General features: G+C 35.9%; 2 protein-coding genes across 3 annotated transcripts; both read left to right on the plus strand.

Annotated features, from left to right (window-relative positions):
- The first annotated feature begins 6,708 nt into the window (after positions 1–6,708).
- ahnak (AHNAK nucleoprotein) lies at positions 6,709–42,774 on the plus strand. Its single transcript, XM_060886044.1, is given in 9 exon segments — positions 6,709–6,920; positions 13,216–13,269; positions 16,510–16,577; positions 18,644–18,800; positions 18,910–19,115; positions 19,836–24,732; positions 24,735–31,760; positions 32,234–32,371; positions 32,374–42,774. Coding segments are annotated over 6 exon segments (21,918 nt in total). The 5' UTR covers positions 6,709–6,920; positions 13,216–13,269; positions 16,510–16,577; the 3' UTR covers positions 41,868–42,774.
- A 111-nt stretch (positions 42,775–42,885) lies between these two features.
- klhl4 (kelch-like family member 4) lies at positions 42,886–68,944 on the plus strand. Of its 2 annotated transcripts, none has more exons than XM_060886046.1 (11): positions 42,886–43,108; positions 57,069–57,236; positions 57,550–57,686; positions 57,979–58,175; positions 59,628–59,840; positions 61,005–61,191; positions 61,656–61,880; positions 63,601–63,763; positions 65,827–66,039; positions 67,093–67,264; positions 67,753–68,944. In XM_060886046.1, the coding sequence occupies exons 2-11, from the start codon at positions 57,094–57,096 to the stop codon at positions 67,810–67,812; spliced, it is 1,710 nt and encodes a 569-aa protein (XP_060742029.1). In that variant the 5' UTR covers positions 42,886–43,108; positions 57,069–57,093; the 3' UTR covers positions 67,813–68,944. The 2 variants fall into 2 exon arrangements, with proteins under 2 accessions (XP_060742029.1, XP_060742028.1); XM_060886045.1 differs by lacking the exon at positions 42,886–43,108 and adding an exon at positions 44,957–45,839.
- Positions 68,945–144,179: the final 75,235 nt, after the last annotated feature.

A 144,179-nucleotide genomic window follows, 5' to 3' on the forward strand; every position in this document is an offset into this window, starting at 1 on the left:
GTATAAATATTGTAGCTTAAGTCCTACCATTTCCATTAAAAGACAACAAAATTGTCTTTGTTAGGAAAAGTACCTATATGTTAAAGGAAAACAAAAAGAATCCTTCCCCCTTTTGTGAACATTTTTGTGAAAGTGTGTGGTGCAATTCAAACCTACTATGATATAGTTTCAGCTAATGTAGGTCCTACATTATTGGTTGATATTAAACAATGTTTGATATTAAACAATGATGTATTAAACAATGGTTTAATACTGAGGAATGGAAATATACGATTTAGGTTATTTCTGTTTCTCTTTTAGAGAAGCATTGATTATTAGATCATTGTTTTCACCACAAACACGCAACCAGCACAACATAAGATCTACTTAGGGTGGAAGTGTGGTGGGACACTTAATGTTAAATGGGCCTGTGGGGTACCACGGATGGGGAAAAAAAAGCCCTAAAGAAGTCCTTTATGCTTGGTGGAATTTATAGATCTATACCAATAGAGAAAGAGTCAATCAAGGATTTTTTTTTGGTTTGTCCCTCTGGAGGGATCCTTAATATTTCTGTGAACCCGCAGCATCTTTTAGAAAAAGATTCTTCAAAATACAAAAACGTTAGGTGTTTACAGTATTAATGTTTTTCTTTTTATTCTAATGAATGTAAGTTGCTATGAAATGGGATTGCTTTTAATTCCCTACAGGGTCCTTAAGACTTTTCCACAGTATCTTATTTATTTGTGGCTTAAACTATACTTGCTACTGTATTTTCATGGCTTTCAGAGCAAATATTAAAATGGAAATCTGTCAGAATCTGTAGAAAATTAAGGTGGAACCTTAATAAATGAAAGCTGTGAAGCAATGATCTGATATAAATTGTTTATGTTAAGGAGAAGTGCTGCATTGTTCTGTGCTAGTCAGGCAAAATTAGAGATGTGAAAGTTCTTAGTTGAGTGAGATAAATGACGTATCAGATCAAATGGAGGTTTGTAACTGTAGTAGTTATCAACAGTGAAGCTAGTATTACACACTGAAGTGGCTTTTTTAAAAGTTATAAGAAATGCTTTAATATGAAAATACACTCTTACATTGCTAAAATCATCCCATAAGCATCAATGTACATTTGGCTGCACAAAATCCAAATTTTACTACTTTTTAACTAGTGTTTTGACATCCCACATTTACACACACACACACACACACACACACACACACACACACACACACACACACACACACACACGGACCATTGCTATGGAAACATGAGTCAAAAAAAACGGCCCCTTTGCTTATTATGTTGCCATAGCTGCCATCCCAGAATAGTCCTTTTTTGGCCCGGCCCTCCCTCGTGTTGGTGAGTCATAATCTGCAGGGGAAACCACAATTCAATCCATCTGACATTCTACACTCTTCTCTCTTTCCTCTTTTCTTAGTGGACGTTTGGAAAAGGTACACCAAATCACAAGATCTTGATCAGAGGAACCCTGGGGTAATAAACTTGTGAAACACTGTGGTCATAGCAACGACCAAGGTTAATAAGCGCTTCTGTTAGGGGCAGCATTTCCAGCGGTTTTGCATCTCACTTCGATTTAAATTGGAACTTAGATAAAGTTTACAGTGTGTGTTGAAGGGCGTAACAGAAGGATAGTTGCTCTTTTTCACAAAAGGTATGTGGTAAAGGAAAAACCATATACTTATATATACATTCTTCTACTCCGCCTATATATGTAAGTGAATAGAAAGATACATACCAGTGGTATAGTAAGCATTCTTCTCTGAAGCAGTAAAAATGTGCTTTCCTCAGTTGACTTGAGTATTACAAAAGGTGCTAAACTCAGTTCTCAGTTACAGTACGTTTTTGCTAAGTGCTCTTCTTAAAACAGACATTTGATGTTCTGGATCCTTTGTCCAATTCAAAAGGCATGTGATGGCCTGATTCCACAGTTCTCTTGTTGTTCTCATGAAAAACAACCAGCTAATGAACTTCACGTGTCCATGTTTATAGGCTACAATATGGCCTAAAAACTATTACAAGAAAATATCTTTGAAAATAAACTTAATTGTCAAATGGCAAGAAATAGTTCAAGCTTTATTTGGCTACTCAAGTTGGAGAAGATCATCAATCAATCAGAAAAATGTCAAAACGCATATCTCTACTTCGTGAAAACTGCACAAATTATGCCTCTCGTGATGTTAGGGCAGACGGTATCCCATGATATATCAAATGATATGAAACAGCAGCACATGCTCCTCCTGTACAAATACAGTGCTTGCTTTGTTGCCGTGGACAGGATTTTGTTTTGCACTGTTTTTATGTATTGTTATGCCTAGTACTGCTGTTTCAACTTACAAAACAGGATTTGAGTATAAACTTACTACACTTATGCTTTTTATTCTCTATTGTTTATCTTACTCTATGAAAAAACTTTAAAAGTTGTTCCTCTTATCCTGTGAAGTTAATCCTATGACACACCCTAAAAATTCAGCCTTCTCTGCCCCTCCTTTTTCTTTTCCTTTACTTTGCTCTCTGCACAAGTGGCACAGCATGTATTGTAGTCATACAGGATGACTCATCCTGACACACCAACATTTTGCTGTAGTGCACACAAGCAGACACACCTATGCTCTGCTCACCAGGAAACACACCCTTTCCCACATATAAGTATTAAAATACTTGAGATATTTAGCTTTAACTACTGAGCTTTATGTACATTAGGTCATTTATAAATCTTTTTGAATTGCCATTAACCCAGAGTGCTCATTTTTCAATCTGCAATAGCCCAAATGAATCTATTCGACCCCATGCTTTAAAAAAACCAAAAACGTTTGTTTGGTTCTTTGGCATTTTTTCCACATTTTGTAATCACATGATAGTATTCTCAAGAGACAAAAGTTTCAAGCATGAAAAAAGAAACTAACAAAGAAATATTCATACAGTGCCAACTGTTGCTGCCTTAAATGCAGGATAAACCCTTTCCCCTGATCTTTGAAAGCAATACTTTTCAAGGTTTATTGTATGATAAAAAATCTGCCAGAAGCATTTCTCCATTTTGTTTTTCTTCACCTATAGTGGCCTGCCACACCCTGCTCTGCAAGAACAGGCTGTATAATAACTCCTGTTTACTAAATTCATCTGCTGTTTGCTACTTCTCTTGTGCCGAATATGGGTGTGGCATGGGTTTGTTGAAGGAGTGCCTTTATTCCCCCTTCTCTTTTCATCTGTCTCTCTCTCACTCACTCACTCACTCACTCACTCACACACACACACACACACACACACACACACAGACAAAAAACAAAAATAGACGTAACCAAGGAAATTACTGCATGTCTAAATGTGTATATGTCCTGTAACATGTCAGTATCTGGCCAGTTAATGACTAGTTTGAAGTTTCTTCTCTGCTGTGCAAGTACTACAGCATGAGGCAGCAAAATGTTACGCAACACCATTAAAATGATTTGTCTTCATTCTTACAAGAGGGCATGCTAAAGAAACGAATATACCGAATAAGTATATGCTTTTGGTTTAAATGCTCATTGTAGCATTTGAGTTAGTCTTTGGAACATTTTTGCATTGATTTTGTAACAATTTATCTGCACATTCATTGCATTAATTCATTGAGCTGGATAGAAAGCCATAATGTTTTTTTTAAAGAAAGGTTGAAACAATGGAACAATCTGTTAAGGGTTTTGAGAAAGCAGCAATAAGGCCTTGGCGAGAGACTATTTCGATTAGTGAAAACAGAAAGCACAATGTAGAGGCAGCTGTTGACTAACTTTACATAACTTTACATTATGTATTTTCTAGGTATTTACACCTGATACAATGCTTTGTACATAAACCTACTAATGTATGCTGTGTTGGACTGCTTGAATCTTTTTAGTTTCGCTTTGAGTGCAAGAGTTTTCAGTATATTTCTGTCAGTATATTTCTGTTGGGGCATCAGTAAAAAAAAAAAAAAAATCACAACAGCTTCAAGAACTGTTCATAAACCTTTAGGCCTTTGCATTTATGTTCCATTCCAGATAAAACACTTCTGGTGATGCTTATATTCACATATTCCCTATTTTGCATATATTAAATTAGTGTGCTAAAAGTTATATATGTTAAAAAACATTTTATGTAGCTGCTGGTTATGTTGCAAATTAATATCTGATGGCAATCGTGAGAAGAAAAGAATACTAGTAACAAAAAAAAAAAAAAATAACAATGTAATTTGAATTCTTTCTCTAACAGGTAATATGAGTTGACACTTATGCTTAGGGAAAGTTATCTCCAGGCAGGGGAATACATAGATCATTAAAAGGACCTGGCAGAGAGGGGGTTTCTGTATTACAGTATTCCTCTTCAAACGAGTATAAGTGAGTATTTTGTCGGTTTTATTGGAAAGTTAGTTTTGTATGAAAAGATCAAACTACCATTTAACCCACTCATTTTCACTAGTTTGCAAAAAAGAGGATGCTGATAATGCCCCTCTATTTTCATTGTATTCCTATGCAATTTCAAGCTATTTTTTAAATACACAATGACATTAAAATGATTAGGAATAAGAACATTTCTTGAGCTTTGTTATTCTTGTTGTTACTTAAGACAAAACAACTGTACATGATCTCTGTGCTATAAATGCAACTTAAACTAAGTCATGTTTAACATAATGTAATGGGTAATTTGTAATGTAATCCAGCTGTTACATGTTATTTCACAAACTGTAGTAACATTACGAAAAAAGAATATGCAAATTACATTTAATACAAACTGCCTCTTCAGCATCACTTATTTGTCTCTGATTCCATATGCTCATATATTTCCTTCTTAAACTGTAAGTTAGGTTCTTGTGAGGGGTTTACGTATTTCAACTGATAACAGCAGCACATCCAATAACTAAGTAATATAATAAATTGACATTGCATTACTTGTGGAGTCAATGGGAAGTATACTGTTACATACACAAACAAGTAGCTAATTTGGTGGTAAAAATGTATATTCTTTTGTTTTACCAGTAGAATTATTGTTTATAATTGTAATTCTTCAACTAGTAATCATTCTTTGTCATTTCTCAATGAAATGGCAGTAGAAAAAAAAGGCTGTCATACGTACTGTATTTTACGATTGTATTTTACACTTGTCTTAAATTATGATTGTTATACAGCTGAGGAAGCAAATTGTTAGCTAGGTACAAACTTGGAACATCTTTATAGAATTAATTTAAATGTTAATATCCAAGTCTACTATTCTGATATAGATCACAGCTACTAAAACTATTACATTGTTTTTGTACTGGCCCAGTAGTACCAACCCCTAGATACTCCAAACCAAATCAAAAACAACGTCATAGTTTTAGTTTGCACCTAGCTATCAATTTTCTGCCTCAGCTGTATAACAATCGTAATTCAGTTTATCGGGGAGAATGGTAAGCAATCACTATAAAGAACATTTATAAATGCAATTGTGTTAAGATATAATTTCTTTTTTGAAAGTGATGTAAATAACTTACAGTATACTCTGTAGAATGATTTGTAGGTTCTGCTCAGTAACTTCACCACAGAGCCACTTACCAATGAACAAATTAAATTGTATTGGTTTGATGGTTTTGCGCTCAGGATACATACACAAGATTATTACACAACATTAAATAGCTCCATATACATTTTTCATAAACTGAAAAAATATGACTAAGTATTAAATATTAAACATTGATCAGTGGTGAGCATTCCAAGTGATGATACACCATCTTCTATTGAAATAAATGGAATACAATAAATGGTATGGAAAAACAAGGCTGGGCTTATTTCTTTCTAATATAGTTATAGTTATGCCTGGTATTTCACATCACAACATGCCCCTAGACTTGATTTCCATTTGGACTGATTTATTAGGGGAGAAACTAAAAGTAGAAGAACTAAGCACACATTATCCAGATTATAAATTAAACCAAATGAAAGATCTGTACTTTAAGTGTTTAAGTGTACTTTATTTGATTCGAATGAAAGGGTTACATTTGTTTGCTTGGTATTTGGAGGACAAGCAACAGGAACCAAGTATGACAATACAGACGGGGGGGGGGGTTAGATACATAAGTCATAAATGCAGCTGACTGTCTTTGCCTCATCATGCTAGAGACCTCATGATATAATGTATTGCTAAACCTTAAAAGTTTTACTGTTGACCTATGAATAAATTTTAGCCTACCATGGTGGTAACATGAACAGCAGTCACTGTCGTCTAGTATCCAAAAGCGAGTTTTGTTTACACCCTGACAAGAAGCAAAAACAATGATATAACCAACTTAGTAACTATGACAGTTGGCTGTATAGGCCATTGATTGTTCAGGCTTCTGTACCATCTTAAGGCGGTACAAAGGAATAAATGCTTGTGGTGTAGGTGAAGTGTTTTATTAAGCTTTCTAGCTGCACTACCAGCACAGTGCATCTTACCCTATTATTTTCTCGACATTATTTAGATATGCATTAACCCATTGTGTTTAACTACATTCTGTCAACGTTTAGGCCCTAAACTACGCTTAGTTATTTAGAGTATTATTACAATAGTGAATGCGTGGCGACTACACCGGTGTGAGAGGAGCAGTGGGTGGGCTGAAGCCAACCACTCCCTGCTCCAGTTCCCTCCCTCCACTCATCCCTCCCTCCACTCATCCCTCCCTTCTTCCCTCCTTCCTAGTGAAGATCTTTGCCTTGCCCTATACTCAGCCATTCTCCACAGCCCGAAGTTACGACTACATAGCAAAGAGAGAGAAAAAAGTGTTGGGGAGAGAGAGAGAGGGAGGGATAGAAAGAAAAAAGAAAGTTATCCAAAAACTCTGAGCGCATCGGACAGTTGGAACAGAAGGCGTTTTGCGGCTGTGGCAGAAAGGCGTGCGCAACAGAGGATGCTCATGCCAAGGTGTTAAACCTTTTTGGAAGCAGTGAACTGCTCCCAGGTAGGAAAAAAATCTTGTTTAAGTTTCTCTAAAATGATTTCTACTTTTCATACAAACCATTGCAGTATGGAATTCAGTTTGCACATTCAATATGTATAATGTAACGCATTAAAGTGTTACATTACGTTAAGGACTTAAAGTGTAGTGCGCCGTGAATAGAGAATGCTATTCATAAGCGCTCATATAGGTAGAGCTCAGGAGGTGCAGATGTGGACACGAGGGACAGTGGGTGTGTGTGTTTTCACAATTGACATGTTTGTTACGCACCTTTTTCCGCAAACTGTGAGATTGAATTATGCATTTGCTTCTGAAAACAGTTTAACTTGTAAAAATGAATAGTGATAAAATCCTATTGCAGAAGAAGAACCTTAAAGTTTCTAATGGATGACAAAAATGTTTTAAGGTGGCAACCCCTAGCCAAACGTGTGCTTGGCGTACTAATTGTTAGGAAAATTTTTTTAATACTTTGCATGACATGTAAATATTGTCCCCACACCACTGAAGGTGAAAAAATACGTGCAGCAGTTTTGTTGCGCGTGGCGGTGCAACGTGGATGAAGTCGGTGTGGCTCGCGCGAGTGAACTGCGCACGCACTTAACAGTGGAGACAGAAAACTCCTGATATAGTGTAACATTGGTTCACAGTCTTTCTTAAACATGAGCGTTGTATTTATTTCTGTTCTATGTAATAGTCTGTTCACTCGAACAGTTTACCAAATGTGGCTACAGACCCCCCTCCCTGGCATTTTTTTTTATGTTCGGCTAATGTGAGGAAAATACCCGTTGTTTATAAGCGGTGTTGGTCATAGTATAGTACACGTGGAGAGGTTTTTATAAAACCAGATTTTTGACGTGAAGTTTAACTTTACCAAAATTGGGTGGAGTTTTGAGCTTTTTCCTCTTTTATTCTATGGTTCTTTTTCCCCCAAAGTTTGTGTCCAGGGTGTGGGGAGTGAGTGAGAGAGAGAGAGAGAGAGAGGAGGAGGGGCGGCTGGAAGAGGGCGGGTGGGTGATGGAATGTAGTGGTTTGGAAAGACTTACTAATTGAAACCAGGTCTGAAGCACATAGGAGAAAAAAAACAGCTTACTATAAGAAATAAAAATTACACATTTTATTCAGTTTGCTCTTATATTGCTTGAAGTTTTCTTTTTTTTAAAGTAAGAAATGTTAGTCAGCAAGCATAAGCAATGGTTTTTTTTAAACTTAGGTTTTCCTCTTTATATATACGCTTAGTTATTTCGATTATTATTACAATAGTGAATGCGTGGCGACTACACAGGTGTGAGACTACACGGGTGCTTACTTGTGTGTGTATATATATATAAGTAAAACCTTAGATCAGTTGGAGACTAAGTTCCAACCCCCTTCACTGCCACACCCTTGTTCTCTTTAGCAGTCAAAACTAGCCCTACATTACAACGCCTGCTGACCTGTTAATATTCTGTGCACGATAAATAAATAATTTCTATTTTAAAGGGTGCTTTTGCAAGATTTTGTATCTTTGTATGGGGTCATATGACATGTAGGGATCTGTCAGTTGTCTGATATTATTCTGACATTATTAGGATGTTGACTGTTTGTGTCTTAGTACTACAAGATCATCAGATTGTATTTCTTAATGATTTTTACTAGGCCAAAATGCTGCAGTCTTATTTCTGAGTTGTGGTTGGAACATCTTTGCACAATGGAACTGCTCTCAGATAGAATAACCACATTCTCCTGTTGATATTGTAGAAAAGGATGGGTGCTTTTGAAGAGTTTGCTGTACCACTCTGAAACGGAAAGAGTTTGGACTTGTGCACACTTCCTCTGACATTTCCTTACAGGCTAGTCCAGGTTTGCTGTCTTCACCATTTGGTGAAAAGTAGATGTGGTTTAACCCGCTGAACAATTGAGTAGTCTTATTGCTCTTTGCCTGTTTTTAAAGGATCAGATGTTTCATGATTAATGGGCGCATTCAGACAAGCAGCCATCTAGAAACTTGTCTTTATTTTGAATATCCATCTAAGTTGGCATGTATAAATAGATGATCAGCCGTAATTTTGATGCCTCCGAGCATTTAAGACTTCTGCCTTTGTTGCGTTTTTTCACTCTTTTTGCATGTCCAGACTAAGCCTTGCTTGAGAAATACTGACTCTGAATGTTAGAAACAGGTGAACAAAGAGCAAGCCCATGGCACCATCTTAGTGACTCAGAATCACACAATTTTCCATGTTGTCTTAAATACGATGGAATACAATATTTGCATCAGTTTTAATTACATTTACTGTTTTTTTAATCATTAACCTTTTGGTAATCAAAATTATGAGCTAATTGTGGATTGCTAACCTAAGTGTAATACTCATTGCGCAGGAAAAGAAAATAAGGTTTAATAAAAAAATATAAAATTATTAAAATAGGCTGCTTATTCATTACTGTAGACCTTACAGAATAGAAAATGATAGCTAGATACAACACATTGCATTTAGATGTTTGGTATTAATGGGTGTGGTAGCATTTATGAGCATTATAGAATTGTGGGCCTAATCCAAGTAAGAATTACCCTGAACACAAGATTAGAATACCATTTAGCCCTTCTAGGTTAGCCAACATATGGATGTTGTAAATGATCCACATTATCTATTTCACAACTTGCATCATCATGTCTGCTTGATTTATTGACAGAATTGTTGCAACAAGATGAACATTGTATAATGTGTTCATTGTCGATGGATTCCAGTGGCAGCATGTTCAACACCTTCTCCTTGCAAATCATTTTAGTGCTCACACTTAATCCAGTCTTGAATACTGGATTAAAAGAATTGTCATAAAGAATTTGAAACAGTGAATACAATTGGTTAAGCCAGAATCAGCAGACTTGTTTTGCAGGTCTATGGTGTATTTGCTGTAGGTTATCAAAGCTATGGAAGTTTTTATTAATGAGGTGAATGACAGGGACATGTTAACTGTATTTCATGGGTGGTTATCTTTAGGATTTATGAACATTCCATTCAGAACAGCATGTACAAAATTACGTTGTCTCTAATAGCATCTTACATGACTGTAGGCATGTTAGAACAAGTATTTCCTTCTTCTCTGCTTTTCACATCCAATGTAACTGAACAAAATGGTGCTAAAATACCTTGCTGTATATCAGGTCTGGTGTAGTTCTTAGAGAAATGTAGTTCTAGACAAATTCTATGTGTATGGCTAATAACATAGACTTATCAGCAGTACACTTATCAGTGCAGTTTGTAGTCAGTATTTGAAATATTTGCATATTCTTATTTGATTTTGGTATGATGCATTTCACCATGGTTTTAAATTCTATTTTCTCATTATAATTTAATTACATAAATACATATATGCAGTATACTGAAATTTATGTAAACACTAATTTTAATATATTGTGCTGTTGTACAGGATCAGTCTTTAGGTAATTAGTGTTTGACACTACTTAGTTAATACAAATGAACACTAGGCCAGTCTTCTGCTCTACCTTTCAAAAACATCCATCTGGTGGGTGTTACACTTTCAGTTCTTTAGCATGGTACACATTGTTCTTTTTTAGTCTGTATGTTTCTGCCTCAGTAAAATGTTACCTTATGGCTTTCTGTTTCCTCTGAACTATTTTTATTAGCTTGTGCGTGTGCTCATTTTTTTCTATTCCGTGTCTACAGAGGCTCTTTGCAGAGGATGTTGTTGATGTGGGTTTTCAGTTAGTTGTTCTGGCAGAGCAGCTGAACTAGTAATTATTCTTAATTTTCCATAAGTGACTAAGTATGTTATATGGAATATGTCACTGAGTTACAGATGCTTTGTCATAGCATAACATCATAGACCCAGTCTATTAACTTGAGGATGCATGTCTTTTATGGCCAGGTTCATGCCAAGTCAACTACTAACTACCAACATAATAAGAATATTCAATTTTGATGATAGATTTTCACTGTGTGTACAGAGGTATCAGGCAGAGTGTAGCACGTTGCTTTGGATTTAGTCACTGTAGGAGAGGCTGGGCTCTATTCCAGCTGGCCTGACTGGTACATTGAGGAATGTGTGGGACTGGAGGCCTGGGTGGGGCCCTCAACTCTCTTTGCAGTGAACACTGAATAGATGGCATGCTCATGGCTGTGCTTTTTTATTATTTATGTATTTATTTATGTATTTATGTATTTATTTATTTATTTATTCATTTATTTTTTAAATATTGTGTACGTTATACACTTTAGATGCAGGAGGTGATGTGTTAGACCAACTGTAGATTGCTTACATGCCGCAAGGCCTTTTACCTTTTTATACTACATGTTTATTTGATCTTATATTCCCCCATATATTTTTATGTAAGCTTTTGCAGGCCATTGTTGTAATTTTGTTTGCTTCTGCTTCAGCACAGTAGCAGCAGAATTATTATAAATAAGTAGAAGTCTCTTGTATGTCAGTCTTTTGAGTGTACACAGCTGCTCTGCCTCATGTTGTTCTATGCAAACACAATGACAAGTTCATCCAGCCTGGCCTTTATAACCAAACATCAATGTCTATTTCAGTCGCGGCTCTGGGATAACTAGCATTATAATGAAACAGCAGTATAGTGAGAGGTCCTGACTGTGGTTTCATAATCATAGATGATATTGAAGTTTGCACAGTTGAGACATGAGCAGCAGGGACATTCTTTCAGTTGCTGTCGATGAACAATTGTTGATAGTGCCATCATTGCGACAGCCACCCATTCCATTCGCTGAAAAGTTGTAAAACCTGATATAACTAATGAAATAGTTTTAGTATTTTTCCCCAAATGTTTAAAAAAATGTTGAACATTTCTGTTTTTTTTTTTTTTACAAATTTGCTTAAGATTATTGGGTTAATATTTATTAGCATAATTATTTAGCTTATTACAATAGTAATAAGTGATGCAATTAAAAAATTTTTTTTTAAATTATTGAAAACTAAACCAGTTTTTCTGTTGATTGTATGTTAAAATTCTAGCATAAGCCTTTACGACATAGAGTATGTATTTACAGTCATCCAGCCTGCTATTTTCCTTGCATTTGGAATGGTCATTAGGAGGTAAATTGAAACCATGGTCGAGAGACTTAATCACAGTTGTTCTGCAATACAGTCATGGGCAGGTCTCCACTGGCTAATACATGCCTATGCTGACAACAGCATTTGTTTTAATTGTCACTGTGTGTTGTGTTGATCTATTGCCACAACTTGTAGATATAACTATCATAATTTACATTTTCCACATTACATTACTTTTATCATTGTTTTCTATAGAACATAAGGAACCAACATCTATATATTTTTTCTGATATGAACTAGTGACAGTAAGATAAGTAAGATTCCTTTGTTGTTAGTCATCATATAATCATGTGAGAGATCTTGATCATATTCTATATCCGGCTTATATCTTGATGTGTCAAGTTGTAATAACTAACAACTTGTAAAAAAAAGTGTCACAAATCACATTAAAACGGACATCTATATGTTTTTTATTACTTTTTAATTACATTGCCATTTATTGTCACTTATTATTTTTTTTACTTCATCAACTGCTTATGATGTGAAATAATGTCTGTGAATCTTAACTGATAGTCTTCGGTTTACTAGATGCTGAAGTTATTATAGTATTTTTGATAGTTATATGGAGTTATCTGTTATACTAACTTGAATATAATGTATCTTGTCTTTATTTTGTAACTTGAATATACATCTAAGGATTTTAAGATGCTCTATTCTTGATCTATATTTTTTTAATGGGCCTGGCAAAACAGCTAGATCTGCTACAATACAGTTTGGAATATATTTTTAGGACATATTTTAATCGATCTCATCATTCAAATGTGTGGGTTAGCTTGCTTAGTAATTAACTAATAAGTTATGTGGGAATTTGATTACTGAAAAAGTGCAACAGTTATTTCATAAAACTTTGAAATGGGATGTTTGGGTGTGGGTATCAGAGATAAAGGCTCAGGGTTGTGTAAAGGAATGCTGTCTGTATTATGTTTGTGCAGTATCTGTCTCAGTCACTATCGCCCTCTGAGGGCAAACCAGAGAAAGTGGAGCGCAAAGGGTGGGGCCCTGTTTTGAAGGAAAAGAAAAAAAGTTTGTTTCAATAGCCTAAAGCACTATAGTATTTCCAGATTTTCATGTGCATTATTAATATGAAAAGTAATGACCCCAATTGATTATATTGATACCACTTTTTCAACACTGGATAACAACTTTACTTACCTTTTTTTAATTCATGCATAATCTTTGTATTCTGAGATACCTGTAGTAATATGCACATTTTTCTTTTACCTTTTTTCAGAAAACAGAACAGAAGTGTGGCAGAAGACATTGCCTAATATTGCTTGAGCTCCTGGTACGTTTTTTATTTAATGTTCAAAAAAATTCAGATTTTGGTTAAACGCATTTTAACGGAGGAGTGCCTAACAGACATTTTGTACTATTTATTATTCTATTTATTGTCCCAGAGTGGTTGCGATCATTTGATTTTTTTATTATTTTATTCTTTTTTTGTTATATTCTTATGAATATTATATAATATATAACTTATGTAACGTTAACAATTTTCATTTGTTATTAGGACACCATTCTATCTTCATTATTATCTTAAAAATGTAGTTCTGCATTTAATATAAACTGTAAGAAGCAACACATGCCACTAAAGCATTTTAAATGTCAAAGTAAATCAGGTAAATTATTAAACCAAAACTTGGAATGTTGTGTATGAACACCATGCTTTACTGCAGAACATGGCTTGCACTTGGAAATATGACACTTCTTACCCACTCTGCTCCCCACTTACTATGACTTGACCACCTGTTCTAAACGCTTCCCCATGTGAAACTGTTTGCTTGAACTTAGCTTAAAAGCCCAACACTCACAGTACATACATCTTCTGAACATTTTGACCTATTCTCTGTGACAGAGTACCATAATTATTCAAACTTGTATTTCTTGTACATTCTTGTATTTCAAATTTTTTTTCTGGCAGTTATTCTTCATGCTCTATCAGATGATAGATAACAAAAGATAAACATGTACTTATTTCGTCCTCCCAGTTGTAGTCCTTGAACTTATTGCCAGGAATTTGTCAAAGCTATGAAAATGTTAGTTAAAAGGGAATTAACGAGACATTCTGCCAGTCTGACAAAACATGCTTGAGACAGGAGAAGAATAATAAGCTACCCCTATTTGATGGGAGTTGAATTGCTTGGTTTTGTCTCCTTTTCCTTTTGTAAATACCCATGTTAGACATTAGTGAGCCTTGCTTTAGCTGTTGAATACACATTCTTCCGTTTGGTCCGTTTTAGTTGAGAGACTCTAAAGGCATTACAGTTTATTAAATGTTTAATAGAATAGAGATATGGAAAAATATTTTTATCCTCTCTGTAGACTGCAGCTAATTTGCACAAATTTCACACTGGCATCTAGCATTTGTTACAAAATGTCATATGTTTATTGTAGCAGTATTTGATGGCAGACATCACTATATTGTGTCTGCAGTGCAAACCTGCTAACGCCAAACATTTTACATAGGAGCCACATGTTATGATTAGTATATTATGTTATATGTTACCACTTATAGTATGCAAGTGAACAGTCTCCAAGTAAAAACAGCAAAAGAGCCACTCGACATATCAATCTAACAATTATATAGTTAACATCAGGTAGTTCTTTTTCTTGGGTATGGCATTGAAAATACTCAAAAATAACATTTTTGGCAAAAAAGGGAGTCTATAAGTCTCTAAAGAGTCTATAACGTTTATAAATAAATTGATTGAAAGCAACAATTGTAAATCACTTTCTAATTATTAGTAACACTAAAATGTTTTGTAGTGTTACTAATAATTAGAAAGTGATTTACAATTGTTGCTTTCAATCAGCAAAGTGAGGTCTGTTGAGGTAGCAATGGCGTGTGTCTCTGAACAGGGATTTTATGGTAACCACCAGGCCAGGTGTTTGTGCTTGGTAGCTCTGAGTTTTGCATTTCTGAGTATTGCACTCCTCCTGCCTTGCAGCAGTTTTCCTAGCATAGGTTCTGAATTCACCATGACCCAGGCCAGAATAAGTGGTTATTGTACGATGCATGTTTCTTAACTGAAAGTTTTGTCATCCTGAGTTTCAATGCTTAAACACTTAAGCATCAAAAATACCTCAACTTAAGATTAATGTGTCTGCTACATATCACCATTTATTAACATAATGGTGTAATGCTGGTTTATTAACCTGTAGGTCACAGCCCTCCTGTGGGGTGTGGTGGTACTGCATATGCTCTATCTCCCTCTCTCTCTTTCTTTCTCTCATATATATATATATATATATATATATATATATATATATATATATATATATATATATATATATATATATATATAAATATCTTTGCTAATGTGTTTTTAGGTCAATTTTATAAGATTGCCACTGTAAGATTACAAATGTTTTCATGAAGATTACAATCTTTGAGGCTCAACTTATAAAAGTTTGGGTTTGGGAACCTTTGTATTAAAAACAAAATATAGAAAACACATCAATTTAGAAATTAAAGAGTGGTGGCTCTCAGGTGTGGTATCAATATATCAAACATATATATTATATTTGTATTAATTATTGATATAAACATAGACCAGTGACTAAAATCCTACTGTCTTAGATTTTGGGCCACCATGAGATTCAAGAAGAGCTTCAGTGTGCAGTTTTGATGAATGTGGGTGTCATAACTAAGAAAGAGCTCATGAACATGAGGAAAGAAATGATGAAACAATGGAATGCTAGACCATAGAATGAAGGTGAATAGTCATTCTATTGATGTCTATTGATTTGGTAACAAGCAGCTCATAACCATCCCATAAAATGCTTTCCACAGCATAAAGGAGCCTCAGGTGTTTTCCTTAAATTTGTTGAGTGTAAGCATGAGAAAAAAGGAAGGGCTTAAATCTCAGAGCATTGGAACTATTTACAGTTCAAAAATGATTTAAAATCTGTTTTAATAACTTTAAAGATAAGTTAGTAAATTATTGTTCTGACTTAACATGGTCTGTGTATTGGTCTGACTGTTCAGGTTATAAATGTGGATGAACCGCTGGAAAACATTTCAAATTGTAAACAATATGCATGTAGGTGTATTCATAGTCAAAAGGTCTCACGTAGCTAACAGCTGAGTGGATGGTGGAGGGGGTGGTACTAATGAAACAGTGAAATGTTTGTGTTTGAAGCTGGAATGACAGGCCCACATGATTACTGGGCAGTCCTACAGAAATACTCATTACACATTGGATGCCTAGTAATACAATTGTTTTTTTATTTTGTATGAATATTTGAAGGATTACATGCCGAAACATACTGAACTGAAGTGACCTCATATGGTTGAAAACTAGTTTATTGAGGTTGAAACTTTAAAATGGATATTTTTAATTTTACTCAGATTTTTAGAAAATTAACATTTTTTTTAATGTTGAAATCTTTATATATTTAATATTTGTGTAAAATTCCATTTAAAATGAAATTTTAACCTCAAATTCTGAGGTGTATTTTCTCTTGGAGCTATGTTATGTACCCAAGTAGAGAAGTAATGACTCTTTGTTTTATATAATTTCAGGGAGAGATACTTGGGCTGAGCCCATCCTAGAGGATAACTCAAGGGGAAAAGGAGATCAAGGATTAGAAGTAAGCATGTTTTTTGTATTTCAAATGTTTAATCACAGGAAGAAAAACATTAATATGTGTGTTTTAACTATTCTATTAAATTCAGAAGTATATTCTAAATAATCATAAAAGTTATTCCATGATCATAAAACATGGATGGATTTAACAATAAAACAAGATTTTCCCACATTCTGTTGTTTGATGTGAACATTGTCAAGCTCTTGACCATGTATCCACATGATTGTATGCGTTGTGCTACTGCCATATAAATGGCTGCTAAGATAACTGCATACATGAACAGGTGTACAGATGCATACACAAAGATACATACACATAAATAGTACATGCCTATTATGGATCCATTTGTTATTATTCATTACATATTTTTGTCATTTATTGTTAAAACACACAATAGATATTGATTGCCATGAATGAATATATACATGGATATATATAATTTTCTTATGAAAAAAAGTGTTTTAGAAGTATATTACATATTAAACATACTTGTACATACAAGTTTTTTAAATAGGATTTGGAATGCCTTTCCCAAAATTTCTGATTAAAAAACTGATTCAAATTGGAAATGAGAACATGGGGTATGTCCTAATTTCATATTTATATTCATATATGTATATGTTGCACCAATACTGTAGAGAAACTTCAATTCACTACATTGTATGCAAAGTCTGTGGAAGGATTTAAAAAAAAAATGAGAAGGATTTGATATTCAATTGATTATATTAGATATATATTATATCTTTTATACAGTCCCCTCTGAAAGTATTAGAACAGCAAGGCCAATTGTTTGTTTTTTCCTATACACAGAATACCTTAAATTTGGAGATCAATTTAGATGAACTAGAAATCAGAAATTCAGCTTTAATTAACAGATATTTAAATCGATTTTAGACCACAGTCACATTGTGCTCTCTTTGCTGCATGTTGAAGATACTCCAGAAAACATTGGATGCATTTCTTATTGCCAGAAGGTTTCTGTAGTTTTCTGATTATTAATAAATGTGAGGCCATTCCAGAAGCAACAATGCATGCCTAATGCCCTTTCCATCACTTTGGAAGCAGTTCATCTTTATTTCTTTTGGCCTTCTGATTATTATTGCTGACCACAAAAGGGTTTGCATTGGTTTAAATGGCGTGTATTTTGTGCTTTGACCTCTGAATTAGTGTTCGCAAAGTCGTCTTCAAATGCTGGCTTATGATATTTTCACCCCTGCCCTGTGAGGTTTTGTGATATTACTGACTTTTGTGAACGGGTTGTTCTTCACAAGTCCCATGTTGTTTCTGTCATCAACTACAGTTTTCCTTGGCTGACTGGTTCATTGTCTGTTTGTTAGTAAATCATGGGTACACCTGGACATTGGTGAGCAGAAAAGCATGTACAAAACATGGAATCTTGATGTGATCTAGAACTGCAGAATACAATATTGGTTTCCCCTCCTGTCAAACAAGTACAGGAATCTGATGTTACCATGGGCACAGGCTCACAGAAGCTGGACAATTCAATATTAAAAAGAAAAGGAGTTTAACTGTCTAGCCTTTGCTTATGATATTCTTATGTTTTGTCATGGAATAAAAGGTATGGAACCTCATGTTGTCTTCAGGACTTATTGCCCCTACACCTCCAAGTTTTGAAGTGTCGTTCATCCCAAGATGCTTTTCTGAATGTAGTTTTATAAGCTTCTATTTGAGTTGATCAAACCAGTCTTGTTATTCTCCTCTGATCTCTCTTGTCAACAGAGATCCTACACACAAGATTTATATATATATATATATGTGTGTGTATATATATATATATATATATATATATATATGTGTGTGTATATATATATATATATATATATATATATATATATATACTGTGTGTGTGTATATGTATATATATATATATATATATACTGTGTGTGTGTATATATATATATATATATATATATATATATATATATATATATATATATATATATATATATATATATATATATATTTATTGGGTGAACTCTAAAGACTGAATGTGCAGGGGTGTAAAGATTTTCCTAATGAAGAATTAAATAATTAAATATGTTTTAAAGATGGCTGACGAAGAGGACACAAGAGAAGTGCTCTTCCCTCAGTGGATGGGCCCTGATAAGCACGGGCTTACAATAGAGCAAAAGGCTCATGGAGAAATTTTTGTGACAGAAGTGAAAGAAGAATCCCCTGCTGCTCATACTGGGAGAGTATTTGAAGGTAGATGATTGCATGTAATTTATTACAATGTTGCTTATTCATAACACACATTGTTTCCAAATAGAATATGCATCTGATGTTATGTAATTATTGTACTATAATGTCACAGGTGATCAAATTGTTGGTGCCACAATCTACTTTGAGAATATGAGCTCAGAAGAAACAGCAGAGTTATTGAAGACGCTTAACAGACACAAAGTTGGACTAAAACTACAGCACAAGACGGGAGACAAATCACCTTGTCGCTCTCCCATGGGCACATTGTCATGGGAAGCACAAACTGGATTTGGAGGTTCTAGTCCTGATATAGTCCTGGTATACTTGCATTTTGTTACTTTTGATTTTCCATAAAGCCATACTGCATTAAATGGTAGGTTAAAGGTAATAGCTTCTTATAGTTGAGATTCTTTAATCTCAGAAATGGCAGATGTCTGATACTCCTATTTAAATCAGTGGCACAAAAACAAAACATTTAGATCAATCAGCCTCCTTATTGACAATTGATTAATTTTTTAACAGACTATATAGCTGTCATATTACACTGTAATTATAATTGGATTTACCTGCTTATTGTTAATTGAATTACATCGTTCATGATTCTGGCTCTTGTTATAACTGACTCTCTTAAACAGTAATTACAATTTTGGAAAATGTGTGTGTTCATAAAAGCAGACAATTGTAATTTTCCAAATAAAGTCAAAATTGGATTTTACGTCTTTATTTGTTTAAAATGAACACTCATTCCTCTCTCTCTAAAGTTATTACATAATTCGAAATTATTAAAGATTAATAAAGATGAAAGGGAGAAAATAAAGCTAATAAGGTTTAATGGGTAATTGTTCATTAAAAACAAGGCTAACAAGTTGACTTGACCAAACTCAATATTTGGTTATCTATTAAGTAAAATCTTTGATTTCATAGTTTACAGATTAGTTAACAAAGAAAATAGAAATGTATGATAAAATGAGTAAATAGTTATTTTGCTTTCATTTGATAAAATAGGAATGAAACTATCATTAATTTGTGTCTCTGCAGAGTGGGGATGACGAGGAATACAGGAGAATCTACACTAAGAAAATTAAGCCCAGACTGAAGTCTGAGGACCTTGCAGAGGGAGTTGATGTACGTACAGAACGTCATAGCAGCACGAGCAGTGATGGCAGCACCATTACAACCATTACACGACGTATCACTACATACACTGTGGACATACCAGGGGGATCTGGCCAGCAACAGATTGATATTTCAAGTCCAGAATTCAAACTTAATGTTTCAGAGGGGAGCTCTGCTCAAATTAAAATGCCTCATGGAAGCATAATAAGCAGGGTCAGTGGGCAAGAGGCATTAGATCTTGGTGAAGGTAGAGTAAAAGATCCAAAAGGCTCCTCTGAAAAGCACTGGAGTACAGCACATGTCAAAACATCATTTACAACAGAGGGAAGTGGGAAGGATTTTAAATTAAATAGATATGACACTGGACTGACAACAGCAAAAGCACTTGGAGGAGAAGGGTCTTCAGAATTGATTCAGTATGATTATAGTGTAAGGGGACAAGGCTCACTTACACCAGACACACAAACAGGTTATACCGATCTCTCAGTTAAACCTGGCATAGGGACAGATAAGTATCTGGTAAGCAATAGTGAACAATTGTTGAAAATGAAACGTGAGGTTACTATTTCAGGTAAAGAAGCTGAAAAGAATATTGAATCACCCAAAGTGAACATTACAGGTGCAGAGGAATCAGAAGGAGGAATGAAGATGTCAAAAATAAGTGTGTCATCAATTGAAATTAAAAGTCCAAAGGCTAAGAGTGATGCAGACAAAGTTTTACAGAGTGAAATAAAAGCAGCAAAAATGGATATCAAGGCTCCTGGCATTGTAGACCCTAAGCTAAAATTGACATCCATTTCAGGTTCAGAAATTAATATTAAGAGTCTTAAGGCAAAAGGAGAAGTTGATGTTTCAGTACCAAATGTTGACGGGGCCATAAAAGCACCAGAAGTGGACATTAGACATCCAGTGGTTGGTATAGAGGGCTCTGATGGAGGAATAACAATGCCAGAAATAATAATGCCTTCAATTCAACTTCAAGGGCCGAAGGTTGAAGGTCCTAATGTAGATGCAAGTCTTCACAAAGGTGAAGTTGACATAAAAGGACTCAATATAGACATGTCAACAAATGTTGACATTGAGGGACAAAAGGGAAAAGTGAAGGGTCCAAAAGTGAAGATGCCATCCATTTCTGGTCCAAAGATCTCCAAGAGTGATCAACTCAAGAGTGATGTAGATGTGAATAAAGACTCTAATATTAAATCAGATGTTGACATTTCACTTGCAAAAGTTGAAGGGGACATTAAGGCACCAAAAGTAGATGTTAAAGTTCCACAAATTGATACCGAAGGCCCTGAAGGAGGATTCAAAATGCCAAAAATGAAAATGCCATCATTTAGTGTTAAAGGTCTAAAGGGTGAAGGGCCTGATGTAAATCTTCCAGAGGGTGAAGTAGACATTAAAGGACCATCCATAGATGTCAAGACACCAGAAGTTGATATTGAGGGACCGGAGGGAAAATTGAAGGGTCCAAAGATCTCAATGCCAGATGTGGATTTCAACCTCAAGGGCCCTAAGGTAAAAGGAGAAGTCGATGCTTCTTTTCCAAAACTTGAAGGGGAAATAAAAACTCAAAAAGTGGTCATCAGAAGTCCAGATGTTGACATTGAAGGACCAGAAGGGAAAATCAAAGGTCCCAAATTGAAAATGCCATCCATATCTGGCCCAAAGATCTCAATGCCTGATGTGGACTTGAATCTTAAAGGCCCTAAATTAAAAGGTGATGTGGATGTCTCAGTTCCCAAGATTGAGGGTGACATTAAAGCACCGAAAGTTGACTTTGAAGGTCCAGATATGAATGTTGAGGGATCAGGAGGCTTCAAGATGCCTAAAATCAAGATGCCAACGTTTGACACCAAAGTTCCAAAAGTTGAGGGCCCTGATATTGACATAAATCTACCAAAAGCAGATATTGATGTCAGAGACCCTAAGATTGATCTGAAATGCCCAGATGTTGACATTGAAGGACCAGAAGGAAAAATTAAGGGTCCCAAATTGAAAATGCCAACCATATCTGGCCCAAAGATCTCCATGCCTGATGTGGACTTGAATCTTAAAGGACCTAAATTAAAAGGGGATGTGGATGTCTCAGTTCCCAAGATTGAGGGTGACATTAAAGCACCGAAAGTTGATATAGAAGGTCCAGATGTGAATGTTGAGGGATCAGGAGGCTTCAAGGTGCCTAAAATCAAGATGCCAACATTTAACATCAAAAGTCCAAAAGTTGAGGGCCCTGATATTGACGTAAATCTACCAAAGGCAGATATTGATGTCAAAGGCCCTAAGATTGATGTGAAATGCCCAGATGTTGACATTGAAGGACCAGAAGGGAAAATCAAAGGTCCCAAATTCAAAATGCCAACCATATCCGGTCCAAAGATCTCAATGCCTGATGTGGACTTGAATCTAAAAGGCCCTAAATTAAAAGGGGATGTGGATGTCTCAGTTCCCAAAATTGAGGGAGACATTAAAGCACCGAAAGTTGACATTCAAGGACCAGATGTAGATATTGAGGGATCAGGAGGCTTCAAGATGCCTAAAATCAAGATGCCAACATTTGGCGGCAAAGTTCAAAAAGTTGAGGGCCCTGATATTGACTTAAATCTACCAAAGGCAGATATTGATGTCAAAGGCCCTAAGATTGATCTGAAATGCCCAGATGTTGACATTGAAGGACCAGAAGGAAAAATCAAAGGTCCCAAATTCAAAATGCCAACCATATCCGGTCCAAAGATCTCAATGCCTGATGTGGACTTGAATCTAAAAGGCCCTAAATTAAAAGGGGATGTGGATGTCTCAGTTCCCAAGATTGAGGGAGACATTAAAGCACCGAAAGTTGACATTGAAGGTCCAGATGTTGATATTGAGGGATCAGGAGGCTTCAAGATGCCTAAAATCAAAATGCCAACGTTTGGCATCAAAGGTCCAAAAGTTGAGGGCCCTGATACTGATTTCCATCTACCAAAGGCAGATCTTGATGTCAAAGGCCCTAAGATTGATCTGAAAAGCCCAGATATTGACATTGAAGGACCAGAAGGGAATATCAAAGGTCCCAAATTCAAAATGCCAACCATATCCGGTCCAAAGATCTCAATGCCTGATGTGGACTTTAATCTTAAAGGACCTAAATTGAAAGGGGATGTGGATGTCTCAGTTCCCAAAATTGAGGGGGACATTAAAGCACCAAAAGTTGACATTGAAGGTCCAGATGTGGATATTGAGGGATCAGGAGGCTTCAAGATGCCTAAAATCAAGATGCCAACATTTGGTGCCAAAGTTCAAAAAGTTGAGGGCCCTGATATTGACATAAATCTACCAAAAGCAGATATTGATGTCAGAGACCCTAAGATTGATCTGAAATGCCCAGATGTTGATATTGAAGGACCAGAAGGAAAAATCAAAGGTCCCAAATTCAAAATGCCAACCATATCCGGTCCAAAGATCTCAATGCCTGATGTGGACTTGAATCTAAAAGGCCCTAAATTGAAAGGGGATGTGGATGTCTCCGTTCCCAAAATTGAGGGAGAAATTAAAGCACCGAAAGTTGAAATTGAAGGTCCAGATGTGGATATTGAGGGATCAGGAGGCTTCAAGATGCCTAAGATCAAGATGCCAACATTTGGCGGCAAAGGTCAAAAAGTTGAGGGCCCTGATATTGATGTAAATCTACCAAAGGCAGATATTGATGTCAAAGGCCCTAAGATTGATCTGAAATGCCCAGATGTTGACATTGAAGGACCAGAAGGAAAAATCAAAGGTCCCAAATTCAAAATGCCAACCATATCCGGTCCAAAGATCTCAATGCCTGATGTGGACTTGAATCTAAAAGGCCCTAAATTAAAAGGGGATGTGGATGTCTCAGTTCTCAAGATTGAGGGAGACATTAAAGCACCGAAAGTTGACATTGAAGGTCCAGATGTTGATATTGAGGGATCAGGAGGCTTCAAGATGCCTAAAATCAAAATGCCAACGTTTGGCATCAAAGGTCCAAAAGTTGAGGGCCCTGATACTGATTTCAATCTACCAAAGGCAGATCTTGATGTCAAAGGCCCTAAGATTGATCTGAAAAGCCCAGATATTGACATTGAAGGACCAGAAGGGAATATCAAAGGTCCCAAATTCAAAATGCCAACCATATCCGGTCCAAAGATCTCAATGCCTGATGTGGACTTTAATCTTAAAGGACCTAAATTGAAAGGGGATGTGGATGTCTCAGTTCCCAAAATTGAGGGGGACATTAAAGCACCAAAAGTTGACATTGAAGGTCCAGATGTGGATATTGAGGGATCAGGAGGCTTCAAGATGCCTAAAATCAAGATGCCAACATTTGGTGCCAAAGTTCAAAAAGTTGAGGGCCCTGATATTGGCTTAAATCTACCAAAGGCAGATATTGATGTCAAAGGCCCTAAAATTGATCTGAAATGCCCAGATGTTGATATTGAAGGACCAGAAGGAAAAATCAAAGGTCCCAAATTCAAAATGCCAACCATATCCGGTCCAAAGATCTCAATGCCTGATGTGGACTTGAATCTAAAAGGCCCTAAATTGAAAGGGGATGTGGATGTCTCCGTTCCCAAAATTGAGGGAGAAATTAAAGCACCGAAAGTTGAAATTGAAGGTCCAGATGTGGATATTGAGGGATCAGGAGGCTTCAAGATGCCTAAGATCAAGATGCCAACATTTGGCGGCAAAGGTCAAAAAGTTGAGGGCCCTGATATTGACTTAAATCTACCAAAGGCAGATATTGATGTCAAAGGCCCTAAGATTGATCTGAAATGCCCAGATGTTGACATTGAAGGACCAGAAGGAAAAATCAAATCACAACCATATCCGGTCCAAAGATCTCAATGCCTGATGTGGACTTTAATCTTAAAGGACCTAAATTGAAAGAGGATGTGGATGTCTCAGTTCCCAAAATTGAAGGTGACATTAAAGCACCGAAAGTTGACATTGAAGGTCCAGATGTGGATGTTGAGGGATCAGGAGGCTTCAAAATGCCTAAAATCAAAATGCCAACATTTGGCATCAAAGGTCCAAAAGTTGAGGGCCCTGATATTGATGTCAAACTACCAAAGGCAGATATTGATGTCAAAGGCCCTAAGATTGATCTGAAAAGCCCAGATATTGACATTGAAGGACCAGAAGGGAAAATCAAAGGTCCCAAATTCAAAATGCCAACCATATCCGGTCCAAAGATCTCAATGCCTGATGTGGACTTGAATATTAAAGGACCTAAATTGAAAGGGGATGTGGATGTCTCAGTTCCCAAAATTGAGGGAGACATTAAAGCACCGAAAGTTGACATTGAAGGTCCAGATGTGGATATTGAGGGATCAGGAGGCTTCAAGATGCCTAAAATCAAGATGCCAACATTTGGTGCCAAAGTTTCAAAAGTTGAGGGCCCTGATATTGACTTAAATCTACCAAAGGCTGATATTGATGTCAAAGGCCCGAAGATTGATCTGAAATGCCCAGATGTTGACATTGAAGGACCTGAAGGAAAAATCAAAGGTCCCAAATTCAAAATGCCAACCATATCCGGTCCAAAGATCTCAATGCCTGATGTGGACTTTAATCTTAAAGGACCTAAATTGAAAGGGGATGTGGATGTCTCAGTTCCCAAAATTGAGGGGGACATTAAAGCACCGAAAGTTGACATTGAAGGTCCAGATGTGGATATTGAGGGATCAGGAGGCTTCAAGATGCCTAAGATCAAGATGCCAACATTTGGCGGCAAAGTTCAAAAAGTTGAGGGCCCTGATATTGACTTAAATCTACAAAAGGCAGATATTGATGTCAAAGGCCCTAAGATTGATCTGAAATGCCCAGATGTTGACATTGAAGGACCAGAAGGAAAAATCAAAGGTCCCAAATTCAAAATGCCAACCATATCCGGTCCAAAGATCTCAATGCCTGACATGGACTTTAATCTTAAAGGACCTAAATTGAAAGGGGATGTGGATGTCTCAGTTCCCAAAATTGAGGGGGACATTAAAGCACCGAAAGTTGACATTAAAGGTCCAGATGTGGATATTGAGGGATCAGGAGGCTTCAAGATGCCTAAAATCAAGATGCCAACATTTGGCGGCAAAGTTCCAAAAGTTGAGGGCCCTGATATTGATGTAAATCTACCAAAGGCAGATATTGATGTCAAAGGCCCTAAGATTGATCTGAAATGCCCAGATGTTGACATTGATGGACCTGAAGGAAAAATCAAAGGTCCCAAATTCAAAATGCCAACCATATCCGGTCCAAAGATCTCAATGCCTGACATGGACTTTAATCTTAAAGGACCTAAATTGAAAGGGGATGTGGATGTCTCAGTTCCCAAAGTTGAGGGGGACATTAAAGCACCGAAAGTTGACATTGAAGGTCCAGATGTGGATATTGAGGGATCAGGAGGCTTCAAGATGCCTAAAATCAACATGCCAACATTTGGCGGCAAAGTTCCAAAAGTTGAGGGCCCTGATATTGATGTAAATCTACCAAAGGCAGATATTGATGTCAAAGGCCCTAAGATTGATCTGAAATGCCCAGATGTTGACATTGAAGGACCTGAAGGAAAAATCAAAGGTCCCAAATTCAAAATGCCAACCATATCCGGTCCAAAGATCTCAATGCCTGATGTGGACTTTAATCTTAAAGGACCTAAATTGAAAGGGGATGTGGATGTCTCAGTTCCCAAGATTGAGGGTGACATTAAAGCACCGAAAGTTGACATTGAAGGTCCAGATGTGGATATTGAGGGATCAGGAGGCTTCAAGATGCCTAAAATCAAGATGCCAACGTTTGGTGCCAAAGTTCCAAAAGTTGAGGGCCCTGATATTGATGTAAATCTACCAAAGGCAGATCTTGATGTCAAAGGCCCTAAGATTGATCTGAAAAGCCCAGATATTGACATTGAAGGACCAGAAGGGAAAATCAAAGGTCCAAAATTCAAAATGCCATCCATATCCGGTCCAAAGATCTCAATGCCTGATGTGGACTTCAATCTTAAAGGACCTAAATTGAAAGGGGATGTGGATGTCTCAGTTCCCAAGATTGAGGGTGACGTTAAAGCACCGAAAGTTGAAATTGAAGGTCCAGATGTGGATATTGAGGGATCAGGAGGCTTCAAGATGCCTAAAATCAAGATGCCAACGTTTGGTGCCAAAGTTCCAAAAGTTCAGGCCCCTGATATTGATGTAAATCTACCAAAGGCAGATCTTGATGTCAAAGGCCCCAAGATTGATCTGAAAAGCCCAGATATTGACATTGAAGGACCAGAAGGGAAAATCAAGGGTCCCAAATTCAAAATGCCAACCATATCCGGTCCAAAGATCTCAATGCCTGACGTGGACTTTAATCTTAAAGGACCTAAATTGAAAGGGGATGTGGATGTCTCAGTTCCCAAGATTGAGGGTGACATTAAAGCACCGAAAGTTAACATTGAAGGTCCAGATGTGGATATTGAGGGATCAGGAGGCCTCAAGATGCCTAAAATCAAGATGCCAACGTTGGGTGGGAAACTTCCAAAAGTTGAGGGCCCTGATATTGACGTAAATCTACCAAAGGCAGATATTGATGTCAAAGGCCCTAAAATTGATCTGAAAAGCCCAGATATTGATATTGAAGGACCAGAAGGGAAAATCAAAGGTCCCAAATTCAAAATGCCAACCATATCCGGTCCAAAGATCTCAATGCCTGATGTGGACTTTAATCTTAAAGGACCTAAATTGAAAGGGGATGTGGATGTCTCAGTTCCCAAGATTGAGGGTGACATTAAAGCACCAAAGGTTGACATTGAAGGTCCAGATGTGGATATTGAGGGATCAGGAGGCTTCAAGATGCCTAAAATCAAGATGCCAACATTTGGTGCCAAAGTTCCAAAAGTTGAGGGCCCTGATATTGATGTAAATCTACCAAAGGCAGATCTTGATGTCAAAGGCCCTAAGATTGATCTGAAAAGCCCAGATATTGACATTGAAGGACCAGAAGGGAAAATCAAAGGTCCTAAATTCAAAATGCCAACCATATCCGGTCCAAAGATCTCAATGCCTGATGTGGACTTTAATCTTAAAGGACCTAAATTGAAAGGGGATGTGGATGTCTCAGTTCCCAAGATTGAGGGTGACATTAAAGCACCGAAAGTTGACATTGAAGGTCCAGATGTGGATATTGAGGGATCAGGAGGCTTCAAGATGCCTAAAATCAAGATGCCAACGTTTGGTGCCAAAGTTCCAAAAGTTGAGGGCCCTGATATTGATGTAAATCTACCAAAGGCAGATCTTGATGTCAAAGGCCCTAAGATTGATCTGAAAAGCCCAGATATTGACATTGAAGGTCCAGAAGGGAAAATCAAAGGTCCAAAATTCAAAATGCCATCCATATCCGGTCCAAAGATCTCAATGCCTGATGTGGACTTCAATCTTAAAGGACCTAAATTGAAAGGTGATGTGGATGTCTCAGTTCCCAAGATTGAGGGTGACGTTAAAGCACCGAAAGTTGAAATTGAAGGTCCAGATGTGGATATTGAGGGATCAGGAGGCTTCAAGATGCCTAAAATCAAGATGCCAACGTTTGGTGCCAAAGTTCCAAAAGTTGAGGCCCCTGATATTGATGTAAATCTACCAAAGGCAGATCTTGATGTCAAAGGCCCCAAGATTGATCTGAAAAGCCCAGATATTGACATTGAAGGACCAGAAGGGAAAATCAAGGGTCCCAAATTCAAAATGCCAACGATATCCGGTCCAAAGATCTCAATGCCTGACATGGACTTTAATCTTAAAGGACCTAAATTGAAAGGGGATGTGGATGTCTCAGTTCCCAAGATTGAGGGTGACATTAAAGCACCAAAAGTTAACATTGAAGGTCCAGATGTGGATATTGAGGGATCAGGAGGCCTCAAGATGCCTAAAATCAAGATGCCAACGTTTGGTGGCAAACTTCCAAAAGTTGAGGGCCCTGATATTGACGTAAATCTACCAAAGGCAGATATTGATGTCAGTGCTCCTAAGATTGATATTAAAAGCCCAGATATTGACATTGAAGGACCAGAAGGGAAAATCAAAGGTCCCAAATTCAAAATGCCAACCATATCCGGTCCAAAGATCTCAATGCCTGATGTGGACTTCAATCTTAAAGGACCTAAATTGAAAGGGGATGTGGATGTCTCAGTTCCCAAGATTGAGGGTGAAATTAAAGCACCGAAAGTTGACATCGAAGGTCCAGATGTGGATATTGAGGGATCAGGAGGCTTTAAGATGCCTAAAATCAAGATGCCAACGGTTGTTGGCAAAGTTCCAAAAGTTGAGGGCCCTGATATTGATGTTAATCTACCAAAGGCAAATATTGATGTCAAAGGGCCTAAGATTGATCTGAAAAGCCCAGATATTGACATTGAAGGACCAGAAGGGAAAATCAAAGGTCCCAAATTTAAAATGCCAACCATATCCGGTCCAAAGATCTCAATGCCTGATGTGGACTTTAATCTTAAAGGCCCTAAATTAAAAGGGGATGTGGATGTCTCAGTACCCAAGATTGAGGGAGACATTAAAGCACCGAAAGTTGACATTGAAGGTCCAGATGTTGATATTGAGGGATCAGGAGGCTTCAAGATGCCTAAAATCAAGATGCCAACATTTGGTATTAAAGGTCTAAATGTTGAGAGCCCTGACATTGATCTGCCCAAAGCTGATGTTGATATAAAAGGCCCAAGCATAGATATCAAAGCCCCAGATGTTGATATTGAGGGGCCTGTAGGTAAAGTGAAGGGGCCTAAATTTGAAATTGAACAGGCCAAAATTGACCTTGATGTTCCAGGAGCTTCAGTCAAGAAGTCTAAATTCAAAATGCCAAAATTTGGTTCGAAAGCACCCAAAATTGAAGGAGCAGATGTTGATGTTAAAGTACCAAAAGGTGATGTCACTGTAGAAGCCAAAAGTCCAGAGGGTGGTTTTAAGTTGCCAAAATTCAAGATGCCAAAATTTGGTTTCAAACATTCTAAAGCGGACATCCCAAGTGTTGACGAATCAGACATAAATGTAAACATCAGAAGTCCATCTGTTGATATTGAAGCTCCAGAGGGAAAAGTCAAAAGCCCTAAAATTAAGATGCCAACTCTCTCAGGGCCAAGTATTGCGTTACCTGATGTGGACCTGAATCTTAAAGGCCCTAAATTAAAAGGGGATGTGGATGTCTCAGTTCCCAAGATTGAGGGTGACATTAAAGCACCGAAAGTTGACATAGAAGGTCCAGATGTGGATGTTGATGGATCAGGAGGCTTCAAGATGCCTAAAATCAAGATGCCAACGTTTGGCACCAAACTTCCAAATGTTGAGGGCCCTGATATTGATGTAAATCTGCCAAAGGCAGAGATTGATGTTAAAGGTCCTAAGATTGCTGTCCAAAGCCCAGATATTGACGTCGAAGGACCAGAAGGGAAAATCAAAGGTCCCAAATTCAAAATGCCAACTATATCCGGTCCAAAGCTCTCAATGCCTGATGTGGACTTCAATCTTAAAGGACCTAAATTGAAAGGGGATGTGGATGTGTCAGTTCCCAAGATTGAGGGTGACATTAAAGCCCCAAAAGTTGACATCGAAGGTCCAGATGTGGATATTGAGGGATCAGGAGGCTTCAAGATGCCTAAAATCAAAATGCCAACATTTGGCGGCAAAGTTCCAAAAGTTGAAGGCCCTGATATTGATGTAAATCTACCAAAGGCAGATATTGATGTCAAAGGGCCTAAGATTGATGTGAAATGCCCAGATATTGACATTGAAGGACCAGAAGGGAAAATCAAAGGTCCCAAGTTTAAAATGCCAACCATATCCGGTCCAAAGATCTCAATGCCTGATATGGACTTTAATCTTAAAGGCCCTAAATTAAAAGGGGATATGGATGTCTCAGTTCCCAAGATTGAGGGTGATATCAAAGCACCGAAAGTTGACATCGAAGGTCCAGATGTGGATATTGAGGGATCAGGAGGCTTCAAGATGCCTAAAATCAAAATGCCTACATTTGGCGGCAAAGTTCCAAAAGTTGAGGGCCCTGATATTGACTTAAATCTACCAAAGGCAGATATTGATGTCAAAGGCCCTAAGATTGATCTGAAAAGCCCAGATATTGACATTGAAGGACCAGAAGGGAAAATCAAAGGTCCCAAATTCAAAATGCCAACCATATCCGGTCCACATATCTCAATGCCTGATGTGGACTTTAATCTTAAAGGACCTAAATTGAAAGGGGATGTGGATGTCTCAGTTCCCAAGCTTGAGGGTGACATTAAAGCACCGAAAGTTGAAATTGAAGGTCCAGATGTGGATATTGAGGGATCAGGAGGCTTCAAGATGCCTAAAATCAAGATGCCAACATTTGGCGGCAAAGTTCCAAAAGTTGAGGGCCCTGATATTGACTTAAATTTACCAAAGGCAGATCTTGATGTCAAAGGCCCTAAGATTGATCTGAAAAGCCCAGATATTGACATTGAAGGACCAGAAGGGAAAATCAAAGGTCCCAAATTCAAAATGCCAACCATATCCGGTCCACATATCTCAATGCCTGATGTAGACTTTAATCTTAAAGGACCTAAATTGAAAGGGGATGTGGATGTCTCAGTTCCCAAGATTGAGGGTGACATTAAAGCACCGAAAGTTGACATTGAAGGTCCAGATGTGGATATTGAGGGATCAGGAGGTTTCAAGATGCCTAAATTCAAAATGCCAACATTTGGCGGCAAAGGTCCAAAAGTTGAGGGCCCTGATATTGATGTAAATCTTCCAAGAACAGATATTGATGTCAAAGGTCCTAAGATTGATCTGAAAAGCCCAGATATTGACATTGAAGGACCAGAAGGGAAAATCAAAGGTCCCAAATTCAAAATGCCAACCATATCCGGTCCAAAGATCTCAATGCCTGATGTGGACTTCAATCTTAAAGGACCTAAATTGAAAGGGGATGTGGATGTCTCAGTTCCCAAGATTGAGGGTGATATTAAAGCACCGAAAGTTGACATCGAAGGTCCAGATGTGGATATTGAGGGATCAGGAGGCTTCAAGATGCCTAAAATCAAAATGCCAACATTTGGCGGCAAAGTTCCAAAAGTTGAGGGCCCTGATATTGACTTAAATTTACCAAAGGCAGATCTTGATGTCAAAGGCCCTAAGATTGATCTGAAAAGCCCAGATATTGACATTGAAGGACCAGAAGGGAAAATCAAAGGTCCCAAATTCAAAATGCCAACCATATCCGGTCCACATATCTCAATGCCTGATGTAGACTTTAATCTTAAAGGACCTAAACCAGTATTGACATTGAAGGACCAGAAGGGAAAATCAAAGGTCCCAAATTCAAAATGCCAACCATATCCGGTCCACATATCTCAATGCCTGATGTAGACTTTAATCTTAAAGGACCTAAATTGAAAGGGGATGTGGATGTCTCAGTTCCCAAGATTGAGGGTGAAATTAAAGCACCGAAGTTGACATTGAAGGTCCAGCTGTGGATATTGAGGGATCAGGAGGTTTCAAGATGCCTAAATTCAAAATGCCAACATTTGGCGGCAAAGTTCCAAAAGTTGAGGGCCCTGATATTGATGTAAATCTTCCAAGAACAGATATTGATGTCAAAGGTCCTAAGATTGATCTGAAAAGCCCAGATATTGACATTGAAGGACCAGAAGGGAAAATCAAAGGTCCCAAATTCAAAATGCCAACCATATCCGGTCCAAAGATCTCAATGCCTGATGTGGACTTCAATCTTAAAGGACCTAAATTGAAAGGGGATGTGGATGTCTCAGTTCCCAAGATTGAGGGTGATATTAAAGCACCGAAAGTTGACATCGAAGGTCCAGATGTGGATATTGAGGGATCAGGAGGCTTCAAGATGCCTAAAATCAAAATGCCAACATTTGGCGGCAAAGTTCCAAAAGTTGAGGGCCCTGATATTGACTTAAATTTACCAAAGGCAGATCTTGATGTCAAAGGCCCTAAGATTGATCTGAAAAGCCCAGATATTGACATTGAAGGACCAGAAGGGAAAATCAAAGGTCCCAAATTCAAAATGCCAACCATATCCGGTCCACATATCTCAATGCCTGATGTAGACTTTAATCTTAAAGGACCTAAATTGAAAGGGGATGTGGATGTCTCAGTTCCCAAGATTGAGGGTGACATTAAAGCACCGAAAGTTGACATTGAAGGTCCAGATGTGGATATTGAGGGATCAGGAGGTTTCAAGATGCCTAAATTCAAAATGCCAACATTTGGCGGCAAAGTTCCAAAAGTTGAGGGCCCTGATATTGATGTAAATCTTCCAAGAACAGATATTGATGTCAAAGGTCCTAAGATGGATCTGAAAAGCCCAAATATTGACATTGAAGGACCAGAAGGGAAAATCAAAGGTCCCAAATTCAAAATGCCAACCATATCCGGTCCAAAGATCTCAATGCCTGATGTGGACTTCAATCTTAAAGGACCTAAATTGAAAGGGGATGTGGATGTCTCAGTTCCCAAGATTGAGGGTGATATTAAAGCACCGAAAGTTGACATCGAAGGTCCAGATGTGGATATTGAGGGATCAGGAGGCTTAAAGATGCCTAAAATCAAAATGCCAACATTTGGCGGCAAAGTTCCAAAAGTTGAGGGCCCTGATATTGACTTAAATCTACCAAAGGCAGATATTGATGTCAAAGGCCCTAAGATTGATCTGAAAAGCCCAGATATTGACATTGAAGGACCAGAAGGGAAAATCAAAGGTCCCAAATTCAAAATGCCAACCATATCCGGTCCAAACATCTCAATGCCTGATGTAGACTTTAATCTTAAAGGCCCTAAATTAAAAGGAGATATGGGTGTCTCAGTTCCCAAGATTGAGGGTGACATTAAAGCACCCAAAGTTGACATCGAAGGTCCAGATGTGGATATTGAGGGATCAGGAGGTTTCAAGATGCCTAAATTCAAAATGCCAACTTTTGGCGGCAAAGTTCCAAAAGTTGAGGGCCCTGATATTGACGTAAATCTCCCAAGAACAGATATTGATGTCAAAGGTCCTAAGATGGATCTGAAAAGCCCAGATATTGACATTGAAGGACCAGAAGGGAAAATCAAAGGTCCCAAATTCAAAATGCCAACCATATCTGGTCCAAAGATCTCAATGCCTGATGTGGACTTCAATCTTAAAGGACCTAAATTGAAAGGGGATGTGGATGTCTCAGTTCCCAAGATTGAGGGTGACATTAAAGCACCGAAAGTTGAAATTGAAGGTCCAGATGTGGATATTGAGGGATCAGGAGGCTTCAAGATGCCTAAAATCAAAATGCCAACGTTTGGCATCAAAGGTCCAAAAGTTGAGGGCCCTGATATTGACTTAAATCTACCAAAGGCAGATCTTGATGTTAAAGGCCCCAAGATTGATCTGAAATGCCCAGATGTTGACATTGAAGGACCAGAAGGGAAAATCAAAGGTCCCAAGTTTAAAATGCCAAATATATCTGGTCCAAAGATCTCAATGCCTGATATGGACTTTAATCTTAAAGGCCCTAAATTAAAAGGTGATATGGATGTCTCAGTTCCCAAGATTGAGGGTGATATTAAAGCACCGAAAGTTGACATCGAAGGTCCAGATGTGGATATTGAGGGATCAGGAGGCTTCAAGATGCCTAAAATCAAAATGCCTACATTTGGCGGCAAAGTTCCAAAAGTTGAGGGCCCTGATATTGACGTAAATCTACCAAAGGCAGATATTGATGTCAAAGGCCCTAAGATTGATCTGAAAAGCCCAGATATTGACATTGAAGGACCAGAAGGGAAAATTAAAGGTCCCAAATTCAAAATGCCGAACATATCCGGTCCAAACATCTCAATGCCTGATGTAGACTTTAATCTTAAAGGCCCTAAATTAAAAGGAGATATGGGTGTCTCAGTTCCCAAGATTGAGGGTGACATGAAAGCACCGAAAGTTGACATCGAAGGTCCAGATGTGGATATTGAGGGATCAGGAGGTTTCAAGATGCCTAAATTCAAAATGCCAACTTTTGGCGGCAAAGTTCCAAAAGTTGAGGGCCCTGATATTGACGTAAATCTCCCAAGAACAGATATTGATGTCAAAGGTCCTAAGGTGGATCTGAAAAGCCCAGATATTGACATTGAAGGACCAGAAGGGAAAATCAAAGGTCCCAAATTCAAAATGCCAACCATATCTGGTCCAAAGATCTCAATGCCTGATGTGGACTTCAATCTTAAAGGACCTAAATTGAAAGGGGATGTGGATGTCTCAGTTCCCAAGATTGAGGGTGACATTAAAGCACCGAAAGTTGAAATTGAAGGTCCAGATGTGGATATTGAGGGATCAGGAGGCTTCAAGATGCCTAAAATCAAAATGCCAACGTTTGGCATCAAAGGTCCAAAAGTTGAGGGCCCTGATATTGATGTAAATCTGCCAAAGGCAGATCTTGATGTTAAAGGCCCCAAGATTGATCTGAAATGCACAGATGTTGACATTGAAGGACCAGAAGGGAAAATCAAAGGTCCCAAGTTTAAAATGCCAAATATATCTGGTCCAAAGATCTCAATGCCTGATATGGACTTTAATCTTAAAGGCCCTAAATTAAAAGGGGATATGGATGTCTCAGTTCCCAAGATTGAGGGTGATATTAAAGCACCGAAAGTTGACATCGAAGGTCCAGATGTGGAGATTGAGGGATCAGGAGGCTTCAAGATGCCTAAAATCAAAATGCCTACATTTGGCGGCAAAGTTCCAAAAGTTGAGGGGCCTGATATTGACTTAAATCTACCAAAGGCAGATATTGATGTCAAAGGCCCTAAGATTGATCTGAAAAGCACAGATATTGACATTGAAGGACCAGAAGGGAAAATCAAAGGTCCCAAATTCAAAATGCCAACCATATCCGGTCCACATATCTCAATGCCTGATGTAGACTTTAATCTTAAAGGCCCTAAATTAAAAGGGGATATGGGTGTCTCAGTTCCCAAGATTGAGGGTGACATGAAAGCACCGAAAGTTGACATCGAAGGTCCAGATGTGGATATTGAGGGATCAGGAGGTTTCAAGATGCCTAAATTCAAAATGCCAACTTTTGGCGGCAAAGTTCCAAAAGTTGAGGGCCCTGATATTGACTTAAATCTCCCAAGAACAGATATTGATGTCAAAGGTCCTAAGATGGATCTGAAAAGCCCAGATATTGACATTGAAGGACCAGAAGGGAAAATCAAAGGTCCCAAATTCAAAATGCCAACCATATCCGGTCCAAAGATCTCAATGCCTGATGTGGACTTCAATCTTAAAGGACCTAAATTGAAAGGGGATGTGGATGTCTCAGTTCCCAAGATTGAGGGTGACATTAAAGCACCAAAAGTTGAAATTGAAGGTCCAGATGTGGATATTGAGGGATCAGGAGGTTTCAAGATGCCTAAAATAAAGATGCCAACATTTGGCGGCAAAGTTCCAAAAGTTGAGGGCCCTGATATTGACTTAAATCTACCAAAGGCAGATATTGATGTCAAAGGCCCTAAGATTGATCTGAAAAGCCCAGATATTGACATTGAAGGACCAGAAGGGAAAATCAAAGGTCCCAAATTCAAAATGCCAACGATATCCGGTCCACATATCTCAATGCCTGATGTAGACTTTAATCTTAAAGGCCCTAAATTAAAAGGGGATATGGGTGTCTCAGTTCCCAAGATTGAGGGTGACATTAAAGCACCGAAAATTGACATCGAAGGTCCAGATGTGGATATTGAGGGATCAGGAGGTTTCAAGATGCCTAAATTCAAAATGCCAACTTTTGGCGGCAAAGTTCCAAAAGTTGAGGGCCCTGATATTGACGTAAATCTTCCAAGAACAGATATTGATGTCAAAGGTCCTAAGATGGATCTGAAAAGCCCAGATATTGACATTGAAGGACCAGAAGGGAAAATCAAAGGTCCCAAATTCAAAATGCCAACCATATCCGGTCCAAAGATCTCAATGCCTGATGTGGACTTCAATCTTAAAGGACCTAAATTGAAAGGGGATGTGGATGTCTCAGTTCCCAAGATTGAGGGTGACATTAAAGCACCAAAAGTTGAAATTGAAGGTCCAGATGTGGATATTGAGGGATCAGGAGGTTTCAAGATGCCTAAAATAAAGATGCCAACATTTGGCGGCAAAGTTCCAAAAGTTGAGGGCCCTGATATTGACTTAAATCTACCAAAGGCAGATATTGATGTCAAAGGCCCTAAGATTGATCTGAAAAGCCCAGATATTGACATTGAAGGACCAGAAGGGAAAATCAAAGGTCCCAAATTCAAAATGCCAACGATATCCGGTCCACATATCTCAATGCCTGATGTAGACTTTAATCTTAAAGGCCCTAAATTAAAAGGGGATATGGGTGTCTCAGTTCCCAAGATTGAGGGTGACATTAAAGCACCGAAAATTGACATCGAAGGTCCAGATGTGGATATTGAGGGATCAGGAGGTTTCAAGATGCCTAAATTCAAAATGCCAACTTTTGGTGGCAAAGTTCCAAAAGTTGAGGGCCCTGATATTGACGTAAATCTTCCAAGAACAGATATTGATGTCAAAGGTCCTAAGATGGATCTGAAAAGCCCAGATATTGACATTGAAGGACCAGAAGGGAAAATCAAAGGTCCCAAATTCAAAATGCCAACCATATCCGGTCCAAAGATCTCAATGCCTGATGTGGACTTCAATCTTAAAGGACCTAAATTGAAAGGGGATGTGGATGTCTCAGTTCCCAAGATTGAGGGTGACATTAAAGCACCGAAAGTTGAAATTGAAGGTCCAGATGTGGATATTGAGGGATCAGGAGGCTTCAAGATGCCTAAAATCAAAATGCCAACGTTTGGCATCAAAGGTCCAAAAGTTGAGGGCCCTGATATTGATGTAAATCTGCCAAAGGCAGATCTTGATGTTAAAGGCCCCAAGATTGATCTGAAATGCCCAAATGTTGACATTGAAGGACCAGAAGGGAAAATCAAAGGTCCCAAGTTTAAAATGCCAAATATATCCGGTCCACATATCTCAATGCCTGATGTAGACTTTAATCTTAAAGGCCCTAAACTAAAAGGGGATATGGGTGTCTCAGTTCCCAAGATTGAGGGTGACATTAAAGCACCGAAAGTTGACATCGAAGGTCCAGATGTGGATATTGAGGGATCAGGAGGTTTCAAGATGCCTAAATTCAAAATGCCAACTTTTGGCGGCAAAGTTCCAAAAGTTGAGGGCCCTGATATTGACGTAAATCTTCCAAGAACAGATATTGATGTCAAAGGTCCTAAGATGGATATGAAAAGCCCAGATATTGACATTGAAGGACCAGAAGGGAAAATCAAAGGTCCCAAATTCAAAATGCCAACCATATCCGGTCCAAAGATCTCAATGCCTGATATGGACTTCAATCTTAAAGGACCTAAATTGAAAGGGGATGTGGATGTGTCAGTACCCATGATTGAGGGTGACATTAGAGCACCGAAAGTTGACATCGAAGGTCCAGATGTGGATATTGAGGGATCAGGAGGCTTCAAGATGCCTAAATTCAAAATGCCAACTTTTGGTGGCAAAGTTCCAAAAGTTGAGGGCCCTGATATTGACTTAAATCTACCAAAGACAGATATTGATGTCAAAGGTCCTAAGATTGATCTGAAAAGCCCAGATATTGACATTGAAGGACCCGAAGGGAAAATCAAAGGTCCCAAATTCAAAATGCCAACCATGTCCGGTCCAAAGATCTCAATGCCTGATGTGGACTTAAATCTTAAAGGCCCTAAATTCAAAGGGGATGTGGATGTCTCAATACCCAAGATTGAGGGTGACATTAAAGCACCAAAAGTTGCCTTAGAAGGTCCAGATGTGGATGTTCATGGATCAGGAGGCTTCAAGATGCCTAAGTTCAAGATGCCAACTTTTGGCAGCAAAGTTCCAAAAATTGAGGGCCCTGATATTGATGTAAATCTACCAAAGACAGATATTGATGTCAAAGGTCCTAAGATTGATCTGAAAGGCCCAGATATTGACATTGAAGGACCAGAAGGGAAAATCAAAGGTCCCAAATTCAAAATGCCAACCATGTCCGGTCCAAAGATCTCAATGCCTGATATGGACTTTAATCTTAAAGGCCCTAAATTCAAAGGGGGTGTGGATGTCTCAGTTCCCAAGATTGAGGGTGATATTAAAGCACCGAAAGTTGACATTGAAGGTCCAGATGTGGATATTGAGGGATCAGGAGGCTTCAAGATGCCTAAAATCAAGATGCCAACGTTTGGTGGCAAAGTTCCAAAAGTTGAGGGCCCTGATATTGACTTAAATCTACCAGAGGCAGATATTGATGTCAGTGCTCCTAAGATTGATCTTAAAAGCCCAGATATTGACATTGAAGGACCAGAAGGGAAAATCAAAGGTCCAAAATTCAAAATGCCATCCATATCCGGTCCAAAGATCTCAATGCCTGATGTGGACTTTAACCTTAAAGGACCTAAATTGAAAGGGGATGTGGATGTCTCAGTACGCAATATTGAGGGTGACATTAATGCACCGAAAGTTGACATTGAAGGTCCAGATGTGGATATTGAGGGATCAGGAGGCTTTAAAATGCCTAAAATCAAGATGCCAACGTTTGGTGCCAAAGTTCCAAAAGTTGAGGGCCCTGATATTGACGTAAATCTACCTAAGGCAAATCTTGATTTCAAAGGCCCTAAGTTTGATCTCCAAAGTCCAGATATTGACTTTGAAGGACCAGAAGGCAACATCAAAGGTCCCAAATTTAAAATGCCAAACATATCCGGTCCAAAGATCTCAATGCCCGAAATGGACTTTAATCTTAAAGGCCCTAAATTAAAAGGAGATGTGGATGTCTCAGTTCCCAAGATTGAGGGTGACCTTAAAGCACCAAAAGTTAAGATTGAAGGTCCAGATGTAGATGTTGAAGGATCAGGAGCCTTCAAGATGCCTAAAATTAAAATGCCAACCATTTCTGGTCCACATATCTCAATGCCTGATATGGACTTTAATCTTAAAGGCCCTAAATTAAAAGGGGATGTGGATGTCTCAGTTCCCAAGATTGAGGGTGACATTACAGCACCAAAAATTGACTTTGAAGGTCCAGATGTGGATATTGAGGGTTCAGGAGGCTTTAAGATGCCTAAAATCAAGATGCCAACGTTTGGTGCCAAGGTTTCAAATGTTGAGGCCCCTGATATTGACTTAAATCCACCAAAGGCAGATATTGATGTCAAAGGACCTAAGATTAATCTGAAAAGCCCAAAAGTTGACATTGAAGGTCCAGATGTGGATGTTGATGGTTCAGGTGGCGTCAAGATTCCTAAAATCAAAATGCCACACTTTGGGATTAAGGGGCCCATAGTGGAGGGTGGTAATGCTGAAATAAATGTTCCCAAATTTAAAGCTGACATTAAAGGTCCTGCTATGGATATCAAACACCCTGAGATTGGCAAGGGTCACATTACTGATAGCAGTCTTGAAGGCCCTGATGCGGATATCAGTTTCAAGGGAAAGAAGGGTAAATTGAAAATGCCCAAGGTGAAAGGAAAGATGAAAACTGATATTACTGTCGATTCTAAATCTGGCAACGTTGAGCTAGCTGCAGACTCACCTGACTTGCATCTCAAAGGACCTAAGGTTAAGAAACCTTTGTTTGGAAAATTACATTTTCCTGATGTGGAATTTGACATAAAATCCCCAAAGCCAAAAGGTGGTAATTCAGTTTCTGGAAATTCAAAATCAGTTGAAATTGATTCATCACCTGGAAGTCTTAAAGCAGATATACCGGGTGTTGATATTCAGACACCACATGTTAGTTTGGAGGGTGTAGACATCAAAGCTAAAAAATCCAAAATCAAAATGCCAAAGTTAATCTCAGGATCCAAGGTCAAATCTGCTGATGTTGACGTCAATGTTCCAAAGCTTCGTTCACCTGAAATGAGCATGAATCTGGGTGCACCTGATGTTAGCTTAGAAGGGCATGGCATAAAAGTTGAGGCCCCTGAGATAAAAGGGACCTTTGAAGGTAGAGTGAAGGGGTGCACAGAGGCAGAAGGCTTTAAAGCAGAAGGACTTCAGGGGATAGATCTGAATATGCCATCTGCAAAGTTTCAAGTACCCCATGTAGGTTCTTCAGATGTGAAAACAGGAGAAATAGGCATGCATACAGATTTTGCAGTATCAAGTGCAACTGAGTATCCCGAGGGTAATGTAACCTTTCCTAAGATTAAAGTGTCAAAATTTGGTATAGCCTTGCCTCAGGTAGAAGGAAGGGAGATGGGTGTAGATGTAGGGTCAGGAGAATTAAGTGCTAGTGGTAATGCTAGTTCAAGTCTGGAGACACCATGCCCAGATTTAAAAAGCAGTGGTGTCAAAGTCAAAGTCAAAAAGCCACGATTCTTTGGCAAATCTAAACCTAAGGGTGGAAGTGCAGCTGATCTTACTTTTCAGGGACCAGAAGTTGAAGCTAAGGGGGGTGCCAAAGTGTCTAAAGGATTAAGTGCAAGTTCTGGGGAGCTTATAGGTGGAAAGACCTTAGAGGGGAGTTCTGGTTTAAAAATTTCACCTAAGAGTAAATCTGCTTCACTTGATCTTTACAAGAAATCGAGGCATCGTTCTTCATCACTCAGTGATGAAGGAGAACTTGCTTCCCCTACTTCTGTTGAAGGGCATTTACAGGCAGAAGGTGGTGACATTTCAATGGATGTTGGAGGCGCTAAAGTGAAAGGCAAAAAAGGAGGTCTGAAGTTTGGTACATTTGGTGGGTTTAGTTCAAAGTCCAAGGGTTTGTATGAAGTGACACTTGGTGAGGATAGTGAAGCAAAGATTGAAGGTGCTGGAGTTGTTTCCCCTTCAAAGAGGTCTAGAGTGTCATCAACATCTAGCAGTGATAGTGTTTCAAAGGGTGGTTTTCGCTTCCCAAAAGTTGAAATTGCTGTTTCACCAAAGAAATAATATGCTTTGATATGATTAAAAGGCACTCGTTTTGCCTTTTTATATACTATGCGTTCACATACAGTCTAATGCTTTATAGTAGACAGCTACTTTATAAGCCTCATCTAACTACAGTGCACTGTCATAAATATAGACATTTTGTCCAGATTCCTTTTGCCATTCCAAATAATAGTTCATTCATTTTGCTGGGGTACATATCATGCCTTATAACTGTAAATAAGAGAACTCTGTATTGTAATTTTCATTATCATTTGTAAATAGTAAAAAAAATTGACTACCATCACATTTTCTATCCACTGCCACAGCAATATTGAAATGGCATATTTGCATGTGGTTTTAACACTTTTTGTGATATGATAATTATATTTTTGTATTTGTTAATCTTTAGGGGAATTGGTTTAGCAAGCATCTGTCAAATATGTATTAACAGGTTTTATGTGCCTTTCATATACAGTTTTATTCAAAACAAACAAACCCAGAACATTTAATATAATTAAGATTTTATAATTTTGAAATTAAGTCTGTATAATACTAAAAAGTGATTTTTTTTTTAAAAAGTGACTGTTCATTCAAATGACATTTTATATTATAGATCTGTAAAAATGTAAATAAACTGATGATACACTTTGATATGGGAATTATCCTTTTAGTACCAAATAAACAATAAGCCAAATAATTATGCAAACATGTTACAGAAATTATATTTGATGAGATCTTGAACTTGCACAGTAAACCAATAACTGTTTATCAGACATTACTATTCTAATGAACATTTTGAGATTGCTATTGTCTCCTCCCCTCCCCAACACTTTAATTTTACCAAATGAATTGCTGTGCTTGAATTATTATTTTATTTTTATTTCCTGTCATCTGCAAAACCAAATAAAGTGTTCAGTTATCATGTGTACATTTATTGAATTTATACAAAAACATGAGTTTGAAGAACAAATTATAAATCAGAACTGATCTTAAAACCAACCAACATCCTAGCTTGAAAAGTTATGTAAGCAAAGGAAATAGGAAATGATGCTAGATTTCCTGATTGCTTTGAATCGACCAATGAGACCAATGTGGAGGAAAGAACACACTTTCCATAGGGAGGGAAAGGCTTTATAGTCTGTTACTGCAGAGGCATAGAAAGAAAAGAAAAGTTTATTTTATTTAGAAAGACACATTGCAGTACTATTAACAAAAAAGTACAGGCAGCTAATTTAGATATATTTTCTTGTTCCCTTTGGAAGGTAAGAAATCTTTCCTTGTTATTTGCGTCAAACTGTGTAATAAGTATGACACCACATTCTGATTGTTACATGTTACTGGATGAAACTTAAGCAATTTATATTTTTATGATTTAGTTATTTGTTCTAATTACTGGCAATGTACAATAATGTGAAAAAATATATTAAAAGAATGTAACAAGCAATTAGTTTGATCTAAAAGAAAAACAAAAAAAAATGTAAGATCAAGGACCTGGTTTAAAATGTATTCTGGAAGAAAATATCAATTATCCTGACTAATAGTGTACTTCCAATAGTAACCGAGCAATTCTTTGTCTGATGTAAATTCAGTACTCTTTGCTATATTTATAAATAATTGAATATTTATACATTTGAAATATTTACATTGTACTTATTATAACTATACATATATATATATATATAGAGTCTCTAGATGGTTGCGGTCCAGTATTTATTTTCATTGGTATATCAAATTATGTTGCATTTAATTGCTTTTTTCTTTCACTGCACCTTCGGACATACTTTGCATCAGAGATTGAACTCTCAGGAATAGCATTGTTTTTATTCTAGTTAAGGATAGTAAGACATACTTGAAGGCAGCTTAAATTAAGTGTGACATTGCTATGAGGAAAGAAGTCCTTAAATATGTTGAGGACTACAATGCTATGATATCTTCCAAAACATTTATGTTCCACTGGGTTTGTTATTGCAATAACATGCTAGCTACTATAAAGTACTAGCATTCCCTATGGTAACATGTTAGCTATGTCCACAACAATTAAATAACAAGTGAATAGCAAGCACAATACAATGTGGGGGAAAATAGTGTTTAGAATTTAAATATAGAATAAATACAAAAATAAGTAAAAAAAATATATAAATATTGAAATTGAAAAGGTTATAATAACCTGATGCATATATGCTCACTCTTTAATTATGGGCATGGCTGTGTTTGGAATGAACAAATCATGAATTCAGTTTAATGTTTAAAAATAATTATCATAAAGTTGTCATCACTGAAGTTATTGTTATCCCCAAATAAAGATCTTCTACTTCTGTAGGATCTACATAATCATTACTGTCACATAATTGGCTGATAAGATAACTGTATGAATGTACAGGTTTTCCTATTAAAGTGGACAGATCATGTATATCTCTGATCTTACTTGTAGCAAACACAATATCATAGCAAGAATAGATTATTCACTATGAGCCAAGCCTGCTAAAAAGGAAACTGCTCTCATATTTTTAGACTTTGCAACAAACGGTTCAACATAAGGTACACCACATACAGTATACTGTATGAATCACTGTCTGTACCAGTGGTATATGTTTGTATATCTTGTATGTATACTGTATGCTTGTATATATAGTGTACATGTCTTTATTATTATTTTTTACATAACAGGCTGCATGTACTGTAATAAACAATATCTCCTTTGAAAAAGAATATAGAATAGGGATTGTAAAAGTAGTGTGACTATAACTTTAAGCTAGACAATTAAAATAGTAATCACCTGCAAATATTTGTATTTTTGAATTATTGAATCTTTGTATTAGCAATAGAACACAAAATATATACTGCTTTGCTCCAGAATTTACTGTATCTTATTTACTAGCTCAGTGAGGATGCATGCGGTTTGAGGTTCACAGTACGATTATATATTTTTTTCTGGATGGTTTCTTGCAATGAGAGATTGTCCCATGGAACCTCATAAGATGAAAAGACTGTATTTGATGTGTGTGAGAGTGAGTGAGTGAGTAAGTGAGTGAGTGAGAGAGTGTGTGTGAAGGGGGGTGTACGTGTGCATGTGTGCGAGCATAAAATAGACCTGCAGAGTGCAAGCTAGAGGAAAAGTGGATCTTGCTTGAGGAGGATAACAGTGCTGCTGCCTATGCTTTCCGGCTACAGTACATAATTTATTTCACTAGGATCTGACCTCTGTTCTGTCATTTTGGTTTAGCATCATTAGCTCTTGGAAACTGGGCTGGGCTTTAGGAAGTACTTCTTATTTTGGTTTATTTCCTCTGTCTGTTCATGGGTGTATGCAGAAAGACACTGGGCAGCAGAGGAGAGGGAAAGAAGGCGATAGACAGAGTCTATCATGCATGTGCTATAACTGAACAGCGGGAGCAGCAGACAGAGTTGGAAGGGGGGGTTTCAGACAAAAGCTGCAGACTCTGTTCGCTCACCGACAACAACGAGCGCCAAAAGACAAAAGAAGAAGGAGAATCTACTGAATGTAAGACTCTGGCTCTTTATTGTCAGGATTCCATGAGCCACTGGCACCACATTAAGGGCATATAGGATGTCTGTGTCAGGGAAGAAGGAGTTTGATGTAAAACAGATCCTTAGACTTCGCTGGCGCTGGTTTGGTCATTCCTCTCAGACATCAGCAGGAAATGGGGGGTACATTCAGCAAGAGGGATTCGAGCATGGGGGAACACCAATCCAGAGCCGGCTAAAGAGTCATTCTCGGGATAGAGGAGGACTTCGTAAGAGCAACAGCCCGGTGCACAGCATTCTCTCTCCTACCTCTGCCCCAACACCTGTATATGTCAGGACGGGCAGTCAATCATGGCACCAGCAGAACATCATCCAGCACCTCCAGGCTAGCGAGGAGTCTCCAAAAAATGGTTGTCTCTCTAGTGCTGGTAAAGAGAATGGCAAAATCAACCAGGAGAATTTGAAGAGCAACCCACAGGAGCGACCTGAGGAGGAAGCCGCTGACAGGTAAAACAACCTGAACAAAATAAATCTGAGAAGAAATAGAAACTAAGACCTGTGAAGATATGCCTACAGCTACAGTAACTAGAAACACAGAGGAACCGCTGTTACACATGGAGATACTTTCTTTTGTATTTATTGCATATTGTAATGAATTAATCAGCTAGTATTGTTGAATGGCAGAGCTTATGTTCTGGCAGTGGGTGGATTTACAGTAAGCTGTACAGAGTGTCAAGCATGAATGGTTTAAATTAAATAAATGAAATGTAAAGGCTAACATATTTAACCACAACTTCAGTAAAACTGATTATACCAGTCACGCGAACTCAATAACGGCAGGGTTTGTTTTACTGTCATTTGTTGTGTTTACTACTTGGCATTGCAAATATGCTGGCTCCTCAGAGGTAATCATTTTCCAATTGACTCTAACATGCAGCTGCCACCACTGTTCACCCAGGGATAGTTCATTCACATTGCACATGGGGTGTAGAAACATAGCTCTTTGAAATATCTGAAGATAAATTATTCATTAGGCTGACATCTTGCTGGCAACAGCTGAAGCAATCCATGCTTGTGCTTTTATCACACATATAGCATGTACTGTAAGTTACAGCAGTATATGCAATTAATTTTGCCATTTTGTAATATATCTTTAATTTTTTATTTCAGTGCATACAAATGCATTCCTGCTCAGAGTTTTAAATACTGCAGCAATAACGCAACTGCAGTAGCGAGCACAGGACTTTAAATGAAGTAAGGAAAAAACTATGAATTAGCTGTAGAAGACAGTGGAGTTTCAGTGGAGTTCAGGTGTAATAAATTAAAAAGTAATACATTTGTTGAATAGAAAAACTGAAATTAATTTATACATGCCTTGTATACATTGGCATCAAGAACAAATGGCTTTTTATTTATCTTTTTACATCTAGCCGAGTGTAGTATGGCAGGATTCAAATCCATTTTCATATAGAGGTGTTGTCACCTGCTATATAAGGGGATGTTACTGGAGTCATGCCAATAAATATAGAGTATGTATAAATGTATGTTACAAATGCAAGCATATCATGCTTGACTTGGTACATCATTACAAACAAAAGCAGGGTTGTCATGCCTGTTTTAGCTGTTTAAATATAACTGTTATTTGGGCTGTAGTTTATCTACTTCATTCAGATATATTCTTTGTAGCTTCTTTTCGCAATATCTATTAGTTGTTAAATAATATGCATATTATAATATAAACATCCATAATACTATAGCATTGATTTTGATAATCAATTTAACAAGAGATTATCTGCATCAATGTGCAGGCTGAAGCTTTTTTTTGTGTGTAACCAAACTCTTATTGATGATCATCAATAAGTTGTCCCTAAGAATTTCTTTCATTACTAGGGGGATGTGGTAGCCTAGTGGTTATGGTGTGGATTACCAATCAGAAGGTTGTGAGTTCAGATCTCAGGTCCACCAAGCTGCCACTCCACCCCTGAGCAAGGCCCTTAACCCTCAATTGCTCAGTTGTATAAAAAATCGCTAAATATCTAAGTTGCTCTCGATAAAGTCATCTGCTTAATAGTGTATATGTATGTCACTAAAGCTTAACATTTTTTACTTTCTCTTAATAGGCAAGAGATAATTTCAATTACAGTGAGTAAATATGAGAAATGACTGAAAAAAATATTGAATGAGACACTCATTTTTAGATTCATGTGCAAGAAATAGTCTAAGCAACTACTATGGCCTGACCCTTTAAAAGCACATGGCAATTACTACATTGGCCTGAAAGCCTACATAGTGTTAATGGCCTTGACAGTTGATTGATATTGCTTGTAAGCCTCACCACAGGAAATGCCATTACAAAGAGTGAGCCTTTGGCATTACTTTTCACACTTAAGGATGTGAAAATCTCGTTAACTGTAAGATTATTTTTAATATTGTTCTGTAAATTATATGAGTACTGAATATACATTTACAAAACACAACATTATATTCAGTATTAATTTCAATATTAAATTGAAGTAGTAAATAAAGAGATACATTTTCTTGTAGGCACAAAGTGATCACAGTGAGGCCACAAAGACAGTTTAACATGTTTCCAGAATACATAGATAGATCTGCACCTGAGTGTATGATTTATGTATGACCATCAGGTCCTGCTCAGGCTGAAAATATCAAGCTAGTGAGTGTGCTGAAGTAAGCAAGCTGCAAAATACACTTTATTATTCTCTCATGCCATTAGTTACTCAGATGTGAAAGCTAATTTTAAAGGTGGCTTAAGTGCGCTGATAAATAAATCTTTGCACTGGCAGTAAGTAAGGCTGCCATTCAAGTCTACGTGAAAGTAAATCTTGACAGAGAGACAGTTTCATTGTATTGGGTTCCTTGCTTTGGGTTTGTTCTACTGTCAATTATGCATTTAGAGAACACTGAGAATTTGATTTTATCATTTAAATTTGGTGAATAAGATTAATGAGAAATTATTTTTTTTTGTGATGAAAAAGTCTGCATTAAAGAACTGGCAATTTATAATAAATGCTTAGGGCTAAGATTAGAATGTTTCTGTTGATCTTCTATAATAATTCTGGTAGGGTTGCGACCTGATCCTCATGAATTTTTCAAAATGAGCTCCCCACACAGATGGAGACAGAGGGAAAAGGGTAAATGCACAGTATGCTAATACAACAGCAGCAAGAGGGTATATCTCCTCTGTAGCTGATATTAAGAGGTTTATGGGATGCACAATAATCTTTTCGTTATCCTGAATGACTCTTTTCTGTATAAACAGTTCAAAGATTTCAGGATGGTAGTTGAAGATGAATCTTTAAAAATAAATATTTTATCCTTGCTTAGAAGATATGGTCTCAAAAAATTCACTCTATTTTGCTTTGCCAGCCGGGTTCTCATTTCTGATCATAAACTGGCGATGCATAATTTGACATAATTCAGCATAGTAGTCTTGGTAGGAGACTTGATACATTTTCGTTTCAAGCCATGCTAATGAGAGTCTCTCTCTCTCTCTCTCTCTCTCTCTCTCTCTCTTAAAATGGCTGGACCTTCTAAAAGCAGGGCAGGGCAGGAAAGAGATAAACTGAGGATTGTTTTCCAGCTGTGTCATATCCTGTTTGTTGTTGGAGTCTCACAGGAAAAGAACAAAAGCATCTGTCATGTGACAAGCCATACTGTACATCTTTGTGGGATCTTCTCTGTGGTTTCATCCTTTGCCTTGTATCACATTATGCATATGTATAGCGCTTCCTATCGTGGTGCTGTTTAGGTGTTAATAGTGAAAAGTATTAATACAGTGATTCTAATGTCTGACACAGTTACCCCTTTATTTATTTTTTCACATAATCTGACATCTTGACACAACCACATGAGAACAATAAGATTTACTCCAGTAGGATATACATTCTAGCTCACAAAGACATATCGGTTTCCTAATCAAATCTGTGAAGTTTTGCTTGTTATCCCAATGTCCATATGAGTTGCTTCTGGGATGATTAGTTTCCTTCCACTTTCCCAGGATACCTGAATGTATTTATTTTTGTGTAGTGCTAAAATATATATTTTTCAGATTCTGATTTTAACTAGAAATGGGCATGGTCTATAGAAGTAATTTTTCATTAACAAATTATACCAACCTGTGATGGGTTGGCACTCCGTCCAGGGTGTATCCTGCCTTGATGCCCGATGACGCCTGAGATAGGCACAAGCTCCCCGTGACCCGAGGTAGTTCGGATAAGCGGTAGAAAATGAATGAATGAATGAATTATACCAACAAATATCAATTTATTGAATATTCAGAACATCTCCTTAGACAGATATCTCTTGGAACTTTCTGAAAATCTTTCTATTTTTTGTATAACAATGTCTTTTCTAATTCAAGACACTGTTATGTAGGCTACACTTGATAAAACACACCTAAAATATTTTTTCAGTTTATTTTTGTTATTGGGCTGTTACATTTGGGAGAGATCAGTAATGTTTACTGGGATGCATGTACAGTGTTGTTACAGTCATAACAGGATGGATTTTTAAGCTGAATTTCCTTATAATATCTGTATGAATTTCTGAGCTCAATTTCTGTTAATAATCACTAATCTGTATTACAGTAAGGTGAGTGGCATTATATTCAGTTATATCCTCTACTAAACTGCCCTTAGTCCTGAGTACGAGGAATTTTACCCTTTAATAAGGGAAAAGTAGTAAAGGTTTGAGTCAGCAGGTGTTACTTTGAATGATACCTCAATTCCCTCTCAAAAAACATGACGCTATCTTGGTCATGGAGGAGCAGTAAGTCATGTGTGTTCTCTGAGCTTCATCTCAAGTACAGATTCATCATATATCCATAAGGTGTTGACACCTTCAATGTCACTGACCAGGTTTAATGAAGTAAAATATATTAGAGGTGTACAGCGTTTTTGGAGTATGATGCCTCTGTAGCAAGTGCAATAATAGCACTAATAGTGATTAAAATTATTCTGTACTGCATAATAACTATTCTGTCATGGAACAACCTATTAAGAAAACCAAAGCGAGTTATACCTGAGCAAGGGCTTTAACCTGGCTTGATTTACCTGTTGTTGTGACAAGCAACTGTGATATATCAATTTGCCTACAAATACAAACAAATGCCCTCTAAGCTGGGCATTTATTTTATAGAAAGTCTGAGATAAAAGAACAACTTATTATGGTTTTCAGCCTATGCATTTTGGTTCTGTGGGTTATTATGAATAATGACAATGTAAGATTTGACTGCAATGAAAAGTAAGGAGTAATAAAAAAAAAAGGGCCATGAAGCATAAAAAGCAAGGGGATGAAGAAATATGTTGTGGATAAAAGTGTTGTGTTCTTTTCATGGTAAGTCAGTGGAGCTGGGCTAAAGTGTGTCATTGTCATTGGTGTGACATGGTAATTGTTGTATATAAGGCTTATCTACAGTATACTGTACTGTATATGCCTGTGTTTTCAGATTATATTACAAACTATGGACACTATATCATTCAGCTCATTAACATATGTGTAAATTAGACTCTATGAACGGCACTTAATAGGTAATAGGTATTTTTATTTAAATTCAATTTTCTGATTTTTCACATGAATGTAGCTATTTACTATACTGTAGTATACATTGTTGTCATAGTTTTCATAAGAATACCTATAATGTTCCATGTGCAGGATATCTAAAAAACGCATACAGTGAGTACATTTTTACATACACTTTTTAACATAAAATCTTTATTATGCTGTTGCAGTAAACCCTTGTCTCCTGCAATGCAGCTGCTACACAAATTATTGATGCGTCAGGACTTCTCGTCATTTGAATTTAATAAGCTAATCCCAAGCAATAAATTCTGCTGCAGTCATGACTCAATATTAAATCAAATTAGAAATTTTTCCACACATCCATTAGCCTCAACCTAATTGGGAGCCACCCATAATAGGCAGCTGCGGAGATTGCAATATTAGAAAGACATAACACGGACATGTATTAGACACCTGATTTCATTTTGGTTTAGAGAATATATGAGAACATTAGAAGTTTAATTTGATTATATATTGGCAATCTGTTATGACCACTAGAATATTTTTTTCTAATTTGTACATAATCAGCAGTCACAGCAGTTACATAGACATGTACTTTATCAAAAATAAACAAACAATTAAACAAGTAATAATGAAATGAAATATATGTAAAGCATAACAGCTTTATAGGTTTTCAGCTGAAAGCAGCAGTGAAACTGTGTTAGTGACAGGCAAGACTCAGATGAAGGATACCTTGAAAAATCCTTTTATCTTTTTGCCCATCTGGCATGGGGTCCTTCCTGAGGTTGGTTTTAAAATGCGCACTCTGCAGTGCAGATGTATTCCATTCAACACCAATAGAATCTTTTCTTCCTTCTCATTTTTTGTACAAATCAGTTATATCCATAGTCTTTTTGATTATTTTACCTAATTTGAATGAAACAATGACATTTTATTAACATTGTTATAACCTCCTGAGACCTGTATGCTACTGTTGTGTACATAACAATTTCTACTGACTGTTTCTCTTAATTCATAGCTGATAACTATAAATTTAGTCAGTGTTTTCAAGGAAGCAGTTTGGCAAAAGAATTATACCTAACAGTCCTCACATAAGGTTGGTACAATAAATGTATATAGACAATGAAGTGTGACAAAATGTTATGTCCTTATATGAGGACATTCGGGTCTCAAGAGGTTAAAGCAGATTTTTTTACATTTTCAATAATGAATTGTCAGTAAAGAATTGTGTTACTTATGGCATTTTCTTTCTCAACTTGCATTCTTCAGACATATTTGTCTAGTTATCAGTTCTGCACCTGCAAATGCTAGTCACAGGATGGTGGAACTGGGGTACACATTTTAGATAAGTCGCATAAAAAAAAAACAACAAACATTTACAAAAACAGCAGCTTTAGTACACTGATATACCACCCTCAGTGTAATCTCAAAGTCTTTAGATTCTTTATATGCATGTAAGAACAGACAGCAAAAGAGCATAAAACAGCTTTATTGAATAAAACCAGCAGATCTTTACAATCCTGTTACCAAATAATTTATACAAGCCCTATTTTCCAAGAGATAAATTTGAGTGAAAATATAACTGCAGTTGCAATAATCAAATTTAAAACAAAAATACTTTCGAACCATTATTCATCCAAGGCAGAATTTATGGTTTTATGAATTTTGATTAATGTCCAAAAATAAAATTGATAAAATAGCTACGATGTATAAGACAATAAGTTGCTTTATTACTAAAACATAGAGACGATTTCAACAACAAATCCACATTTTTTCGGGTAATCCCACTAAACCAACTAATCAAAGCAAAACAAACAAAGACTCTGGGGTGTATTGATATGTATCTGAAAATCTAGTATTTCTGAGAAGCTCCCCTGAAATGAACATTTATATCAGCATTCAATTCACTTTCATCAAACAAGATGAAATCTTTATCCAGCCTATACTTCAGTTCAGTCAATACTGACAGACAAAAAAAATGATAAATGCCTACAAGCAACATAGAGCTTTCATTGAATGTGCTTGAATAGAATTATCTTTACAGCACACTATATGACCGGAATAAAAATAACTCTTTGAGCATAAACACAGATTCCGGAAAAAGAGAAATTGATCCCTTCTGTACACAACACCTCTGGATTTAAAGCATAGAAGGACAATGATCAAGAGGAATATGTACCCAGGCAGTCTGAGTGATAAAGACTTTCTGTAACACATTGCCGTGAGGTGCTGCCGTCAGATATAATCCTCTTATAAAGCTTTGTAGCCTGTGTTCATCATCTTCCAGGTTCTGTGTTTTTACTTTTTCGTTTTTTGGAACTCTGTCTTTCAGGCAGACAAGATAGTTTACTGAGTTTTACTCTATTCATAACCTAATCATGCACCTTTTCTGCTTCATTTATCTGTTTATGTTATTAAGAAGTGATAACAAAATTAACAAAACCTGTATGTATCTTTAAAAGCAGGGCATGCTTAAAAACATGAGCTAGAAACATATTTCGTGATATCATGAAGAAATAAATCAGAATGTGGCTGTATGCAGTAAATAGTTGAAACATTTCTGTAGATTCAAACAAATCTATGCTTAAAGCAGAAGACTAATATATAATTTAATACAAAGAATGTTTAAGGCTTGAGTTTGAGCAAGGTTAGAAATCTTGCTTTATCCTAAGTAGAAAATAAAATTAAAGCCAACCACATTGCTTTTAATTATTCCGATTTAAACTTGTGTACATTATTTAAACAAATTCAAAAATAGTGTGTCACAGTATATCATAGCGTGCCTTTACTACACCAATGAATAAAATTCTGTGTCTTTTCTCTACACTAAATTTATACCAGTGTGCCTTTTCCACACTAAATTAATGCAAGTGTTCTTTATATAAATGATTGCCATAGTGTGTGACTTTTCTGCTCTACTGTACATTACCAATATAGTGTAAATCCTTTGCTCTACATTAATAACACAGTTTACCTTTTCTGCTCTATATTAATAACATAACGTGAGTTTTCTGTTCTACATTAATACTATAGTGAAATTTTCTGCTCTCCTCTACAAGCATAACAGGCCTAAATTTGCATACTACTGTAGTTTCTCCAATTATGCTGTGTGTTACCAAAAATGCAGCTGACCATACAACAATGGGGCAGTAACATTTTATGTTGTATGTTGAAAAGTCACACTAGAGAACAAATGTGTTATGAGTCTAATATTACCTGTAAAATAAAGTAATTATGTAATATTTGCTTGCTAGTGCTTGCTAGTTTTATTAAAAAATATCACTGTGCCTTGAGTAATTGCCTGGATAAATCTCATTGTGTAGCATTCATTAGGATATGGGGATAAACTGAGCTACATCATTAATTTTCAAATTAAACCAGTCTGTCTATCAATTTCTTTGTTTTGTCTAGAACGTTTAAATTTTGCAAATTATTTTGTTAAGTATAAAGTTTTATACCTATCTTTTACCAGAACTTATAAAAGACAAAAAAGTAATATTTAAGCCAAATTAATATTCTAGACATTCATACATGTCTCATATTCTTTGATAAATTAGCCAAGAATTTTTGAGAGAAATTTTGTTTTCTAACACTTTTATCCAAATTGGGTGCATTTTTCACTGTAATGGTATGCATTGTCCTTCATAAAGTAAAGCCAAGGAAGAACATAAATGTTTCCTGCAAATTTATGGCCTCTGAGAGAGTAATACAAAAGCAATTGTGTTCCCAGATAGTGGGAGACATAAAAAAGTCCTTTGTGTGTTCCTTGAAGCTGGCAATAAAAAAATGCATGTTTACAACCACCACCTTATACCACCTTATTTTTTATTCATCAAACACAGCTTTATGCCAGGGAACAGATAGCAGTAGGACAATAAATTATCCATATATATAAATTAACAAGAAATAACTTAGTTAAGTACATGTTAAGTTATTTCATGAACAAGATGTTTCAGCATTGGGGGGATCTTTAAAAAAACTGATGTTACTCAGCTATTTGTGATATTAAATACAACATATTATGATGCATTTTATCTGACATGTAATTGTACTGTAAACCTCCAAATGCCCTCTGTATAAGCAGCAAACATTAGCATTAAAATATTAATGACTTGGGGACCCTGGACGTGTAGTAAACCATGTATGCAAATCATGTACAAGGTCTCAATTGAACAGAGTAGCAAAAACTATACTCACTCTAAGCAGTTCTATGTTCCTTTGCACCTAAGAAAATGTTATACAGTAGGTTACCTTTGATCAAGGTGAAAGAGAATTTCTCACGTTGAAATAATTAAATGTTTAGGCAAGCAGATAGGTTTTTACAGTAGTTTTTATCGGACTTTGTTCATCTATTTTATCTGGGTACGATCCTTCCACCTTGTCTTTTTGTCCACAGAGATGTGATATGTGATATGCATGATGATCACTTTGATGCACTAAAACAGCAGTTACATCCTTTTTGCCATAAGGAGACAGATCACAGGGAATAATTAATTCTAGCTAAAAATATAGAGGGTGTGAACTCTGTAATCAAGCTAATTTGAGCTGCAGTGTGCTTGAGGTAGAAAAAAAAAGATGAATTATAATGGCAGTACATGTGTGCCCTTTAAGTCTAGGACACTGCTTGAAGTACCAACTCTCTAGTTAGAGTCATAGTTCATAAGGTCATTGATTCCACAAAACAGCCTTCAGTGAGATTTACTATGTAATTACATCTTTAGTACCACAGTTTAATAGAGAGGCCATGTTCTTATGTTTTACTGAGATGGTTCGTATTTCTTTTTGTATAATATAGCTGTATACTGTTGATAACAGTACCACACAGGATATGAATTACTTAACCCTGATAATAGGGATTAGATTCTATATAACATATTTAATAATATACTGTTTGGTCAGTGAAACAAATCAATAATCATGTCATCCAAGACTTTCTCTTTGAAATGAATTTTAAAATCCAAAGGTCATTTAAGTAAGGAATTTACATGATATACCATGCAATCAACAACTGGGTGAGGTGTTGATGTAATGTTGTGGAATGACCACAAGATGCATTTTTCCTGTTAATTAATTTATAGCACATTGAAACAGTCATTCTCTTACCATCCTCATTTGACTCTATACTGAATTAAATAAGACAAAAAATCGACTTATGACAGAGACACTACAGAGCCCTCTGTTTGTTTTATAATCAAAATTCTCACTGAAAGCTTATCAATAATTGCACATATTTTATCCATTTATGTGAAACATCTGCATTATAAGTCACTGTTTAAATAGTTACTATATAAAGAATAATATAATACAACAAGCTTGCTGTATATTAGCATATAAATATATTATATAAGCATAATATCTTATATAAGTACAGTAATTAAGCATATTATCCTTGCAGTCTGCACTACTATGAGCTGTGATGTTATAGAAAATTAATCATCACCTTCTAACAAATCGACCATTCAAGAGCTCTGCGTTAAAAATACATTGACTATACTTTCTATTGGCAACAGGATTTTAGAAAGAAGGACATACTTTGGACTAGTTTAATGTCAGTGATGGATTTTCTCCATGAAGGGCACCAAAATAACAGTTTAGGATTGTTTGCCACGGTTTTGAAGGATTACTGAGATGCTCCACAGTAGCATGTAATCTACCAGTCTGCAGGGAGAGTAGCTCAGAATTAACATGATCACAGTGCTGGGAAGAAGCCAGATGCCATGCTGAGCCCATGTCTATCCACAAGAAGAACTTTTTTTAATGTTAAGCTGCCCCCTTGGTATATTATGCTTCTCAATCCACTTATTTACAGAGTTCAGCTCTAATGGATTTAATTTAAAAGTGTGAAAGACAAGTGTGAAGGAAAGAGATATGCACTATTATGCATTTCTAATTGGGATGTGCTGAGGAAAAATATTATTGCATTTACCTGCTTCTAAATGCATCACACTACATAAATAGCACTCTTTCATCTAGGTCTGTAATAAGAAATCCCCTGATAGATATATTAATGTTGCATATATATATATATATATATATATATATATATATATATATATATATATATATATATATATATATATATATATATAGGCATATAATGTAGCAAAGCTAAATTACTAGATCCACTGTGTGTACCCTTACCCCTTTATCCTTTATGGGCTTCAATTGAACCTCTGATCTTCTGGTTCCCCACAGGTTGACTTTGAGTAGTTACCCTAAGATGAGCACTAACTGCTCAGATGAGTTTTTCCAGGCCACGAACCATGCAGAACAGACCTTCCGGAAGATGGAAACTTACCTGCAGCACAAGCAGCTGTGTGATGTGCTTTTAATAGCTGGTGATCATAAGATCCCTGCACATAGGTAAATATTTTCCCAGTCAAATCTATACTCCAATACTTGTGACTGAAAGAGACCTGTAAAAGAGATACAGTCTTGAATGTTATAGGATATAGACATATTACCTGAACATATTTTTTTTTGGTAAATGTTAAGGCCAATAGACTTTAATTCATATAACATGTTTTCATCTCATCAGCTTTATGAGACTATACATACATTTCAACAAAATTATGGGAAAATCTTTTAGTATAATTTTCTGACACAGTAAATATCACTTTGATTAAGTTAACCCTTGGTGTTAATAATTAGTTTTGTATTATTTTTTTAATTACAGGCTTGTTTTAAGTGCGGTTTCAGATTACTTTGCTGCCATGTTCACCAACAATGTACGGGAGGCAAAACAGGATGAAATCAAAATGGAAGGTGTTGATCCAGAAGCACTGAGATCATTAGTTCATTTTGCATACACTGGTTAGTATCTAGTTTAATACATATGTAGGTGTATATATTGTAAGCCATTCTAATATCATTTAATATAAATGATTATATAAAATAACACTTATGGATGCAAACAGCTTGTTGTTGTGTGGTTTCTGGCTCTATCAAGTTTTAAACCTAACAATTGGGTTCAACTTCATTTCTTACCTTGTGAAAGCATTCTCTCTGACAGTTAAAGCTACTAGCATTACGTGAGTCAACAAAAATCCTCTTAAGTTGCAAGGAGTTCTGAGATTTATTTCTTCTACTATTTTCTAATTTATAGGTGTACTTGAGTTAAAGGAAGAGACAATTGAGAGCCTTTTAGCTGCAGCATGTCTTCTACAGCTCTCACAAGTTATTGAGGTCTGCTGCAACTTTCTAATGAAACAACTTCACCCGTCTAACTGCCTGGGGATCCGCTCATTTGCTGATGCTCAAGGATGCATGGATCTGCTGAATGTGGCACACAACTACACCATGGTAGGATTATGTTTGGAATGTACATATCTTTTTAAAATAAAAAAAGTGAAATGTCAGAATTTTGTTGTTCTATTTAACAATTTCACTTGTAACACTTTCCATTCTAGGTAACTTGTGCATAAACTATCATTATTTTCCATTATTTATTTTTCAACTAAGGTGCCTTAGTATGTATATACAGGCCTCCTGATGTTTTTCAAATGTAGCACAAGCTACTTTGTGAAATGCCAGCCATTGCCCAAAAAACCCAACACATTTAGTATTCTCTGAGGCTTCAGGACCCACCACACACATTTGTCAGATGACATGCCACTGCCCAAGTGCGGAAACAACTAAGGAGGATGACTGTTATCTCCTGAAAGACATCTGCACAGGCTGTTTACACAGTCCTTCCCAGACCAGTGACATTAATCTAATCAGAGAGCACAAGCAGGGAAACTTCCTTTACAATCACTTCCCTAATGGACAGGGGGTGAACAGGTCTTCCTGCTTCACCATCCTTTGTGTTCAGATTAAAAAAGTTTTATTTTGATAATCTTGTTTTTGTCAATTTCCTGTGCAATCCTGACATCCTGTTTCTTTGTATAACACTGTCAGTCTGTCGGTAACCTAAGCACTAAGCTACTCTGTGTCTCAAGTGAGAGCTGTCTTTGGTATATAGCTGTATTACACCAGGCAGAATTTCCTAATAGTATAATTGTAGTTATTCAACACTTAATTCTCAGTAATTACACAATAATATGTATTAAAATGAACAGAACAATAATAAGCCTGGAAATAAGAGGTTTACCTATCTTCCCACCATGTGTAAACAGTTTTTGCTCCATTTTAATCTGTTTTAACTCTTAAACAGTATTAATACTTTCAACTGTCTGTAATTTTTATGTCTTTTTAATGAACGCACCAACAGAAGAACTAATGATAGAAGATGGACTAAAATCCATACTAAAGTACGGCTAAAAAATCAATGCATGCATGCATCTAATTTCCATTAGCTAAGCTCTAAAAGCCAATGGACACATTTTTATGTGCTATTGAATTTCAAAGATCAAACCAATTGTGCATTACATATTCAAATAAAAATATCATAACAGATTTATAAGGCATTCTTTGGAGTTCCTTATGGATTACCTTATATGTCTTTTTTGGGTTTAATATAACATTATAGAACACTTTTAAAGAACAAACTTTGCAATAATGAGGCAAAGCATTAAACATCAGGCCATTAGAACAGACTGGGAGGAGGTCCTTTCAAATTATGCATTAGAATAACATTAGGGCTTCCACATTATAAAGTAGAACAATATGAATTTAAATTAGCTCAAGAATAAATAATGACTTGGTGAGGTTCAGTGCAATATACAGTAATACTTACAAGGCATTTTCTTTTCAGCTGAACAGTACTGCTATGCTGCACTGAACGTTTCTAATTAGACCACATTAATTTTTCAGGAACACTTTTTGGAAGTCATTCAGAACCAGGAGTTTCTCTTACTTCCTACAACGGAAATAGTCAAGCTACTGTCCAGCGATGACATAAATGTTCCAGATGAAGAGACCATTTTCCAGGCACTGATGATGTGGGTGCGCAATGATGTGCAGCATCGGCAACAAGATCTAGGATTGTTACTTGCCTACATACGCCTACCCCTTCTGCCGCCTCAGGTTTGCTTATGACACACCATCAGGCTCTGATCTGTAGAGCAGCTCTTGATTTAATGCAATCGCTTAGTGCAGAGAAAAAGAAATATTTTTTTGGATCATTTTTATTCAGAATGACTAAGTGCTTTAAATGTTACAAAATCACTTACTGGGATTTGTTTGACAGTCATAACTAAAATAAATGTGCTAAAATGGATAAAAAGACATCAAATAAAGTTTTATTTTTGGCATGCATAACACATTATTAACTGTTATCATATACCTTAGGGTCATTTTGGCTTATTTTGTGACACAATCAATGGTCACAAGAAGAGAAAACAAAATGTTATGAAGAAGTAAGGCCGGGGATGATTTATTTCTAGCCAAGACTGTAGGACTATGCAGCCTATCAGCGATAGTCATGTCAGGTGATTACACAGAGTGAAAACATCCCCAAGATTTGATCTCAATTTGGATATTATCCACTACACTTTATTTAACATAAACATAAATCATCATCAGCATATGTGAGAAGGTGCATGTGAAATACAGATGCAATGAGTTGATTTGATTTGAACTCACAACCTTCGATCTGTAGTCCAACATATTAACCACTGAGCTTACACATCCTATATGTGTTTTTTTAACATCCCATCCCTACTTTGCTCTTATAATGATCTCTTTGGGGAGGCATTCCACTAGATTTTGGAGCATGGCTGTGGGGATTTGCTTATTCAGCAAAAAAATTGTGGAGGCCACTGGAGTTTTTCCATTCCAACCTTGGCAAACCATGGACCTTGCTTTGTGCTCAAGGTCAATGTAATGCTGGAACATATTTGGACTAGATCTCTTACCACATATTGTACAACTAAAGTACAAAGAACCCAAAAGGACACTAAAGTGTTTTAGTATGAATTAATATGAAGTATGAAGGGTTATGACTTCTTGTTAAAAAATGTTGTTGTGTAAAAATGTAGAAATCATAAATGAAGTAAAATCATTCCTACTGTGTCATTTATCAGACCTTGTGATATAACTGAAGAACTATTGATAGATATTAGATTTTAGTCATTCCATTTTAAATTACAGGCAGCCATCACTGTATCTGGAAAATATAATAGAAATAAAAAAATGTTAAAGGCCTATATAACCATATTGTTTGAACGTTGAGAGATTTGTGTGTTGTAGCTTCTTGCTGACTTGGAAAACAATAAGATGTTTTCTGAAGATCTGGAATGTCAGAAGCTACTGATGGAAGCCATGAAGTACCATTTGTTGCCAGAGCGTCGGCCAATGCTACAAAGTCCAAGAACCAAACCACGCAAGTCCACCGTGGGGGCTCTCTATGCAGTAGGAGGCATGGATGCTTCAAAAGGTGAACAATTATTTTTTCTATTCTGAGTTGTTGTTCATACAGTAATGTACTATTTAACACCACACAACACATATTTTCAAACTGCCATTTAAAATGGATTAATATTAATAAATGAATTTCTGCATCTGAAGGACTAAAAAGATTGTAACCAACATAGTTCAAGTGAAAAACAAAATCATTAATCAATTATTAACATTGATATATTAATCCTGTTAATGTCCCATTACATTTTTACATTAATTTTTATGATTTTTTACAATTCTAAAGCAGCCTTACTGTAGAACCTGATTTATATGTTTTTCTATAAAGCTTTTAGGCCACTTTACCTGCTGCCAATGAAAAAAAAAAACACTTGGACTTAAACACTTGGTCCTGAATATTTGAAAGTCAGATAAAAATATAATTATTAATTATTTTTAAGTTCATTAATTTGCAAGCAATTAACTAAGAAACTGTACTTTCAGGTTCCACAACAATAGAGAAGTATGATCTTCGCACTAATACATGGATCCAGGTTGGCATAATGAATGGCCGGAGGCTTCAGTTTGGTGTAGCAGTCATCGATAATAAGCTCTATGTGGTAGGGGGAAGGGATGGCCTCAAGACATCCAATATGGTGGAGTGCTATGATCCCCTCACTAAAGTGTGGTCCACTATGCCTCCTATGTCAACCCACAGACATGGGCTAGGTACATACTTTACCTCTTTCATAAATTTTTTCTGCCTATTATATAATACTTTCATGCATATTTTAATACCAGTTGTGCAATGGGAAATGGATTTGCTGTACTCTTTAAAAACATCCAGTTATAAAGCTTGTATAACATTTATGAGGGCAGACAACATAGTGGTTTCTTTGTTATTATCCATGAAAATGTTTGACAGCCTGGTAGATCCTTTCATATTCTGACATTTTCTATTCTACTACTATGACATGGTTTGAAAGTAACCAAAATAAAAACATTTCAGTGTCATGTTGGTAAAATAAATGTGTTTTTTCAAATATAGATGTCCAAGTATATGGTGAACAAATGCAATTTGGGTTAAAGCCTGATTTTTCATTCGCGTTTCATAAGTGTTTTTCTGAATTTTTACTAAAATTAACATTCTATGAAATATAACTGCCCATGATAAACATAAAACATTGTTAATGAACAGAGAAATATCCCCAAAAGGTATGAAATCCTGAAAAGAACGGGTTTGTTATTTTAAGTCTCTCGCTGCTGTGAGATGAATCAGAATTACAATGAAACCACTGGCATGCTTTCTGACTTTGTTGAAACTAGAATGGGTCATGACTTGCAGAGCTTAGCAGTTGTGTCCCAGCTTAGGTGGGGCTAATTTCAGGACCAGAATATTGTAGAATTAAGAGAAACCAAAAATTAAGATTTCAGCATCCAGTAAATGGCACTCCGGCAAAGTTTAATGTATATTTAATATAGTATGATTGTTATAGTCCTAGAAAGAAATTTTAGTGCTATAAACACTGCACACAAATAAAAATAAATAACATTTTAAAGAATTTTTTTTGTAAAATATGTAAATCATTCAATAAGTAAATAAATCGATATTAATATGTAAATAATTTATACAACTCTATTAATATTTACAAAGTAACTAACAAAATAACATGGATGTGGCAGTGGATCAATAGACTGACTGATTCTTAAAACTAAACAAGCTAACTTGTGCAGAATAAACAACTGAATAGAGGAGATGCAACCTTTTTAAGAGACCACATCTGTTTCCTTAATGGCACTAGGAGCAAATTGGACAGGATTAAGACAACTCCATTAGCTTGGCTGTGTACATAAATCTGGTGACTGTACAATCCACTACCAGTACACACTAATACTCTTGTAAGCAAATCAAATAAGAGGCCACATCTAAAGTACCTGACACAAATCATCTGATGCCAACACAGAGAATAGCTGACAAGAAAATCTTCATCAACTACATGGCAGGCAATTTTGTAAGAAAATTGACTGCAGTGTTCTTCAGTGGAATTTACAGCACCTTCATAAAATGAGGTCTCCACTACAGTGCAGTGTTTGAGCCAAATCAAAATTGGGTTCAAAGGACAGTTTATATGTCGAGAGCCAAAAAGCAACAGCCAGAGATTTATTACAGAAGCATCAGGGACCTTTCTGCAGCAGAGGCGGCAAGTATGAATACTTAATGGTTGCTCCTCAGGGCCAGCCAATCGGCAATCTATTCAGCTCCTCGTGCTTCGTTTAAGAGAGGACCTTTTGATTTTCATCTTAATTAATGCAATGGCAGTCTCATTTAAATTTTGCCATTTTTGTAGCTCAGCTTATAATAAATGGAATGTGCCAAAAGATAATATTAAGGAGATACATACCATTACTGAGAAAAAACACACATACATTCTTTCTTTCATTTGAAAAGGGATTGCAGTCTTGGAAGGGCCTATGTATGCAGTGGGAGGGCATGATGGATGGAGCTATTTGAACACAGTGGAGAGGTGGGACCCCCAGGCAAGACAGTGGAATTATGTGGCCAGTATGTCCACTCCTCGCAGCACAGTGGGAGTCACTGCTCTCAATGGAAAGTAAGCGATTTTGTCTCTACCTTTCTTTTACAGATCCAAAATCACTTTTGCTAGTATTTCTTGTACAGATTTGAGATTTGTTGACTGGAAGAAAATATGAATGTAAAATACATGAAAATGTCATGTAATTAAATGCACTTTTATTCATTCATTCATTCATTCATCTTCTACCGCTTATCCGAACTACCTCGGGTCACGGGGAGCCTGTGAATATCTCAGGCGTCATCGGGCATCAAGGCAGGACACACCCTGGACAGAGTGCCAACCCATCGCAGGGCACACACACACACCCATTCACTCACGCAATCACACACTAGGGACAATCCTCCAGAGATGCCAATCAACCTACCATGCATGTTTTTGGACCGGGGGAGGAAACCGGAGCACCCGGAGGAAACCCCCGAGGCACGGGGAGAACATGCAAACTCCACACACACAAGGTGGAAGCGGGAATCGAACCCCGACCCTGGAGGTGTGAGGTGAACGTGCTAACCACTAAGCCACCATGCCCCCCCAAATGCACTTTTATGTTATAGTAAATTATTAGAAATAAAAGAAGATTTTTAATACAGAGCATTACTTAATTTATTAGTGCCATTTGGACCCTCAAATATATTATAGCTACCATAACCAATATCCAATACTGAGGTCAGACTGATATTTCTTCTTGATCCATGCATCTCAAAGATAACACTGACTGACAAACCCTAGGGCATTTTTGAATTCAGAGAAAAACACAACCTTGAAACTTCCCTTCGAGGCTTGTGTGATTCATTGTGTGCCCTTTCCAATACTGAATTGTTAAAAACAGGATATATGACGCAGTTGTTATAAAATGCCTTTACCACATGTTGCAGGATGATTGACAACTCATAACTGTCTGTAGTTTGTGAATGTGTGTGTGAATGTGTGCATAGTCAAAAAGGGATAGGCTCCACGTTCCCAGTGAGCCTGTTTAGGATTAATGCTACAGAAAATGGATTGATGGATAAATATAATTTACATAATCCACCACATTTGCTATATTTATTTATCTATCTATCCCAGATTTATTTAGACCCATACGCAACTTAAATAAAGAATCCACTTACCATTAGTGGAGTTCTGTTGTTTTCACATATACTTTTCATTTGCAATTTGTATTTGCTCACTTCTGACCCATATTTCACACAATGCTTATTGTAATTTCATTATAGATTCCATGTTAAATACTGTGCAGGTACTTAGTTACCGCCTGTCAAACATTAAATCATGATTTATTTATTTATTTTATTTTATTTTATTTATTTACTTGGTAAATGAAACACATTTATACCATGTGTACCTCCAGGAAAGAATTCAATAAGGACTAAGGTCAATGCAAACCATCTATTATAGTCAGCAGTATAGTTCACTCACATAATCCACATAGTCTTGGCCTAAGTTTAAGCTTCTAAATAAATAATCTACCCTAAAATAAAGATTATAGCGAACTGTTTGTGATGTGTTTAGATATTTTGGTACTAATTTGGTAAAGGGTGCATTTGGTTAAGGGTTTGAACAGAAATGATTGTCTAAGAGAGCTTAATCCGATAGTCCACTTAGACTAACGGACTAAAGCTCTGCTGCATCACTCTCTTTATGTGGCATTGAAGCAGCAGCTAATTAATACTAATGTCAGCATGTAGCTAAATGACATTGTGGTTAATGTATGGCATTAACCAGAGAAAACAGATGAATATGTCTGTGAAAGAGGCTTAAACTAAAAGTCAAGGAATGATCACATGTTAATTAAGACAATCAGAGTGAAGTATTGCCAGATCTCTGTTTATTTTCTGCAGTTTCATATATTTAGTTCATTTTAAACGTCACAGTGTTTTCATATAAACTGTAAACTTAATCCTCCCAGCTTTTTAGGTGTGGCAATAAAGGCATGTGGTTGTCAATTGTGACAGCCACCTTTAAGTCCGGCCAGACTATACTGTCTAATGTGTGCTTATTCATGAAGAATATTAATATGCCGTTTGACGGCTTAGCCATTGTAACGATTATGTATATATCACATCTGTACTCTATTGTTTCAGACTGTTTGCTGTAGGTGGACGTGACGGAAGCTCGTGCCTGCGCTCCATGGAATGTTTTGATCCCCACACCAACAAATGGAGCATGTGCGCACCAATGGCGAAGCGGAGAGGAGGAGTGGGCGTGGCCACCAACAACGGCTTTCTGTACGCTATCGGCGGCCATGACGCCCCAGCTTCAAACCACTGTTCTCGCCTCTCTGACTGCGTGGAGAGGTTAGACGTAGCAGCAAAACATCCTTTTCCACACAAACAGCTTTTAAAATGAACAGCTTTTAAAATATTTAAGGCTCAGTTACCGGAAGGGGTAAAATTCCTGAAAGGATTCTTGTCTGCCCAGGCAGGCGCGCATTTCCTTTTGGAAAAAAAAAAAAGAAAATAAACCGCAGTTACCTTACCGCTATGGAATGTGAGGCATAAACTGACTCCGTTCTCCCCCTGCTGGTCATACAGATGAACTGCACGCGTTAAGTTAGGGTTAGGTTTAGGTGCAGGTATAGAATTAATTGGCAGCTTTAATATATATTTAATATATATTTAATTTAATATATATTAATAAAAGATAATAAAAATTCTTACTAAATAAAATTCATAAAAAAAATCTAATAAAAATGACAAATGACTTTTAATTTAGTTCATAGAAATTCTTACTGCTAACTGTCAATTGATTGTTTTAGCTTTTGTGAGTCTGGGGTGTGTTCGTACTCGTGTGTTGTGTGGATTGTGCTTCTCAGGGAAGGACAGATAAACATTTTCTCTGAATCAAAATAAAAGTATTTAGTCCGTGTGTGTGTTTGTGTGTGTGTGTGTGTGTGTGTGTGTTTGTATGTGTGTGAGAGAGGGAGAGAGAGCAAGAACATATTGGTCATTTTATAGACCATTTTTACTTAAAATGAAAATAAAATAATAAAAAAACATTTAAAATTCCATTATTATTATTATTAATTCTCTGATCATTACTAGACTAGATTAAAAGAATAAATATTCATTATATAATACTTGTATTCATAGGTATTAACTACTAACAAACATAAGTCAATGATAATTCAATTATAACAAATGTAGACTTTAATAAATATCTATTGATCCATAATGACTAATTAATAATAGTGTCTTATTTAATAATCCGATGTAATCTTGAAGAACTAGATAAGTTACTAGATGAGTACGAACATTTTGATGGTGATTTTAATATTGTTGATTATCTCAAAGTCATGCAGATATAAATCTGTGAGCAAGGAATAAAATCTTTCTGTACTATGCTGGCAGGTATGACCAAAAAACCGACACATGGACCGTAGTGTCGTCCCTCAGTGTTCCACGTGATGCAGTGGGAGTGTGTTTGCTTGGTGACAAGCTGTATGCAGTGGGTGGTTATGATGGCCAGTCCTATCTAAACAGCGTAGAGTCCTATGATGCACAGAATAATGAGTGGACTGAGGTAATTTTGAACAGTGCTACATTATGCATTCTTTTGCATTTGTCACATTACTTAACATTTGACCTTGTTTTATTTATTTTTTGAGGATTGTTGATTTCACACCTTATTTTTTAAACAAAGCCTATTTAATACAGTATAAGGTTGTTTGTACTTGAACACCTCTAAAAAGTAAAATGTGAATGTTTTTGGAGTAGACAGATGCTCAACAGGCAATGAGAGGAAGCAAAAGGCTTTCCTTCTATTGAGCACTTTTTCCATCGTGTCACAATAGCAGTGAACATGCTCTGACTTAACCCTTCAGACATTCACATGGCATGTGTTAACCTCTCATTCACCGACTGAGCATGAGTTATGCCATACCACATAGACACATGATCTGTATAAGAAAGACCTGCAGTATAAAGGGATAATGTGGGTGGAAGGGTGCATTTAATAGGGTCACACTTGTGGATATTGGCCATTAACCTCTGTCCCTTTTGCTGTTCTAGGAGGTGCCGCTGAACATTGGCAGAGCTGGAGCCTGTGTAGTGGTGGTGAAATTGCCTTGAACATTCAGGCCATGCTCTTACAGGAGACACACCAGCAGTGGAAAACAGACTTTGGAAGTCAACTGGAATTTATTTTATTTTAGTGTTCGTTCCTGTTTTTCTTGGATGACAATAATGTGAAGGGGCTCCTTGTTGAGTATTGCCTAATAGCTGAGTATTGCAATAGTACACACTGAAAATAAATGTGAATGTATCAAATCTCTGCATATAACACTTTACACTTTCAGAAATTACAATTCTTTCTTTTCGTTCTTTTTTTTAACATAGATATATAAATATATAAACCAGTCAATTAACAAAAGAGTGGTTTACCGGATTTGTTTTCACGTATACATTTTGTGTCTTTATGTATTAATAACTTTCAGCAACCCAAAGTAAAACAAAACAGGATAAACCGCAGATGACTTTATTTAATTTTTGTGTTTTAAGAAGAATTTAATATTTTTGATTCTGACAATTCATTTAAAAACACTGTGAATACGTCTAGTTGTGAGCTTGCATCCAGTTGTGAGTTATTACGTTCAAAAAAGTTTTGGCGATCATTCACACACAAATGTTATACACTTTTTATGTAAGCTTAGACATAGCATGAAACTACTCAACAGACATTTTTTAAGAAGCTTTTAATGAAGTAGCTGCAAAACACCAAAGTATCATGTGATAGTAGTCATGACTTTTAATGTTTACAAAATAGTGAATAAACAAATATATCATATTGATATTTCACATGAATGTATAGTTTTTGTAAGTCATGTATATATTTCCTGAATCAGTGTTATAAATGTATTTTTTGATCATCTTTTTTTCTGGCATGCTGCTTGGGTATATTTGAATGCCACACTGTAATGCTTTCGTATGTTATGAAATCCATTTCCAGAGGTCAACATTAATTGTGTTTGGATTTAGGCAGCGTTTATATGTTGTGACCTCTTTCCATTGCCATGTAGGTGAATATTTCACGAGTGAAACTGACTAAATTTTTAAATTAAAGCATATCCATAAAAAATCTTTGTACTTAGTGATTTGCTATTTGTAACAATCAAGATTTACAGATACATGTATTTTACTTTACATGTATTTTCATCATTTTATATAGCATGTAAACATTAATAAACTCTTTTCTCCCTCTTTATCTACTTTGCTTCCTCTCAGATTATTTCAGTGACCTTTTGTGCATCCTCACTAAACACATTTCTCACATACCACATCAGATTGTTATTTAACTATAAGTCCATTGCTCCTCAAAGTGGGATCTGTCAATCATTTTTTGATGGTCTGTGATTTAAATTTTTTATATTTTAAGTTATTATAGTTACTGTTGAGGTCCTATAGTTATTCATTTATTTGACTGGACTCTGGAATTGGTTTCATCTAAACTTTATTAAATAATAAAAAAGCAACAACATTAACTATAATGACAATTTCAATCAAATATAGCTAAAACAATATTCTTAATGTCACCTTTTAGCAGTGATCTTTGAATCAGAAAATTCTGATTTGTGTATCTGAATAGTCTACAATTCTGCCATTGAGTGGATACATAATGTAAAAACATGTTGAGACTTCTAGAAGAATAAAAAACCTAATCTATCTATCTATCGTTACAGCAGTTATGATGATGTAACAAAGTGCTTAATTGATCTAATGTTATACTATTTACCATGTGCACAAATGCCATTGGGTTGTAATTAAGACTAAATCTATTTTCGACTACAGTATTTTGGAGCAGTTATGGTTCATTTGGCTCACTTATACACAGAGACCACATCGCATATGTGTATAATGGCTGGTGCAATGCAGGACTATTAACGATGCATTCAAGTTATTGGCCATTTGTGGTACTTTCTAATACCCTTAATGGAGCTCTCTTAGGCTTTAATGCAAACGTTTTATTGGCCTTCAGTGAAACTTGTGGAACAAAACAAAGCACAAAAAGCTATTGCACTTTAACCTTTAAAAAATTAATGATTTATTTGTTGATATTTTCAAATGTCAGCAGATAAAACTGATGTGACTGACCTGCTGAAGGAGCCGGTGAGATGGATACAACATGCAAAGACAGCTCGTGGCAAAATGGATTGCTGTTGCAGGCTAGATTGCAGTTGCAGGCTTTGTTCTTCACATATGACAAGAGGATATGGACTGGATGTTTCAAAGGGATTAAAATGGACTATAAACGAAGAGTGATGGCTGCACCACATCAAAAGGGAACCAGGCGAGTGCAGGTGTTGTTTTGGATCTGGTGTCTGTTGGAAATTGTGCAAATGGTGTCTGTTGCTCTGAAGACACCTGCCCTCCAATTCATGACCTCATGGAAAGCTATATCTATTCTGGATGTTCTCCATCTGTGGTTTGAAATCTGTGCCAAGCCTACATGAACTAAGCCATAAAATATATGAACACCTGTATTTTTCAAAATAAGCACAGTTGAGTAGCCATTGAGTAGAGTGATTTTATTTTTTATTTGATTATTTTGGGAATTTATTCTGTACTGGGGAGTACATTGGCTTAGTGGTTTAAAATGTTTTCCTTGCACCTCCAGGCATGATGGTTTTATTCCCGCCTCCATCCTGCGAGCAGATTGTTCTCCTTGTGTACTCCTGGTTTTTTCACCAGTCCTTTCCAATACTGAATTGTTAAAAAACAGGACATATTAAAAACAGGAGATTTTTACCCCATGGATATACCATGTAAATAACTGTAAAATAAATATCTATATGACTTCTTACCATTTCAGTGCATATTTAATGTAATGGATATTTATTCACTGGCATAATAATAATAATAATAATAATAATAATAATAATAATAATAATAATAATAATAATAATCATAATAATCATAATAATAATCATAATAAAAATAATAATAATAAATATTATTAACATTATTATTATTATTAATAATAATAATAATAATAATAATAATAATAATCTCTTTGTGGGTGTTAATTTGTTAAGATTCTAATATATAGATTCTATATAATTCTTTTTCTGTAACAGTTAGTAGCTATAGTATTATAGTAAACTTTAAACTAATAAAATTAGTTTTACTTCCTTTAAGAAATCTAGCTCACTTCTTTTTGTCTTTCAGAAATATATATACTCAATGACATTCAGTAACTGCTTGATCCTAATTAGGGTTATGGTGAATTATTGTGGAGATGAGGAGAACATGAAGAGAAAATAACCCAAGGTCAGGATTGAGAACCAATGTGTGAGGCAGCAATGCCACCATGCCACCCTCAAGGAAGACACTGAAAGTCAAATATACTTCAAGGTGACAATTTACAAGTCTAAAATTTTCTGTTACACTTAACATATTATGTGTCAGTGTGTTATGAATATTAGGTGTTAATATTATGAAATTTAATTATATATATATAGTACATTTTCTGTACCACTTATCCTACACATGGGGCCTTTCACAGAGAACCTGAGGCATAATCTCACTATGCAGAATCTAGATGCCAAGCAGCCTACATGTATTTGGACTGGTGGAGAAATCTGGAGTACTTGGAGGAAACCACCAAAGCATGAGGAAAATTAGGAAGAACATGTAATCTCTGCATGTACATGAAGAAAATTGAACCTGCAAACCCTGTGGTGCGAGGCAAACGCACAAACCTTCTAGCTACCGTGTAGCATTTTATTAGCTTATTTAGAAGTTGCTAATGTTCCGTCCAATTACATCAACTTGTTTGTTTATAACATTGCTTCACTGCTACCTGCTGTGCCTCTATGCCACACTACAATATGTCTTAGAACATAATATAGAGCAGGTTTAAGCCTTAATAAAAATGCATGAAAATAATTTAGTTCTACGTTATACAGTAAATATAATACTGAAGTGTGTAGGAAGGTACTGTAGGTTACTGCTTCAAATGGTATCCTCAAAATAAAAAAAAACATTTTCAAAAATGGTCAGATCTTTATTTTAAAAGTAATTTCCCCTCAGAGGCTTGAGAACAGTTGCACTGCTCTGCCTAACAATAAAAAGAATCAAATGGGAGCTTTTCTTGTGAACAGGAAATGTCAACCAACATCAACCAGGTCAAGGACAAATATTTGTGTTAATAATCCTGTATAATTGTTGGGCCAGGCTGATTAAATAGGAAGTAATAGCATGCAGAGAACCTCCCCTGCTGACATCTAAGTGGAGTTATGTATCAAGCTGAAAAGCATTTGATCAAAATTCCTCTCAGCAAGCCACAACTTATCCTGCTCAGGAAAAGACAATATTTTGACAGGTGTAATGCTCATGCAATGCTCAACACTTTAAAGCAAACGAAAGGCTGTTCCTAGTGCACTGGAATAGGATTGCTTTAGCATTAATAAAATAAATGTCTGCAGTGCACACATTCAAACATTGGTGCCCATACGCATGTAGTATGTGCTGCTTATCATAACCAGAAGGGAGCAGTGAAAGACAGATTAACAGAATGAATGTGGTGAATTGTCAGTTTAGAAACTGCAGGGCACTCCTACACTTTAGGTACACTACAGGTATTGTTGCCTTTGATATTTGACAGAGCTTTTTGGCAAAATGAGTCAGTCTGCTTTGAATCTGTTCAAGCAACATCATTACACTAAAAAGGCAACAACAGTAATTCCTGCTGTATGCTTACAAAAGACAAAGAATGAAGAAATCAGCATTTATACTCGAATTTGTGGAATTAAATCATAATTTCCAGTAGGATATATGCAAAGATAATCTATAATTTTACCTTACTTGCCACTAGGGGGCACACTGATTAACGTGTTTGATCATCTCAGAGCTACTGTAAACAGCACTTGGATTAGGCTCACTCTGGTCTACTGTAGGAATTGTGTGGGTGAATGTCTGAGAAATCAATGAACAAAGGAATTGATCTCACAATATCAGGCAGACCAGAAGGATCTAAAACAGTATTTCACTAGACTGCTACTCCCAAAACACTTGCCATCAAAGATTAAGATGTTTCGATTGTAACCACAAAGTGGCATGTCTCAAAAGAGAAGAGTTCAAAATGTGGACATTAGGACAAAATGTTGGACATGGTGAATCCATAAGACATCAGCATCTGATGTTTATAAAGACCTTCAGTGCAGGAGTAGAGTTGTAGCGATCATGATGCATACCTAATTTTAATGCGCACCTTCGAAGGGATTTTAAGCAAATTTTCTCCAGGTTCCTACCCATTAGCTAGTTCTCCTCTATCGCCAGCCAAACATAGCAATATAAAAAAACCTTTAAGATATTACCACCATGGGTAGAATTAAAATTAAATGAAAATCTCTTTAGGAACATAAAAGTGTGAAAGAATGCAAAAGTTGTTAAATCAGCAATAACGATTCTTATTGAATTGATACTTTGATTGTGTCAACACAGGCAGTAAGAAAGCATGTTAGCTAACCTTCTGGTTTAGTTAAAAAACATGTCTAACTTGTGTTACTGAACTTTGTAGCTATAAAAATGTTCTACTGAATGATTAGATTGATACTTACGTGTTTGATTTTTTAAATTCCTGTGGCAAAATATATGTGGTAAATAATGTATTTAGTTTTGCAATCAGTCAATTGACCTGTAATGCTGAATTTCAGAAATTAACCCTTTTCCCAACATTTAGCTTATGTTCAGGATTAGCCAAGGCAAACTTAAAATGGTAGGTAATATATGTAGTAGTGATTGCCACATTTCTGGAGCAAGGCTTTACTTTGCAACACTGATTGCAGGCGAGCCTTGTACGATTACCGTTTGGACGAAATGCTTGGGGGATGAGCAGATTGGGGTGTAATACACAGGGCTTTGAATGGCAGAATTGTATGGCAGGCTGTTCAGGAAGTATAGCATCCATACTAGTGAGATTCTTTCTTAATTTAATTATCCCAATGCTTGCATATGTTGTCAGGGATAATTGGTACTGATATACAGCATTATATTATGCTATAGAGAGCATTTTGCTGGCATGACTTAAGTCCTTGAGCCCTAGAGATGAGTCAGTCAAATCAATACAAAGTTATTCTGATGGATCACCTTTATCCCACGCTGAAACATCTCTTTTCTAATAGGAGTGGTATCTTCTAAGATGAAACTGTCACTATCAACTGCGTACAAAGGATCTTTGAAAGTTATGATAAGGTTTCACCATTAGGGTGCAGGCGGTGGAGGGGTGACTGGTGGGGGGTGTTAGGCTTGGGCTTATCATTTTATTCAACCGCCTTAAAGGGTCCAACCTAAAAATGTTTTTAATGTGTATATTTCAGAGACATGTTATCAGAGGCAGAGATATCAGAGACATGTAAAATCTATGGCAAGATGCATTGTAGCTTATGACTCATGGTGGCCCAGCCTTGCAACAGTTCAATTCAATTCAATTCAATTCAATACAATTTATTTCTATAGCGCTTTTAACAATATACATTTTCTCAAAGCAACTTTAAAGAATAAAAAAATAAAATAAATAAAATACATTTTAAGTTTAAAATTAAGTTATTATATATCTCTAACATCTATCCCTAATGATCAAGCCGGAGGCAAGGAAAAACTCCTTGAGACGATATGAGAAAGAAACCTTGAGAGGAACCAGACTCAGAAGGGAACTGAATTGTCATTAAAAGTGTAGTGAAGTGTATATTAAATAAAAGAAGACACTTAATATATAATATGGCTTTTGATATGCAGATTCCATTAGTAGATGCTGTAGTTATTTAAATGCTAGTGCTTTATCCTATATACCACAATCTAATCTCATGAATACATGGCTTTATGTGCTCCCATTATATAACTATATCAGTACATTAAAAAGGTAAAGTAGAAAGATACACTGTGGGTATGATTTCCTTTTTTCTTTTCTTTACTTTACTTTTCTTTACTTTACTATTCTTTTCTTTTCTTTTGTACAGAATAAGTGTATAGATTAAAAGCATTACAAGGTACCAATGCAAGCAGTGAGAAATTCTTGTGTCATTCTGCCAGAGTTTGTAGTGTAGGTGTGAGTTCATGTCAGGTGTATTCCATACTTGTCTATACAATTAGCTTTTGCAATGTTGCAATGATGACATCAGTGTGTACACCTCTAGTATAAACACTTTGTTACAATTATTTTCACATATTAATGCCAACATTACCCTCCTTTGTATATTTCTTTTTTCTTTTTTCATTGGAACACAAATGGGCCTTATCTGGTAGCCTGGTATGCTTGACATTGAGTAAAGGTTTGTGTGCTTCTGTCCTAAACTGATAAGACTGATAATGTGAAAGTTCCATTAATACAATGGTATTCTTCATACAGCCATACATTTACTCCAAAGATTTGTATTTGTTTCACTGCCATTAGGGAAATAGTATAGCCAGCACTGTTTCTCTGTTGGAAGCCATACATCACTCAACACACAGATCCTTTCCCAGGATGACAATTGGTCTAACCAGTGATTGTTTCTACTGTCTTTGAAAGTTTGCTAGGCTTGTCTCTTGGTGACATTTGATCTAAAAATTGCTGGTTTTTTGTCAAGATTTACATTTGCGTTCTTATTCCTGAGAGGCAGTGCCTGTCACACAGGCTGCTGCCAAATCACTTGAGAGCCTACACTCAACATTTACAAAATGCAATTAAAGTGTATTGTGGGAGTAAACTGTCTCTCAGCATAAACACTGCAATGTCTCAATGCAATCTATCATTTTAATGGGCCTTATTTCCATTAGAGAAATTTTACAATCTAGTGATTACATGTATTGAGTTGCAGTTTTAAATGAATAAATAAATAAATAAATAAATAAATAAATAAATAAATAAATAAATAAATTGACACTCTACTGATTGCCAAGCCAACCTTATCAATTTCCTTGGTGGAATGACATGTTATTAACATGTTTACTAAATATTCTGTCAGTCTTAAATTGAGCAGCATTTCAACTAAGATATTTCTGACAGATAAAGAACATAAGACCTTAATCTAGCAATATTTTAAGTATCATGTCATGTTGAATGCAAAGTAATAAGTGAAACCTAAACCATGCTGTAACTCACAGCAAAAGAACAAAATTTATGCAAAAATAGTACAAAATTATTCCCAACCTCAAAAAATCACTTGATCATTTAAGCATTACCCAAAACCCATCTCACATGATTCATTCATAATTTCATATTTTATCTTCAACTAAGGTCTGACAGCTTTGCTCTTGATATGAGTTAATTATACATTTGTAAACAGATTTCTCTGCAGGTTTCAGGCATTGCAGTAAAAATAGCTTTGGTTAATTTAATAACATTCACAAATGGTTTAGATGTAAGCTCCAAAGTACACTGACATGCATCAGAAAAGATATTTTTCAAGTTTGGTTATAAAGTAAAATAGAAACAAGTAAGACCAAGAGATGAATAAAATAATTTACAAGTTAGTTTTGAAAGTCACTCAAGAATAAACATGGCCAAATTTTCAGACAATTTGTACAAACTAAATGTATGTTAGAACAGTAGCTGGAATGGAATAACATTAACAGCTCTCTTAACAATTGTTCAATCTGTACAACATTTTCAGGCAAACAATTAAGGGAATTTAATCACGTCTGAAGAAAGGTGTGCTTTCTTCTGAGACCTTATTGTTAGATGCTTTTGTTAGTGAAGATGAACTGCACATGACAATTAAAGTTCCTGGCCATTACTCTGTCAGGCAATCTGTTACACTGATTGCCCGACAGCCCTAAAAAAGATCACACCCTGCAATTGTCCAAGTCTTTGTGTTTTGCTTTTTCCTTTTTATAAGGAAAGGTGTACAGACTTCCAACAATGTTCTTAAAAAGATGCTGGTTTGTTGTGAGTTTTTAGTGTGGTGTGATCACACATGACTGTATTATGGCACATATTGATCATTGATCAGGGGATTCTACTCATTTTACAGCCTCTGCTTAGTATAATCACATTCCTATAGCTGCTTGCAATTATTAATTAACACATTTTGAACACTCATCTGTGCAAATACTTAATAAACACACTACAAGGAAATGTTTACAATTTAAGTTTAAGTTAAATACAAGAATGGCTGTATACAATATAACTTTAAATCAAGATTAACTGCATGAAATAAAATAAAAATTGAAATAAAGCTTAGAAATCTTCAAGTTGAGACGAACATTCTGTGTGCACTTTTTTTACACGTTTTGACATTCAACCTGCATGTTGTCTAATTCCGCAACCTACATGTCCTTGAAAGGAAAACCCCCACCATGGTTGACATACAACTTCGTAAGGCCTCTCACTGCTTGAGACGCCATGACCTTAACCCACACATTGCCTCTGGCAAAGAACTAACGTGTACACATTAATCTTTTTTGCTCAACACAACTTTCAGTTTTCACAAGGCCTATAAATTGAATCACATGGCAAAGTATGTGCTAACTTCTTCAAGGGCAACAAACACCAAACTGTTAAAATAACAAATAGGATACATTTTCTGAGAAGTGCAAATATGTCTTCAATGGGGAAGTATTAAAGGAATTTATTTTAGGAACAATTTTAATGGTAGTGACTCATAAATTGGTTCAGCTTTGGACATCATAGTCCAGAGAACTACAGCGTCAGAGATATGGCATTTTATTATTATTTTTTTTTGAAAAAGTGCAATTATACTATATGCAAGCCGAAGCAGAATACCATAAGAAATATTGTTTCTCAAATAATTAGAATACTTTAAACAAGATAACATTACAAGAGGTGATTAATCTCAGGGATGACAATACAAAAGGCTTACCATGACCTCATATACAGTAAGATCAGTACTATCCATAGTCAGGATAGTCAGGCAGGAATCAGCCACTGAGTAATGAGCAGTATGCTGTGTCACCCATTTAGCGCCATAGAGTTAATATGGCAGTTAATAGAAAGAAATATACCAGGAATAATGCTGCCCCTGCTCCCTCTGTAAACATTTTTAGTGGATAAGGAACAGTAGAAAGGACAGTTAATGACAGGGTCACTAGAGTTATGGTTTCTGGCTAGATATTTTATAGCATATAATTTGAATTAATATATTACTACAAACAAAAGCAAGGTTTAATTGCAGAGACAAGAAGAGGGAAACAAAGAATATGGAGTGGTTAATGTTCTTATATCAGAAATGTATTGGCACCATGGTGACCTTCTTTCTTTCCTTCCCATGCTGTTACTCCATTTTCCAGTGCCTGAACAATTTGGGCTAGATGCAAGTCTTTTGTGTGGGTTTTGAAATGTTGTCAGGCTGGAGGTTTTCTTAAAGACAACCATGGTTAATAAAATTAGCTCCTTTGTATGCACCTCAAGCACTGCTATGAAAAACACAGCTGCTGTACTCACTTGAACAAATGTACATTTACAACCACTCAAACTGAGCTGCTAGACTTTATGCTGAATGACAGTACCTATGTTGTTGACTCATGACTGTCCATTAAAGGATTACTCTAAAAATTCACTAGATAGCACTAATGTGTAAGTCATGTGTGATATCAGTTTAATTTTGTTTGAAGTTATTTTGTTATTAACATTGCCCAGCAGAATCTGTGATCACGAAGTGCTGCTGTTGAAGACATGATGGCTTAAGTGACAGGACCAAGAGCATGCTCTTGCTGCGAATCATAAGCAATTGCCATGTATATTTACCATCATGTCACAAACAATAGCATCTAGCAGCTTCCTTGACACAAAAAGCTGTTTTCACAGTGTCTTATGCCAGAAGCTTCTCAAAGACACATTATACACCATTATAGGAGTGTTATCTTGATCAATCTTGACAATGTTTTGCACTATGAAAGCCATGTGCAAGTTCATAATGTACTAATAGTACATAGTGCCAATGATGAAATATTTAGTTCTGTTTCTCTGCAAGTGATTATTAAAGTTTACAAGTAAGTTTTAGCATAAAAATATACAAATCTTAGATAGGAATTATAAAACAGCAACAGTACAGAATGATGGCTGGGTGTCGAATGAGGAAAGTATTTTGGGGTATTTAAGCAAGTACTCGAGAAAAAAAAAACACTGTAGCAGAGGTGTAGGAGATAAAAAACAGACCAGCTTCTGTAACAGATCCTTTGCTGACACCAATGGCCTATTTATGTTAAGGCATGTCAAGAAAGATACACATTTTCTTAGAATTCTTCAGAATATCATTTCATTTACCCGTACTGGTGTGGACAAAAAAGTTGACGGCAAAGACAGAATGTTTAAATACATTTGTATAGAGAAGTATGCATTCATTTTCCATTCAAAACAGATGTCTTTATACTATGGTGCTACTCAAAAATGGTAATGTGAAACACCAGTGAAAAAACAAAACATAACCACTTCAAATCCTGATTTATAGCCAAAGACAGGTTAATGGTTAAGCATTGTAAATGACATACAGAACATGTTTCAATTCAGTAATGTTAGCAGCTTTTCAAGCTGTAGTTTTATTTGAATCCCCTTGATCCAAAAACATCATTCTGAAAGATAAAAACCTCACAGCAATCTAAAGTTGTTCAAGTGCTAAGAACATGTACTGTGGTCCAACAGTACAGTCAAATTATCTCCCTGGATATGTCAAAGGCTGGTCAGTGAATGATGTTAAAGCTCTTGTAACAGCTTTCACTATCTTCATAGATACCTCTGAAGGTAAGGGTTCCTTTTTAATCTGTTCCCAGATGCTTAATCATGTGTCATGTGGAGAATGATGTAACATAAAGACACAGCAAAACAGCACAAGAGGATTGAAGGACTGACTCAAAGGAGATGATTACAGAGTATCAGCCAAAATGCAACACACATCAACCCAATCTCCAGCAAGATACTAAATGCTAACTGACTATAACAGAAAACAGACGGTTCGCTAACTTTCTTTCTACAGAAATAGCTCACAATAGCTCTGTAAGTGATCATATCATTTCAGTGTTGGCTCACATGGAAAGATAGCAAGCCTGTTATTCACTGAATTCACTGAGTAAAATATATCTCTCTTTACCATTACTTGGTGGCTAAATACATAATGTACAATTGTTTGCTTCTTGAGTTAAATTTGGTTACTATTTGAAATTTTTGAAAAAATAAAATTGCCAATTTAGAAACAATAAATAATTTGCAATAGTTAACCAGCAAGATTATTATTATTATTATTATTATTATTATTATTATTATTATTATTATTATTATTATTATTATTATCGGTAGTAACATGAATAAACGTTTAGGTTGATCGCAATTCTTTCATTTTAAATGTATTATGTATATATTTTTTTAATATTTATTTCTCTTCACCAGAATTAATTCTTCAACATTATTGCTAATGTGAATTTTTATTGTATATTTTATTTCTCACTTATTATGTAATGTACATATCCATTCCTCTTTAAAACACTGATGATGTCTTGTGATAATAGAATTCCACAAGATGGCAACATTGATACATATTATGATACTGTCACTGTTGGGAGACTCATCTTTCTTCCATCTTGCTTGGTGTGAAAGAAGAAGGAAAACACAAATAGCTTTGTTCTTCTTTGCATCGCTTTTATTTATGCTTAACCAAAAGCACTGCAATATTCACTTGCTTACTATACAAAAAAGATGCAAAATAATGAGACAGATGATGCACTTTGCTTAGTAGAAAACAAACATTGGCTATATGCACTGAGTTTAAAAATGATAAAAAAGAACTTATACAGCAATTATTACAACATGTAAAGATATTTAGCATTGAATTTACTTCTATGTTATCGGACATGTTGCAACAAATGTCGGAAAAGATCAAATTAATTTGAATTGTGTAATACTTTTAACACACATCATTGTCACAAAGCATCTTTACACCTTTATATTCAAGATACATTATTAGCAAAACTCCCTGAGAGGAACCAAGCCTAAAATGGAACATGTATAATTCTGGCTTACAATGGTTAGTGGAATTATAAATCATTACTCAATAATATTCCACAAAGTCAGATAGAACTAAGACTGTGGAGATGTTTGTTGCTATTCCTGCTCTGAACTAGGATCCTGGTATGAGCACAGGACAGTCTTTATGAACACATTTACATTTACGCCATTTGGCAGACGACCTTATCCAGAGTGACTAACATTTTATCTCATTTTATCTCATCTCATCTCATTCATCTCTAACGCAGCAGCAGTTCTTAGGCGAAAAGTAGATTACTTAAATATTGCATGTCTACCAACAATGCAAATAGACTAAAAAATGCAAATAGTATAATGTATGTAATGTATGTATATGTCAGAAAAAAAAATACAAAACAACATCTTGACAAAGTGCAAAAGGGTAGAAGGACCCTAATAAATCATCTGGCATCCCTGACTTTACCTATATCTTGAACATACAGTATAACAACCCAGTTCTACCACTTGATCTCTTTTACCACAATGTAGACACAGGTTTCATCACCCTAAATTCAATGTATCATTCATTCATTCATTCATCTTCTACCGCTTATCCGAACTACCTCGGGTCACGGGGAGCCTGTGCCTATCTCAGGCGTCATCGGGCATCAAGGCTCAATGTATCATATCACTACTATATATGAAATACACAAATTACAGAACTGAGACACAAACTTTTCAGTTTAGTGAGTCTGTGAAAGTAATTGGGGTCTGGTTGTATGTGATTAAGTAATTAGCAGCACATAAGTGAGATCTTCTGAACAAAAATGGTTTTGTTTTTTGCTTTAAATATTTTCTAAAAGGTCTTTTTTCTTTCTAAAGAATCATCTTGTTGTTCTTGGTGAGATAAATACAAACTGTTCTAAGAGAGAGAGAGAGAGAGAGAGAGAGAGAGAGAGAGAGAGAGAGAGAGAGAGAGCTCCGTTTTCAATGTCATACCTCTCTGATGGTTTAAAACAATGCTCCACAAGTTTTTTCACTAAAAACTTTCATCCTTTAACATTCACACACTCAGCTTGTCACATGCTGTTGCCTCCTGACACAAAACTAGTCCAGAGTCCATGACTCAAAAGCATTTCCAAAGCATTAAATGTTGCCTGAATGTTTTCCTTTATCCAATTTTTGACAACATTGCTACAGTATATGTTGACAAACACCAGAGTTTTCTTGAACAAACTAGGTATTTTAGAATTAAATCTGGATGCAGTTCATTGATTAAGGAGATTTGTGCGTCAAGGATAAAATGGATCGTTTTTAATGTATGCAATGGGTGTAATTAATTAAACATACGTGGCAATTATTAGAGAAAGCCCATCAATTTACAGTAGGAAGCCTTCAAAGCTAAATACTGCTTCAATCGTGGTAACCAAGACTGATATCCAGTAGTATGCCTCATTGTTATGACATGCCAGTTCTGTCAGTCACCACTATCCTTGCATGACATCTTTTGTTGGTCTATTGCAGGTGTACTACAGGACTAAGGAGTTCTCGAATCTGATTGGTCAGGTGTTCATTAATTTTCTATAACAGTAGTTCTGACAGAGGTAGCAGATAAAATCACAATCACTGTTAAAATCACAGATCTATATTTCTATGTTTCTATATTCTAAAGAACCAAAGGAGATTTTTCTCCTAACCATTTATGGAAGCTGTCAGCACTTTCTAACCAATAGTGATAAAACTTCCACTTTAAGATTTATGACATGGGACAGAAGACTTCTCACTTTCTGGATTCTGGATATTGTGTAACATGACAAGCTGCGTTTTTTTTGTATTAGCAAGAAAAAAACCTGTTATAACTATTGTTATAACTGCAATAATGTAACTGATAACAGAAGTAATGTTTCTCATTGATGTTCCACAACACTAAATCTAACAACAAATCTGAAGTCTCTTCCAGACAATATGCACTAGTAATCTGAACTAAAAACAACTATTCTGTGAATTCACAAGAAACTATATTTTTGTTTTTTTTTCTATAATGTCATTTTGTCCTACTGGGTGAATGTGAAGTAGGAAAAAGGCTACAGCCAGTCACCATCTTTGTGTACTGTTACTATAACAAACCATGGTAGCTAGTGGATGTGAAGTGTGTGAATGACAATACAGTATGTTGCTTTAAACCAAGGTAGAAGTATATTAGACAATGTTATCAGGAAGTTATTGCAAGCTGTAGGCTGATCCTGCAAGTCTTGCTATTACTAGCTTGTTAGGAAGTTTGTCCATGTTTCTTGTCTTTGGCTTTGCTCACAATAGTAATTGTATGGAAAGTTTAGTTTAGGAGGAATAATGCATTTTTTATGTAACAAAATGCTTCCTGAAGCACTTTCTGTGGTGATAAAACAAAATGTTTTTATTGGTTTTTAGGTTTCATGGTGTATTTATGATGGTATGATATTATGAATAGGAAGCTCTCAAAAATAGGGTGATGTATTTTCTACTAAACAGGTTAGCAGAACAAGCTTTGTATTCTCTCTCTCATCCTGTATACTTACAGAATTGGTTTTGGGACAAAGCAACTAAAACACAGGTGTCATGTTCAAAAATATTTCAGTTTCGGAACCCAACAATAAGAATAATATATTCTGAATTATGCTATATATTCTTCTTCTTGTACTACTACCAGGACTACAAATTATTATTATTATTATTTATTTATTTATTTATTTATTTATTTATTTATTTATTTATTTATTTTAGTAGTATAAGTAGCAGAATTGAACTTGACAATGAGTTTAAATTTTAATATTAATGCAGTTGAACATTCCTATCTACAATACTAAATGATTTCTGCTGACATTAATTTATTAAATACCCTGTAACAGTACTGTATATAAAAAAAATTAATTCCTCACTATTTTAATGACTTCAGTTCTCCTATAAGCTTTTTGCAATTCTGCAAAAAAATTGACTACAAGCTATTGCATTTTGCACTTTTTTTATGCACAATTATTTTTTGCACAAGCAATAATCTTTGGAGGCCAGAGGGTTAAATACTGCATGAACATGACATGATTGAAACACATGAACTTATTTTAAATCATAAAGTGCTTTTCTCAGTATTACCTTTATTGATGGATAGATTCCATATTAAATGAAGTCGGTCCAAACTTGAAGGGGGATCCACTGAACTGGTTGGGAGTTAGTAGATATTAATTTTACACCATGCCTGAATTTTACTTGTGGAAGCTTTGGAAATGTGGAAGTGTTGAGTTAACAGTTAATGAAAAATTTAGTCTGGACCTCTGCTTAAAAAAATATTGATTAACCAAGACTTCTTCAAATCACCCCAAGGCTAACTTTAAAAAGTGTGTGGAGCCACTAGAGGAAGGGGACATTAACATAGATGAACAGCTAAATTATTAAGGCAAACATGAATTAAAGAAATGCATTTATATAATCCTTGGAGCAACGATCAACCTCTTGTATAAGAGTGAGTGCTCTGCGCTGTGAGGGCTCTGCAAAAAAAATGATTGAGCTGGAGTAAAAAGACACAATCATCAACTGACATTTTGATGTCTTGTCCTGATTGGCACACAAATTTTTGTGACAATGAAAGAATGAGTCAAAGAGGTTATTCAGGCATCTCCCTCACATTCAGGCACATTGCAGTGGTCTCTGCCATAAGTCCAGGGATAAAGAAAAAGAGTGAACAAAGCAGTGATAAGTGTTCAGGCCCTGCAGGGCTTAAGGAAATGTATAGTCCTTCATCAGTGCACTGTGCCCTGCTATGTGTCAAGCATTTATAATGCACAAAGACTGCAGATTCTGCTTAGGTACCGCTTTAAATAGTGATAGGTTGATACAGTTTAAATAGACAGAGACTGAATTTACCAAGTACAAGAAAAAGAAGATGAATGCTTTAACATACAAGCACATAATGCATGATCTTTACCTAAATACTTGACCATGAGAAAGTATAAACACATGGAATTCACCTTCAGCTTGTTGTGTGAGTCCAAACTGTTTTTTTTACAAATATTCTCCACCCTTTCATATCACCGTTATGCTTTCTATAGATAGATGCTGTAGGTATGATTTCAGATGCCAAGATCTTTAACATGTAGCATTCTGTTTATGGCATTATCCTTAGTCTCTCAGGACAAAAGACAGAGAGAAAAGGCAGAGACATTTCATTTCATGCTCGGTCTCATAACCTCCAGATGTTCACCTCAAACATTTCCAGTGATACAAGTAGGTGAGCTTAATGGCCCAAAAATCGCCTAGGGCCCAGGTAATGAAGTGCAAGCTCTGTGCAGTTTTAATTGGGCCTTTGGATTGAAATCACAGGTAATGCGCTTCATGCATCATGAGTTTAAGGAACAAGAATAGTTCGAGATAATTTGTTTGTGTGAAAAGAGCCCTCCCTTGTGCGCCACGAGCCATTTAATTGTGAGGGGGAGCTGGCTAATGTCAAAGAGACGAGCTGGCCTCAGCTACGCATCATCTGCACAATGACATCCAGTGTCCATAATTACTCACTGCTCTAAATTAGACCCCGAGATTCTCATGTCATGGACTGAGGGCTTTGAGGGTGAGGGCACAGGAAGTGAAGGCTGATGAATAATGCCTGTTGCTGCTCTGTTGAGTATATCTATGACAGTCCTGTAAGACGTGGATGGAATGTAAAACTGATGCAAGCAATTTTTCCACAGTGTCTGTATGCTTCTGCTTTACCCTGTGTAGCCCAAGGCGTACATGTTTTCCCTTGGACAGACAGTAACGGAATACAGTACTAGATTATGAACGAGATAAACAGTAAACTATTACATTTCTAGAGCAACTCTTTCAAACTAATCTTTTAGAATCAACAAAATGCCTACATTTTATATTAGCATTAATTTCCATAACTCTGCCAATTATCACACTAAACAAAATTTTTGTAGATAGGTTATACATGTATACATAGTTATACATATGAGCACATCTTAATTGTTTTTGTCTTTCCATCTTTTTATGGAGTGTCTGCTGAATGGATTTAAATCAAATATTTCATGATCTCATTATTTTAATTTAAGGATTCACATGAAGAATCTGAAAATGTTTAAAACGTACGTGACATATAGGTTTTGGCCATAATTTTTTTATTTAATACTGTGTATTGTAAAATTTATATATTCATTTATACTGTATGAACCTTTCGCACATGTACTGTACTTACACAAATAAAACAGATATTCATAATTATACAATGTGATGAGTTATATACAACACCACAATAACACCTCTCAGTTTCAGGGTGCCTGGTTTGAGCCTGATGTTCTCTTTGTGTCTGAATTGGTTTCCTCTGGTTTCCTTTCACTTTCCAAATAAATGCCACTTGGCAGATTGGCAGTGCTAAAGGTCCCTATATGTGAATATGAGGTGCCCTTTGAAATGACTGGTGCCAATAAAATGTGTGATTCTCCTCATGCCCTGTGTTTCCAGGATGAATTTTATTTGTGGATCAAGTGGATGTTGAATTTGAATGAATGACTAATTTCTGCATTTGTTACATTTGGATTGGCTTTGAAGTGTTAATTCTGTTGTTCGTCGTGTAGCGTGGACTTTCATTACACATGCAAATGATTACTATGTACATCACCTCATCTTCATTTTCTCTAAGAAGGGTCTACTAAATGGATCTCAATGTAGTTTATCATAGTGCATTTATCTTCAATGAATAATGAATAATTGAAGAACTCACAAAGGATCACTGCAAATTGTTATGGTCAAATCAGGGAGTGTGATGTAATTTTATTTAAATCTTTTATTTTTGTGTGAAAATGGGTTTGTTTAAGAGTCAAAATATGGCAGGCTTACCCAAATATCCATCCATTATTCAAATAATAAAGAGATATTTATGATTCATCTAGAATGAGATAAGGTCAAAAAAAAAAAAAAAGCATGACCGTTGTAGCTTTTAGTACATAGTTTCATTTAAATAAAGAAAATTTAAGACAAATTTTTGAGATTTGCATTTCTGAAAATCATTAAAAAAGTTCAGAATAAACAATGAGAGAAGTCTTCATTTTGTTCTTTCTATTTAGCAAATCTCTAAAGACTTAATGATTTCCCTTCAGCACAAGCCTGTAATCCACAATGAACTTCCTAGCAAGGGTGCAAGTATGCTCAGCAGCTGCTGCGAGTCTGAGCCCCAGCTGCTCCGTGCCCACCTCCGCTCAGCTGTCCATGGCAAAGCTGCGTTTGAACAGCCTATTACCTCCACACTGCACCAGGGAAAGTAATCAGTACCTGAGGAGCACTTCTCTCAGACCAGATGGTGGGAAAGATGAATCATGCCATTATATTAGTGCTTAATAATATTTCAGATAAAGCTAATTAAGCTTACTCTCTCTACCCCTTTCAATCTTCTAATATGGATGGCACTGAAGCCACACCCACAATGAGCTTTAAACTGCCAGTGCCTTGAGATGGTGGAAGAAATGAATGTTTTGACATTACCTCAGCCTCTTTATGCACCAGATATGGCTTTAATGAGGATGTTGCATTAAAATTTCATCAGGCTATTCATCAAACACATCGAGCTGGCTGCAGTCCTTAAACTGAGTCATTCATCTAACTGGGCACCTTCACAGAATACGCGGAAAAAGAAATACAGTTGCATAGTATTGATGAGAAGAAAGAGCAGAAATAATTTTTCCAAATGTTTTTGGCATTTCCCATTTTAAAGAAGCCACTTGTTGATTTAAAGAGAATTATGTATCTCTTATGTATGTGTCGTTTAATCAGTAGGTAGCCGAGCTTGTCGCCAGTGCTTGTTGAGTGTTTTATATCATTTACTGAGGAATATACATCTTGTATATTCGTTTAATTTTAGATATTTCACTAAACTCTCAGACCTTAGTTCCACAACATCAGAGGAATGTGAAGTATTCACATTCACAATAATGTCTTAGTTTGAAGCCTAGCCTGAATATCATGACATTAGGATAATGATTATGACATTAATTGTAATAGTAAATAATTTGTTAACACACTAAGTGCATTTAATTTATTTAAATCATTTTACAAAATTTCTGAAATGACCAAAATCTGCACATGTAAGACCTCATTAAAAAAGAAGGCATTTGATTTTGATGGCCATTCAACATGCACAGTTATGTCCAATATGTAGCTAAATTAAAATGTATGACACTTAAATGATGACATTGGTTGAATTTACTGGATTTATATATATATATATATATATATATATATATATATATATATATAATATATATATATATATATATATATATATTGGAAAGAAAGCTAATATTACTGCTTTTAGCAAATCAATCAATCAATCAAACAAACAAAATGAACTAGCTAAATATTGTACATGTAGCAGTAATAAGAACACAAAAAAGATATAGTAATATGTAGTAAATTGACAATATAGAGTAAATTGAGACTAGCGCTAGCTCTGCTGTGTTAATATTTCTTGTTCTTTTGCTTTTATTCAACTGCACAACAGGACTATGCCAATGACTACCTTGCAGTACACCTACACATTATTATTATTTTATTATCAGCCTTTCAGAGCTAAACATGTCTCAGACTTAGATACCCGATCAACGCTGGCAAAAAAAATTAAATAATTAACAATAATGAACAAAATCAGAGACAATTGCATAATGCTATATTTGTCAGCTATGATCCTGTTTACAGGTATCTACAGTCCTGCAGCTCACATTAGTACTCTACTACAAAAGCAAGTCAATAACCATGTGATTACATCAATACAAATCAGCAGCTCTTGATTACTATCTGCACATTATCACCAAAATGACCATTTCATGTTGCTTGGAAAGAAAAAAGTGAAACACATCTAAACGCTTTGACTGAAATCCTGCAGGATACAAATCTCCTTTGCTAAATGAGCAACAGTAATCTTATTCATCTAATCTCACGAAATACATCCAGGCCATACTTTTCATTACCACAAAAGTGGATAACTGAGCAATAATCACTGGTTCAGAGTTTACTTAAATCCTTCTTTAAAGTAGCAAAATTATCTTTATCCTTTTGTGGTTGATCACTAGGCCAACCGGGTCATAGGAAGTAGACTCTAAAGCTACTGTAGATTAGGATCAAAGTCCTTGATAGCAGTTTGTGTTATCAAAGTTGCAATGAATGGTTAAAAAAGACAACCTAAGCAAGCTGTGGGTTTACATACTATCCAGTATAATTGGGTTTACATACTTCTCTCTCTCTCTCTCTCTCTCTCTCTCTCTCTCTCTCTCTCTCTGTGTGTGTGTGTGTGTGTGTGTGTGTAGACCAGGCAGTAAAATATGACTTAACATATTAAAAATATCTTCCAGTGACAAAATTAATTAATTAAGACAGCTAGATAAAACACAACCACCAGATGTGCAGTTTTGGTAATTACAAAACACTTCTGATAAAATAAATAGGCTTATATTGACAGATGTTTTCATGTTGCCTTGTTACAATATTAGCTGCATAAAAAAGTAAAAAAAAAACATCAACCCAGCTAATTTACAGCCACAACATGCAAACAAAAATACTCTTAATTTAGTATGCACTTGCACTTTCAATAAGGTTAAAGCCCAATCTGGTTGACATGAAATTGAGACTTGTGTGTCAGGATGTGCCCATTACTGCTCAATTAATTATCATGTGCTGCAGTTCAGCACCCACATAAGGTTGCTTCAGGAATTCCAATAAGCCTTTTAGTTACACTCAACCCCCACACTCACTACCTTTCTGAAACACTACAAAAATGCACAAGCCCAAATGAATAATTTATGGCAGCTGGGAGATGCTGTCTGTGTAGATCTTAGATTGAAAGTATAATGGCTAATGATCTCTCAGCTGTTCGTCATGATCTGTAAAAAAGATTCTTGTAATTAATCACAATAATTATTGTTGGAAATACTTTAATATAAGGTCCACAAATATGCATATATTAATAGTAAAGATGAGTTTAGTATTAATATATATGCATATATTAATACTAAACTAATGTTTTCATAATAATGAATTAAATCATGCCGGCATCATTAAAGCATCAGGGAATAATGAAGCCTATATTTTTAGCACCTCATATTGATGAGTCATATCGATGTATGATTAACTGTAAGTGGTGTATAAAAGTGCTGCTTGACCTAAAATCCCTGTTACATTTAAATGAACTGTTAAGTACGTAAATTACAGATATAATATAGATATTTACAGAAAACTATTTCCAATCATTTCTGTTGTACCAATTTAAAGGAAACACGCTATTGTTAAGATTGTTGTTTGTGCACAACAAACACAAACACCATTTGGCCCTAACACTTTACTTATGAAGATATTAGTTAAGCAGTGACATATGCTTATTTAGGGACCTTATATTAAAGTGTTGTAATATTGTTTGATCAATTATACCGCAGTTAAATCATGAATAATCTGGGCCATAAAAAATCCCAGAAATAGTCATTTTTTATGAGACAGTGTGAGAATGATTTAAACAAACTGTGGCATGTGCTGGCATAACTAAAGCTCAGGCATTCACATAGGGTCATGTCTAAAAGCATATTTCACAGTATCCTGTCACTCCCAAGCAGGATTTCAAGCAAGTTGGTCTATGTTTGTGACATCTGTGGCCTCATGGCTGATTAAGATATGAAACATTCATGGTAGAATATCAGGCTGTGATCACATACACTAGTGGAACCTCATGGTATTTTACTAAAGTCAAAGTCTTTTTGGGCTGCTTTCTTTTTGACTTCATCTAAAGAGAAATTTGTATACTGTACATAGCACTTCTGATTTATGATCAACTAACATAAAGAGCCCAGAAGTCAATGAAGAAGGATATCTAAAGTTAGTTTTGCATTGCCACTAGTTTTTCACTTATATAAAATGAAAAGCTATAGGTTCTGGATAGGAGATGATATTCTGTGCTTTACTGTATGAGCTTTCACTAGGATATATAAACCCTTAATGCTCCAAATAAACTTTGGTTTTGTCTAATTTTCTGTAACACCGTGTCTTTAATAGTAGTTATGGCTGCAAGGTTTATATTAACATGGTATGAGATGTGGTAGCCTTGTGGTTAAGGTGTTGGACTACTGGTTAGAAGGTCACGTGTTTGAATCCCAGGGCTGCAAGGTGCTTAGTTGTATAATTTTTAAGTCACTCTGGATAAGGGTGTTTGCTAAATGCCAGAAATGTAAATGTGTCAGTGCTTTGTAAGAGTCTGTGATTTCTTTCTGTGTTTTTGGGAGACAGGACAAGTTGTATTTTGTTTGCCTTGTTAATGCCAAAAAAAAAGGGAAAAGGCAGTGGTGAGGGAATGATTATGCATTGGAAATGTGGAGTGCAAGTGGAGTGGAGTGCAATTCATGTAAAGTTGAAAATATACAAACAAGCATGATGCATGAGTACAAGCATGCTCTATGTGCATAGTCACCCTACAATAAGTATTATGTTTATGGCTGGAAATGAAAATTCACTACCTGTTATAAGCTGTAGTATTCAAAAACAAGTTAAGGTAAAGCTTAAGACTTTAAGGTAAAGCTTAATCATATGATATGTTACAGCAAGGACACAACAGTGGTTTAAATGCTGTTTGTACAGTAGATTTATATATGTATAAGAGAGCGAGAGAGAGGGCTAATATTATAGGTATATGAGTGTAGTATAAATTATTTCCTTACCAACCCTAATGTTTCAGTGATACAGTGGGTGGACTGGAGTCAAGCACACTGCACAATGTACCGTGTGTTCAACTTTACATTATGTGCTCAACTCTCAACAATTTACTTAGAAAAGTACATAATGCCCTTAAAACAACATAACACAAATATAACAACAGCATTTGTATTCCAGTTCCATGTACTTTACAGTCTCCTCTATAGATTACATTCAGTTCATTTTATTTGTATAACGCTTTTAACAATTGTCTCAAAGCATCTTTGTAAAAGCATACTCAAAAGGGAACCCATTATCATTTGGGTGACGCTGAATTGTAAATGCAAATAATATCCTTTCTACAACAGTTTACACGGAAACTGAATTCATGATTCATTTTGCTTGTCTGTGGTGTCTGTTAAAATTACAAAAAATGCACAGTTGAATTTTTTATTTTTATTTATTTATTTTTTTGAGAACAGAAAAGGCACCTCCCTCGATTTTGCTTAATTTTTTAGGAAATAAACACACACAACCTCGTTGTGTAAGCAGCTCCGATAATGCAAATATGCTAAACGTATCACAGACCAGTTGGTCAACATGCTAATGAGCCAACTGTATTTTCAGAACGAAGGTAAAGCAAAGAATAATCATTCATTAAAGTGATTAGATTTTTATTTAAAGAAAGAAAAAAGCTGCAAAGGTGTCGGATTCATTAAAATGTGTTTCACCATGCAGGCATGGTTCTGGCATCCAGCAGATGCAGCACAAATTAACTGCTGTGTACTGTTATAAAAACCTGAATCTTTTGTGTTTTGAGGTTTTCCAAGAAATTCATAAGATAAAGCCGTTGGCTTGGCACACAATTAGGAGATCATAATGATGTTTACAGCTTCTCAGTAGGAAGATGCTGCACTTACAGCAGGTGAATAATTATATCATCAAATCTCTTGTAATGTCTCATGGGCTTTAGTATGAAAACCCTAGCAATTGTAAGTACTGCAAATATAATGCATATATGAGTAAAATATTATAAAATGATCCAGATTATTTCAGGTTGCATCAGTATATCCTTACTAATTAGGTATTTAACTATATTTATAAGATCTGATTAGTGTAACAGAATTATCACAAATCAAAAGGATTAAAAAAAGAATTAGGACAACAGCATTTTAATCATGAAATGCGTTCGTATAAACTTCATCACAGTGCAGAAAATCTACCTAATTGCTTGGCTGTAATCGTAATTATAGAGTCCAAATCGAAGAGGGGTTATCTAATAGATTCTGTTGCAGAGAGATAGAAAATCAAATCAAAATCGTGGATCACAGTAGTGATTAGGTCTGGGAATTAATTTCAGTTCCACACATTGCCACAGGCTTTACCCCTCTAGGGAATAGGCTGCTAATGATACTAGATGGTGTGATTATTTTCTTGGAGCACAGTGCACATCTAATCATTAAGTTTATCTCCAACCATATTAAATTAATCTCTCAGACAGGTGACCAAACGTGTGATCAGGTGCTGCAGGTTTACCTCAAGGGACAGCTCTTGGGATTGCAAAACAAATCACCCCTTCAAAAATGCACACAGCTGTTGTGATCTCAAATAAGGTACAAGTCAACCTTATAGTCATGTATTATATTTCATATTGATTGATTAACTGAGTCTGGCAGTTTTGCACACAGTTGGAGACAAACCCATTAAATCAACAATAACCCTTATGAAAGCATGAATGAGGATATTACACAGCAGGATGCAAACATGAAAAAAGAAATTATTAAAGTAATAGAATAATTCAGCTTAGGTATGCACTGTACCTGGAAAAATGCAATACAGCTGAAATGAGGACTACATCTTATCTATGCTTTTCTGTCAAGTTCTCTACAATAATCACAGCAATTGATTTAACAGCCTACTTTCAACAACACCAAATCCCTTGGTGTTCATCTGGCGGAAAACGTCACCTGGTCACTCAACACCAGCTCCATCACTAAAAAACCCCAGCAACATCTCTGATTCCTAAGAAGGCCGAGGAAAGGCCATCTCCCTCCACCTATACTGACCACATTTTACAGAGGGACCATTAAGAGCATCCTGAGCAGCTGCATCACTGTCTGGTTTGGGAACTGCACCGTCTAGGATTGCAAGACCCTGCAGGTAGTGAGGACAGCTGAAATGATTATTGGAGTCTCTCTTCCCTCTATTACAGACATTTACACCACACGCTGCATCCTCAAAACCAACAGCATTGTGGATGACCCCACACACCCCTCACACACACTCTTCACCCTCCTGCAGCCTGGAAAAAGGTACCAAAGCATTAGGGCCTTCAAGACCAGACTGTGTAACAGTTTCTTTCCAAAAGCCATCAGACTTCTCAACAACTGAACTGAACTTTACTGAGCACAACACACACACACACACAAACACACGCATGCACACTCAACTGTGTGGACTGCACTGATCTGCACTAAATACACACTATTCCAATATAAATCCATGTCTACAGCACCACCCATATCAAACTGTTTACATGCTGTTCTGCACACTGTTTTTGCTCTTTGCACATGCTGTCTCACACATTCAGCCAATTGCCGTTTTGCACACCACATTTCAACACCTCATCAAACTGCTGCTATTATATCAAGTGTAGAATAGTTCAAGTATAGACTGTTTAAATAGAATCCTCTCTTGTACAGATTCCTTTATTTTTGCACAATGTACTGTGTAATGTACAGTATATACACTTGTTGGCACTGCTTTACTGTATGTGTATTGTTTTTGCAGTTTTGTATTGTTTTTGGTGTCTTTTGTCACTGTCTTTAAGTGGCTAGGACAACTTACAAAGTCCATAGCTCTGTGTTGTTCTACTGTATGGTATCACCAGGATCCTGGAGAAACATGGTCTCATATAACTATGTACTTCATCAGGCCCGTTGACTTTAATTTAACTTCTGCATTTGAGTTTAGATTTTTTTTCCCCCTTATTAAACATCTGAATGAGTCTGTTATTTATGAAAAGATAAATTAAAATACTCATCCCTTTTCAGGGCAGTACTGCCATGAACTTGCAATGTGGGCAGTGCTAAAATCTGTGCTGGAGAAAGATAACAAAGTGTTTTGTAGTAGACAATTGGGTCTTCATATCTGCAATCTCTTAGCGATGCTAAAAGGCACTTCAGATGGTGAGTAGATAATCCATTAACTACGGCAATACTGTACATGTATACTGTATGGTCATGCCAATAAAGCTTGTTCAAATTGATATGAAATGAAATTATATAAATTCTGCTATAAAATTTCAATAATGTATGATACTCTTTTTGATGATACTCTTGGTCACTGGTTATGAATCATTGCTAATGCATTTCACTGGCTTTACATTGTTAAAGAAAACCACCATAAAAATAAATGTTAGTTGCCCACTGTTTTCACATGCTAATTAAGCATACTAGTATATGATTTTAGTCACATCCCCTGTGCAACACACAGTGCAAACTATGACACTAACTCAAATAGACAAGTGAAAATTGATGCCTGCAGAAATGTACCATTCCTGCTGCAAAGTGGCAAACAAATCCCTTAATTTGTTCCCCAAAGTCAAGACTTTTCACAACCTAACTTTTTCCAACTTTTTATACAATAGCCTTCATGTCTCTCAAAACAACATTGAAAAACACACATGGTCAGTACAACTTTAAGCAAATTATTTTGACATTTGTTTTTGCAAATTATGTCTTATGATAAAAATAATAATTATAATAATAATAAGAATAATAATAATAATAATAAAATAATTAATCAGTGCATTTGATCTCAACAGGTAGATTAACAAGAAGATTGACTAATGCATTTATATTAACATTGTATATTAATATTTATATTTAATGAATATATCCATAGATGCATTGATGGCTCAAGAATAAGAGATTAGATTGCATCCTATAGAAAATTGGTAACCATTAAATATAATGGACTGGATGGTTGTGCTGAATTTTTTGGAGGGTTTCCAGTTAGGAATACATCTTAAGGAAACAGATGCATATGTTTGCGTCTGGCTGATCTGAGATGGGATACAGTTAGGTGAGTTTGAGGTTTTGCAAAGATATTTGATATTGACAACAAAGGTTAGAGTCCTTACAACTTAGTGTATAACCCGATTGCACACTGATGCAGAGACAGGAATATTTTGGCCACAAAAGGTTATGTAGACCTGCAGAAGGGTTCAAACTCTGTTCTGTAGCTATTTCTAGAAGTTCAAGAAAGTTGTTTTCTATCCAGTCCTTTTTCTGCAAGGAAGAAGGTTGGAATTTTTGTTGTTGCAGTGGGAGGCCAATCAGCTTTTATGTACAATCGGACATAGAACTAAAATGATAATCCATGCTTGCTGATGACATGACCAGGGGGAGCATATGCACAGAGAAGAGGTTACAAAAAACAAAGAATTCTTTCTTCGTTGAGAATGCTATTGTCAAGCTAATGAATTTTAATGAGTGTTTGCTTTAAGAATATTAATTAGCAGCAAGCAGGCTCAATGAAAACTGGCTGGGAGTTGCAGAGGCAGAGAAATGCATACTGCTTACGTCAGTTTATTTAAAATATATATATTATTTTCAGTTAATAACAAAATCATCTGTTTTATAAAAAAAAAAAAAAAAACATGACTGAAAATATTTCATTAAAAAGAAATGTGGATCGGATTTTTCCACAACCAAAATAAGTGAGTAGGTCTTCACCTATCTGAAATAGAGATAAAGCAACTACTGTTTGACTTTGACTATAAGCTCAGAACATTTGCAACAACCGTCTTCATGCTTTAAAATTAAAAGAACAAGACAATATGGTGTGATTTTAATGATGATCAGTCATAAGACATCAGTCAATGTTTAAGAGCTGGTTATGATTTTGCAACAAATGTGATGAACCTGGAGTGCACACCAGAAAACGTCAACTTTTTCAAATCAAGATTTTTTGCCTTTGGTTTGAAGGTGCCCTAGTGCAGCTAGTAATGTTCTCTCTCACACTTAATGAGCTTCAAAAATTCATAGAATATTGATCAGTCGGCTAAGCCAAACACCACATCTAAAAATCACAATCACTCTGGGTAAGATGCAGCATCTGCTAAAAACAGCCATGCCACACAAAGTACACAAGAAAACAGCAATGAGGTCAAATAGAAAGTGGCTTCTGTTAAGTTGTGACTTGCTGACAGTTTTGTTAAAGAAAAGAGATCACTCACTCACTCACTCACTCACTCACTCACTCACTCACTCACCTCACTCACTCACTCACTCACTCACATCCAAACTACCTCGGGTCACAGGGAGCCTGTGCCTATCTCAGGCATCATCGGGCATCAAGGCAGGATACACCCTGGACGGAGTGCCAACCCATCGCAGGGCACGGGGAGAACATGCAAACTCCACACACACAAGGCAGAGGCGGGAATCGAACCCCCAACCCTAGAGGTGTGCTAACCACTAAGCCACCATGCCCCTAGAAAAGAGATAGAGGGTTCAAATAGTTTGAAAACCTAGCTAACATGTAGAACAATTTGAATTTATTATTAATAAACAACAAAATGAAGTTCTTTGACACATTGCATACCTGGTACAGATTTTTCAACACAGCATTCCAGAAATGTTTCATGACTAAGAGGTCTTTGTTCCCACATTGTCTGGTAAAGCTGAAGAGTTTAAGATTTTATTTTTATAATGTGCACTTGGAACTTTGTACAAATGTGGATGGTTTTGTGTGCCTCAAGGATTGGGAAACACTTTTTTAAGTGTTTTTTAATGGGTTGTGAGGATGTTTTCCTGAACTTGAGAATTGTTCTTTATCATAATGAACACACATCGCCACAGTTCAGTAATTTTAAACCTTTTGGTATGAAAGAGGCATGCTGGATTACCGTAATAAAACAAATGATAAAAAAAGAATGATTTGTGTGTCTTTCAAGCATCACAGAAGCAGAATTGGATTTAAATTACAATACTCCAAATGTTCAGAACAATTGTGAAGAGTGAAAAAGGTTTCTAACATGCAAACTACACAATCAATGCAATAGTAATTCATAGAACAGCGATGCTATAATTTCCATTTCAATATGTGATTGCAAAGACTGTTAAAGAGAATTGGGTAGTTGTTTCTTCATTTTGGTCTTGTAGCTGCTTTTCTTTTTGCATTGGACTGTCACAGAATTGTCAAAATCTGACTCAGAGTGTTAGACCACTCTAAATAAATCTTTCTGTGAATACAGCAAGTCCATTAAAGGTACAAACACAGAAAAATAAGTCCATGCTGGCAAAATATTTTAAAATATTTACACGTTCTCATACATAGTTTTTCATGGATCGCAGAACCTGTGGAGAAGGGGGATTCAATTTTAAAAAATAATACAAGGAAATTTTAGAAAATGTACACAGACAATACCATCGTTAGATGAATCTATATAAAATAAGAGCAGAGTTTCCAATTCAGTAAAGTTCACGTTAAGTTTTCCAAAATGAAGCAACAGAAGATATATGTTAAATTCATTAAATAGAAATACTTACATTTACAAATTTTTATTTATTGTAATAACATGGCCAATATTCCATAAGCAGTTCATAAGCAGTTCTTAATGTGTATTCAGGTATTGTCATTATGGTCAATAGTTCTGGTTAAGCGGTTCATATGTTATTCACTGGTGTCTGGTAGTTGTCGAAATTCATTCATTCATTCATTCATTCATTCATTCATTCATTCATTCATTCAGTCAATCAATCATTCGTATGTTTGTTCATTTTTAGTAACCACTTTTATCGGATCAGGGTCATGGTAGGTCGAGAGCTAATCCCAACACCACAGAAGGTTGGCAGACCAACAGGGTGCCACACACACATACACACACACACACACACACACACACACACACACACACACACACACACACACACACACACCTAGTGGCAATTTAGTGTAGCCAATATATCTACTGCCATGTTTTTTAGGGGGGCTGGAAAATGTATTTTAATTGTATTACTATTTAATTGTGTACTAATCTACTATTCATAAAAATCAAATAGCAAAAATCTAATAAAAATATTTGTTTGTTTAAATGTTTTCTTTAATGTCTAAAGTGACATTCCTGAGCCCCTGCTCGCTCTCTCTCTCTCTCACTCTCTCTCTCTCTCTCTCTCTCTCTCTCTCTCTCTCTCTCTCTCTCTCTCTCTCTCTCTCTCTCTCTCTCTCTCTCTCTCTTTCTCTCTCTCTCTATACCCCTGAGCAATGAGTTGAGGGCGTACGAGAGCATGTGCAAAATTGAAGCCGAACAACAGAAGCAGCAAACGAGCTGAAAAGCTGTGGTTTTGTTTGCTTTCTTTGACTTGCCATTAATCGACCATGCCAAGGGGTATGAGACAAAAATAAAAGCTCACATGCATTCTCACTCCATGCCTGCTGTATTTCCTGTGCAACATGCTGCTAAAACAGTTACAGTGAAACCATAACATGATATTGTTATATTATTGGGCTAAGAAAAGTGAATATAAAATATATACTAAAATATTTGTATATTTCACATGCTCTTGTTGATAATCATGGTATTTGCATTATAACCAATAGGTTTTTGTGATTTTTATGAGTTTAAATGAGAAGGATCTTATGCTAATCAAAGTGATAAAAACAGACATTAAAACCCATAAAAACCCTGGAATATTCATTCATTCATTTTCTACCGCTTATCCGAACTATCTCGGGTCACGGGGAGCCTGTGCCTATCTCAGGCGTCATCGGGCATCAAGGCAGGATACACCCTGGACGGAGTGCCAACCCATCACAGGGCACACACACTCTCATTCACTCACGCAATCACACACTACGGACAATTTTCCAGAGATGCCAATCAACCTACCATGCATGTCTTTGGACCGGGGGAGGAAACTGGAGTACCCGGAGGAAACCCCCGAGGCACGGGGAGAACATGCAAACTCCACACACACAAGGTGGAGGCTGGAATCGAACCCCGACCCTGGAGGTGTGAGGCGAACGTGCTAACCACTAAGCCACCGTGCCCCCACCCTGGAATATGTTAATGGGAAAAACTTTTTTTTTTTTAAAGATTTGGACCAAACAACAATATTGAAAAGATTTTCTGTTAAAACAACCTAATATTAAGCAGGTCCTTCATTTTTACAAACCAAAGAAACCACAATCACAACCACTTAGCTTCTATTGACCCACAAGTCCAGGGTTTATGAATTCATAAGTCAAAGTTCACACACAATCTATGACAAGCGAGCATGATGTCAAAGTAACTACAACTAGAAGCAAAAAATGCACATCTTTAACAGTCCATGTCCTTTTCCCTTTTTTCCTCCCAAAATCAGAAATGCTGGAGCTAAAGTGTTGGTACCTTGGCCTGCGTTTCAAAATTGCAGTGAGGTACGAATTACAAATTGCTATAGTACTTGCACATTTAGCTGATAAACCTGAGCACTAATAGGAGATGTGTAAATATCTTACAGACATGATTGACAATACATAATAATACCCTCACACAGGAACACCATGCAGAATATTTGTATGCAGAACACTCCTTCTGGCATTTGAAAATATTGAAAAATGTCCCTCGAAGTCTATCATGTCACCTAATGCCACAATAGGAGAGAACCTACAGTCACAATGTGCAAGAGGCAGCAAAGAAGGAGGCCTGTTTGATTTGCCTGTAGTGCTTATAAAATGGAACAGATTCCTCTGAAGAGGCTTTTCTATACTCCTCTGCAGCAGACAGAGAAGAGTGGGCAGATTCATTGAAGAATTGCTAAAAGTGCACATAAAAGCAGCTCAATGCAAGTCCAACTGAACACAACTCACTTCATACAACACAGAAAAACAAGCCTGAAGTATTTTAACAGAGAAAATATTGTCATATATTTCATGCAAACTGAATAATAAATGACAAACTTTTTTGTGGTTCAATCAAACGTTATTTTGAATACAAAATACAATTTATGGGGGAATAATCAACTGAACATCAATTAATGTATTTAATGTAATACTTTATTGATTAGTGTTTTATACAATTTTATACAATGACTTTTGGGTTTTGTTGCACTCAAATGAAACCAGTGCTGCCCATCACACACTGAGGGAAGCTGTTTGAACATTCTTGCTAGAAGTGGATCTAAATAGTTACTGTTAACGTTAACAACTGTTTATTCTTTTTCAGTAAAATATGATATATTATTGCACTTCAAATGAGAGTCAGCATTGAATATTCACCTGCTTGACAGCAAAATATAACTAAAAATGCACAAAGCGTCTGTATTAAAAAAATACATATTGAAGTTATGCAATGCAAATATCCAAACATAAAAACATACAGATATGCAGACGTAGATAGATAGATGGATAGATAGATGAACAAATGTATAACGTGTAATAAGGAAACTTATTATCTTCATAATGAAAGTCTGCTGCACTTGAGCTGCTTTGCCATCTTAATGGGAACTTCAGACATTTGGCCTCGGAAAGATTATCTTGATGTCTTCTCTGGTACATTCAAGGCATTATACACCAGGCAATGATGTGAAATTAAAGAGCATGTGAATTAGTGCCGCGCTAAGCCGAGCGGACTTGTTAGTGTGTTCAAGGTCTAGTGACACAGCCATGGCAAAAGGCTGTGCTGTCTCTTCCATTTAATTTTCCAAGCCACTTCCTCCACAGAGTTTGGGGAAGAGAATTTTGTTATGGTTTGATTCACTGCTTAATGAGTGGTACTAAGAGCTTGTTGAAATTGTCCTCTCATAATGCATTCTGAAGTCTCTGAATGAAGAATATTTCTATATCTTGAAACTGTTTAACACATTTGAAGGTTGCGCTGTGATTTCCCCACTTCTTCTTCTTTCTAGACTCTTATTTGCTCTTTAATCATTGATTCGGTTCTAAAATAAAAATCTATGTTTTTTTCCAATCATTTTTCACCATAAAAAATTACTGTGAGGTTAAAAAAAAAATAAAAAAAATCACACTGTGTTCCTGAAACACGTCTCCAATTTGTATTTTGTGCACAACAGTGTACAAAAGTTGGCAAAATTAGAATGCAACAGCAAAGTCTGTTTACCAATTCATTTTGAGTGTCTTACTGATATGATTCTGCCTTATTGAAAAATGAATTTTCCATATTGAAAAAGACACTTTATCAAAAGCAACAATAAGACCAAAAATAAGAGACATTTGCCATGTAATTTTTTGTATTGTCACTGTAAAGGAGGTAGCTCAGTTCATCAGTTGTGGTGAAAATTTAAAGGGGCGGCATGTAGAATCATGCTGATCTTATCATCCAATGATTTTTTTGTTCTGCAGCATGTGATACTCATTCATTCATTTTCTACCCTTATCTGAACTACCTCGGGTCACAGTGCCTATCTCAGGCGTCATCGGGCATCAAGGCAGGATATACCCTGGACGGAATGTCAACCCATCGCAGGGCACACACACTCTCATTCACTCACGCAATCACACACTACGGACAATTTTCCAGAGATGCCAATCAACCTACCATGCATGAATTTGGACCGGGGAGGAAACCATAGTACCCGGATGAAACCCCCGAGGCACGGGGAGAACATGCAAACTCCACACACGCAAGGCGGAGGCAGGAATCGAACCCCCAACTCTGGAGGTGTGAGGCGAACGTGCTAACCACTAAGCCACCGTGCCCCTGCATGTGATACTTTTGATAGAAATGTTCAGGGTCATCATGTGTGATCACACATGACAGTGGTTTCTCAGGTAAAATGAAAGCTGTATTTGTGTGTAATTAAGCATTTAAAAACTATTTAAGTTAAAGTTAAAGTATATAGCCAAAGATTTGTGGACACCTGATTATCACATTCATATGTGGTTGTTGAACATCCCATTCCTGATTTAATCCCATTCCCTCTTTGCTGTTTTAATAACCTCCTCTCTTCTGGGAAGGCTTTCCACTAGATTTTGTAGCTTGACTATGGGGATTTGCAAAGAGGCATGGAGTTGAGTTTGAGTTCCAATTCATTCCAAGTATTTTGTGAGGTTAAGGTCAGGACTCTGTCCAGGCCACTTGAGTTCTTCCACACCAACCTTTGGTTCGTCTATATTTTTGACATTTAACAATATGACACCTACAAAGTATATTATTTCTTTTAGCAGTGGAATCAAAGAATCAAAAATTTAGATCAGAAATAGAATCAGAAATTTAGACTGCCATACTTGTCATTTCATAATGCTTTTTATGTTAAGATACATTTTTTTAAAGTGTGTGATTATTAGATTATTCTTTTTTTGTGTGTGAATGAACAATGTTGCTTCTTCACCTAATTTGACCCTCTATGTAAAACCCCTATCCTAGAATGAATATTAGCAGCACTTACAGGGCCAGTTTCCCAGACCAAGATTAAGTATTACAATAGAGCATTCTTATTCTCAATAGACTGTAGTTTTATCCAAGGTTAGGCTTATTCCACCTCCAGAAATCCAAATCATAGGGTTTTGTTCCATCAGACAGAACACTTATACAGCCATAGTAATGACCAGTAATATAATGACCTCAAATATCTAGATTGTGTAGCCAAGGAAAAATGTAAAACAAGGAAAAGAAAAGCAGAGCACACTATAAATTAGACTTACAGTATATAGAAGCCCAATGATAATCACTTCAACATATAAGAGAATCTCTAAAGAGAGACAAATTTAGGAATAGAAACAAAGGATTATTGAAAAAGTCATTATTATATCATTCTTTACAGTATTAATCTTTACGTTAATGAGAGCCCTTGATAATTAGTTTCAGTTTGTTTACATAAGCTCATGAAATTGTTTTTATTGTCGCTGTCATTGTATATTAATTCTGTAACTTCTATATTGAGGACCAGAAAATGTGGACCCACGTTCCAATGCAGATGGACCACACTGACCTAAATACACATTGTTGTGTGTGTACATGTGTATACATGGGATATGGTAGCCTAATGGTTAAGGTGTTGGGTTACCAATCGGAAGGTTGTGAGTTCGATTCCTACGTCCACCAAGCTGCTACTGCTGGGCCTCTGAGCAAGGCTGTTAACCCTCAATTGCTCAGTTGTATAAAAATGAAGTACAAAATGTAAGTTGCTCTGGATAATGGCATCTGCTAAATGCTGTAAATGTTCCAGTCCAAACTGCAGCTGCTACTTTTTTAATTAAGAAAATGAATGCCCAAATGCACAATGGTCTTGTTTAAAATTGGGGATGGAAACTAGAACAGTTTAAATTATAGCACAACTAAATAAATACCTTCACAAGCGAATAAACTGCTTATTCAACTGCTGTGTGTAGTTATCTATAAGAATCTTTATTACGCTAACATTTTTCTTGGCTGGCAAGAGTGGAACCTGATGTTGTCTTCTGCTCATGTATCCCATCCACATCAAAGTTTAAAGTGTTGTGCATTCTGTCATGATTTTCTGCTCAGAAGGGTTGTAAAAAGTGGCTATTTGAGGTTTGGTAGACTTCCTAGAAGCTCAAATGGACAATCTACTTTTTATTAATAAGGTGTTTCCGCCTGCAACTGACAATCGCTGGATGTTTTTACACCAGTGTGCTAACTCTAGAGACTGATGTGTATGTAAGTTTCTGAAATACTCAAACCAACCTGTCTGGCACCAGCAACCATGCTACGATCAAAGGCATTGAGCTAACATTTTTATTGATAGCTACAACATTTAGATATTGTTTATTTATTATTATAACACTATAAAGTAAAATGACCTTCGTTTTCTCGTTATCTCAACGACATAAAAGTTGTTTTGTCGTGATCACGACTTAATTTTCTCCTGATCTCTGCCTAAGTACATTTTCTGAAGGCAGCAAAAGCACAGCAATGCAGTAGATCATAGATGCTCATCATAGATGATCGCGTGCACTTTTACTTTGATCAGAAGGCTGTGATGTCTGCATCTTTATCGTCAAAGACAATATAGTGACCCTACTGCGGGTAATCCTGTTTCTGAAAGCACAATTAAACTAGCCGCACATATATTTCAGGGTCGTAGCATTTAGATACTTAGCATTAATAGCGCTAAAAGAGGAAAGCAAGCGTACGCAAGCTCTTACGTCACTAAACAAAAAAATTAATACAAATCATTCATTTTTTAAATGTAATTTTTCACAAAATAAATCAAATTACAAATTACAGTATTTATAAGAATAAAGGCTTAATGTTTTAATAATCCATTAAATATTGAAATGGGCTACATGCTTGGATCATGAGAAGTCGTGATCAAAAGTCAAAACATCTTTTGTTATGTCAAGATAACAAAAGAATAAAGTAGTTATCGCAACAAAAGAAAGAAAAAATATAATAATACATGGCCTCTTAGAACTTCTGTACATTCACATAAAAGTTTGCTATAAAACTCTGTGGATGTGGGTGTATCAGTGCAACTACAGTTTAAAATCTAAGATTAATAAGTATATTTACAAAGTTAATGTTAATTGTTAATATTAAACAATTTTAAATGTCTTTGTTGAAAAATATTTACATGCATATCAGAACACTGTTAAAAGTGTTTTATAGCTAATTGGAGTTGAGTTCATCGGATGTCAAAAAATAGATTATGTGCATTGCGTCACAAATAGTGGCCCAAGCACAAACCTTAACCAACAGTTTTCTTCTGTATTGATATATATGCATTACTTCAACTGTATATTTTTCCAAGTCCTAATGAATCAGTTGTGATATTGAGGACAACAAAATTTGTGGCATTTTATCATGCCTGTAACTATATTTTTATTAGAGATATTTTCATATTTTACACCGGAATAAGAAGACTCCAAAATAAAGTGCTACCTGGCCATTACTGCAAAATTGCTTTGAGATTTTATTTCTGTGTTCGGTTACATTACACACACACACACACACACACACACACACACACACACACACACACACACACACACACACAAAATCATTCTGGAACATTTTTTGTTCACTTTACCCTTCAGGGCTTGTTTAAGAAAATAGATGTCAGACACAGACTTGCCGTAATTGTGCCTAATGAAACTCAAAGATGTAGACTAATTTATATGTAGATTTAATAAATGACACAGTTTGCTATTATGTCTTAGGTTTATATTCAAAAAAGACTGCTGGAAATATAATGCTTTCATTTTAACCTGTTTGGCTGTTTGGTTCATTTTTTTTTAAATCTGTTGAAAAGTATAAACAGTATTTTCAAAATGGGGAAAACAATGCTGTGCTGTGATTGCAGTAAAAATGAGATATAAGTGAATGACACCAAAAAGCTCAGCATCTAACCACTGTCTTAAATAATTTACTAAATTGTCATTTTTTAAAAAAAAAGCACATGATCTTTTCAGCTTTGGAAAATACAGCGAGCTGCTTTCTATGATAACTGCAAGGCTGCATTTGTTTCACCTTGCTGTCTAAGTGCTTTGACTTTAGCAATCGTGTTTGCATCTCAATGCCTGATTGGATCTTTACAATGGCATGTAAATGCAAATTTGCTAATATCAGATTTGTTCCTGACAATGTACTGTAAATAAAAGTGGGTGGATTCTGAAAAAACTGCACTGGCTAAGAGCTTCCTGAGAGAATATGACTTGGAAATCTATGAGTTCACAGTCAATCTCTTTTTCTCCCCAACTGACATTTCAGACATGCCGGTACACATTTTCAGAACGGAAAAAAAATCAATAACCTGTGTCAATTTCATGAAATCCACAAGAGTCTATGTCTATATTCAGTGTTTTGCAAGCTATTGCAAGCACAGAACATCTGAAACAGGACCCTTTTTAAAAAAAAATCTTTTTAAAACTTATTTCTTTAAAGTGTACCCCATGTTAAGTATTTTAATGCCTGTTTAGCAAATAACGAATGTAAACATATGTCTAACTTTGCAGAAAGTGTAAAACTAAAAACTTCTTAATTAGTGCAGAACGAGAATGAACTGCTCCCATGGTAAATATATGCATGTTATTATTTTAATGGAACAGTATTGTTAAAAACTAACATTTCTACTGCTCGTCATCTCCCTATCTACAAATCTAAATCAAACCTACTCGGTGGTTCGGGAATAACAACCACCATGTCTTTGGAGTTTGAATATGCAGTTGCAGATCATTATTTTTCCTGAAAATGGATGAGGTACTTCTAAATAAATGCTCTTGCTAATTAACACCTCATTGTCATTAAATTATTATGGGAGCATGCAGAACTTCTCTGTAGCTGAAAGCAGCAAATAAAGGTCACAGACTGACTTAAAGTTGTGAACACTGCATTCCTACCCACTACTGTATAAAATTGATTGAGTTAATCTTGTGGTTTGACTTGGACTCCACTAGAAATACCATAAAAGGGGGGGAAGTCATGGCCTAATTTTTAGAGAGTTTGACTCCTAACCCTATGGTTGTGGGTTCGAGTCTCGGGCCGGCAATACCACGACTGAGGTGCCCTTGAGCAAGGCACCATTCCCCCCAACTGCTCCCCGGGTGCCGCAGCTTAAATGGCTGTCCACTGTTCTGGGTGTGTGTTGATAAAGGTGTGTGTGTGTTCACTGCTGTGTGTGTGCACTTTGGATGGGTTAAAGGCAGAGAACGAATTATGAGTATTGGTCACCATACTTAGCTGTATGTCACGTCACTTTAAATTGCTAACACACACTACGAAGATTGAAGTGCTACTGTGTTACATATCCTGATATATACTCTTGTCTAATGATATTTTAACCTATTTTAACTCTAAAATCTGATCACTTCTAATTGAGAACGATATGTCAGCCCCGGTTACAAGGTCCGTAGGTTTTCTGAGGAGCTGGAATACGTTTGAATTGGATTAGTGGGCCAATAGAACATGTTAGTTGTGGTTGTGAATAAAATTCAGTTTAATTTTATTTGTGTAGCGCATTTAACAATGGACGTTGTCTCAAAGCAGCTTTACAGAACATAAACATTAACTTATTCTGCCATAGAGGAAACTTTAGGGCAAAGAACTTTGTGTTTTATTTTCAAAATGATAAGCTGCATTTTGTCTTTTTCATTTCTTAAAATTGTATTCAAATCTTAACTATATTAGCATTCTTCATTCCTACAGAATGAAAGGAACTCCTTTTATAAAGATAATGATTTTTAGCTTCATTAACAAGCATTCCCTTTTAACACGTTTAACGTTTCTGTAGTCTGTCAGATATTCCAGCATTTTTCCCTGTTGCCTTATGTGTTTAAGGTAATAATGATTGCTCAGTAACATGTACTATTAATCTGCCTTGACACATCTAGTCTATTAGGTCTTTTTTTTTTGGGAGACATAGCCTGGGCAGAGTAGCTCGTGAGGACAAAGTGAGGAAGAGGCAGCTGCTTCGTGTTCTTTCTCTGTCATAACAATAAGGCTGTTAACAAAGCAGATGGGAGCTCAGGCATTGCATGACTGCATTGCTTCTGACAAGTCGCGAGAAAATTGTTTGATTGATGAACAAAGTCTTTTCCCATTTGTAATTAATACAAGAGGATGTAAAGTCATTTCGAGAGCAGACTGAAATGTTCTATTAATTCAGAGTTTGTGTGGAAGAAGGAAATCCCAGCAGACAGAAGGGGCAGGATCTCATTTATCAAAGCACACGCTAAATACTCATGACATTATTAATGGATTCTTTACAAAAAAATGACACCGAATGATTAAAGAGGTAAAAGAGAAATTATATGTGTTTGTACTGTGTATTTCTTCTCATGTCTAAAGTCTTGTTCAACACCTTTAGGCTTGTATAGTTTTTCTTCTCCTTAACCTAGTGCTTTTCTGCTTCTTTGTCTCATGTGAATAAAATATACTTAACCTGGTTCAATTGACACCAGATTCTCTCTACAGCTTATAACTTGTTCAACAGTCTACAGTTTAGCACAAATGCTTATTTTAAGTCTCATATACAAAGGGGAAAATAACACTTTTTGGCAAAAAATGAAAATTTATTTGGCAAACATCTACACGTACATGTACATACATCACATATACACAGGTTTGTCTCTCCAACTCATGATGAACTTGTGTTCACACATCTGATGCACTTTGAATGCGTTCCTGTAAATGATCTTTGTACTAAATATAATGTATATAATGTGTGTGTTTTATATATACAAAAATAAAATTCCTTAGAGGAAAATCCTCTTCCATACTATACATCTCAAAAACTAAATGCATATATAATTTATACCAATTACTCAATTACTAGTAACTGAAATATTCAATTTAGGGAATTTAAAAAGATTAAAAAAGACATTCATTCAAAGCACTTTCAGCATGAGTGTTCCATTTTTATAGTTTTGAACATAAAACTGAACTCTTTTATAGTATTTAATATTGCTGAATATAACTGTTAAAGTTAACTGTTCGAAAAAACATATATAAAATAGGATTCAGCAGTGAAGGTTTCTTAACAGCACAATGTCAGAAAATTCAGGTGTAATGCCATATAATTTTGATGGCTTGTACAGGGCAGGATTGTGCAATGAATCATTGATTATACATCAGTTTAGTATACCGCACTGCAGACTGTGCATTGGGTTCAAATTGAGAAAAGGCTACCTGAAGTCTCAGATCGATATAAGCAGACCAGCGAGAAATCCATCGGGTCCCGCTAGAGGACTCAGTGCAGCTCCTCTGGGGGAAAGGCATAACCTTTTCAAAAGCAAGGTGAGGAAGAAGCTCATCATTCTTAATGAGGACTTAAGGATCCATGTGTTGACTATCAGAAATGCAGTCAGGAAAGCTGCAGACATTCCGACTGATCCACAGGACAGCCGCAAATCCAAAAATAGAATTCAACAACAACAAAAATGATGAAAAGGTCGCTGGAATTAACCAGATCTCTATAACATGCATAGTGCGTTGTCGTTCATTTTGCATTTTGATTTTGATTGCAGGGCAATTAATCTGTTGCAATCATACAAGAACTATTATCCACAAGCTGAAATGTTGGACTACGTGGATTAGATATTGTGTATTTTCTGTCTCATGCATAAAAGAATATTTTAACCCAAGCATTAATGCCAAAGTAAACAGGCATGGTATCTAATTTAAATGAATGTGTCCTGTCTGGCATGGCACTTTATATTTCACAGAGGAATGACAAATTACTGCAATTGACAAGAACAGATTCACAGATAATTAAAAATGTAATTACATGCACTTAGGTTATTTAAAGTAAGATAAATGTGAAATCATTAAGCATACTTTGAAAACCTTATGTTTGTTAAATTACTTTATATGGACAGCATAGACCGGAATGTGTGGTGTGTGTGTGTCTGTGTGTGTGTGTGTGTCTGTGTGTGTGTGTAGTAAATTTAGATGACTACTGCATTAAACTTAAGATGGTAACTTTTGCTGTGGTAGCACATAAATTATCCAAGGTTCTGACTCAACATTTATGTTTTTTAAGTCCTATTTAACTAAAATCAAAGTATGTTTTAGATGTAATAGAATTATATATTATCAACCTGGAACAAGAAAAATATAAGCGTCTCCCATGGAAAACCTGTCAGATGTCAATGAAGCTGTTTTCTCGGAAAAAAAAAGTTATGAAACTATAATTCTGACCAAACTTGAGTTAACAGCTATTTGAGTACTTAAAATTCTGAAAAAGAAAAAAGTGAAATTTATAGCAAATTGAAAAATGATCATGCTGTGCAAGTTTCCAATTTAAAAATACATTGTGTTAGAAAACAGTGTCTGTCTAAAGATTGCTAGCTAAATGTGATTTCCTCAACTGTAAATATTAGAAATTTATCGCATTTATGGATAGCTAGGTAGGTCACTGAAATGAACATAATTTTACTTAATTCAGCATGTAATCAGATACAGACTGTTAAATTGCCTGTGTTGTTTCTGCTTCATCATCAAAACATAGAATTGCACTTAAACTGTATAGATGACAGCATACAACATTTTTATGGTGTTATAAAAAGACAATAATGACAAGAATTTTAGCGAGATCAGTCAAGTGAACAGGCAATGATTAGGTTCATGTTTAAATGCCATGACTGACTTTTACCTAAGGTAATGAGACACACTGATGTGGAAGATGCTGATAATAAAAGTAATTTCTTATTGTAAACCTCTGACTCATTCTTTAAAATTTAGAAATAATGCCAAATGTATGTTTCTCCAAAAGCAGATTAGGTTATAAATGTAGAAGTTGGACAGATATCTTTCAAAGGAATTGGGATAAAAGCTTGCAATTTTCCACTTTTTATTATTTGATATCATATAAGGTACTTGTGTTGTCAGTCAATGCCAAAAATGTTGAACTCCATTTCCCAGAATACACCACATGCACCTTGTACACCAGCCTACAAGCATGGCAGCCATGGACTCCTAACTCAAACACACATGGTCACATGCAATCTATCATGTTTACTGATTTAGCACACCAGAACACACACACACACACACACACACACACACACACACACACATAAAATAATCAACATTCATTTACTTTAATTAATTTACAGAACTGTATAGGGCTACTATAAAATATTTCATTTAAAAGAATTTTAATTTTATTTTAGAATACAAAGGGTTTTCCCAGGCCACCACAATATATCACAGATTTACTGAAATGAAAGTATTGTCACTTATGTAACAGTACATAAATACTTAAATAACATACATAAATGAATGGTAGATACGTTGCTTATTACAAAACCTCACACAACTAAAAGCAATGTGTCCAATTCTAGTTTCTAGCTCTAACCGACCTAGTGTCCCCAATGTCTGCCATAAGATATTTAAGCCTCCGCAGGATGCTAATGCATGTGGGTGTATTTTCCTTTTCTCAATTAGCACCTGCTGTTAAATTTATAATGTTACTTCAAACCCTTTAGACTGTTATGAGCTCTGACCAATAAATGAACCTCTGCATGTGTCTGTGTTAAATTCAGCATGCAGAGGCCATTTCTTGGAAGTCAGATAAGAACCAGATTTGAACCAAGTTGGACCATAACTTGAGATGATCTCTGATGCAAACATTTATGTGCAGAGTTCATGTATAAGTATGTCCTGAATACTTCATAGACCACTATAAAATTATAACTGAGCCTTTGAGCAATGACAGATGATTGTTTATAGGATGCTTTTAACTGGAAGGACTTCTTCAAGGGCTTGTTTACCTGCTGCAGTTTCAGTGGGACTTCAATGGGTATGATCCAGTTTCTGTTAGGGATTCATTATACAGGGCATATCAGGCATCACATCAGGTATCGGGTGTGCAACACCTGTCATTTTCCAGTGAAACTGGACTATATTTGACTTGCTTGAATATTCATTATACAATATATTCGATTTATAACATAGATGTTTTGTAAGTCAGACTGGTAAGGTAAAGGCTTATATGATATATGTGCTAGCCTAGTGGTTAAGGTGTTAAACCATCAATCATAAGGTTGTGCGTTCGAATGCAAGGTCCACCAAGCTGCCACTGTTGGGCCTCATTTTTATGCAGGCAAATGTAGTAAATGTAAGGCTTACTTATTACATCCATACCTGTATGAATAAAAAATTCATATATGTGACTGCATTTTAAGTATTCTGTACTAATGATCCATGTTTAAAATCAATAAAAATTGTTATACTTGTTACACATTATTCTGCCCATTCAGTCCACTAATCTTCGTCATTTATGTTGCTTAGCAACCAGAGCTTACTGTTAATATCTGCCCTTGACTTATGACAATATACCATATCTAATAATACACATCCTAAAAGCACTCTCATGCTTTTAACTTTAATATTTCTACTTTGTGAAATGTTACTTGGTAAATATAATTCATACTGGATAGGATTACAGAAGGTCAGATTGTAGTTGGGAAGTTTTTATTGAATACCATTTAGGCCCATTTTACAACGAAAACCCGGATAATCTCTTGTTAAACATACAATACCTAATATGCTTTTCACCAATCATTTAGACATTGATTCTTCATTTTCTGTATTTTATAGTTTATGCTATACACTAAGGTTAGTAAGTGGTGCAATCCACCGGTGCAGTGAAATGCTGCATTCAGCATCCAATCACATTCTGTATTTGACAGTAGACAAGTATCTTGCACTTTGTAATCTAGACCTCTCACAGAGGAGAGCAGCACTCTAATCTATGCTTTCATTCATGTAGTTATGACCATATGATAAGTTCCTTGACCAAGTAGTATAGGTTACTTCAGTGTAGTATTGTAGTGCAGTGTAGCCAAAGCTTCATTATCGATTCACTGGCATACAGAATGGCACTTGAACATGTTTATATTTTGTCGGACACTTGACTCAGCCTCTCAAACTCATTTCCTCTACTGACTTGGTGCTCACTGGCAACTGTGTTATTATTCTGTGTTGAACAGAAGTCTGACTCACACTGCTTCATTCTTTTTCTGAAAGCCACACTGAGTAATTTCAATTTCTTTGCCTTGTGGTTAAGCCCTAACAACAGTCTACTTCTCCCACCAACAGATTTTGGCAGAGATTAGTTTCCATAAGAATAGGAGATTATGGTATAAGTGATAACATTTTTCTTTCTTTATTTATTTTTTTGTTTTTTTTCTTATTTTATTTTTTTTCCCCAACTGAACTTCAGTCCAATCGTCGCCTACGTTGAAGGTCTCAAGTGCATGTAACAGCACCAAGCAAGCACAATAAGTCTGAATTGAGTGACATTCACGATCGGATTATTGAACGCACAGGAAAAATCCCTCAAATTGGATTACAAAGTTGTGTAGTGCCACTTTGGCAAAACTCAAGATGTAAAGATACAAGTCAATTTGTGAAACCTTAAAAATTAAGGCTTTGTTTTGTTTTGTGAAATATATGTGTGACCTGTAATGTTTGATTTTATTAAAATCATAATTTTATTCATAAAAACTGTTAAAATTGGGGCTTGAACATGTTGGGCAATAGATGTTGCAGTAATTAGATATCGATGTTACAGTGACACCATCTGCCATTTTTGGATGCTGCTTTAGGTGCGCAATTCCTATTGCATACCTTCCTTAGAGACATAGCATGGAAGAATATCCAACTAACAGAACAAATGGTTGAAGGGATGTTTTTGCTACACTCATGTCTTTAGTACAGTACAATCCAACTCTATTCGGGCAGCAAAACAAATTTTGTTATTTGGTTGTTTTGGCTCTGTAATCCAGTGGAAACTAACGTATAACTATGGATGCATTATTTAGAAGATTAACTTTAATTAAATCTCATTTATTTTATGCTGGTCAAATATAAATAAATTCAGCTTATTTAGCGATTTGAACCTGGGAAATGATTGTCTAAATGATCTGGAAAGAGATGTTATTTAATTTTAAGTTTAAATAGGTTGCATTAAGTACTCAGTTGCTCTATTATACTCACCACAACTGAACATTTTGAATACATTTTTGAAGCAAAAGATTGTTTAGTGTTAATTATTTAAGGTGCATTTTCAAGTCTAAGGATTTATCTCACTGTAAAGAACAAAGATAATAAAGCAGACCAACTTAAAGCTAAAAAAACATTTGATCAATTCCATACAAATTCGATATGAACCTTTTTATGATGATTGAAAATTAAAACACAATAATGAGGTTAGAGATAACAACTGACCTGGTTGACCAAAATTAATGACTGCAAAATAAGATCCATATTTTCCACTTCTGTACCGAACATTTCCTATTATGTAGGCACATATGTATCATTTAAAAGGATTTCATACAAGATGCAAACCACCAGCAAGGTCAGCAAGGTTACACTGTAAAAAAGAAAGAGAATAGGAACAAGATCTCTGGGAAAATGTATTGGACAGGTGAGATGAATATTATAACCTGCTCAAAGGGAAAAGGAGCTTTTTATGTATATAAAACACGAGTCTCTGCTTTTGAGGGAACTAAATGTTGAATTCAAAAGTATACAGGCGTTATTAGGTACCATACAATATACTAATGATTTCAAATGCATTGACTCACTCGTTTGTGTGACTTATAGTATATTATCCTTATAGTATACTGTGTACTAAATGTCATCTTATTTATATTTATCTATCATGAACACTATATTCCCATCATTCGTGTTCCACATATTCAACCTCCATGAGCCCAGAAAAGGTTTTCTCAGACTGAGATTGTGAAGGAAATGCCATGAACAATTTAATTTCTTGCTGAGCCGCACACACGATGCATTATTAACTAGCTACTGTTGCATCAATAAATATTTTTCAAGAAAAAAAATACCTTTTGTCTAGTAATAACCCTATTTGACAAGTAATACACTGTCTGCAGATTAAATATTTAAAATTTAATTCAACAATTGACTATCTGATAGACTCTGCAACTTCAGCAATCACTGAACAACAACAACAAAAGATACACAATACAGACTGTTATAGGAGTGAATAATTGAGTTAATTAGGTATTAAGCAATTAAATTGCTTCAAGTATTACTCTCCAACTTTCTGACTCCATTTCAACTATTTGCAAATATTCTTTTTCTCTGACTTACGGCATTGGAAATATTCTTCCAAAGACTGCATATAATGGAAGATATTTAAGATAGAAATTAAGCTGTTCTTCACAGCTTGTTTTCATCACGTAATTCCTGGATGACAAAGTGGAGATGAGTGTATGACTATCACTAGGTGGCAATGTAGCAACATCAGAAAATGTGCAGACACATGGGTGCCCTGCCATTCTAATTGGGAATGAGGGCATTGGCACGGTATGCCACGCAATCAACAGTTTCTGCACTATTTTTCTTCACTTAATCCTTGCCATTTCTAAATCATTCACCAAATTGTGTTAAACACAAAGTCATATTCTCCACCCCACAAATAAACTAACCAACTATCTAACTCAGTAAATTATGTCTGAATTCCTCTTATTTATACGATAATCCAAATGCCATATGGTTCTTTTTGCAGTTAGCAAATAATTTTCTCAAGATTAATGTACCTTAAGCTTTGCCACATCCTCTTCTTGTTCTATACATGTGGCAAAAGTCCACTAATAATAAATACACTCACTTTTAAGACATACTGTAACCATGTTTCATTCCTGTGTGATTTTCCACTCTGTCTTCCTCAGAAAACTGGACAGAGACATGCATGACACTCTACAACGCTGCACTTTCCAATATCTTGCAAAGCTGTTCTCCTCTTCGTGACAGGTCCCAGTAAGGGAGTTGAACTAGCAATGGATGTCAGCCCTTGCAGTGATTTAGGAGGAAGGTTTTGTACATTAGCATTAAAGTAGTCCTTTAGTGAAAAAGAAAAGGATGTCCAAAAAAATCTGAATTGTAAAGTTGTAAGAATTACTCTGTATATTTCACATATTAAAGTGTTTAAGTATTTAATATTGCCTCAATCAATTTTATTTTGGTTCTAATGATTATTAATTCTGTCAAAGTCTTGTAAGATTTTTGATTGTGATAATTCCTTAAAATGGAAATTGGCATTAGCTTTAACTTACTTGTGCTGCATTCTCTCCCTTTACTCCCAGACATAATATATTCTCCAATCTTCAAGAAACCTTTTTAATAAAACAAATCTCTGGGGACACACTGTCCCACATGGAACAAGCTAAAATGGGGTTTGTGTGTTGTTCTGACATTCTGAGAAATATTATGTCCAAAAAAGGTGAGTAACGTGTTTCTATTCAAAGTCTATGGTTCAGATTTCTTTAGTCGTGTTGTGTATATAACTACGCATGCTTCATGCGGTATATCACATACCGTGTTTAATGAGTAGTAATCCTTGCATTTCAACATCATCTCAGTTATCAAAGAAAGCACTAATAGAATATTATTAGAGTTTTATTATTAAAGTTTATAAAAATTCTTATAAGGAATCATTACAGACTTATTGAAATTTTATAAGCATGGCTATAATGGTTTATGAATATGTGCTTCCTAGAAAGTGTAGCAGAAGAATTTTGATTTTAGTTTTGAAAATTTCATTAAACTGGAATCCTACATCATAGCAAAGCTGAGATATGAATTACTAACTACTGTACTGTTCCTATAAAGGATTTTACACCAGTGAAATAAAAATAATTGGAAGAAAACTTTGTAACCATCATTACCTTTTGTCTTTTGTCATCGCTGACTTTAATTATATGTAAAGGCTGATCAGCTAATACAGATAATGGTAAAAGTTAAACATTTCAAATAAGAAATATAGGAATTCATTCAAAATTTCAAAACAAAATAATACGGAGCTAATAAGATATTAGATTGTTTTAGAAATTGGTTTATACATATTTTTATGTCTCATTTAACAATACTCATGTAACGACAATGTTATGATCAAAGAAAAATAGTAATACGATATTCCAAATGTACAAAATAAATCATGTTTAAGACTCTGTGAGTAAATGTCTGTGAACCAGAAATGGAAATTCAGTGAGAAAAAAGGTAAAAAAATTTCAGATCAACGGTACCAACATTTCAGAGAGAGTGGAGATAGGAAGCACTGAAGCAAAGACGCATGTGCACTTGAATGATTGAGGTTACTCCAGTGATCTCATAAACTAAAATCTATGGCAGCCTCCCAAGGTGAATGCTGAATTATGCTGTCATTAAAAGGACAGGCCCAGTAGCCAAGGTTAGTATGTAAAGTAGAATTCTCATTCTCTTAGCTGTTAGTATGAACTTGACATTATCACATCTTGAACATGAAGTGAATCACTCTCACTTTTCATTCATTGTGAATTGTTCTATCATGGGCTTGCATGTTTAAAATGAATTGATGCTCTTGTTAGAGTATGTAAACAGCAATAGTGCACATAGTTTTTAGAGAAAGTGACATTAATAACACCATAGCATAAAACAAAAGTCAAGAAGCTACTATTCTTGTCTTATGCAATAGGGGGTTTTGAGAGAAACCCTGTAAGGTGCAGTTGATAGGCAACAACACAGTCACCTACTGTAGCATACAGACCAGCAGCTCATTTAGACAGATTTAGACGTACCTTGTAATTTAAACATAAGAACTGTAGTCAATACTGCAGATGGGTTTCCTGTTGCCAACAAGACACACACAGAAGAGCAAATATGAACGGGTTGCCAGGGTTGCCAGGTCTTCGGCCCATCTACATGTCAAAAACCACTGAGAAAAAAAAGAGCTGAAAATATACCTAATAATCAGGCACTTACATTTTATTAGACCTGAACATGATTTGCTTTCCATGTGATGTCACAGGAGACAAGTTTGGTGTAAAATCCACAGCCATGTTGTGGCAACAATGTCAATATCTGTCCTGTCTAGACCTCCTCCCTCAAGCAAGGCAGAATATTTTTGAGCACTTGGTTCATTAATAACTCAGTAAAGCTAAAGGGGGAAGAGAACATGCTGCCCCGCATTTGCAGATTATATAGGAAATGTGACTTAAAAAATGTAGCTATTTTACAGATTTATATAATCACTGGTCAGTCAAAATGATTTGGGGACTTTACGAAGCTCACCATTTAATGAATGGCTGATAGATAGTGATTCCACCACAATCCTTCACATGACTTACTGTACATAAAACTTCTTCTTCATGTAATAATAAGAAAGATAAAATATCAAAGGTATACATAAAGCGGGTAGAGTTATAAAAAAACTATGCTGCAACTATAAGAAATTAAAATAAACACAAAGGTGGGTTTCATTAAACTATACATGAATCTAATATCCTAATCTCATGTGTAGGGATAAACAGGGGCAGCAAATACACTGCCCCCTTTTACCTTGGCATAGTGTTTGGTTTATATTACTACAGTCATAATAATGAGTGTTATTAACGGCATTATAACAGGAAAAATGTTTGCAAATCTGTTCTTATATAAAATGTTAGAAATTCATACAAGCAAAGATGATTAAAATGATTTTAAATAGTAGAATAAAATACAAACATTCAATCTATTAATAATCTTAACCTTTATCTTTAGATCTTTTAAAATATACTGCAGCATGTAAATAGCTATGAACTTAAGGCCATGCTGCATAGACAGAGATTTTTGTGTGTATTGTTTTTTATAAATCTGAATTTTGCCCTTCAGCAAACATTCCTCTTTCATAACAAATCCTTGTTGTGTGAATAGCCTGCTATTAATGGGCTTCCACTTTGAATGCATAGAAATACCCTTTGCCAATTTCCAGGACAAAAATAATCAAAAATCAGCAAAAGCTTTACTGTAAATGGGCTGTTAGCGCAACATACTGTACTATCTGAAGGCTGTTCTGGACTCAACTGCAACCCTGAGAAACTCCAGATCCTGAAAGATGGTCCCCAAAGAAACATCACCAGCTGGAGAAACGGTCTTCAGCACTCCATGAACTACCACCATCAACTATGGTTGGTATACATTATATGGCTAAATGTTTCCCTTATATCCCCAAAGCTAACTGAGTATAGCTCATATAACAAGTGCTGCAAGCTAGAATGTGCTTCACAGCCTAATGCTACCAAAGGGCCTTGTCCTTCATTGATCTTCCCTGCTGCCTGTGCTGGCGGCACACTGCTGCTTTTTTCTGTTCCAAGGCTGGCAAATGTGCTAATGGTATTGCCACCCCTAAATCAGCAATGACTGTGAATGTGGCACCATGTTAGGTGATAACTCTTGCTAAGGTTGTGCAGGAATTTGAAAAGGTGCAAGATACATGATACATTTAGCCAAACATCAGCATGAAAAGATATAAGATTATACAATAAATTATATGAATGCTGTGTAATACATAATTGCTAAGGGCCATTTAAAGAGTTTAGTTATGCACACAAAATTGTGCACAATAGTATTTGGACCGCAAACATAATTATGGGCTACTCAGATAATTGAATAAAAAAAATATTTCAGTTCTGCACAAATCAGACCATGAAGCTGAATTTTCTTGCATTATGAAGTCCTGCAGCAATGTTTCACTTTTTAATGTAATCACAAAACATCACACTGGAATTTATGTTTTGGTCTGGAAATGCATTCCAAAAAGCAATGGATTGCTGTTTGAGGGCAATCATAATTACATTTATACTACAGTTAGTTCAGGTCCATTCATATGACTGGACAAGAACCAATCCAAGAATGATGATATAACAGAATTGCTATTTTTCAGTGTTTGTATCACTCTATTTGTCAGTGTTTGTTACATAAAACTCAACATAAAAAGATCGCAATAGTTCGCCATATTGAAACCATCCCCGCGCTTACTATGGGCTGTCAGTCAATCTGTATTTTGCAATTTCTTGTTTATAGAATTGTTTAAACATGATTCTATTAATAGATTAATTTAAGTATTTATTTTTTTTTACTGCTTGGAGGACATTGGAGGAAAAGTTTTCTTAACAGATGTATATTATTATTCATTTATTTTTGTTCATTTTGCCATGAATTTATTAATTAAACATCAGTAAATAGAAATACAATAGGAATACACAAAGTATTTTTATCTGAATAAAATCTTGTTTGAAAAAAATCTTGTTATATAATTCTATAGATATTTTCCTATTATTTTTATCTAAATTGTCTCTTGATTTTATTTCTCATTGTATTGCTGAGTCCAACCCTATCCTCCGATTTCTTTTAGGCTTAAAGAAAGTCAAGGAAAGTGCTTGTGTTTAAAGGTGGTGGTCTAGACACCACCGAAAAACCCCACCTTGAACATTTCTCACACAAGAAAAATCAATCAGCCTGCTAACACTTAATGTCCACTACAGTCTTCATCTCAAGGCAACTACATCACAAGCCCACAATAATAGCTCTCATGAGTACTCACACGAAATCTTATTCTGCAAACTGCATATTGCCACATAGCTGTTTTTCAAGGCAAAAACTTCATGCACTGCTTGCTTTATGTTTTATAAATAACTGAACTGCTAATACTTTAAGGCCTCACTGAAATAAGAGAGAATCTCAAAAATCTCCAGAAAATTTGGCACCCTTTATAAAAAATACAATAAAAAAACAAACATAAAAAAGGTTAAATGATTCAAATGGTTTGTTCAACCCATACAGGAAAAAATATTTATGTAGGCAGGTAACACTTAAACAAGTCTGGAAATGTTTGAAATGTTCCAGGAATTGAAACTCTAAGCATATCAAAACTGAATTGGTACTTCACAATATCTCCAGGATCACCAGGCTCAAAACAGACTCAAAAAAAAAAAAAAAAAAAAAAAGATGGGTTATATTTACAGCATTTAGCAGACTCATTATCACATTTTTACACAACTGAGCGTTAATGGCCCTGGTCAGGGGCCCAGCAGTGGCAGTTTGGTGGACGTAGGAATTGAACTCACAACCTTCCGATTGGTAGCCCAACACCTTAACCTGTAGGCTACCTCATCCCTGTCAGGACTCGGCCCGGACTCCTCCCGGTCTGCACACCTGTCCCTCATGTGTCTTGATTGTTAGTAGTATTTAGTTAGTCCGCGATGCCTGGTGCAGCGCGGAATCTACTGTTGTTTTGTCTTGTTGTTAGTTTGTGTTATGTTTTGTGTCTTTTGGTTATTAAACCCCGTTTGTGTTATGTCTATCCTGCATCTGGGTCCCTTTTATCCTGCGTCCGTGTTCATCACAATCCCCCACATGTATCTCTTTTTTCCAACCAAACATCATGATAATGCTCATGAAAATGCTCATTGAATCTTGGGAATGTGGTGCCATGACATGCCCAGATATAATTAAGCTCAAAATGTTGATTGATTCCACCAGGTGGTTATAACCTGGTCTTGCAAAAGGTGCAAACATGCAAAAAAAGGGCAAAATCAATGTTAAACACATAACTATCAAAATTTCAACTCTACCATGCCCCTGTGGTCAAAGATGATGTGTAAATGTTTAAGGATCATTTTAAGGATTACAAAAGACTGCAAGTGTAAACAGAGTCATGGTCCAAGATCTTTAGATCTTGATATTACAGGAGGCTCCATGTTAGGCCACTGATAATTCTGAATGCAGTGAGAATTTTTAATTTTATTTGGAGAAATATGTAAGAAAACATATTTAGTTTGTGTAAAAATGTGTTTAAATAAAACTATGCCTCATTCTTATATGACTGAGAACAAATGATCATTTGTAAGATTTTATGCATGTGATAGTTATTTTTGTTACTTGTTATGAAGGGTGCTAATAATTTTGTAGAGCACTGTAGCTCACAAAGTTAATTGGATTTTTGACCATCCCCTTATTCTGCATGCACAAATACTAAAAAGGTCAAAAACGTACATCAAGGAAAGCTCGGGCACTGACCACAAATTAGAATTCTTTGTACTCACCGAACCCGGCAAGGTGCAGTGATGACATTATTTTATTAATGATTTACTGCTGAACTTTGCATTGTGCTGACATGGGGGATGTAGTGACTAAGCTGTGAATTAAGCCCCAAATCCCTTTGATTCCTCCAAGCTGACTGCACATCTCCACTGATGATTTTAAAAAGTTTAAAAAAAGGAGATTTTGCTGAAGGGCCCACTATATCAGCGTCCCCTCACCTGTTCTAATCCGGTATAATGGAATGCAGAATGTCACCTTGTCTTCAAGGTACCTGATAGCCTTCTGTAAAAATGTCATTTAGCTCAAGTGCAGATCGCATTTAATTAGAAGAGGGGATTTAAATTGTCATGCATCAAACATTGCAGATGACCAATGGGGAAAAAAAAAACTGGGCTTCAAGCCAGACTCTATGAGCTCTTCACAACCCATCAAAATCCCTAGTGCCAGTGAGGTCCAAAAGCCAAGGCAGTCTTAATTAATGATGACCAAAGTGAACAACTGAGCAGAATGGGGATGTTCATCCAGAATGGTGAGTGTGTGGACAAAATGTAAAGATGAAAAGATGTAATTCATTCAGAATAAAATAATAATGCACAACCTTTCAATGTACTGTACATCATTTGTCTAAAACAAAAGGTGATAAGTTCTAATGGATTAAAGAAAACAAATAAATGTACATACCATTACTCTATAGATCCTGTCTCTGTCAATACTATCTTCTCAACCTTTTTCCATGATATGAGTGGTGGCATTTCAATGAGTTGGGTAGTGTGGTTTCAAGGCAACTGTCAAAAAGTGTCAGTTAATTTCTTAATGCTTGAAAACCTGTCAATTTTGTTTTTTTTTTATCACTTTTTGTTTTGTAACAAAAAGGGTAACTTTTTGTTTTATTGTTTTGCATTTTTTTTCAAGCAATAATAACCACACAAATGTCAAGCTCAATTAATGTAGATTTGAAGACTCAGGAAGGGTTATTTGTGTAACATTCCCTCAACTACTAAAGACAAAGGCTGGATAGTTGAAAGAATCATATACTCTGAGTAATGTGCCAGCTCCAACTGATGTATTATTTTACTTTTATTATTTTTAGATATATTACTGCAGAACAAAAGAATGCAAGTGTGTCCTTAATTCTCATCTCAAACACCTCTATTGTAGATGGAGATTCTATTCTCATCCATATTTCTCCCCAGTTTGGTCACTTACCATACAGTCAGTTCTTCCTTATAATATGACTGCTACCAAGCAGGTAATATGAAGGCTTTTCTTCTGAACTGCTGCATCCCAGGGCAGCATAACACACTCAAAAGTGCTATCTACCCTCTTTTGCATACACACCTGTATTTGACTAGTGTTGCTGGAACTAACAGGGATAGGAGAGAGCATACAGTAGCACCCCTTCAGCCCAGAGAGCACAGCCAACCACAGATGGTCATCGTTGAGATTCAAACTTACCATCTCAAATAATTTTATGATGCACTTGCATGGGACCCAAGCAGCACTTTTGTGGCCAGTTACTCATTTATGCAAATTATTATGTGACAATATATACAAATTGTTAACCTAAAAGCCGCTTATTAAGAAAGGAATTGTTTTAACGTGAGTTTCGTACATGTATATTTTTCATGTCAACAGACAAGGTTTAACGTAAAGCATCTTGTTAAACAACACTTGCACATAAATAAGGCACTTCTTATTTATAATGTCTTATTTATAGCAGTGATCTAATCAGTAAAAGTAGAAGTCAGTAAATGTTTCCTAAAATTGAATGACTGCAATTTCAGAGTTTTATTTGTCTAGTGAAGTTCATTTACATAGATTCACTTAGATCCCTTATAAGAATTCATGCTTTTAGTAAAACAAACAAGTGACAGATTTTTCACTGGGGAAGTGTCTCCTTTAAGGGAGACAGGATTAAGGAGAAGGCAAAAACTGCCTCCTGCTAGGACAGTCCCACTGAGAAGAGATGCTCTGCCTGTTCAAAAGTCATATAAACTCTGACAAACTGCTCCAAAACCCATTTAGTTCAACGCATGAGACAAATATTACAGCTATTGAAAGTTTCAAAACACAGAAAGAATGTAGGACAGTTCTCTTGTAAGACAGCTGAAAATATTATATGAATATATTTACTAAAAAAAATCTGGATAAAACAAGCTCAGGCAAGGTCAGCTGTAACAACTCTCAAAATGTCATTTATATTCATTTAATTTTTCTTTGACACTTAAGGTTCTTGACTTATAAGCTGCGTGGTTTATTTCATCAAGCCTCATTTTCACTATGAGTGTTAATTAAAGTAGCTTTCAATGGTGCCACATAGACAAAAAATGACCCTATTATAATAAATAGTATTATTGCAGATTAATGAAAAAACAAATACATGTGGATGACTTGGTTTTTATACAAATAAAAGCTGTTTTGTTACAGCTGAAATTCTTACCATAGAGAGCAATCTAATAATAATTCTTACCTTTACTGGAGTAGCAGAAATAAAAATGCCATGTCATCAATGAAACATAAGAGACTTTCAAATAATCTGAATAAATGCAAAACTGTCTCAAGCCCTAAAAAATGGCTTTACATTCTATTTTACTGTTTCCATTTCTAAAGACGTTTTGTTAGCCATAAAGATATACAGCTAGATATACATTACTACACCAGAATACAGTTTATCCATTCAGTGATCATTTTCATCATGAAATCACTTGCTTTTTAAATGCAAATGTTTAAACATTGCATGTTTTTCTTATGATCTTTTTTAACTTTCTTCTGTAGTTATAGGCAACACTGCTGGAGGAACAAAAGATAGTGGTTTCCTTTAAAATGATGAGTCACTCTGTAATCATTGTGAAGACTGCCATCAAATGAGGGCAAATAATACATTTTCCTGGCAAGAACCTCTGTGATTGGGAGTCACTTACTCAGCCAGCAACCAAAGTCAAAATTCACCAGGCTAATTCTGAGTGCCAAATGAACGTATTGTGCAGAATCACTAAGATGAGACAGTGGAAGCTCAGCAGGTAAGGATGTGTTGCTGTGATGTGTGCTACTGGAGGTTGTCAGCTTAAATTTTAGTGCTGCCAAAGAGATGCCACTGTTGATGCCCTTAAATTGTCCCTGAAAAACGATAAAGGTTTTTGAGATATAATAGACACCAAGAAGAGGGTGGTGGGGGGCATGGGGGTGGGTGGGTTGATGGGTTATCATGTACTAGTCTTGTATTTGCCCAATTACATGCACTCTAGAATGCATATGTCTCACCCTTGGGGCCTCTACAGTAGCACCATGTTAGCAGTATACATGATTGTTGGTGTATTTTGGCTGTGTCTTTTCCAACCAACCCCAAACTTTTTAGTGTGTATTTATTTTAGTTTGTGGTTATGTAACAGTCACTCTTTTTATTTGTTCAGTGCTGGAATGTTTTGCTACATCTGATTGAAATCACTTTTACACCATTGGGGCTTCTCCATCAGTTAGAAGATGAAGAAAAAGCCTTCTGCACATCCAAAAGTTGGGGTCAGAGCACAGGGGCAGCTAAGATACAGCTCCCCTGAAGCAGAGAGGGTTAGGGGCCTTAAGCAAGAGCCCAGCAGCAGCAGCTTGGTAGTGCTGGGGCTTGAACCCAGTCCTTTCAATCAACAACCACAAGCCTTCACAAACCTGCCCTAAGAGAAAGCAATAGAATTTTATCTAACACATAGACATGTCTGATTGTCATTGCTAACTGTTAAACTAGGCTCAGAAAGGTGCAGGATAAACACTAAAAACACATGGAATCTAGGATAATCGAGATTATAGTCACTATTAAGTAATGAAGCAGTGGGGAAATACTCCACAGTTTAACAAAGGTTATTTTGTTAAACTATTTTCTCTGTATTTAGCTAGTAATTAGCTAGTTAATCAGCTACCTTGTTTGTTTACACTTGATATCTTAAATGCTATTACCTGTTGTTTAAATCAGTCAAGAACTCATGCATGCCATTATTATTTCTTCTTATTTCCAAAGAAAATATGTCAACACACAGCATCTAATCATAGCTCTCAGCCCATTTTACATTAATAAGGTGTTAATTTTAATAAACTGCTTTGCTATACTCTAACTTTCTTGGAATCTGAATGACTTTAGGTCACTTTTGATGAGGCTGTTTGCCAAAAAAAAAAAAACACTTCAAATTATAGACCGTGGCGGAAAAGCACACAGAACACAAACACTGCCACGTTTATGCACACAAGGGTCAGGACATTTATGGTTCAACCCGAATTATGAGGGCGCAGACATTGTTCTATAAGAGTCATTGACCTACACTTATCATAATAGCTTTTCTAGTTTTTGAAGGCATGCTTCCAATGCAAGATCTCTGTCTGACCCTTTTAATATTTAGAATGAACAAACAGCCTGTGTGAGCATGCAATGCCATTAATGAAGATGTTCTATCCTATATCCTGCATTCATACTAGCAAGTAACATGACAGGCATCTGTTTATTTTGTATGTGCATCTGTGGTATAGATCCAGGATTTCGGCTAAGCCCCAAGTGACAAAGTGCAACAAGCTACATTTGAATTGAGATTTTCTCAATTCCATGCCTATTAGGTATAACATAGTAAAACAACAAATCCAATTGATTGGTTTGAATAATTTCTCATACCAATCTTTAACTTTCAACTTTATTTCTTCCAGTCCACATTAACATTTAAATGGCAAATGGAAGTAAAAAATACAGCAGTGATGTCATATGATCTTTGATGATTCTGGTGAGTGTATGTAGCTAGTACAGCTAATCCATCAGTGAAACAACATGGAAATCAAACAAGCAATGTTCGATTATATCCTTTGTGTTAAACAGATCAGCCTTAGAAGATATCTAGCTATTACTAAAGTGTCATGCAAGGGGAATGTTTTTCACGTCAAATTGGTCTAGGTTTGTAACAGTGTTGTTTTTGTGGGCTGGGTAAAGTGACCTCTTTGAACTTGTTTTAAAGCAAGTAATCAGAGTTTAGATTAAAATTGAAAATGTAAGTGCATTTAGTTTATCTATAGTAAGTGTTATTCCATTTCTGTTGTAAGGTATTTGGCAGAGATTGCATTCAGGAAAGGTGATTTATGGAGGATTCATGAGAATAAATAGTCATATTGCTGTTATTACAATTCCTAAATGTCTGCACACCATAGCGAATCGTTAACCCTCATACTGAAAAAAAGAAAAAACTTTCCACTTATCAATCTTTTTGCGGTTTGGTCTAATTATTTTAGATCTGGCAATATACTACCATTTCTAGAACTAATAGCACAGGACAGTGTACTGTAAGCTTATAAGTGATAACTGTAGAAGTCATTCATTATTCAGAATTGCAAGTGTGAATGTAGGCTTACTTTTTGGCAAATATAATAGAATAAATAAATATTTAGACTACCAGGAACAACTATTGCCAAATTAATTTTTCAGGTTTCTAAGCAAGAATAATGGTAACACTCTACAATGTCCCACTACAATAACATTCATTATATTCCGTGTCATGTGGAACGTTAGAGCATGAAAAGAAAACACACACTTATTGATGTTGGCAGTTAAATCCCAAAAGAGGAAATTGTTTACCTTAATTGTAAAAAGTGAAACGTGCAGCATTTGTAGCTGATGGTGGATTCTCTTGGATTGACAGCTTGAAATGCTGTAGCACTGGTGGTTTCTGTGGCTAGGGAGACTGTATCGCTGAGCTGGAGGGCAGTTGTCTTGCAGGGAATCTGTCATGAGGACGTGAGAGAAAAAGGATTACTGCACAGTTTCACAAGATTGCTGTGCTTCTGGCATCTTTCCTCTCTTCTCCTCCAGTGAGCAGCTCTTTTATTCCTCTTCATATGAGCCATCATCCATTGAGGACTGCGGCACTCATTGCCTTCTAGCCAGAAGCGTTTGGTTATGCCTTTACCCTGAGGCCATGATTACTTGTTGATGTTTTGGTTACTGCCCCACATCGCTGCTGTGGTCCTTGTCCATAGTGTTAATTTATTTTTGCTGATACCCTTATTGTTGTCAATAAGGGTAACAGTATCTTTACTCAATGTCCCTGCCAATAATATTAAAACAGGGAGGCCAAAATGTAGTTTTTGCTATATACTGAAGAAAATTTACACAACTTAGACCATCAAAACTCACAAATTTTTTCAAGTGATAAAAAATATTGAATGTGACTGACCTGTGTCTTGTTGTCCAACCGTGCCGTGTTAGATTGCTTGTTTAAACAGTTAATAGCTCTGAATGTCTGTTCTTGCATGGAGCCTTGGATTTTGCCTGTGATGAGGGCATTTGTTGTCAAAAAGGATAAACCAACATGAAGACAGTTGATTATGGGAGAAAAGTAAGCCATTTTGAAGCTGAGAAAAGAGCACTGCAAAAGCACACAACAATTTGGATGTCCTGAAAAAGAAAGAAATCACTGGTATACTAACAACCGGACATCAAACAGGTCAGCCAAGGAACACAACAGCAGTTGATGACAGAAAAATTGTGATAGCAAAACCCAAAAACATCAGTGACTTAAATCACCATCAACCTCCTCGGGGCACAAGATGCAAATCATGCATCAACAGTAAGAATCAGGAGGAGGATTAGAATTGGCAAAGAAATACTGAGATGACCAAAAAAGATCTGGAACCAGGATCTACTAAATGGAAATGAGAAAGAAAGGATCAATTCATGATCTAAAAACATACCACCTCATCTTTTAACAAGGGTGGATGGAATGCAATGTATTGGGCCTGCAGTAACTGGTTCCTACATACAGTATTTGCTGACAGATGAATTGGGTGGTCTTCCAGCAAAGGTGACATGGCGAATTGCTTAACACAAAATTACATCTACATGCATAATTACATGTATGTATCCTTCTTTTGATCAAACACTGCACACACATGACGTATCAACAGCAAACTGTGAGTAGAAGTTACTTCAGAAAATCTTAGAAAAGTACAGTACCAACAAGAAAGAAAATAAAAAAGGAAAAAGATTGCAGGGCGGAGAGCAAACTCACATTATCTTAAGTTAAACGCCTTCTAGAGAAAAATTAAACAGTTATCGTGTACATCAATATTCTTCCACAATCTTTCTTGATTTGAAAAGTTATAAAAGACATGCAAGTCTGGAGATGAAAATGAACATTTTAAAATAACCTTGGTCTGAGTACTTTGCTGTAACTAACTTATAAATGGTGCTTTTGGATGAGCACCTGTAAATGACAATATAGCTCTGACCAGAGAAGCAGGTCACCATGGCAACAAACATCATAAGAGATCTATCTTTCACTATAGAAGGAAAAAAGCAGGGTCATCTAATTCTGAAAATTGATTGCCACAAAAGAATAATTGTACAGACTTGCGATGAAACCATGGTGTATACGCACACCTATTGGCTTGAATGCCCAGGGCCAGCTTCATATTTTCACAAAGAAATTGTGATGAGAGGAGATGTAATTGCTTGTAAGGAAAATGAAACATTTAGGTTAGGCCATGTTTTTACTTACCTGGACTCTGATATTACAGGGCATTCAACATCTTTAGAAGATTGAATTCACAGGAGTCTTTTTTTGGTTAATTTGAAGTACTTAGTTTGTTCTCAGATCCTGTTTATTTAAATACGTGACCTCATTTTACTGAGAATCTGAAGTTAAATATTCAATTAAGAACATGTTAAACAGGCATTAGGACACTTTAATTTTTATACTCCCTACCTCAAAACATCCCAGTTTACACAACACACAACTGTGTTAAACATGATTTTAGACAGAAATCACACATTAATACAAGAACTTGTATACATTTTATCAGTGGTGACATTTCTTCAGTATATACATGAAAAATAAATGAGTCATTTCTGTTGAGTTAAAATGGTTAACTTATTTACTGTATGAAATCTGCTTTAATTCAGAGCACATAGGCTTATATACAAAAAAGGCACTAAATCTTTTTAATACAACACCAATTCATACAGCTTACATCATATTGATTCCAGGTAAGAGACCAATAAGGGTCAATTCCATGTAGAGCCACTGTAGAATCTGAGCACAGAGGACATGGCTAAAAGGTTTTATCTGGTCAGTTTGTCCAGAAAAAAAATAGTGTCAGTATTTCATTCATTCATTCATTCATTTTCTACTGCTTATCCGAACTACCTCGAGTTACGGGGAGCCTGTGCCTATCTCAGGCATCATCGGGCATCAAGGCAGGATACACCCTGGACGGAATGCCAACCCATCGCAAGGCACACACAGACACTCTCATTCACTCACGCAATCACACACTATGGACAATTTTCCAGAGATGCCAATCAACCTACCATGCATGTCTTTGGACCGGGGGAGGAAACTGGAGTACCCAGAGGAAACCCCCAAGGCACGGGGAGAACATGCAAACTCCACACACACAAGGCGGAGGCTGGAATCGAACCCTGGAGGTGTGAGGCGAATGTGCTAACCACAAAGCCACCACAAATTAACACTAAAATTAAAATCTAGTACATAAAAGAGCCAATATTTGTTTCCAGCTAAGATCTTCAACAGAGAATACAAAATATTCATTCATTCATTCATTCATTCATTCATTCATTCATTCATTTATTCATTCATTCACCTTCTGCATTTCTTGGTAGGGACTACAATGGAAACAAGCTCTGTTCAGTGGGACATTTCTGATATTGCTTGGCAGTGGACAGACCAGAGGTTATCATAACAACCTTAGCTGGTCACTCTTGATTTGGAGGAGTAAAATTTTAGGTCAAAAGGCTTTTCACCTTATAATGTAGAATAATCCCAGCAATTCTGCATACTGTAGGATCCTCATTTCCACCATTTGCCCCTCGTTCATTCTGCCATGAAACTACTGAAGTGAAAAATGATGAACATTCTGAACAACAGAATTGTCCTTTGTCTACCAAGCTGCATACTATTCAACAGTACAGTATGAAATGCAGCATATTTGCAGAAGAGTGGCCTAGTTGTGGTGAAGGGGAATGTGTACTTTGGTGAACCTCAGTGACTTGGAGTCGCTTGGTGAATGGATCTGAAGGGAGAGGTCAGATTAATCATGATCCCAAAGACATATACAGTATGACCTCTGTGTGTACCACCTTCTGGATTGGTGTTATCAGAACCCACCCCTTGGGCCAAGCCTAGGTAGTAGTGTCTGTAATAATAAATAGTCTTAGACAGACTAGACCCTTGAAATAGACAAAAAAAAAAAACCTTCTGTTCTTTGAGTTAAGGAGAATAATGGTTGGTCACCAACAGATCTTGCTGTTGCATTGAATGTGCTTTGAATATTGAACAAATCATGATGATAATCATGTTTATCTCTATAACACTGAAAAGCAACTTTTAACCAATCGCCAAACTAAACTATGTTTTTTTTTTGACGTGATCAATACTCACAAATGGAGCTATAATCTACATAATCCAAAACTGAGTTCCCTAGAGTCATCATAATGTGATATCATAATATGATAGAGCGTATTATTACATGCCTTATTGGTGCCTTGATTTTCATTTAATCTGCCTCAGTGATGCATCATTGCTTACCCTTTATGATCTCATTTTGTTTTATTGCACGTGTATTGTGCCTCTCTGGCGATATTCTCATTTACTACCCAGCAATAAAGTGCACACAAGTTTTAATATACAGGCTTTTTAAAAAATAAAAGAAAGAAAGAAAGAAAGAAAGAAAGAAAGAAAAAGAAAAAAATGATTTATATGAAAATGTAAAAATAAAAACACTGAACAAGATTTAAATACAATGCAAGAAACCGTATCTTTTTCTTATGTGTCTGTTCTCCAAAATTTATGTTCCTTAAATTTTTAACTAGGCACTGTATGTATGTTGAGAAAAGCACATACGTCTGTTCACCGGACATCCAAGTGTAAGACAAGCAATATTAACAATGCTGTCATTCTTTATATAGGATCTCCAAAATACCAGACATGGTTTGCAGGAAGCCTTGTAGAATATTTGTTATTATTTGGATCATTTCAACAAAATAAGATTTTAAACAAACTTTAAAAACAAATAAATATTCATTTACACCTTACAAATTACGCGCACAACACATAATTGCTTGGGCATAGTTCTGAACAGCTAATTAGTCTTCAATAACTGTAATTATACACTAAACAGCAGTGTCAGAAAACAATCACATTGACAATAATGTTAAATGGAAGATTTCAGCTTGGTTACTACAGGACTGGAATCTGAGATCCGACACTGCTGTGGTAACTAAGGGACAAATAACAACAGAGTCATCAGAGATACACATCTGTGCTATAAGCAACCTAAGCAACACAAGGTGCAATTTTTATACTTATAATTCTTATGTTTGTTTTTATGCAGTAATAACAGCACATATGGCTACATTATGTTATATTAGCCCCAGTCTATACAACAGGCAGCACAAGTTAACACTACGGCTCCACTGGGCATTTATCACGCTGGATACAAAGGAATTTAATCAGTTGCAGGAGCAGTTACTAATCTAAGTAGTTTAGAAAAAAGTTACCCAAGTTTGTGTAATTTACATATAAAGAGTTTCCTTAATGGGAAACTCGACTGATAGGTTGCAAATTGTACAATTGGCACAAGTTACTGCATTTTTTTTTTTTTTACATCGTAAATGTACAGATTATTTTGTCACATTTAAATCACTCCATTATTTCAAATAATACTTTATCAAAATAATGGTGCGCAAAATAATAACAAGAAAAGGTTAGTTCTATGCCAATTAAAGATGAAAACATTACTGGGAGTCATCAGCTACAAATACATTTACAAATAAGAGGTGTTGTACTGTATAGAGAGAAAATGACTCATGTTGTCAATATCCTATAATTCCTTATTGATGACAGTAACAAACAGGGTCCCTTTTTGCCACTGTCTGATTTTTATTCACAGAGATTTATTGTTAAATTAATATTTGTCCTGGATTGTACATTCTGGCAAAAAATACTAATGTAATATATTAAAATACTAAAGTAATACAATTCTAAAACTCACCTTTATGTGAATTTCCATGTCCAGCATCTTTTTTCACAGCAGTCACTTTAATGGTTTTTGCTTGAAAATGATGAATATGTCCTGCAAACCACTATATTGCCTGTCAATGAATAAATTTGACGATTTTACTCTGTTAATATCAATCTTGGTTTTTAATATATATTTTATCGCCTTGGGCAACACTGAGTTACTTTGATCCTCAGCATGCTTTTGCATAAAGGATTATAAGGAATAGTTCCATTAGGACGAAGGGAACGGCCCCTTTTATCTATAACATCAAAGTTTATTGGTTGCCCATTAAACATACACATTTGTGTCTCCCTGGACACAGAAAGGTTTGTTATAGAGTAATAGATATCTTTCACATAAGCCGGTCTTGCTCCATGGTGCATTCTTACACATGAACACCGGTTGCATCAGAATTTAAAACCTCTAAGCATCATGGGTGTTTTACATGTCTGAGCCACATTAAATAAGAAATGCCGTAAAAGTCTTATTTTATGTACTGCAGCCTTTGGTTAAATGGCACCGTGTTTTATACTTGTTCGTCCTCGTAAAGTAATTTATAGCATTTATAATGAGGAACAACATGGCACAGCACCAGTTTGGCTTTGAGGAAACTTAATTTTGCAAATAATTTCTCGTATTTAATATATAAACTGTATTTAGCTTGATTCGGTGGTCCCTGATCGGCGGCTTTGGAACTTCAATGCAACTCTGGATAGTAAGTAATAGAGTGGAAAAAATAAAAGCAATCTTGTTTTTATTTCTGCAGGGTGTCCCACTTAAAAACACAAAAAAATACTATGACAAGAATGTAGGGCACTTTTGAAAGTATTGAGGGTTAGACTGCAAAAGCTTTCACCGCAGCTGAAAAGATTCATTGCTGTGATGAAGTTCAGCACATCGAGAACTCATTGACTCAAATCCCTCATGCCTTGTTAAATGGCATTGCAGCTCCACAGAGACTTGCCCCAAACTCACAAGGCAGATGTTGTTGCCGAAAGCGACAGGGTCTTCTGGAGCAGTGTGATCCTCCAGGACCAACCAAAGCAAACACAAAGCAGATTTTCATCAGGGGGTTCTCCTGTTGTTTAGCTCTGCAGTGTGCACACAGAAACTAACTGTGGATGAGCAAAGGCCCTTAAGTGAAAACCACAAATGACGAAGCACATAAGAGGTGATAACGAAAATAAGCAGACTGGGCGATGGAGGATTGTGGTGAGGAGCCCTAATTCTCCATAGCCACCAAAAATAATTAGGTTGCAAACACAAACACCTGTGGACGTTCACATAGGATGGCTAAAGCTGGACTTAATTTCCCCTCTGCAGGGAAATTCTCTCTGTGGTGCACAGTGTTGATGAGTGACCTAAGAGTACATGTGCTATTTTTTTTCCCTCCGATTCATGTTTGTCGAGTGCTACAAGTGAACAGCCATGGAGCCATGAGCCATGTGAATGTGTCTTGCCCGATTGACCTTGACGCTGTTGTTTGATTAAACTGTAGAGCAACAGGGTATAATGTGGACCTCAGCAGTTTAGTTTTATCAATAAAGACTACATAATATAGTCCCACCCTTGTCTTCTGATTTTAAATTGTTAAATTTTAAATTAAACACCATGCTGTGGGCCTACAAATCTTACATTGTTATTGCTATGCGTTAGATGATAAGTTTATGCAGGTACATATGCAGGGGTGAAATTGTCTACAGAATAAAAGTCATCGATATAAGGTTTTACCTGTGGCATCCACATCAGACTGTTTATTACTGTTAAATGTTTAAAGGAGGATCAGTTTGGAATTTTGTTGAAAAACAGAACTAAAAAAATGGTCATAAGAAAAACACACACCATGCTATAAAGAAGTTGGGTTTGTATGTAGTGTCCTGCAGCCCATCAGTAGTGACCAATAAATTTAAACGTTATTTAAACTACACTGAGTCCAAATGATCAAATCAATGTACATAGCAAAAGGTGACATAACTAAGTTCAGTGTTTTATGGTTTAGAAAAAAAGTATTACACCTTGAAGGGTCTATTCACCTTGTTTAGTATTCAGTAGAAAGATTTCTATCTAATATTAAGTGCTCACTTAAATCAGAGGCTCAAGAGGACATAGACATTTCTAAATACACTGAATACTAACTACAGTCATGAAGAAATATATCTGTGCCCCAGCATGACAGTACAACAGTATGCATAGGCCTATATACACAACTGGGATTTTGAGAGCTAACTCAGTGTAATGAGCCCCTTGACAGCCCTCACCTCATTTGTTAAATTGGCTAATTAAAAAGACATTTAGTCACAAATAAAACCTGTGTGCATTAAATGAACATATCTCCAATGGTTACACACAGTGTTTCTGAACAAAAAAGAAGCATGATCTCTAGCATCTATCAACATGTTCCTCATACAAGGGCTCTTTTTGAAAACAAGAAGGCGGCATTTATATGTAAATCACTTAGTGAATAAAATCCTGAAGGAAAAAAAAGATGAATAAATGATTTTAAAATGCTGAATTAGAGGCCTGACAGGATACTTGGCCCTGAGTATCTGACCGCCCACGGCAACAAGCCGCTACACCTGACTTCACATGACAACAAGCATACAATTGAACATACAAATTCATTCACACAAGATAATTAACCTACTAATGTAATATCTGTCTCATGCCATCCTCATCATTACATATTTGACATATGAACTGGACATTTGGCAGAACATGACAAGAGAAATGAGAGTCAACTTTTCATGTCATCTATTCATATCCACATGCACGGGGGTTTGGGGGGGTATTGGTCCATTAGCCTTCCCAGCACATTCTTGTTACTAGTCCATTATAGTAAACTCACATTAATTGTTGTTACACTATATTGCATTTTACACTAGAATAATGCTTCAGTCAAATGTAAAAGGTCGAAAAATAAGTCTAGAGACAGGATCTTCACAGCATATGAATTTTATTTGCAGAAGTTCTTCAGATGGGGGAAACTACAAGGCCTTGCCATACTGTACATCTTGTCTTCTTTCCTGTCTAGCTAATAATGGGAATCCCTACCCAATATATATAGCAAGATTTTTGGTCATTTATGTGTAACGGTTCAGAATGGCTTAGCTCACTGTATGATAGAGTCTTCACATGAAGACATGTACTGTACCACTTATCTATCTCTGTATGAAGATTCTGTTCACTTATCTTATGGTGTGTCATTTCAGGTCAGAACACACTGAGACAGAATCGACTCACAGAATTTAAGAATGGAAAGAAAAATCAAACTATTCCACAAGCAGTTTCCTTATTAACAATTAGCTCTTGTGCTGTATTATATGTGCATGTTTCTAGCTTTAATTATCCTCAATCATAATCAATCAGCAATAACAACCTATGTATGTTTGTGAGATGTTATATGATCCTCTAAGTAACAAGCCATACATATTAATTAGTAACTTACTATAAGTAACATATCAAGAATAAGTATTTAGCTAATTTATTATAGTTTGCTTGTTAATTTAAAATGAGTGGTATCATTAATTTCTATATTCCTTTTGTTCAAAACATGTTATCATTGACTACGTAAAGAACATTTTCAAATGGCTAGCACTAACTGGTCATTATCAGCAATTACTAGATAGTGCCAAGTTCTATAATTTAGAATAATTTATTATTATTAAGAGTTAGCCAACAGCATTTCACAAAAAATTATAGCGTAACTGGCAATAACAATTGTTTATTAGCTGGCAATAACATGTTTCATCCTTCAGTAGGTACACTATCCTGTATGTAATGATAATATTAAATAACCATATACAGTACATTAAATTCAAGTCACACAAAGTAATACATGTAGTGAAATGCTTCACAACAAACTTCACTACTACTTAATGGATAAGTAAGGACATATTTCAAGAATAAATAAAGAAATAAATAAATGCCAAATAGCTATCATTTAATGATTTGCAATTATTTTATACCCATTTGTTCTATCATAGAACAAAGACATTGACAGTCTAGTAAAAGCCTGCTAGAGAATAGCTAATGATAAATACCAATTACATGCTAGCTGCTATAACAAGTTCCATACTTCATTGAGAACAATATCATCACCAGTGTTTATATATATATATATATATATATATATATATATATATATATATATATATATATATATATATATATATATATACATATACACATACATACATACATACACATATATATATATATACTATTGGCCCTATTGAGAAATATCTCATGGACTATTCCACCGGGTGGCTGGGTGCTCTCTTAGAGATAGGGTGAGGAGCTCGGTCACTTGGGAGGAGCTCAGAGTAGAGCCGCTGCTCCTCCACATCGAGAGGAGCCAGCTGAGGTGGCTCGGGCATCTGTTCCGGATGCCTCCTGGACGCCTCCCTGGGGAGGTGTTCCGGGCATGTCCAACCGGGAGGAGGCCCCGGGGAAGACCTAGGACACGCTGGAGGGACTATGTCTCTCGGCTGGCCTGGGAACGCCTTGGTATTCCCCTGGAGGAGCTGGAGGAAGTGTCTGGGGAGAGGGAAGTCTGGGTGTCCCTGCTCAGACTGCTGCCCCCGCGACCCGGCCCCGGATAAGCAGTAGAAGATGGATGGATGGATGGATGGATGGACTATTCCACCGGCATCAAACTTACACCAGACATGGGTGTAAATATAAAGCAAAAGATTTATTGTTTTGCACTTGAAAAATTGCATGGAAATTATGCATGAAACAAATATGCAGTATGCCAAATATAACTTCACTATGTTGAAGTGTTTACATACAAACAACAATATTTAAAACCAGATCACATTCATTTTGATGGACTATACGTAAGTAATTAGACACATAATTTGAACACATTTTGTACTTGCTTGCAAATCCTATGCAATTATTTCTTGAAACTCTGCACATACATCTGCTAATGTGGACTTTTGCTAGGTAATGCAGTCATCTTCATTGTCTGTACATTCCTTTTTTGCCTTCAGTAAATATATCCTCCATAAAATTCAAGTTAGGTGACTAACAGTCAAGAACATTCCACTTTTTGACTCTAAAAATGGTCTCCGCTCTCTTTATGTTTGAGGTCATTATCTTGCTGCAGTGTGAGACATTTGATTGGATCTGAGCAGTTAAGACAGATCAAGCAAAAAGACAGTAAAAACAAGTGAGCCACTACCACTCTCAGCCACACATGCCACCCTGTTTCACAGATGAGATGGTACGATTTGGATTATGAGCATGATTATGTTCTATTTTCTCTACATATTCCTCTTTCCATCACACTGGCCTTCGTCTTATCTCTCCATAAAACTTTGTCATAGAACTCTACAGGCTCTTTATGTACTTTGCAGCAAACCCAAACTTGGCCTTTCTGTTCTTGAGGCTTATCGGTGTCTTACACCTTGTGTGAAACCCTCCGAGGTCATGTTGGTGTATTCTTTTCTTTTCGAGTAATCTTTGACATATCTGTGCCTACATCCTGCAGCTTGTTTCATGACTGAAAATATTCCGTGGTCCTCCACTACTGTGGTCTCTTTTGATTTACCATACTGTTGACTATTGCAAACCACACCAGTGCACTCTTGAGCCTTAACAGTTTATCAAAGACTTGATTTGAAGATTTTTTAGGGTCTGTATTTACTGCGTGCGTTCGATTTTCATTTCAAAATATTATGCGACGAGATGTTTAAAACTTTGTACGGCTTTCAAACAATAAGAAATATGGAAGGTTCTCAAATATTTTCTTTGTATGTTTTTCATGAATTTACTTTACTAATTTTATGGCTATAATTATAGCTAAATCTTATATACAACTTATACATGTATGCTTACAGAAATTCATGTATTGTACATATTTATGTTCATTTTGCTGGACTACTGCACCAAAAACAACAGTTGTTTCATTGTCCAATTACTTGTCAAGTGTATTGTATACTGTTGTGCCATGTGCCATGTGATAGTGTCAGTGTAAAATCACAATGTGCATACTTATACTTGTTTACAGACTCTCTTACATTTAAGATATTGTATTTTGTAATTTATTTTTAATAAATGTATGGATTATTGTAATTCATACAGTATTTTTAGATAAGATGTCTTGAGGCACTCCTAGTGTTACAACATCCTCTTCCTCTTAAAATAAACAATGTTTTAATATTTAGATTTAATATTATAAATAATAGTGTAAGTGTTTTTTTCCTATTGAGTCTAAAATAAAAAGTTATATATAATAAATATATATATATGTATATATATATATATATATATATATATATATATATATATATATATATATATATATATATATATATATGTATATATTACATGTAACATTTACCCTAGATTCTAAAAAAGTGGTCAGGCTCAAAGCTCAAACAAAATACAGTTTCACCATATGTTTGCTGCTTGCCCCAAGCACTATACCCATAGATACATGAAAAAAAGCATCCACAATGTACTTGTGTAACAGAATTGTTGAAGAAACATTGCAGGTTGCCTTTCCTACTTGATCTCTCCACCACTGTCACCATCTGCCAATCTCCATGAGATCTGACATGCCCACACACATTTGAACAGGTGGAGTTTTTATAGTGATTAAGTGTAATTAAACTGAGGTTAAGCGCATTCTGTCCATTTATTCAACACAGTTATAGCATTTTATTTTTTCTACATCACAAGCTTATTTTCAGAGAAGGTTTACAAAAACCTTTAGATCTTTATAACATTTTATAATGTGTTAAGTTTCAGTTATGCTTTACGTATCCTTATGTATTCTCCTGCTGTTTCTATTTTTCTGTACACATGTACACTATTCAACAGAGAAGCACTCATTTCTCAGTCCACTTGTCTGTTTCATGATTTCTGAGCTGAAGCCAATTTGCATTATATGGCATTAAAGTGGCATTAGTAAACGGCTTAGAAAACACAATGTACAGTATGCTTGCACAAGGCGCTTCAGTTTACCAGATGAGTTTCTGTTCTCATTTGAAAAAAGAGCACTGTTTGACCCTCTTTTAAACTGACTGAACCCAAAAGCTCTGCTAAACTGTAGGATCTTTCTATTTTGTATGTGATTAAACCGATGCCCATAAATTAACTCTCATACTACAGAGAATTATTATAGATCCAGTCCAGTGTTAATCACCTCAAATTACCACCAGCTAATCAGGGTCTTATTAATTGAAAACTGGAGAAGATGATTCCTATTGGAAGGAGTACAACTTATATTGGAAGCAATACAAATTTAGTTGATGTTCATGACTGTTGAAGTAGTTTAGGCACAGGATGGAGAAAATATTGTAAATGACAGTCCAGTGTAGGAGGCACAGGTATAATATCAGCATGAACATTTCTGCACACCAAGCAGTATCAAGCACAACACCCTTCTTTATTTTCTGCACAGAAGAAATATTACATGGCTACAACCACCAGTATTTTATATATATATATATATATATATATATATATATATATATATATATATATATATATATATATATATATATATATAATAATAATAATAATAATAATAATAATAATAATAATAATAATAAGCCATCTAGAGTATTATGAATGTAATCAAATAGGAAATTCTGAGAACAAATAAATGTTCCCTTACAAATAAATCATCCCTTACATGAAATCTTCGTTCCATGCACGTTAATAAAAAAACAATGCTTGAGATGTAAAAAGTTGTAAATCTGTACATATGAAACACACACAGTTGTAATTCACTGTTTACCACTAAGATGTGCAAATGCAGTAAATAAATAATAAAAAAAAAAAACACAAAATATGTTTCTATAAAATGGACATGGCTGTAAACCCTTAAATACTGTATAAGCTGCAGGAAAGTTTTTTTTTAAAGCCAAACAGAAGAAAGAATATGGTTACATATGCACCAAACACCTCACCTTCCTCAAGTACAAACACCTGTGACCAATCCACAGCCTCCAGACATCAACAATACTTTTTATTTCATACAGCACACCTCCTTGTTTCCATCCATTGCTTTCCCTTCATCACATTTTAGCTCCCTCTTCTGAAAATAGAAGGTAAAGATGCAAGCAAAGGAAATTAGGACAAGTGGAATTGAGGACAAACATATTTATCAAGAGATGTCCTTGTTCACTGCAGCATCACTCGAAAGTGTCTTGAGTGATTCATTTATTGAGGATATGCTACCATTATTGCACCGGTACATTATACACATAAACACTAATGTTTTTATGTGAGATTACATTTGTCATCACTTGACTACTTCTCATATGGCTGTCTTTTATTCAAGGATTTTATTTGCAACATTTATTTAAGTAGCATGATTCATTTTTGCTAATTTTGCTTTTTATCATTATCATAAATCATTTACTGGGATTTTCATGCGTCGGTCATGTATATGAAATGGCTAAATCACATGCTGCTGTATAAAATACGGAAGCAGTGTATGTATACTCTAGAATAATCTCTAGAATAAAATGAATTTTTGTCATCTTTTACAAATCCTAGCTCTGTTTGTGCTTCCGTTTACACTGCGTCTATACAGGGAGTGCAGAATTATTAGGCAAATGAGTATTTTGACCACATCATCCTCTTTATGCATGTTGTCTTACTCCAAGCTGTATAGGCTCGAAAGCCTACAACCAATTAAGCATATTAGGTGATGTGCATCTCTGTAATGAGAAGGGGTGTGGTCTAATGACATCTACACCCTATATCAGGTGTGCATAATTATTAGGCAACTTCCTTTCCTTTGGCAAAATGGGTCAAAAGAAGGACTTGACAGGCTCCGAAAAGTCAAAAATAGTGAGATATCTTGCAGAGGGATGCAGCACTCTTAAAATTGCCAAGCTTCTGAAGCGTGATCATCGAACAATCAAGCGTTTCATTCAAAATAGTCAACAGGGTCGCAAGAAGCGTGTGGAAAAACCAAGGCGCAAAATAACTGCCCATGAACTGAGAAAAGTCAAGCGTGCAGCTGCCAAGATGCCACTTGCCACCAGTTTTGCCATATTTCAGAGCTGCAACATCACTGAAGTGCCCAAAAGCACAAGGTGTGCAATACTCAGAGACATGGCCAAGGTAAGAAAGGCTGAAAAACGACCACCACTGAACAAGACACACAAGCTGAAACGTCAAGACTGGGCCAAGAAATATCTGAAGACTGATTTTTCTAAGGTTTTATGGACTGATGAAATGAGAGTGAGTCTTGATGGGCCAGATGGATGGGCTCGTGGCTGGATCGGTAAAGGGCAGAGAGCTCCAGTCCGACTGAGACGCCAGCAAGGTGGAGGTGGAGTACTGGTTTGGGCTGGTATCATCAAAGATGAGCTTGTGGGGCCTTTTCGGGTTGAGGATGGGGTCAAGCTCAACTCCCAGTCCTACTGCCAGTTTCTGGAAGACACCTTCTTCAAGCAGTGGTACAGGAAGAAGTCTGCATCCTTCAAGAAAAACATGATTTTCATGCAGGACAATGCTCCATCACACGCGTCCAAGTACTCCACAGCGTGGCTGGCAAGAAAGGGTCTAAAAGAAGAAAAACTAATGACATGGCCTCCTTGTTCACCTGATCTGAACCCCATAGAGAACCTGTGGTCCATCATCAAATGTGAGATTTACAAGGAGGGAAAACAGTACACCTCTCTGAAGAGTGTCTGGGAGGCTGTGGTTGCTGCTGCACGCAATGTTGACGGTGAACAGATCAAAACACTGACAGAATCCATGGATGGCAGGCTTTTGAGTGTCCTTGCAACGAAAGGTGGCTATATTGGTCACTGATTTGTTTTTGTTTTGTTTTTGAATGTCAGAAATGTATATTAGTGAATGTTGAGATGTAATATTGGTTTCACTGGTGAAAATAAATAATTGAAATGGGTATATATTTGTTTTTTGTTAAGTTGCCTAATAATTATGCACAGTAATAGTCACCTGCACACACAGATATCCTCCTAAAATAGCTAAAACTACAAACAAACTAAAAACTACTTCCAAAAATATTCAGCTTTGCTATTAATGAGTTTTTTGGGTTCATTGAGAACATGGTTGTTGTTCAATAATAAAATTAATCCTCAAAAATACAACTTCCCTAATAATTCTGCACTCCCTGTATATACGTTTCATTTTGTATTCATTATTGTTACCATTTGTTCTATAGTAAAAGTTTAAAATTTTTGTACTTACCATTTACATAATAACCTACATGGCCATCTCTACCTATGCTTCTTGATATTTTTATGAATAAAGTTCATATTCACTATGGCAAGCTTGTGCCTTTTCACTAGATTAATTTTCTCTGCACAGAGGTTTTCATAGTCTACTTTTGTTTACTTTGATAGCTTCGGAGTTAGAAAAGTTGGGTTATTGTTTGTCTTTGCTCTTGATTTGTTTCGTTTTTTTTTAAACTAAAAGAACTTCCTTTGTACAGTCACATTTCAATGAATGACATAGTTACAGTTCATTTCATCATAAAGGAGAAAACTCTCATACTACAGCTGCAATATATTGTGTGTTTTACTTTTTAATTCAAAGCTATTCATGTTAGTTGTTAGGTGGTTTGGCATCCATAAAATTGTCTGTAGCAGGTGAACGGATGCGAGTATGTGCACGATTTTGCCCTGAGATGAGTTGACACCTCATCCAAAGTGTCACCTGGAATAAGCTCCAGGTTCCCTATGATTCTGTATTGGATAAGTGCTACAGAAAATGTATAAATTCTGCATGATTCTTTGGTCTCTAATTAAATGTAAGCTTTTTTTTTCTTGCCTGCAAGCATTTTTTTGCATGTAAGGATTTTTTTTGTGTATTACAACTTTGGTGTTGTTGATATCATTTATAATGAAATATTTTAGATTAAAATTGTACAGCTTGTAAATAGAAACATAATCTTTGGTGACCTCAGGTTTTAGGACTCTATAGGTCAAAATAGTTCTGCATCGTAGCCTTGGGTTATCCTGCTATTTTATAACAAGAGAAGCTAACAATTCAAGTTAGCGTAACAGTGATCTAATTTGATAATTTAAATATAAAATAACAAATTACCTGTCTGTCAGGATAGTGGAGGTGGATGCATGTACAGAAAGTTATATATTTAAGTGAAACACATTAAAGGTTAGGTTCATAACAAGATACACATAAACCATGAACACAACACGGACTAAGTGACACACAACACGACTACAAATAACAAACACTGGACTTTGAGAAGGTGAAACAGCAAGTATGTGCAGGTGCTCAGTGAATTGACTTGGTCATGTGACACACCGAGGCTGATGGGTAGTGTAGTCTTGTCAGTCTGTAGTTCAGCGCTACCTTCATGCTGTTGTGGTATCCGTGCTAAAAGTAAAGTCTAAAAAGTGAAAAACATTCTCGGATGTATTTAAATAGTAACATTTATATGGAAATAGAAAAAAGACATTAGGAGAGAATGACGAGGAGTTTCTTCCTGAAGTTCCTTGAGCCCTCAGCCAAGGAACGCCTGGATTTTTCATTGAGCACCAACCCCTTTCTCACTAGCCTCCATGGGATTAATGCACATCA

Source organism: Tachysurus vachellii, chromosome 13 (genome assembly GCF_030014155.1).
Source record: "Tachysurus vachellii isolate PV-2020 chromosome 13, HZAU_Pvac_v1, whole genome shotgun sequence".
Classification (NCBI taxonomy): domain Eukaryota; kingdom Metazoa; phylum Chordata; class Actinopteri; order Siluriformes; family Bagridae; genus Tachysurus; species Tachysurus vachellii.

What these genes read in the sequence shown, in the direction of transcription:
- klhl4 (XM_060886045.1), top strand. Translation starts at nt 45,415, where the DNA reads ATGTCTGTGTCAGGGAAGAAGGAGTTTGATGTAAAACAGATCCTTAGA. An exon ending in GAGGAGGAAGCCGCTGACAG is followed by an intron (nt 45,840 to 57,068) that starts GTAAAACAACCT and finishes GGTTCCCCACAG; the next exon opens with GTTGACTTTGAGTAGTTACC. An exon ending in GTCACTGCTCTCAATGGAAA is followed by an intron (nt 63,764 to 65,826) that starts GTAAGCGATTTT and finishes CTATTGTTTCAG; the next exon opens with ACTGTTTGCTGTAGGTGGAC.